Raw genomic sequence first — 119,855 nt, forward strand, 5'->3', positions numbered from 1 at the left:
CACAAATGATAACGGATAATTTCCTTACGTCTTAACTACAATCCCCTTCCCTTTCATGAATGTGAACGAATTAGACTATGTACCGGACTTGTTATCAGATAAGCAACACGACAGATGCCAAGAATTTGCTTATACTTCAGGAGCACCTGAGATCACCCCTAGTTTCTTGATGGGGTTCGTGTTGTTTATAATTTAGTTTTATATGTTGTGTCATGTGTACTATTGTTTGTTTGTCTTTTTCATTTTTAGCCATGATGTTGTCCGTTTATTTCGATTTATGAGTTTGACTGTCCCTTTGATATCTCTCGTCCCTCTTTTAGATTGTTCTCAAAGAAAACTGAAAGGTGTAAACAGGGGCCCGAATGAACCTTAAAAATATCAATTCGTTTTAGTATTTGTATCTTTTAACTTTATTTTAATACAAAAAGCATGCTTACTAATTGACAGTTGTATAAGTTGTCCTTTTTGTTGAGCGTTTGTAAATCATTGAACACATGATGTACATGTAACATATTTTGAAATGCACCTCGTTTGTTTTTGATTAGATATCATCACTAATTGTCATGGCATCAATTCAAACTGAACAAGTACGCGCAAGCGCAGAAGACGTATCACAGATTCTAAATGTACGTTTTAACGATGTTTTCTATCAATTGCATTGGAATAGAGATAAACATATTGTATTTTCATCTCAGACAACATCAAATGGTAATGGTAATTTGATGGTTACATATATACCCGTTCACTGTCCTTTCTAACGAGTCGCCAAGAAACTGATTTGCGACAACCAATTATTGCCATGGAGCTTAAAATACAATACAGTTAACTTGTGATTATATTTGTGTTGAATATAACATCTAGGACATAGTATGCATGACGAAGAGTAGATTGACATTAGTGAATTGTGCATTTTTGAGATATTCATGTTTACAGTTGCTTTTAGAATTTCAAATAAATATAGCCATAAATACATTTATCGATTACACCGTCTTAGGCTTTTCCGTATTTTTAAAAGATATTTTTGCAATTAAAGAACTAATCAAGATCATAAAACTCCTAACAGTGGGCTATCCCTTCACTGGTGAAATAGATGAAGCACAGGTCTTGTGTACGGAATTTAAAGCTTCGTTACTCTGCTAAGTCTTTACAGCGATATACACATGTCCTTTATTCATCGATAGCGTCATGACCATGATGACCGAATATAAACATGATTTACATGCCAGTTATAAGTGACTATATTCGTCACTCTCAAAAGCTATAAGTACATGTATTCGTAACTTGAGATATTTTAAATATATATAAATAATATGTTTTAAAAAAGAGTATCATGCCAATGATGAGACAGGAACAAATAACAGATGCCTGACATAAATATTCGTCATTTGTGATTTTTTAAAACACATTTCATATAAAACCTTCTTTTATCAAAAAAGAATATTGTAGGGTCTTTAGCTCAGATTTGACACATATCAATTCTTTAGGTTGATTTAATTTGAATATTGTCTATTGACCCTTTTTCATCATTTAATCACAAGATTAATTGTATGTCAGGAAGTTTGCTATTTGATATAAGATAAAATTGAGAATGGAAATGGGGAATGTGTCAAAGATACAACAACCCGACCATAGAAAAAACAACAGCAGAAGGTCACCAACAGGTCTTTAATGTAGCGAGAAATGCCCGCACCGGAGGCGTCCTTCAGCTGGCCCCTAAACAAATATATACTAGTTCAGTGATGACGAACGCCATACTGATTTCCAAATTGTACCAAGAAACTAATATTAAAATAATACAAGACTAACAAAGGCCAGAGGCTCCTGACTAGGGACAGGCGCAAAAATGCTGCGAGGTTAAACATGTTTGTGAGATTTCCACCCACCTCTACACCTCTAGCCAATGTAGAAAAGTAAACGCATAATAATATACACATTTAAAATTCAGTTCAGGAGAAGTCCGAGTCTGACGCAGAAGATGTAACCAAAGAAAATTAACAAAATGACTATAATACATAAATAACAACGGACATTCCAACTCCAGACCTTAATTTTATTGATTGAAAGATAATGATTTCATCATATGAACATCAGGCACAATCCTTCCCGGGTTAGGTGTCATACCATCATAAAAAATATATGAGAAGAACATAACCCGTGTCATGCCAAAAACTGTTTTATGAATAAATGTGTTTTGTTCCGATGCAAAGACCTATAAGTGAATCAATATAAAACGCCAAAGTATGCATTCTTTAACGACCTGACAATATTATCATAACTATATCCCCTCTTAATAAGTCTTTTTAAAGGTTTTGTTAGTGTCTGAAATGAATACTGTCTTTTTTGTGCTTTATAAAGAATATTTCCATAAAAAATTGGATGTGAAATACCTGAACGTATAAGACGTCTGAATGTTGAGATATATTTCCGAATGATGTCTGTATACCGATGATAAAATTAAGTAAATGTTTTGACTAATTTGTGATATCGAAAACCATGGTGTAATAATTTTTGAGTAATACATACATTTGTCTCATTAAAATTTAAAACACTATTACATACTTAACACTGTTGTGATGTCATTCTATTGTTGTAACCGTCTTTATTTCAGTGGTGAACTATCATTTTATTGTAAGAAACCATTATGTTACCTTTAGCTGTCCAATATTTTTAAGAATAGCTCTCGTCTTTCTTAAAAAAATATTTGACAGTTAAAGGTGGCATAACTGATTTTTACAGGTAAATGATAGTTCAATCACTGAAATAAAATAAAAATGGTCATTACCACAAATTGTTTTCCTCAAAACAGAAAAAAAAACATTTTATTAAAGTCACCTTCCAATACAACAATTTTGCCACCCATTAAAACGGTTTCTTGAGGGACAAAAAATCACTTTCAAGTTGATTATGCTCGCTGTAAGTCCGTCTTAAAGCTATCAACATTGACATCTGGTGTTGCTCTTATTCTTACTAAGATCATTTTCAACTACAATTTAGATGACAAAAAGTAATAAAGTAATGTTTTAAAAGTGTTAAAAATCATGCCGCATTACAAGGGCCATAAACAACCCAAACCTGATCCTGTGTACAAAGTGCGAATTTAGAACTTCCTTCCTAGACTAAGGGACTACAATTGTTTTTATAATTTTCATGTTTCGGCGTTGATTCTTTTCTGAGTCTGATATTATTGCATAAATATGAATATTATGCACCACTTCGCTTATGAACGACAACGAATATGGGAAGCAGAATAGAGAAGACATTACCGCATGTTATATGGCCAAGACAACAACACGTGTGTTCCATTAGCACTTTGTTCGCTGTCATCGTTTTATTAAAGTTTTTTTTTAAAAGGAAAAACGAGAAGGAATAACGTTTTGGTTACATTTACAAAACACAAGGGACCTAAAACACAAATAAAACCAAAAAAAAAAGAGCGACACGAAAGTATATATAAAACGTGGATTAGTAGCTGCATTGACGAAATCCACTTTATTATCCACACTCTAATAATGACTTTTAATGTATATATATCTGAATAGATTCTGAATACACATTTGATTTTAATCCAAAGTTTGAAACAACACAATCACTGATAACGACATATCTTTCTTCGTTTTTGCATTAAGACTATACTTAAATCACTTTATCCATTCTGTAACTAAACCCGTATGTAAAGATAATTACAAAAACTATGAGCGGAAAATATGAGTTGTCCTTGCGCACGAAAAAATCATGGAACGCATACCCTGTGTCTTTTTCTTCATGTAGTAATTGTTTACCTTCAGCTGTACTTTCTTTTTTTCTCTTTTTTTTCAAGTTGAACTACTGTTTAAAGGGGCCAACATGTCGGATATATTTCAATGTAAAGACAAAACAATTTACATTCTTGATAAACATATTTTTATTTGCTTGCTTTTTCTTTTGTTTTACCTTTTTCGACGTGTTAAACAATGTTTTAAGTAAGATAAAAGCCTTTAACAGTCCATTCTGTAGAATATCGAATATACTTTCATTGTTGTACAGAATGAACTGTTATCGGCTTATATCCCTTACTTATTTGATAAATTTGCGAACGAGTCCACTGTTTGCTTTATCATTGATCATTTATACAGACTTTGAGACAATGCCGCTAAATTAATAAAAAGTAGTTTTAAAATAGATTTTTCTATATATTCCTATATTACGTCTCTTTTAAAAAGTTAATTATATTTATGAGGTCGATAATTTGTTAACGTTGAATACCTTATTTTCGTTCTTCAAATATGCGAATGACAAATTAAAAGAAGTAATCCAATACTGTCATAATTGTTTTTGAAGACTTTTGCCAACTGAAGTTCTTAATTTAGAAATTCTTAAACTATTGTTCCCAATAGTGTTTTCATACATAGATAGAGGAAGATGTGGTGTGGGTGTCAATGCATGTTTTGGGGCCCTTTATAGCTGTTTTTTCGGTGTTAGTCAAGGCTCCGTGTTGAAGGCAGTACATTGGCCTATAATTGTTTACTTTTACAAATTGTTTTTTTGATGGAGAGTTGTCTCATTGGTACTCACATAACATCTTTCTATATCTAAGTTCTATTCTCAATGGTTTAAGTGGAACAAATTTACTCCATCTGTCTTACAGTAATTTTCTTTTAAGCTAGGTCAGTCATGTGACCACAGTCAAGGTCAGCAGATATTGTTTATATATGTTATAATTTAATTGTCGATGTAACGCGTCTTCTGATAGTCTGACGTTGTTTTGTTTATCAGCTTATAGAAATTATTTTGTCATTTGACCGTGACGTCATCAAAGTGGTTTTATGGTTAGCCTCGTTTTAAAATGGAATTTAAATAAAGAATAAAGGACTTTTTGTTTTTGATACTGACTTTATCACTGTAATAGCAGGTGAGCTCGAAGGGATTTTATTCTGTAAATCGGTAACTTAAAAATAAATAGAAATCACTACAATAAGAAAGAAAATAACAAACGAACTTCTTTTTCCCTTCGAATCACGGCGAATCACACTTGACGTCACAGGCTGCATTACGTCATTTGAAATTTTGTCACAGTAAACATGGCGTTCTCTTGCACAAAGTATTTGGAAAAGGAATTATTGCAGGTGTTTCATAAATATTCTGCTTTAGACATGACTCTAACAATAGTATATATAATGGTAGCAAACCGGTAAGTCAAATTTCTTTATTTTTCACAAAGCATGCATCAACATAGAGGGGGGATAGGAGGGGTCCTGATCCCGAAATCCCGGGTAAAATAACTCGAAATAACGAGGTTCCGAATTTAAAAAAAAGTAAATCCCGACATCCCGAAATCACGAGCTTTAAAACACCCGATCCCGGAGTTCCTAAAAATTCCGATTCCCCTCGAGCATAGTAAGTCAGAACATTAGAGTGAAACGATATGAATCAGCAAATTTTTTATCATTCATAATTTTTAAAAAGGGGGTTGGGTGAATGTGACCCGCGTCGCCGATCCCTTAATTCGTTTCTGAAATTAAAGGAAGCCTTTAAACTCCAAGTTTCATATCGTTTCTGGTCCGTGTTCAAAAATAGATGAACAAGAGTTTAGACTCTGACAAAAGCAAGAATTATAAGCTAAAAGTTTAGTGTCGTCTATCAAAATGTTTGAAATTAGACCGTTGGTTTTCCCGTTTAAATGGTTTTACACTAGTAATTTTGGGGCCCTTTATAGCTTGTTGTTCGGTGTGAGCCAAGGCTCCGTGTTGAAGGCCGTACGTTAACCTATAATGGTTTACTTTTTAAATTGTTATTTGGATGGTGAGTTGTCTCATTGGCACTCACACCACATCTTCCTATATCTCTGAAGTAGACAAGAAATGAGCTTTTACATATCTAAAATTACAGTCACATTAGCTTACAATGCCTTCTGACATGTCTGGTCATAGTCACCCCTTATAAAGGGTACAATTCTGGTCAAAGCAGACCTTTATACATGCAGTTTGGTGCCCCCGGTTACTCCCCATTTTAAAATGTATCTTAGATCCGCATATCAGCAAACTTCGTATGCAATCAGTGATGATGGACCAACTCCATTGTTTGTATCGTCATCTTTAGGATACATAGATTATTGTAGAATACTTTATAGTAAATTATCATCATCACGCACATGTTACAGACAAGGAAGGTAGATCTCCTTTCTATATCGCGTGTAAAAATGGTCACATTGCAGTCGTTAAACATTTAATAAAATATTATGAAGACGTCAATGCAGAAATGGTATACAAAACAACTACATTGTCCGCTGCGTGCTTGAATGAACACACTGAAGTGGCTAAATTGTTATCAGACAACAATGCAGATATCAACCGAACCAACAAATTTAACCAGAACGCACTCTTTTATGCATGCCTTAATGGTAATGCTCAATTATTGAGTTTATTATTTAGCGCAAACAATTTGGATATAACAACTAGAGATACACATGACCAAACTATTATACTTACAGCATGCTGAAAAAACCACACACAGATATTTAAATACACGAGGGAATTTTGTAGAGATGTCAATCAACAATCTGACTTTTGCTTGACACCACTGTGTATTGCTTGTTTTGAAGGACATTATAAAACGGTGAAATTATTACTTGATTTAAATGGACAGACAGTGAACAGGTATGTTGATACAACGATAAAAAGTAACGAAGAATGTTCAATTTTACATGCCGCATGTACGGCCTTCAATGTTGATCAAAGAACATACTGCATAGTCAGCTACAATAGTCCCCGAAATAACAATGTACAGCAATTCAAACGAGAAAAACTAAGGGCCTAACTAATGTGCAAAAAAATGAACGAAAAACAAATATGTAACACAAAAATGAACGAAAAACAAATATGTAACACAAAAATGAACGAAAAACAAATATGTAACACAAAAACAAACGAAAACCACTGAATAAAGGGCACTTGTATATCTCAACAACAAAAAGACACTAAATAGTAATCTGATATTACTTGCACTTATTGACAGCTACACAGTCTTGGCTTCACTTATTTCTGTCATCTTTTCTAGTTTAATACAGCGCATTGTTCCAAAAAACATTTACAGAACACTAAAATACATTTTTATGGATAAGATTTTGATATAAGAAGATTTTTTTTAATGCATACCTTTTAGGTGGGATAATGTCCAGTTTCAGGACACATAAACAACACTAAATGCTAGGTTGAAGTATAAACATTTGAAATTATGACATTCAACTGATACATTCAAGAAGATAAACTTTTATCACCTGGTGCAAAAAGTCATAAATCGATTGAAAGAAAACAAATCCGGTTAACAAACTAAATCTGAGTGAACAAATCACCTTTTAAAGGAAAACAAGATTAAAGGAGCAAAAGAAACTCTGTGCAACAAAAACCAACCGCCAACATACACAGAAACAAACCAATTGATAACAACTGTCAAAATTCCTGGCTTGGTAAGGACAAATAAAAAAATGGTAGATCGAATCTGGTTTAATGACCAGCCAAACCTCCCACTTTATTACAATGTTAAAAACATATATTGCTGAAATGACAACACTACGTGACATACGCATGCAAGAAATCGAATGTCGATCCATATTATGGTTTCCTAACTGATGATGCTCTGACTAGTGTAAATAATAAATAGAAATTAGTTATAAACTATATTCAGATTGATTTTATGTGTGCATGTGGATTGTCATACATCAGAGAACTAGTGGAGAGTTAGCTAACTGTATGGAATTGGGTTTAAAAGTAAAATCCCAAAAATACTGAACTCTGAGGAAAATTTAAAACGGCAAGTGCATAAGCATTGTTTTCTATAGAAAATGATATTTCCAAGGTATATGACAGTTGTGTTCTATTGGCAGTCGCATACAATTCCAATATACTGACAACGATGTGTCAACAAAACAAATAGACATAATAGGTAAAAATGTTCCCAGGATTATGAATTAATTCTCCAGATGCGGGTTTTGGTTACCTAAAACTTATCAGTGACGCTTAGTTAAAAATAGTTATAAACATTGTGTTATAATCTGAATCCTAATAAATTGAAGTAAATATGTAAAGATGAAAGGCAAGAAAACGAGATAAAATTGAGAATGAAATAGGGAATTTGTTAAAAGAGACATCAACACGACCATGGAGCAGACAACAGCCGAATGCCAGCAATAGGTCTACAATGCAGCAAGAAACTCCCGCACCTGGAGGCGTCCTTCATCTTGCACCTAAGCAAATATGTATACTAGTTAAGTGAAAATGGACGTCATACTAAACTCCGAATTATACACAAGAAGCTAAAATATAATATCAAAAGACTAACAAAGGCTAGAGACTTCCGACTTGGGACAGATGCAAAAATGCGGCGGGGTTAGACATGTTTTTTGAGATCTCAACCATCCCCTATACATAAAGCCAATGTAGAAAGCAAACACACAACAATACGCACAGTAAAACGACCGCAGTTTAAGAGTTTAATAGTGTGTCATAAATATTAGACTTGTGCATGAACCGATTTGAATCCCAGTTTTTGGCCTTACTCAGTAAAGAACTTTAAAAAGTCAATATAATTGATAAATTAAACATCACTTACCATTATCTTGATGACATTGTCCTTAATACATTCAAGAATTCTTTAAAATTACTGCCAAGTTTTACCAACCGGAACCTACATTTTAAAAAAAGGATATTAACAGAAACAAGTGTATTTTCCTAAATATACCCATTCAAGTTTTACTCCCGAAACTATAAAAAAAAATACTACAAAAGGAATGCACTGCATTATTCTGCTGAGAAAATTCGTGATGCTAAAATAAAACACAGAAGTTGTATCGTTTGTTTTTGGAACCTGGCAGGTTAGACGATTTTTTTAAGAAAGCGAATCAGTTGTACAATTTTCTAATGTATAATCCTGTAAAAAGACAAGAACTGATAAACCAGATGGTAATGAGTGCCTAGACACTTTCACTATTTAAGGTTTGTGTCATGCCACACACCAAGGGGACATATTATGATTCTATGGTAGGATTTCTCCGAGACAAATCACAAAAGATGAAAACTCATAGATCGTAAATAATCTGACACACTCTTGCTGATAAATAAAAAGACAAACAGACAAATAATAGTACAAAAGAAACAATATTGGAAACCAAAGACTCAGCAAAACGAACCCCGCCAAAAAAAAGGGGGGATCTAAGGTGATCCGATAGGGTAAGCTGGTCCTGCTCTGCATGGGGCATCCGTCCTGTTGCTCAAAAACCCGGTTAATAGCCTAATCCGGTAGGTCAAATACTTTAAAAAGAGAACGGGGTTGTAACAACGGCATAAGGAGCATATCCGATATCATTCCCATAACGCAACCAATACAGTTCGTGATGACATCCGTAAAATATACGAACGAATGATTTAAACTTAACAATTTGGAAATCTTGGTTAATTATCCTCCTTGTGAGCAGCAACACTCTATCGGGTAAATGATGATAGAAAATACAAGGCAGGGACTATCGAATTGTTTGGATATATATATTTCCTATGCAGGCGCTGCTTGAATGTTGCTCTATATATATATGGAAAAATCAGATTTTGGATGCTGCAATCATATCGTTTGTCGTATTTTTTTGTTTTCAACCAATCCTCCTTGTCATTTCTAGATGTAAGTCATTATATTACAGTCCCTGACAAGCAGTGCAATGTTATTTAAAAAACTTTTTTTACAAGAGTTAAATAGAGTTTGTTCCCAGAAAAGGTAACAACAGAACTTTATATATTAGAAGATGTTTTAATACTTTGTTAAACAATGTTCTATGGAGCTAGTATGAAGGTATAAAACTTATTTTCAATCTTAAAGTATTAATTTTTGGGGCCTTTTAACTTGACGTACTTTGTGAGCCAAGGCTCCGTGTGTAAGACCGAACTTTGACTTTTTGACTTTTTCCTATTGTGACTTGGATGGAGAGTTGTCGCAGTGGCACTCATACCACATCTTCTTATATATTTTAACTCATCGGATAGACACAAATCGAAATACAAAAAAAAAAAAACAGAGTGGACGTGGCAGGGTACAGCCCAGCTACATAAGGAATAGTACAAATCTGGGAGTACTCATAGTACAAAGACAATAACAACAATTTTCAATCAGTACATATCCAACAGCAACTAGATTTAGTATAAAGACGTCATAACCATTCAGAGAAAAACACATGACCATATGTAATGCCAATAAATAGGTAACGACAGATATCTGGGCTAGGAATGTGCATATGCATATAACAGTAATATTAGTTTGCTTTTAATCTAAATATTACAACATCAACAGTAGTTCCTATAAAGCAATATTCAAACATCTCATAACAGTGTATAATTGGTATTCTTTCACAGTGTAAAGGATTGATAGGTTTACCTGGATCATTTTTCTTTTGTCTTTAGTTGTTGTCTGTTTGTTTGTTTCATAAATATATTTGATAGCTACAGTCGTAGTGTTTTCGTTTCAAGTAGGGTGTCTCATTTCTTCTAATTGCTTTTTCGCCAATTTCTGTTTACCCTGTTTATTTTCGGTAGACATATCCTTTATTTGATAAAGAAACGTACAATAAAACTCACTGTTACCTTGTATTAAGATTGCACTATATTATTGAAAAACTATCTTCCACTTTCACAGTTCTCTTGCAATAGTCTGAGGTGAAAAATTAGAGAAAAAAAATGGGAACCATTTTAATAACTTCTTGTAATATACAAGAAAGATAACTTATATTAAACTGAAAAAAACAAATGAGTAACACAACTGGATGCACATTACAATCAAAAAGTGGTAAGTGTGCATCCTGCAAATATTACAAAATATATCTACGCTGTCACCGATCTAATCATTTGCAAAAGTGCCCTAATCTGATGCTTGATGGGGATTTTATGCATTTTTGCCACATTTAAGATGTCCATTTTTTCAAAATTAGTGCCCAGCCAGTGTGTTACATTTGTATGTCTGGCTTGTCTTGTCAGCTGTAGGAAAAGTCATTTCAGAAGGTTGTATGGCAACATTAAATATCCACTCAGGTTGTCAGATTTGCTAGGATAGTAATGTGAAAATGTCTCTAATCAACAGTACCATAACTAGTGAATTTCTGGTTTGCTACGTCATTCAGGTGACTGAAGTGTATGTGGTTGCTATGACAACAGTGTCCTAATTTGTTTTTAATTACTATGTAGACCAGAAGGTTTTGTCACATTGCTATTTTTTGTCATAGCTTTACAAATCTGTTAAATAAGGAATCAATTTCCACCAATGTGACACAAAGTCAGGTAATCTAAAGGTTAATCAAATGTGAGGTATACAAAATGAATATTATCTTTAAATGTTGATACATGTTACCATCTTCAGTATGAATTTAGATCACAAAGATAATTTTAAAAATACATTGTGTTTTCCTTGTCAGTTAATTGTAACAAACGGTTTCTCTTTAGTGTACATAAAGGGTTAAGGTCCTCTGCTTTACAGTAATTTTCTGATTTGCTAGGCCAGTCATGTGACCAATTGGATTAAGGAAAGCAGATATTGTTTAAATGTATATATATTTTGAAAAAGTCCCGTTAGACCACACGACCACCTGGGCTCTACAATAAAAGAGCTTTCGCTAGCCGTGTGTTCGCTTTCGCGGGACAGCTGCAGTGCAGGTGGTTTGGTGTCACGATATCACAGTAGCATGGGTTCGAATCCCAGCGAGGGAAGAACCAAAAATTTGCGAAAGCAAATTTACAAATCTAACATTGTTGGGTTGATGTTTAGATGTATATATATATATAGATATAGATTACTAATAAATGCAACATTTCCGGTATGAATAGTTTTAATTCACTAGTACTTTCATGTTTAAATAACAATCTTCAGGTGAAACTATACATGATTAACGTAACTATGTAACGGTAGGTATGTAACGTCATAGTTGTCGTTGAGTATATAAAGGGAGATAAATCGTATTACACTTAGTCTATATATAGAAGTATGGAACGTCATTATTACACAATAGAAAATGCATAGTTTGCATTCAATCGTGATTTAAATTTTAAAATAAAATGTTTTTCCTTGACTTTTCGTGTAATGTCACAACCAGGGTTTCCGCTGGCGGTCGCCATTTTCGCAATTTGCGAAAAAATAATAATTGTGGCGATTAAAATTCGTCATTGGCGAAAGAATTTGGCGAAAGAAATATATCTATAACGATTTATTTTCAGCCATCTTGTTTATTTACTTTTTTCGGGTTTCTCAGACTTTACCGATCAGACAATACTCGGAATTCACCTTGAACTCGAAAAGATTTTGACAAAATCAATAATCAGCTGATTGCATTCATAGCTGTCGACATCAAAGTACTAATTAATTAAGGTGTTGATTGTATGATATGACAAAATGATATGATTAAATGAGTGATTAAATGGCTTCTGTCACATGTCACAAAAGGGATTTATTAACCACTTTGCGACGCACGTGTTTGAAGCAAAATTTTTACGCTTCCACTCCTTCTTTTTATGATAGTCCAGAAAAGAAGATTGTTGTTATGACGAAAAATGTTCAAAAGCACGAAAGGTCACTGATTTGAAACTTTATCATTTAATTTTCATATAGATCATTGATTTGATTTTGTACTTCAAAGCCGTTTCAGTGACACACGTGTTTCAAGATAACTTTTTCGAGCATATATTTTTACTTATTTACGATGGTCTAGAAAAGAAAACTGTCGTTATCAGTGGCGGATCCAGGAATTTTCATAAGTGGGGGCCCTACTGACTGACCTAAGAGGGGGCCCGCTCCAGTGATTCCCTATATAAGCAACCAAATGTTTTTCCAAAAAGGGGGGGGCAGGCCCCCTGGGCCCCCCCCCTAAATCCGCCTCTGGTTATGAAGTGGTCTATTTAAAAGGGTGATATGAGAGTCACCCTTCAATGTTATGACTACAACTTACACGAGGGATCAATTTCAAGTGATATGATGCTTCGTTTTGTTGTAAAAACCACTTCTTATTTAGGGGGGGGGGGGCTGGAAAAAAAGGAAAATTTTAAAAGAAATATAAATTTGTGTTACTTGGCGAAAAAAATAATAAAGTGGCGAAAAATATATTGTTTTGGCGAAAGAGGTGGCGAAAAAAATAATTGACCCAGGGGAAACCCTGGTCACAACCCATATTCATTTTATAAAATGGGAATATTCGTCTAAATGTTTGCTTAGGGGAATTTTTCTGTATTGTGGCTGCCGTATATGTTGTCTATGAATGCGCACTCTTTCTGTTACACTGTTCCCTGTTTGGCCGATATAAATTTCCTGGCAACCATTACATTTAATGCAATAAATTAAATTCTCGGATTTACAGGTAATGTCTTCGTTGGTAAAGAGTGATAGACAATTAGGTATGTCCATTCCCTTGCCGACATGGATATACAGACATGCTCCACAACGACTATCTCGACATTTTGACGCACTGAATGTTCGTTTTTGGTCGAATCGTGCTCGGGTCAATAGTCGTTTAAGGTTTTGTGGTTGCCGTTTACTTTGTAGAAGTGTTTCTGTATTTATTAAACGGCGCATCTTTTCATCCTGACCAAGTATAGGTAAATTTGCCTTTGCAACGGGAATAATTCTAAAGTTCCGGGGATTATGTGTAATAACGAACGGTATTTTATCGTTGTTATTACTCTGCTCCTCGCAGGTGGAGCGTAGTTGGTTGATTGGGATCTGTTTTGCCATTTGAATTCCCTTTCTATTAAAGTCTCTGGATAGTTTTGCTTGATCAAAAATGATTGTAGTTCCTCTAGACGGTCTTCTCTCAAATGTTCATCCTCGACTACTGTACATATTTTTCTTTCTAAACAATAGGGGATATTCCTTTTGGTATGAGATGGGTTGCACGAATTAAAATCTAAATACTGATGAGTATCAGTACCTTTGTAAAAAATATCTGTTTTAATTTCGGTGCCATCTTTAATAACAAGAATGTCTAGAAACGGTAATGTTAATATAAGCACCGACACTGACAGGTCAAATAAATAAACATGTATTGCATTCGTATTTAATAGAAGAAAAAAAATGCATATAAATATGGTATGGGATGCAAAAGTACAAAATAAAGAATTTAAAAAAAAAATCCCTTTTCTAAATTGTTCGATATATTCTGAGGAATCTTCTGCTAGTTGGAATCTGGTGACGTGGTACAGCTCGTCACCATATATAAAGGGTTACTCATAAAACGTTTGTAATACCGTTTTCATGTCTTTTAATTCAAGATTCTTAGAGCATAACTTGGAAAATATGGCCCACGTCATAATTAATAAAAATATTAGCCAAGGTTATGCTCTCATTTTGCCTTTTAATTCTATGTGCACCTCATGTGAAAGTATCCCACACATTTCATAAACAAATCATATGGAACAAAAGGGGAAATAGTTTGACAACTCTTTTCATAATGTATCACATTAGATAAACGAGAGGTGACCATCTGATGTTTCTATTTATTAGGAACTGCAAATTATATGTATTTAAACGGGTTGTTTATCTTATTAACGACAATACAGATATTCTTAAAACTGCAAGACCTGTATAATAATCAAGTTGAAATACTATTGTATTATTGCATGATGAGTGTGTATTTATAAATCACCTCTGAGGTAAAAATTAAAAGACTTAGTACAAACACAATAAGCCCACATTTTTTTTTCTTTTTGAATGAGTCTTTTAAATATCATTATCATTCAAATGTGACTAGTTTTTTAAATATTTAAAAATCCATTCTCAATTACTGAACTGCATCGCTGTTTGTCTTTCAATGGTTTTCTTAAACTACCCCTGATATTGTATTGTAAGAACGTCTCGTATACTAAAGTGAAATATATCTTGTAAAAGACGAAGTTTGCCGTTTTATATATTTTTCTGATGTAAAAAAAATCCAATAATTATGTTTTTTTTAAATTTTTGACAGCATCCTAAAATTGATTCATTCAATTGACAAAGTGTTTATAGCTGACGAATAGTTTGGATATGCATAACAAGAAATGATCTTCATCTTGGTGCCTTTAATCATGTTACCTTATATGTATGATTAGTGAATGTGTCTAAAGGTTTGAATTTTTAGTTTATACCGAGCTTATTCACGTATTCTTTTGTTGTAATATTGCTCCATTGATTTATTTATTTGTCCGTGTAACGCTCTCGTTTCACTTGATCATCATTTTATCATACATGTAGATTCGTCGCTTTTTAAGTTTGTTTGTTTAGCTTCCTTTTCTTTCTTTCTTTTTTTTCTCGTCAAAGTGGCTCTTTCTCTGCATTTATTTACACACTTTCAGAGGAAGAACTTAGATTTATTTCAAGCGATATGTATAACTAGGCGTGTCTCTTTTGTTAGTATCTTTTTTTAGTTTATGTCTCGCTTGAAGCAGTAAAAAACGAAACAAAGGGACGTTGGTTATGTCGTTGGTGGCGGCGGCGTCGTCAACAATGTATTATTCTAAATAATAAGGATGTTCTGGTAACTAACAAAAAACCCTGGCCGTTTTTGCACAATTTTTTGATCTTTTGGTCCTCGATGCTGTTCAACTTTGTACTTGTTTCGCCTTTCAAACTTTTGTATCTGGGCGTCACTAATAGGTCTTGTGTGGACAACATGCACTTCTGGCGTATTCAAATTTTGAACTTGTTGCCTTTTGTTTGCTGTTGTTCGTGTGTTTCTTTGTCAATTGTGTTCTCCATTTTTTTTTATATTGTAGTCCTGTGGTTTTTTTTTGTCATTTTGATGTTATATTTCACATGGCCATACAAGAGGGAGGTTTGGCATGCCACAAAACCAAGTTCAATCCACCATTTTTTCCTTTAAAAATGTTCTGTACCTAGTCAGAAATATGGGCATTGTTATATTATAGTTCGTTTCTGAGTTTGTTACATTTTAACGTTGCGTCGTTTGTTTTGTCTAATTTTTTAGTGTAAATTCACATTGCGATAAGACGTGTTACGGTACTTGTCTGTCGAAAATTCATATATTTGGTTTTGATGTTATATTTGTTATTCTGGTGGGATTTTGTCTAATGCTTGGTCCGTTTCTGTGTGTGTTACATTTCAGTGTTGTGTCGTTGTTCTCCTATTATATCTAATGCGTTTCCCTCGGTTTTAGTTTGTTACCCCGATTTTTTTTTGTCCATGGATTTATGAGTTTTGAACAGCGGTATACTACTGTTGCCGTAAAAAGTTTGTAATGTAACGTATATACAGTGTATATAAGCGTATCTGTTATATTTATGAATGAGTTCGTTACCAGTTCGATACTGGATCCGAAATGTTTTTACAAAATATATAACAAATAATATTTATTGATAAGTTAACGTCAATGAACTAAAATGTATACAACTGCTCTTTTCGTTCTCTGATAAACTGTGTACAAATATTCTACTTTAAATACATTACATACAACAGGTATACATTTGTACTATAACAAATTTGTCCTGGGTCAGAAAGTAAATTGTTCTCCTGGCATAATTATGTCCACTACAAGTTGGTCACGCTTGTCCTATACATGTTGATATCTTTTAAGCTACAACTTGTTTTAATGGTACCTTGTGGTACCCTACAAATGAACACACTTGTCTTGTACGGTAAACTTCATACTTGAAAAACTACAAGTTGTACAAGTCCAAAGAACCGGATTTAACCTTGCAGTACAATCATGAATGCAATTCAATATTAGAGAATACTAACAGGCACCAACCTGTACTTTATTACATTAAGTAAAAGAAACTAGTCACATTACTCATGGTATAGACTTTGAAAATTTTGCTAAGTTAACATTGGTTGGTTTGTGATTGATAGGTCAATTCAAGATGAACATGCATTAGTGTGTGATTGATAGGTCAGTTTAAGAGGTAGGTTTATGTTAATTGATATGGAGTTGTATAAGCATAAGCACATCTCATGTCCATAGCGAATAGTTGGCCCTTCCCCTCAGTCATTCTATTGACACTTTTGCTTAGTTTGCATGTATTAGTTTGTGATTAGATCAGATAAACTTCTGGTGTTGCGTAAATACTATTTTATATGAAATTTCATCGACATTTGTAAGTATCGTTTCCATGACGATTATATAACTCCACACCCTCATTATGTTTCATTGACTCTGGAACATTAACATAATTTTACAAGTAAATGTTTGTATTCAGGTAGCTATAGATAGGGTGTCTTCCTCCATTTTGGACTTTGAAATACCAATAAGCACAGTCTAGATGTTTGATAAAATGTTCACATTTTGATATTAGTAGGTAATTCATCAGTAAGATTTTTCATTATGATATAGAATATGCCATGTTTTATCATATTTATGGTTGAATTTCACCAAAAAACAAAGACTTGTTCTTTCATTTTTTCCCCAACTTTGCCAAATGAGGAGAGACAACTCAAATGCAAGGCCAGATAATTCAGATAGTGTTTCTTTTATAATAGAATGTGTTAGGAATTACCCTTTTTATTATGTAGCAAGAAACGAGTCCTGTGACCCTATTTTTTCATATTATTATCTGAAAGAATAATATTGGAGCTATCTTCTTATATTTTATCTCCAAATTCTATGGTGTAGTTTTCGTTTTATGATCGAAAATTGGGTTTTTCATGCATAATCTATACAAAATTTGACAATTTTTGAGCAACTTGTAGTGCGAAAAAAAGTCCGGTATCCCATTCTTTTTTTATTAATGTTCTTAATCAAGTAGGATATGAACTACATTTTGGCAAACTATTAAGAAATTCTATGGATTATAATTTAGACACCCCATCTACCTTAATGTTTTATTAAATCAATGATATTTGGTATTGAAGTATTAGCATTGTACATCTATATACATTGAGATTGATAAGCGAAGTATATCAGTCGTCATGGTTCATTGACTTTGAATACTTGCCTCACTTTTGTATCATGTTTATGTATTGCTATTTTAATTTCAACATTTGCATAATCAAAATTACAAAACAAAGAGAATTATCTCTGTGATAAAAGCTTCTTTTATTTTTTGTGGTATCATTTTGCACTGTCTTATTTATATGAATGAATGAATGATTTATTATAGTGCAACCTGTATATATACAATAGATACATATCAATACAATATTACATAACAGCCAGCCAGATAGGCTTACGGTGCACTGACAAATTAAAGTCCAAATTTTGAAAATTAGATAACACATAGTTTTAGACGAATGTCTAAATTATTAAAAAATTCAACAGTTCAAGTAAAATAGTTAAATAATTTCCCTTCTGATACGACCACAGTCCAAGATAAAGTTCGCTTTACTTGTGTTGTTGTTAGATAACAGTTCACATCAGGCAGCATTTGGAGGAAGTTCATTTAGAGGATAAGCAGGATCTGGTGATATTGAAGTAAATAGTTTATTTCTCAAAACAGAGTAACGATCACAGTACAAGATGAAGTGTTGCTCATCTTCAATAGATCCAGAATTGCACATTTTACAAACTCGGTGTTAGATTGGAATGTTTCTATAGCGTCCTCGCTCGACTTCTAGTGGGAAAGTACCACAGCGAATTCTAGCGATTGCAGATCATTGTGTCCATGTTAAATGCTTTTGTACGTATGGTTCGGCATACAAATCAGTTTTTAAATGTTTATATGTCCTCAACTTTGTCATATTGTTTATTACGTCAAACCACTTGCCTTTGAAGTCTGCTACAAAATTACTTTTTACAGAGTTTAGTATGATTCTTGTTGAGATAGCGGAGTTGTTTTCAGTTAGGTGTGAAAGATTGCATCTGTCCAGAAGCGTTTTTACGCTGTTAAACCACGTGTTTCGGTAACGTCTCGACATTTCACGATCCCAAACAAAAACTTTTCGGCAAATTCGATGACCAGGCATGTTCATAAGACGACACCATAGACGGACAACGTTACATTGGTTGTGAATGAAAACTGGATGCCATCCCATGTCTGCTAATATTGCTGGAATTGGTGTTGTTTTGCCGACGCCAAGAAAAGTTCTGATAGCTCTATAATGTAAGCGTTCGATATTGTCATAATGCTTTGCTCCCCATACACCGGATGCATAGTCAAGTACAGGCATAACAGTGTTTTCATAAATTTTCGTGAATATGTCGTAGTCCATATTACCCATATTAAAGAATTTAGATATCAATGATCCCAATGATCTACTACCTGCACTTACGAGTTCACTGACAGAGACATTATAATCAATCTGCTCGGATAATGTGAGTCCCAAGTAACGATATTTATTTACAAATGCAACTATGTTGTCCCCTAATCGAAACGTAAATTGAGTTCTGTCCTTTGTAGTCTTTCGAATATGCATAGTTTTTGTCTTTTCTGTATTAACGTTCATTAGTTGTGTCTTTTTCCAATCGTTTAGAGCATTACGCTGATTTTGAAGTCCGTCAACAGTTCCCGAAATAAGAACTAGATCGTCAGCGTATAGCAAGCAGCTGATCATATCGTTTCCGATTAATGCGCCACAAGAGAGTCCGTTAATGAGTGGTACCAATTCATAAATAACCAATGCAAAAAGTGTGGGTGCGAGATTATCCCCTTGAAGGACACCGGCATCAACAGAAAACCATTCAGTAAACATCGTAGGCGATAATCGTACTGCACTTTGTAGCTTTGAGGAGAGACACCTTATTACTTTGTACATATTTCCATACACACCCACGGCTAAAAGTTTATTCCAGAGTATAGTATGATTCACGGAATCAAATGCCTTGCTGAAGTCAACAAAGCACAAACAAGTGTCTATGTTCTGCAGTTTCCTGTTTCTCAATATAGTACACAGTGAAAAGATATGGTCCATACATGATCTAAGCCGCCCAAATCTGTTTTGTTCCTCACTGAGAAAGTTATTGTTTTCGAGATGACTGATGAGCCTTTCATTCAAAATCTGACTAAATGTTTTTGCGACAGTTGACATCAGACTAATGCTTCGGTTATCCATCGGATTGCGGAAATCCTTGCCTTTTTTTTAAGCAGAGGACATATAATGCTTCGACACCAAGGATCTGGGACAATTCCATAGCTAAAACACACATTGAACAGTTCGTGAAGAGTTTTTGACAGTACATCACTTTTTAGTATTTCATTAGGTAAATTGTCTATTCCTACTGCTTTACCATTTTTTAAACTCATAAGCGCACGTTTCGTTTCATCAAGAGAAATAGGTTCGTTTAATTCAGATGTGCTCGTTTTGTCAACATATGTTTGATTTACAGGGAGGTTTTCATATTCACGCTCTAGTTGTGAATAAAGGTTTTGCAGTTGCTCAATAAATTCAGAATCAACTTTTGTATTGTCACTTGAGAACAGTTTGGAATACTCCTCTTTCCATCGTTGTAAAATTTCGGAGGGATCATGAGACACTGACCCATCGTCCATGTTGACACTATCAATGTTTGTCGATTTTTTTTCCTGGACCTAGTTTATTGATTTCGCGCCAAAATTCTTTTGGATTGCCTTGATTGATTGTATTCGATTTAGTCTTTGAGCTGTATATTGCCGTTCTTGTCGTAAACGTTTATCAAATTGTCTACGCTTTATTTCGAATATCTCCCTGCGTTTTATTTTTTTGTTCGAACGGTCACCCTGATAACTCAAATAATCCTTTTCGGCAATATTTACCTCACGAAGTAGATTGCGTAATTCGTTGTTCCAGTACGGTTTTGTGTTACGGCGTGTACGTTTGTGTGTGCTTTGTCCAAGATCTTTGTAGTCAAGAACATGTTCCATTTCGTCATGAATTGCATTCAGTAGCGTTTCATAGATTGAATTAATCCTTTGTTCAATGCTAGGACGATCGAGTAGCGAATCGACAACTTTGTCTAAACAGCGCACACATCGTTTGCTCTTGAATATATCATTTGGTATCTTTGTGACGTCATATTTCGCCTCACAGATTGTACACAGTTGTTTTCATAAATTGGCGTTTTCGCTTCCTGTGGACTTGTATAATTTCGATACTCCGAATAATCGAATGAACACTGTAATACTGAGTGATCTGGGACTCTTGAGTTGGGATGTACTTCAATATTGTGATCGATCACAAAGTCTGTCACAAGTTTTACCTCGAAATCGTAAAATTTTGTTAACGAAGCATGCGGAGTTATCATGTAGTCAACGACAAATTTACCAATAGGCGAAACGTACTTAAAATTGTCTTTTGAACTGTTTCTTCCTCCATTTAACAGAGAGCAATTTGAGTCGTTTAAGAACTCCAACAGAAATGCACCAAACATATTTTTTACAGAATTAATATAGCATCGATCTGGTAGAGTGCCGATAGAGTCAGTCCGATCTTGCGAAATTCCTATGCGCCCATTAAAATCACCACAAATTAGGACTGGATTACAGCTACTATAAAGATACACTTGCGATAGAAGATGGTCGTAAAATTCCTACTTGACCGTTCCGGTTGCAGGTAACACACACACAGATAAAGCATAAAGTTTTGGTCATGTTTGCATTTCAAATTATTCCAAAGAATATCATCTCTACTATTGTCAAGAATATCGACGTCAAAGTTGTCAACTATACAGTTCTTAATCAAAACTCCTATTCCACCACTACCCCTCCACGCTTTGTTCGAAAGAATTTGCCTATTACAACCTATCCACCTATAACCATCTAGTTCGATAGCTTCATTTTCTTTCAGATGGGTCTAAGAAATGCCATACACATCACAATTCAAAGAGGTCAAAATGTTATCCCTTAAAAGGCTGCCATTGTCATTTTGTCGTTTAACGTACCAGCTACCAATTGTCAGTTTTGCATCGGTCTTTTTTGACTGACATGCATATTAGTCTGATTTTTCAACAACACGACCACCTCGGAATTCCAAATTTGGAATCGATTTGATGATTCGCCGAAGGTTCGCCTCTTGTATTCGTTCATGACGTGAACGGTCCGTTTCAACGTATAAAGTTTTGTAATCTTCCGTATCTTTTAGCTTCCGTTTGTTCCGAAAAACATCGATGCGTTCTTTTCCATCAGAGAAAGTTACGAGAACGGATTTTGATTGATTAGAATTGTTAGTTGTATCGTTATGTTTACCTCCGATCTTCTGAACATCAACCTCGTTAAAGTCTAGTCCTATGGCATTTAAAACACCGTTAACATACGCCTGAAGGCTTTCCATTTCCGAAGTATCATGGGTGATATTTTTAAATACCAATTTGTGTTGTGAGCTGTTTTCGTTAATTGCCGATTGTGTGGTGTTTTTAACATGTAAATCTGATTCATTTTTTAACATTTTATTTTCCAATGTTTTGATCTTATTATCAACATTAGCAAATTCCATTGACATTTCATCTTTCAAAGATTGTATACCTTTGCTTATCTCATGTGTGAATTTTGTTTCCATGTTCGTCATTCTTTGCTCCAAGGATGTTCTTAAAGAATCTTGGTTATGTTTAATACTCATCATTAATTTATATAAATCATTTGTTGATACATTTAGGTCTGGGTTTGGTTCGGACATTATTGACTGAGAAGGTTGGATAGGAACAGAGTACGATTTTGTGTTCAATCTTTTGGGCAAAGGACGGACAAAATCACAGTCAGAGTAGGAGGATCTTTGCCTTGGTCTTCGTGGAGGATATCTTGACATAGAGTGTTATGGGTGTTTGGTGTATGTATACTTTCCCTAATAACAGTTTATCACAATATTCTGGTTTTAAACTGATTAGCACATCCAGACCAGAAGATTTTCCCAATAATCTATCACAGTTCTTACAGTGAAAAATTCAAACGTCCATCTTGTTTAAACGCGATATATAACACGAATGGTGTCACACGTGTAGAGCAGGATCTGCCTACCCTTCCGGAGCACTTGATATCACCCCTTTTTTGTGGGATTCGTGTTGTGTATGTTTTTAGTTTTCTATGTTGTGTCATGTGTACTATTGTTTGTCTGTTTGTTCTTTTCATTTTTAGCCATTGCGTTGTCAGTTTATTTTCGATTTATGAGTTTCACTGCCCCCCTGGATCTTTCTTCCCTCTTTTATAGGTGTAGAGATTTTTTTTATGTCTGTTGGTTGTGTCATATGTCTCTACAGTTTTCTCACCGACCTTCACATAACTTGTTCGTCCGTATCATTGCATCTCGTTACGTATTTTTTCGTTGGTATTTTATATTATAGCTCTTCATCTCTTAAATAAGTTTTGGATTTCAAATATTTTGGCCAGGAGCATCACTGAAGAGACATGTATTGTCGAAATGCGCATCTGGTGCAAGAAAATTGGTACCGTTAATTTTATTGTTATATATAGCTTTCTCGTATAATTTGCTGTGTCTCTTTTATCTGTGTATGTTTTTGTAACTTTTGTTTTTTTTATATCAGGGTTCCAATCTGTCCTTATTGATTCCTCGTCAATTTTGACATGTCTTGTCTGTCTGTTTCATCGAAACTTATTATTTTTTGTATTGCTTGTTTTTCCATATAGCTGTCTCGTTAAATCTACTTTGTCAGTTTTATCTGTGCTTGTCTTGCTTTAAGCTGGTTTGTCATGTCTGTCCTCGTATAATGTGCGAAACTCATCAATGGTACAAAATGTAGTACACAAGATGCATGAAAATACCTTTTGGTTTTATTCTGATAATGATATCTTTTAATCATTCCGTGAAATGATCTTCTGAATTTGCTTTGATTATTATTTCGTTTTCCCATTAAATTTGATTCTTGCGTGTGATTTATGTTTCACAAAATTTTGCTTAGATAATTGGTTTATTTTATCGTACAGTTTATACGCTTTTGATGTTAGCCCTGTTTAATTAGACAACTTTTTTCCTAAGAGTTATCTTCTATTAATAATTTTTTTTCTTCTGTAGAGAACTCATCGATTACAATAAACATATCAATAATTTTTTTTGTAAATTGGTCCCCATATCCTGAGGAAGCTTTGGTGAATTTGAACCGAATGGATCTGCATGATGACGTTTTACAGTTTGTCACTATTTTATCAATCAATATGTAGGATAATTAATCAAATGGCTGCCATAAAAACATCGGTTAGTTTTATTGAAGATCCAAAGGATAGTTCTCGGATAGTAAATTCAAGGTAAAAGTCAAAAGCCAAGGTAAAGTTTTAAATCATTCCCGATTTTTTTCTGTGAACCTTCATTCAAACTGGGAAACCTAGTTACAAAAACTCTTAAACAGCTTAACACGGATTAATAAAAAGCAAACAACAGATAACAAATAACATTGTGTCAATTGTGCACCTAACTGTATTTTCACCGCTATATAAACAAACTCATTACTCAATATTACAATTTTATTCTATTTTGAGATTATATGTACTGTATTACATTGGTTGCAATGAATTACATTGATTTACCAGTTGAATAAAAACCGTTTTTATTCAACTGGGAAATTAATGTAATTCATTGCAACCAATAACTTTATCATTATCAGACGGAAAACACACCCCACCAGTCATTATCATGTAAAAGTTCGTTGAAGACCGGTTTTTGGTTAGTTTTGTTCTGTTAATGACCGATGGAATTTATTACTGAAGAATAATGAATGTCATGTAACCCTTTTTTGTCAAATAACATAATCTTATTCCAAACCGATATGAAATAAAACATAATTCATCTACACCTATGAGGATAACTATACTTATCGATTTAATAATCCATCAATATTTTCCTACAAGAATTTGAAAAGATATTTATTTAAAATTCTTTAATGAATTGCATTTTGAAGAAAACGTTAATATCATTGGTCGAATAGACCTCCAGTATTTGTTTTTGACAATCCGGTTCGACGACAAAAAAAATTTTCCGCGTTAATCGTTAAGTTAAATAATACACACAAAACGTTTCTTTGCATGATGATAAGAGTTTTTGTTTATTATTTTTTTTTAAAAATAACAAATTTCATAGAGTTAATATTTTTTCATTACGTTAACAAACAAATATATTCATGCGCCAAGCCAAATTGAATGACACAAAGATACAATTTACATGTGATAGAGGTTACCAGTGGTGAAAATTAATTCCTATCTCCAATTATAAGAAATTATAAGATTAAACGACTTTTTTAAGGACTTTATGTATAAACTGAAAAAAGTCGCTTCGGACTTTTAATTGTTTGTGAGTGATTCTGTCGTGTTCATACACCAAGGAATTTATTTTAAAATGCATTCAATCATTTAAAAGAGGGACGAAAGATAACAAAGGACAGTCAAACTCATAAATCTAAAACAAACTGACAATGCCATGGCTAAAAATGAAAAAAAGACAAACAGACAAACAATAGTACACATGACACAACATAGAAAAACCAAAGAATAAACAACACGAACACCACCAAAAACAAGGGGTGATATCAGGTGCTTAGGAAAGGTAAGGAGATCCTGCTCCACATGCAGCACCCGTCGTGTTGGTTGTGTGATATCAAATCAAATATAACTGACGGGTATGTTAAACAAAAATATCAAAATTCATATCTTCAACAATAAAAGTCCAAACAAATTATTTAAGTCCAATTTAAATGGAATAATACAAATGTTATATTCACTGTAATGTATTGACCACTTAACCTATATTAAATGGTGTTAAAACTCATTGGTGAAACTCTTATAATATCATAGACTCTTCTGTATCTAAATTTGACATAGAGGCATTGACCTGTTTGATTTCAATAAATTTTATTATTTTTTTTTTTAATTTACCAGTTATGCAATTCAACAGCTATTATGAAAATTACACATACTCATATTTTTACCGACACTAATAAAGGAATAACTAATATTTATCCTGCAATTTATGAATGTTTAATTGAACAGTTTTCTTCGTAACAATTGTATTATCTTACAATGTTGATATTCTGTAGGCATCTCATCTTAAACAAAATACATATCATTCAAAGATATATTATTATTTTAAAATTTTGTACAGTTTAAAATAACTTTTAAGCAATATTTGGTACATGTTATAATTGTGTTTTGGCATTGTACAAATTATAACATGTACACTATTTTTATACAGGTTAAAACCTGTACGTTATAGTTCTAAACATAGATTGGGAATCCTTTTAAATTTAAATTAGACACACGCGCGAGGAAGAAGGTGGTGTCACGTGATACTGAAGTATATTATCGTGGACTTTTACACGACATATATTATAGTGTTATTAACTGACTGTTTCTGTATTGGCACTGGTATAGATTCAAGGTTTGCTGTATTGGCCTCGAGACCCGTAGCTGACCGAGAATCTATACCAGTGCCAATACAGAAACAGCCAGTTCATAACACTTTTATTAAATGATTATAAGAGAATTAAAAATCGGAAGTGAACATCCCGTATAAGCCCATGGGCCAATACAGCTTTTCCCCGCTTTTTTCTGTATTGGCCCTGTTTTTTCCGTTTCAAAACTTTAAGACGTTACAAAACATTGCACATCATTTACCTGTTTATTTTATGACTTTAATTTAAAAAATATTATACAAATGTTTTTATGCATAACGATACTTCAAAAGTTAAGTAATGGCGTAAGGAAATTGAAACCGGAAGTGAACGTCCTGTATTAGCCCTAGGCTAATACGGCTTTTTTCCCGCTTTTTTCTGTATTGGCCCTGTTTTTTTCCGTATTTGCCCTGTTCGAAGAGCAATATTAAATCTTGATTTATATCGACAGTGGAACGTTTTTAGTATTGCACATGCTGATTTATCCGTATTAGGGCTTATTTGCTCATATCATTTAATAAATATATATATTCATTGTTACACAATGACCACTACATAAGAATGCTAATTTGTTTCGTAAGATATGTATTTTTTTTTATATTTAATGGTCTTCCAGATCAATTCTGTCTTTCCTTATATTACCCTATCGACGCACAATCTGCTTACCCTTCCCTTCCGGAGCACCTGAGACATGTGTCATGTGTACTATTGTTTTTTTCTGTTTGTCTTTTTTATTTGTAGCAATGGTGTTGTCAGTTTGTTTTAGATTTATGAGTTTGACTGTCCCTTAGGTATCTTTCGTCCCTCTTTTGCTCTTTCCTTTTGATGGTCTCCGATTCAGTGTTAACTTTGTTATTTTATTTTTTCTCTTTAGAACTGATTTTCGTGATTTCAACATCGTTAACCTACTGTCGCATTAGTTTTCACGATAAATACAGATACAAATCTATTTCATTTTCATCTTAAGAATATAATGAAATACATTTTAAATGTTTAACCATCTGAATACGTAAAGACGAGGTAATAAATCGCTGTTGCGTGGGTTGTAAATTTGTTGAGAGTGTAATGATATGATAACAAGATTGATTTTATTGTTTGTGTGTGTTTTCATCCACAAGTATCGGATAGCACAATAGTTATATCGACAAGAATTTAACTATGTTTAAATCTTGAGATCGGGTTCTGTATTTTATCATTTATAAGGAGACTCTAAAGTAAAGACGAAAACGGGATATATGTGGCGTGTATTTAATACCATTTTATGTTGCCTGCTATCTTCATGACATATTGTGCTTTTGTGGTTATAAGACCCAGTTTATTGACATTGTATTGTGTATATTTTTATGTGATAAAAGGTGCATATTTGAAGTATATGTGAACGGTTAAACAAACGAAATATCACACAAAACCAAAAGAAAAATATTTTGGATTATTCTTCGATCTCTTTTGCATTAATTCTTTTTGTTAAGAATCCTAATGCAACTAAAACTTCTGTGTATATATATAGTCCTTATTCAGCTGCCATTTATAAAACAATAAAATCGCCACACCATTCGCAAATATTTTCGATACACGAGGATGTTCGTAGGAGGTATATTGCAAGATCTAAAATTATGTATATCTCTTAGTGGGCCCTAAGTATAGACATATCGATAATTTTATCATGATGTTGTTTTAAAAGCAGCACGACATATTTAGGATAGTCTCCTTCTGTTTGACAAAAAAAAATCACAAAATATTGAGCTCCGAGAAGAATTCAAACGAAAAGTCCTTAATCAGATGGCAAAATACAAAAATCATACACACCAATCGAATGGATAACAACTGTCATATTTCTGACTTAGTACAGGAGTTTTGTAGATTGAACATGGTTTTATAGCTAGGTAAACCTCTCACTTTTTTGACTGTCGCATCCTGTTCAATTATACTGACAACAATGCGTGGACAAAACAAACATACATAATAATGATTATTTGTGTTGCTTCAGTTTTTTGTAAACCTGTTCTAGTTTTTATCAATAAATCAAAAACCACAAAATCGGTAAAATATTCATGGAGAACAGCATACCTCTATTGGGGGTTTATTTAGAATTTCAGTCATTAATTATCCTAATCCTTAATGCAGGCTTAAGTATGTCAGAAACAGTATGAAGAGTTGTACTTTAAGTACAACAGATTCCAAGGTTTATAAGTTGTTTTGATGAAAGCAGTGGTTTTTGAGTTAAAATTGTATCTTATAACAACTCTTATGGCAACACTATTTTGTTTGTGTGGTTCTTTTGTTAATATTATCTTTTCATAATGAAGGCACAGTTTTTCTCCGACTCCTTAACTAAACATAAAATTTCAACGATAACTTTTCCTTTACAAACCAATTTCGTATAACTATTCTTTTATAGGATGGAAAAAACATCCTTGGCACAGGAGGATATACATTTCCTAAGATTAGCTGGTTTGTTGTTAAAGATCGCACCACGTGCTGTAAGACGAAGGTTTGACTATGAATTTAATCCAAAACAGCTACAACAATTTCTGTGTAAAAATCGACGTAAGATAGATGACCTTACATATAAGAAAAGAGTCATCACACTGGCACAGCATGATTTATTATATCCAAGAGGTAAGATTATAAATTGTTTTTTTTAAAGTGATTTAAGCTTTAGTATATTCAATAATGCCTTATAATAGCATAGAATATAGTTTTGAGGATTTAAGTAACTGTCAAGCTAAGAGAATTGTAAATTCAGATAGTATACATTTCAATATAAAAACATCTCTCTGATATATCTGATGAGTCCACTTGTTATCTATCTATATACTAGTAAGTATATGCTCATTTTACACACAGTTGCACTACTTTGTGCATAGAATAAAGAGTGTCTCTGAGAAAGTCGAAACTCAGTGCCGAATAACTATTTTTAAAAGAGTTATTTCCTCGGGAAATATTGATTATATGGAAAACTGCATTTTTTTCACTCTCATGTATACAATTCGTGTCAGATTTGTATTATAGCTTTATATCAGCACTATATTAGACAAATGTAAAAAAATAATGGCGATCAATTTATTTTAAAAATTCATTTGAAATGTTGATCAAAATGAGAAATGTAGTTTTAGCGCTCACCTATGTTCAATTCTTGACAGAATTTTATCAAATTTATTTAAAAAATTCGTTTAGCAATCGTTATGTCTTTTGTGAATTCGAAATCTTAATCTAAAACAGTTAGGGTCCTTGGAAATAATAATTATATTGACATTCGCCTGATTAATGCATTGGATTGTACAATTTTCTCCATAATTTTATGAAATTTACATCCGAGGTTTATATCGTCAATATTTTTGACAATTTGGAAATCACTACCTATCAATTATCACCATGGATATATCAGTGATATGGACAATCGCATTTTTATTACTCCCATGTGAAAAATTCTTACATAATGTTTTGAAACTTTTATCACGGGTTGAATAGTTATCAAAGGTACCAGGATTATAATTTAGTACGCCAGACGCGCGTTTCGTCTACATAAGACTCATCAGTGACGCTCAAATCGAAAATATTATAAACCCAAACAAGTACAAAGTTGAAGAGCATTGAGGATCCAAAATTCCAAAAAGTTGAAATCAGTCTCTGAAGTCTTCTTTTCTCTTAGATATTTATAACTTGTTTTGAAGAACTAAGAAGACTGTTCCATTCATTTTTCCCCATTGTACCTTGATTAGATATAACGCGGGGGACATTGAAACTTTTATTTATTATCAAATACTAATATAACGTCTCTTAGTGTATGCATGTATGTCACTGTGATGAGTTATATGCTTTTTATTTATTTCATGAGTTGTTTAGGTTATTTGGAAGTATCATCATACATGTTTGATATATCATTGATGGTTTGCCTACTTAGAAATTTCACAGATCTTGACATCCAAGATAGTCTTCCACCTGCAACGATTCATACTACTGCTGCAGATATTTCAAGGATAAAATTTTACAGAAACTTCACGTGAGAATCTCAATTCACATGAAATTCACATGAAAAGTTTCACGTGAGTTTCATGTATAAGCTCGTTTGAGGTGAATCTCACATGAAATTTTTCACGTGAATTTCATGTGAGATTCATGTGAAATTCACGTGATCAAATTTTGCCTATGTAGATATAATTTGATTGTGTATTTTTTTTTACTACATATTGTATTGATTACTACATATTTCTTTGATAGAAATTCCTTAATTGTCAATATTAATTTCTCAATGCTAAATGTTAACCAAGTAAAAAAAGATAATGTTCTTCTCCTTCTTTGAGCTCACCTAAACAGAAATGGACAAGTGGGCTTTCTCATCACTTAGCGTCCGTCGCCCATCGTCCGTCGTCCGTCGTCCGTCGTCGTTGTCAGTCGTCAGTGTCCTTCATCCATCTTCATGTTCGTTCGTCTTCATGGTCGTCCGTCGTCGTTATTTTTTACAAAAAAATTCTCCCCTGTATATACTAGGCAAAATTTATACAAAGTACAATCTTCAATTCGGTGTTTTTTTTAAAAATGTATCCGGAGACCCAACCAACCAACCAAGATGTCCAACATGGCATTAAATAGAACATAGGGGTAAACTATGCTAGTTTGGGCGAATACAATATTTTATTGGTTTGGAATCTACTATACAGGTTAACTAATCACAGATACTAGGATTGGAATTTTAAATTTACGCCAGACGCGCGTTTTATCTACAAAAGACTCGACAGTAACGCTCGAATCAAAAATGTTAAAAAACCTGATAAATTACAAAGTTGAAAAGCATTTAGGACTTAAAGTTCGCAAAGGTTTTGCATAGGTGTTATAGAAACACAAACGACATAAATTAACTTTTTACCATTAAAGATATTGCCATGTAAATATGCTATGGATCGTAGTTTAAATGTTCAACGTTAATAGAAACCTGCACATATTTTCGATATTATTATAGTCATCACTCATTGAACTTAGAAATCAGAAGATGTGGTATGAGTACCAATGAGATAGCTTTTAATCCAATTTTAAATTATTCAAACTAGATAAACAACGGTCTAATTTATATAAAAAAGCGATAATCGAGATACACTTATGAACCACATCAACAAACGACAACTATACTACACCTCTGATTTCCGACGGATATAAACAAATGTACTTGTCCTTTATTATGTTTAGATCCCATTGTAGGCTGTTGTTGTCCATTTTCACCTTGTGTTTTTCTTTTTATTTTATTAATTTGAGAACAAATCGGATATTATATGTTTGCTGTCTTCATCGTTTTTGAATATTTTTTTTAAGATATTCTACCACATTGTTATATAACATGTATAATCTGTTTTCCTATACTGCTGTTTTGTCTGATAGGCCATACGTAGAATAGTTCCAGATTTAAAGTCAGAGATTGAAACATTGATTAGTTCAACAATTACAAATGATAGTGATATACTAGATGTTTTACGACTTGAAAAAGAGATTGAAAAAACCAATCAGCATCTAAGTACTGTCAGTCAGAAACTCAGTACTGTCAGTAAGAAATTAGAGACATTAGAAATAGAAAATACAAATAACAGAGGTATGTATTATAATTTGTGGAATAGATTGCTTTGTAATCTGGAATTGTGCTTTCAAGGAAAACAAAAAATAACAGTGGGAAAGCCAGTGACATTGAAGAGCTACTTCCGGTAGTCCCGCGGGAAAGGGGACATAATATAAAATTTTTGAGGTGGCGCTGTACCCATTGTGTAAACAAAAACGTAGCCTGTGCTTCAGACAATAAATCTATTAAAACAACTTATCATCCATCAGTATTTGAGTTTAATTTGACATTAGATCTTGTCACACGACTGCCAAATTCTGTATTCAAATAAGTGCTCCGTTACTGAAATATGATAAACCAAAAGACTACCTCCGTTGATTTCCAAAAAAAACGCGGGTAATCCCCACGACTACAAACAACTGACACAAATGCATCCTAAAGCTTTTCATTGGTCGAGATATAAATAAATGTGACCTAGAAACATATGGGCACATGACTATGTACAGGATTCCCCGTCACTCTGAGACTTGTTTACATAATAAATACTCAACCGGAGGTCAAAATTCAACATTTTTCAGACGTTTGTGGAGTTATTTCGGTGCAAACTCAAACAAATTATGTCATATTTTACAAATTTTAAGCACAAAATTGATTTAGACAACGAAGGGTGATGATGTTTTCAGGACTTTAAATATATTTTACTTTAAATGTTGAGTGGTTGAAGGCTTTACAACGTCATTTGTTGATGTTTACAAGTTGCTCAAACTCCTCGTATCACATTTTCTGTAGTTATTTTATTATGCTGCTAATGTATAACAGATTTATGGGCGAGATTTATGTAGTACATTGTAACTGGTTTAATCTATGAACGAATTTGTCCATATAAATAACTTCCATTGTCTGGAAGTAGACCTACCCCCCTTTTTCAACAAAAAAAAATCAGTTAGTCAAAAGATGTTGTCTGAATAAGCTTGCAAAAGTGCAAAGTGTAATCACCCAGCTAGTCTTTGTTTTAAGCCAATTTTTAGGGTAATGGTTACAGTCATTCTTTGATTTTGTAAATTATTATAAATCTGAAATGTTTCAACTTGTCAATTTTAAAAAGTACATGTACCAATCAACCAATATTGCCTGCCTAAACACTCACACATGTTTATAAATGTCTGTCCTTATCATGCTTATCAAGCAACCTGATGTACACTGTGACTAACTATTCATGTTTGAGTGTTTCTGGGCCCAGGGGCATATTTAACTCTTGAGAACTTGAGATTAAAATTCAATAGGAATGCCCAATGCCTAGTAAATCAAATTCTTAATACATGTTAGAGCTATATGACCATTAAAGCATTAACAAAATGCTATATCACCTTCAAGGTCTACTTTAAAAATGGTATATGAATGTCTCACTCTGATTTTGGTTATCCTGTTTTGTTGCATTGATATAATCTTGGACACAGGATCTATAGTTTATTAAGAATCATACTATTCCTATATCTGTGTGCTGATTTTTCTGCAATAGAATACCTTTTCACACATTTTACTCCATTCTAAAAGCACACAATTGCAATAATTTGCAAAATCATTTGTTTACATATCTAGAAAAAGGGTACATAGACATATCATTGAGAATACTACACAAGGAGCAGGATCTGCCTACTGTTCCAGAGCACCTGAGCTCAAATATATGTTGTGGGTTCAAGTTGATCAGTTTTCTTTTTTCTAATTTGTATATTAGTTTAAACTTTTCATCAAAAAGTCTGAAAAAAGAGATATGTATCTACTGAAAATGATTTATTTAGGTGCAGGGGTTACCACACTTTGAAATCTACATGCCATTGGAAGCAAAACAGTGAAAAGTCATGTCATAATAGGCTACTTGAGAGACCTCACTATGTCTAGGAGATGTGAACAATTCTAGAAACTTTCCATTTAAGTCATTCAAACCTTATAAAGAATAAAAGACCATCATTTTGACTTTTATATCTTTTATTTTTCTTATGTCTCAAATACTACAGTACATACATGTATATGTCTGATACCAGTGATCGATCCATAACTTTTCTATTGGGGTGGGGGGGGGGGGTTGCTGCTGCTGACTAACTTAGGAGGGGCCCGCTCCAGTGATTCCCTATTTAATCAACCAATTTGTTTCCTATGAAAGGGGGCCCTATGAATATGCTAGCTTTGCATCAATGAATCTCAGGTTTTTCAATGACATTAAGTAATATTGTATTGCAACAGTATAGTGTCTCATGTACATTTACCCCACATTATCAATATAAAATGGTGGAGTGTTTCACATTGTTTGTATATTTAAAAATATAAAAATGTTTAGAAATAAAAGTTTATTAAATGATGAATAAATACAAAGTCATAAAAATAATGTTAAAATGAAAAATATGTAAAAAGTATTATAAACAATTAAGGAGAACTATTGTTAAAATTAAATTTTTTTTTTTAAAGTAAAATCAAGTCAAATAGTCCTCTGTGCCATACATGTAAATCCTCAATATAGAAATCCTGCTCTTTTTATTCCTATTGTAATCTGAAAATATATAATTTATGCAGATGATATTATCAAATGAATATAATTTCAAACTTCTCTAGAGTTGCTATATGATCGGTAAATTATAATATATTTTAATACAAATACAATACAAATATTTTATTGGCACAAACACAATTACAATAATTGGCAAAGGCCCATATTACAGTGCATTACAACAATGAAAATCATTTTTATTGTCTACTGACAAAAACATGATCTTTTGAGGACCCAATTCAAAAAAAAATGTTGAAAGGAAATACTGGAATCGAAGGATCAAACCCGAAATCCTGAGCTAAAAATACCCAATCTAGACGTCCCGAAAAAGGTCCTCTAGAAAAGGTAATACTTATACACACCAACAGATGTTTGGAAAAAATTTCTACTTATAAATTCATTTACTTAGTATTTAAAATTCATCACCATAATAACATATCAACCTTTTTAATAGATATAAATAATGTTTAAATAAAGTATAACGTAATATGCAACATTAAATTATCTTACAGGTATCTGTTATTTAAAAGATAACTTTTCATTCAATCATTCATATCTTTAATTCTTTATACCAGTAATTGATAATAAATGTATCCAACGCCAATAAAACCTGGCCACAACACCTATCCAATACTGAAGGTGGCAATAAAATTCAACAATAAATCACATAATTTTTTTTTTTAGTGTGGAAGGAGGGACAGAATTTATACTTTCCTACTGGTGAATATTTCATATACCTGAAATCTTTAAAAAATAGTTTACATGCCCATATGCACTATTCAGCAAAAATAATAGTACTGTTGTTCACAAAGACAAGGGTCTGGATGGGGCGTTCTGCATTTCTTTATCTTTTAATCTTTTAGTTCATTGGTCTCTATTTTTTTTTATACTTTTTGTCCATAATTTCTCTTTCCTCAATATATAAATTAGCACATCAATAGTTCAAAATGATTATGACCAGACCTCTGGCTTGCTGCTAGGAATATTTTGATTTTTTTCTGGGATGCATAGGAAGTCGTCCCAGAAAAAAAGTAGTCTTGTCAGACTTCTTAATTATTTGGACTAACATGTCATTTTCTCTATTTTTTACTTATTTTATGGTAATTTTTCTCTTTTCTTGCTCCTTTAGTTATAATTCTCTAATTCTTTATACGTTTTAATAGTCATAGTCCCCAGTGGCAGATCCAGGGATAGGGTTCCAGGAATTGAAATCTCCCTTTTTTGGGGACGATCAATGCATTTGAATGGGGACATATAGTTGGAACCCCCTTTATCCTGGGGATAGTTATTTTTTTCCTATATTTTTATTTTGTTTGTTTTTTGTGTTTTTTGTCACACTTTTTGGGTTCAAAAATAAAAATATTAACCTTTTTACTATTTGAGACAACCAAACAAATCAGCACATATGCATTACACAACTGTAAAACTTTTATTAAAATTTTAATGCTAACACTGACCTGCCAAAATTGAAGTTTTATTCAAATTGAAGTCTCACGCTGGAAAAGGGGCGTTTATTTACATGTGGTCTACAGAAAATTACTGGATTTAAGAATCGAAAAGAGGCAAAAATGTAACCATAACCCGATCAGATCAATAAATCATGTTATGGATAGTATTAATATCTTTCTACTAACCATTAAAAGAAATAATACTAGGATTTCGTGAGCTCATAAACCTTAATCTGTTGAAAAATGGCGTCGATTTGTGTGCTTCCTTTTCGCAGCCTCAGTTACAATTTGACACGGAGTGATGTGTATTTATGCAAATGCAAATATTTAGGGACTCCTATCATCATAGATACTATTTTTGGTCATTTTATATTTAAATAGCCAATAGGATGCAAATGTGTCAGTTATTTTCAGAAGGGGAAAACACCCGCCATATTTTTATCTCCCAAATTAACAACGTCACTTGCCATTTTCAGATGTTCATTTCTTGTAAAATAAAATCTTCTAAGAAGAAAAAATAGCATGGTCACCTGTAAAACTTACCTATATAACTAATTGATGATGAAATGACACAAGTTTAATTGTCTTTAATGATAAATTTCTCGAAAAATCACACGTACACGATGTAAACAAATTGCCGGGATGGCGCGATAGTGTAGCCCTCTATGAAAAATCGCGATTGTCGCCCTTGATTTTCTGGCCGTTACGTCATATGGAAGGAGGCGCAGAATCGATCCGTGGCTTTCCCTTAACAGTTGCATTTGCCAATTGTGTGGTTACAATAGTGCTCAAACATTTTTATACATTATAATATACTTGAGTGAAAACAAATAACGAGCAGTGACAGATAACCTGTCGGGTGAGTGAGGAATAGAAATATGGTATGTTTTTGTCTTTTCGGACCTGTGGTAAAACTTCAACTAGCAATAACACAAGGTTAATCCAGCATTTTCAACATAAGGAAATGCCTGTAACAAGTATGGAATAAGAAATTTGGTTTCCATTCGTGTTACGTGTTTGAGCTTTGCTTTTGGACATTTTCATTGGCGTTCAAAATGTTTGTCATTTTTCCTTTTGATGTGATTGAGTTTTTGATTCAGCTACTTGACATGTTTGATAAGAGACTATTTTATTGGAATTTTCTGTAAATTCTGCATTATGATTATGCTTTACCTATTGCCTGATTTAGAACTTTATATTTGATATCTTGACACAGAGTTTTTTTAGGTTACCTGTTGCAAAACAAAATTCCGATCTACAATTTATGATACTTAAACGGTCGGTTAACTACGAATAAGACAAAATTTTGAAACCAATAATCATTCTTTTGGTTTAAGTATTAATAAAAGCTTAATCAAGTTATTATCCCTGGTGTTGACATAAATTTGTCACAAGCAGCCTAAAAACAGCCCTTGTGTTTTATTTTCTTAAATATCTATAATTTAATCCATTTAAACTGTATTCAAGTTAACTTACATTTAATTCCTCAACTGAAATTCAATTAGGCATGTTCTCAGCGTGGTCAACAATTAATTATTTGAACTAGTATTATGAAAACAATTGTATAATTTTAAGACTTTATATTTGTTTCAAAGATGCGTCACTGTTAATGAGTGTCTTGTGCTGTCGTTGGTGGAATATGTTGGTTGTTTTTCTTGCAAATCGGAACGACCATAACGTTGTTAAAATGTGCGTTTCTCTGTGTGGAATGTTGTTGTTTGTTTGTTCTGTCATGTAGTTGTTATTAAAGAGATATTCTAAAACATTTAAATATAAGCGGTAGATTCGGCTAGCAGTAAAAGCAAGTACAACCCACCATGTATTTCTTAAAATGTCATATATCAAGTCGGGAATATGGTAATTGTTCTAAGATAGTTGTAACATGTATGTTAGTGATTATTTTGATGCACTTTAGTGCTTCTGTTGTTTAGTAATTTGGTTTTTATGGTTGATGTGTTTGTAACCAGGATTTGTTTTCTCTCAATCGATTTATGACCTTTGAACAGCTATATACTGTTGTTTTATCAAATAGAAAAATTGTTCAAGTAACAAACATGGATGAACAATTTCGCTACGTAATCCTATCAACATGATCAAAAACGAATTGATGAACAGACATAAAAAAATTCAAATTGCACAAGTTACACGTGCTCACTATCTATTCATTTTTCATTTTTTATTTCGGGCTTTACGACCGTATGCAGTCTTCACAAGGTCGTGTTTTTCTCTGGCTGTTTATGACGTCTTTACACTAAATCCATTGTATGTTGGATGTGTACGGATTGAAGTTTTAGTCTAAGAAGCTTGATTTTTATTTATTAGTTGTAAGTGGCTTTGAAATAGCTTTCAGATAACTGCGAGTACTCTCAGATCTGTTCAGTGTGTCTTTTTGTGTCGGGATGTTAAGTACCCGGCCACGTCCACTTGTATTTTTTGTCTTTCTGATGAGTTAAGCCTTTTTCAACTGATTTTTATAGTTCGTTCTTATGTTGTACTGTTATACCACTGTACCAGGTTAGGGGGAGGGTTGGGATCCCGCTAACATGTTTAACCCCGCCACATTATGTATGTATGTGCCTGTCCCAAGTCAGGAGCCTGTAATTCAGTGGTTTTCGTTTGTTTATGTGTTACATATTTGATTTTCGTTCATTTTTTTGTTACATAAATAAGGCCGTTAGTTTTCTCGTTTGAATTGTTTTTCATTGTCTTATCGGGGCCTTTTATAGCTGACTAGGCGGTATGGGCTTTGCTCATTATCGAAGGCCGTACGGTGACCTATAGTTGTTAATATATGTGTCATTTTGGTCTTTTGTGGATAGTTGTCTCATTGGCAACCATACCACATCTTTTTAATATTCGAAGGTTATATAATTTTTTTATTAGATGGCGTCTATATGGTCTAGACTTATTCACTAAATGCTGATTCATATTTTTTAGTCTAACATTAGTAATTAACTATAAGTATCAATGAGAAGAATATTTGTAATTTAGATTTGGTCACACGTGTAAGTATAATATCAATTAACAATCAAATATGTAGAAGAACTTAACGATGATAAAAAGGATGATTTTTTTTCTCAGAAATACACAACAGAATTTTGACAAGCTGGAGAGATATAGACAAGAAATATGTTTCCACCTCAGCAATTACATTTATACTTAAATCACTTAACCAGAACAGGGGTGTTGTTATAACTGGATCCCCAGGGTGTGGAAAATCCGTTGCCGCTCATCATGTAGCTTTGACATTAGAAAAGGAGGGATATGAAATAATTCCTTGTGAAGATCCCTCAGAGATCCTAATGCATTTTATAACAGAGAAGAATCAGGTTTTTGTATTTGATGATATATGCGGTAAATTTGCTCTTAATCAGCATAAAGCAGACTCATGGGAACAAATTGATGGTAAATTAAATATGTTAATTGAATCAAGTCATCAGAAAGATGACAAGAGTGACGGCTCCAACAAATCAAAGACTAAGTTTATAATCACGTGCAGGGAGAATATATATAGTCACAAAGCATTCCCAAAACTGATTTGTTTCTCACTTGTACAATGCAGCTTCAGTACAAAATATAAAAACTCTCCAGATGAAATGAGAGATATTGCGTTATCGTATGTACCTGAGAACACGCTGAATGATATTGAAAATATTTGTCTCTATGATTTTTTCCCTCTTTTGTGTGCTTTGTTCTGCAAAAAAACAAAACCAAATCCGAATTTCTTTACTCATCCTATTGAAGTTATTGAACAGGAAATCTTAGAAATGAAAATCAAATCTGAAATATCTTTTCTCTGTCTTTCTCCTTTTGTTCTAAAGAATAATACATGTTGTAAAAATGAATTTAGATCTAAGAATATGGAGCAGCTACTTACAACTATATGCAAAAACTGCCACATTGAATCAGTCGTTTCAATGGTGTCTATTAGAAACTGTTTTGAGCGTCTCAATGGTATTTATATAACTGAGACAGAGAATATCTATACAGCAATCCACGATAAAATGTTTGACATCATATCAGCAGCCATTGCACCATCTATAATGAAATGTTTAATAAAGCATGGTGACATTAAATTCATCGCAAATCGCATTCAGCTTATGTCATTGGGTAGAAGTAGTCTTCCTTTTGTAGTATATATCCCACCGGAGCTAGAAATTAATCATTTTAATAGACAATATCATGAAGCAATGAAAGGATATTACTGGGAAGTGTTTGGAAGCATACAGACAGAAAATGAGGCATATAGAAAACTACTTTTATCGTTTTTAAAGGAACAGGACAGATGTAAAAAAATGTCTTATGTTCCCGGTAAAGATGGAGCTACACCGTTGTTTGTATCGTCCTCCTTAGGATACATTGATTTTGTACAATACTTTATAGTTAAATGCCGGCACCACATTGAAACCATAGACAAGGAAGGCAGATCTCCGTTCTTTGTCGCGTGTGAAAACGGTCACATTGCAGTAGTAAAAAACTTAAAGAAGAACCATAAAGACGTCAATTCAAAAACCGCATCGAAAACGACAATATTATCTGCAACCTGCCTTAATGGTCACATAGAAGTGGCTCAACTACTAATAGACAACAAAGCAGATATCGGTATAACTAACGACCTAAATGAGAACACATTTCACTTTGCCTGTTCAAATGGTAATGTACAATTAGTCAGTTTACTGTTGTCTGCATATAATGTAGAGATAAGACTAAGACATACAGATGAACAAACGGATTTACATAAAGCTTACCAAAAGGACTTTCTAAGACTAATAGAAAATTCATGAAACTTTGTAGGGAAGTTAATCAGAAGAACAACATTGGAAGTACACCGCTGCATCTTGCTTGTCAGAAAGGTCATTATGAAACAGTGAAATTATTACTTGATTTAAACGGCCAAACAAACAATAGTTGTGTTAACACCAATACAATAAATAAACATGGATTCTCTATCTTACATGCAGCATGTAATAATGGACATACAAAAATAGTAAAGTTGTTGATCGATGTCGGTATGAATGTAAATCACACAACAATTGTTGGAGCTACACCACTATCTCTAGCTTGCCGGAATGGTCAATATGACACAGTGAAATACTTACTTGATTTAAGAGAACACACATTACAAGGGTCTATTGATCGAACGACTAACCCAAAAGACGGATGGCCAGCTTTACACTTAGCTTGTTTAAATGGACATATAGAAATAGTAACGTTATTAATTGATTCTGGTTTTAAAATAAATGACACAACAGCTGACGGTTATACACCACTTTATCTAGCATGCCTGAACGGTCACTATGATACAGTCAAATTCTTACTCGATTGGAATAGCTTTATATTAACTTATTATGTAGATTCAACGATCAAAGATAATAATGGATGGTCAGTTTTACATGCAGCTTGTTTGAAAGGTCATACGCAGGTAGTGAAGTTATTGCTTAATATCGGTTTAAATGTAAATGACGCATCGAATGATGGGCATACACCATTATATTTAGCCTGTGAGAGAGGTCACTATGACACCGTGAAATTATTACTTGATTTAAACGGCCAATCATTGAATAGCTGTGTAGATACAACAATTAAAGATGAAGATGGATGGTCAGTTTTACATCTAGCTTGTTCAAATGGTCATACAGAAGTAGTAAAGTTATTAGTTGATGTTGGTTTAAATTTAAATGAAACAACAAATGTTGGTGATACACCACTTTATCTAGCTTGTAAGGAAGGCCACCATGACACAGTGAAATGCGTACTTAATATTAACGGTAAACAAATAAATAGTCATGTAGAAACAGCGAATGACAATACAAATAGACAATCGGCTGTGCATGCAGCATATTCAAATGGACATACAAAAGTTGTGGAGTTATTGAACGATGCTGGTATAACTCATAGAGAAATAAGAAGTATGAAACATTCTTGTATGATATTGTGAAGGTATTCAACAACAATTGTGTACCATTGGACATGTTGGATGTTTGTTATTGTGAACAAATTATTGTTTAAAACATCATGAATCATAGAATTTCTCTCTCAAATTCCTCAACTTAAACTATAATGTATAACGTTTAATACTAAAGCCATTGCAATACACATATTACATCAAAATTTATCGGTACCATCGAAATAATAAGATTTCAATTATTCCTCATTAATTCGTCCAAATTTAAGACATTTCTATTATAATTACATGGTTAAATAAGATACAAATCAAAATGTAGGCGTTGTTTGGCTTGCAGTATCTTTGATTGTCAAGGAGACAACTTTCCACTTTTTCATGTTTTTGTCTTTATGTTAGTAAGAGTTGTGCTTTTGTTATTATACGCCCGTTGGTCGTCCATTTGTTCTGATATCCGGACGTGTCGGACATTACATAAACAACGCTTTAACAAAGTTGCATGTAATTCGGTGAAATATTTATTTATGTTGACGTGAGCTCCCTGTCGTATTTTTTAAAATATTTTAGATTTAACGTTTCCGAGTTTTGGAGTTTTATTCATAAAAAGTGGGATGTTCCAGTTTTCAGACAATAACTCAAATATGCTTTGAGAAGATTTCATGTAACTTTGGTGATTTTTTTCAGTATCTTTATATGTGAACTCCCTTTCGTTTTTTTTAATTGTTTTTTTTTTATAAATTATAGATTTTACTTTGCGAAGTTTTGGGTTTTATTCATTAAAAAAGAGGTGATTGTCCAGTTGTCGAACAATAATTAAAAAATGCTTTGAGCACGTTAGTGGATTGTTCATATCTATTAACGTGAGCTCCCTATCGAATTTTATAAATTTTAGATTTTAAGTTTTTCATTTTAATATGAGATTGTAATTATTAAAAAGAGATGATTTTCCAGTTTTTTATACAATATCCTTACAGTACTTCGAACAGTTTTTATTTAACTTATGGGTCTGACTTATATCGATTAAGTTGCAATACCTTAATTTTTTTACTTTTTTTTAAAATTTGTTCTTTAATTTTAACATATTTTATTAATAATCACCTGTTACCTTTATCCTAAGCACAAGGAATAAAAAAAAAGGGGTCCCAAATTTTTACTGTCAGGCTCACTTGTCGGGGGGAAAAACAAGTAAGAAAGAAACCTCCAATTTTAAATAATCATGCAACATCTATCTTTATAAAAATCATCTATCTTTGTATATATGTACATGCAATTTAATCTATGATCTTTATATCTACACCTCACACCAACTATAATCATTTGAATATAGTAAACATTCTATCGGGTTTTATTATCTCTCAAAGAGCTACCTCTAATAACAGTTTAAATTCTATAGCCCTTCAAACAATTCTTTTGTAATGTTAATTTATATTTACATTGAGGTTCTAGTCGAGTGATCTATTCCCACGTGCCTTTCGTTAAAGTAAAGCTAAAAGGAAATATGGAGTTATTTCATAAGAACTAGATTTAAGATTTTGTTTGCCCAAAAGGATTTGTATTTCAAATATATGGTCAGTAAATATTTGCTTATAATATGTACCTGTTAATACTACATGTCTGAACAAATGTCCGTGTTACAAGTATTTAAGTATACAATACACAATAGAAAATACATAATACATATATACATAAAGGGAGATGACAGCAATGTATAGGAGAGTTTATTTAGTATTACAGTGGTCATTACAATGGCTTGACCACTAAAAAGGTATTTATACTACAAAAATGTCGCACATAGTAGAAAAGGCTTCATTGTTCGTGTGTAGTATAGAGGATTTGAAGAAGAATTGCGTTTCATGTTTAACATATTGAAAATCTACGATTTACTTATCTCTTAATTTTAATATTTTAAATGTTTCTAGTTTTCCAGATAACCCATTTGGTGATCAGAAGCACCGTATCTAAAACTTTTTGATAAATTTCTGATATGACATTAAGAAGTAATATATTTTTTTCTTTGAAAACGTGCGTATCATGCACTCATGGTGCAGCTGTTTAATATCAGTTATTTCTATTTCAAAATTCCATTCACTTATTAACTTTTATGTCAGAAGATCTTGTCTTGTTGCATATCAGCATCTTTTTAGCAAAATTTTTAATGTTTATATTTCAATATATATCTCATCATTATTTCTCTGTTTTGAGTGTTCTTGCATTTATTTGTCACGTAATGGTATTATTACCATTGACTTATGTTTTGCTAGACATAAACAACTATAAGGGTTATGTAAACATAATATACATGTTATACGACAAAAAAAAATAGGCCAAGATAAACAAATAATATAATTACTATATCATTACACTATTGACTCCTCTTTCTCGAATTTTCTGTAATATATATATTTTTTCTATGTGTAGAAATAAGATTCTGTTACAAATGTTTCAACTAGTAATTATGTACAGTTTGAAAAGTGTTACTCATATGTATACATTTTTATCTATTCATCTGCTTCCCCTTAAGGAATAACACTTTTCAAAGCTCAATTGCTTTCTATGCTAAATTTTGATAATTCAAGCATTCACACTATTTATCTCAAAACTATATCTTATTCGTTCTGGTTTTGAAATTTTATGTAGCACGCACCGGTTAAAATCAAGTACTCCCGATCTTCATTACATACAAATATGCCCTCCTATTTGAATTTCTGTTTGTTTTTAAATTTTTTAAATAAACCTGAATAATTGTTGTGAACAGTGACCCTTAAGTCATGATGCTTTCATTAAATACCAAAATTACTCAAATAGTTAACAGATTTACAAGTAATAGTTATGTGTAACAACTATGATACAGATCGTTGTCTGCTCGTATGCTCGTCCTATTGTTAAGCCGTGTACTATAAATGATGTTGTTATCTCGACACAATATGTTGTTATAACGACGACAGTGTTTCGTTATTTAATGTGACTCTTAACACCGTCTGCATAGCTGAATGACTGAAAGAGAAAACATGAAGAGCAAAACCCACCATATCAACTAGTTTTGAAAAGATAAAAAGACAATAACAAACTATTTTCAGATGTATTTTTCTGTGACCTTAAGAAAGGTTATTTTCAAGTTTTATTTTGAAAAACCTCACATGAAGAAACAGCTATTATGTGTAGTCTGATTTAATTGTTGATAGTTGAAGTTGGGAAACTCATCAATTGTTTTGTTGCCCAAATTACAATGCGGTTATAAAACTTTTAAATGATTAAAATGTTCAGTCCCAATGCCATTGTATTATGTTTAACAGATTTGCGTTTCATTTTGCATTCGCATTCCTCAGACCAATTTTTAGTTTATTTCATTTACAAAAAATATACTTTTTGTTATGCTTTTTTTTTTGTTTAAAAAAAAACAATCAAGATCACAAAAATATAAGGTTCCTCTCATAGTTGTATATACCATTTGAAAATATAAGCGAAGTGGTGTTGTTGTTTTTTTCTCAATCGATGTTATGAATTCCGAACAGCTGTATACTAATAATGCCTTCATTTAGAAGAAGGCAGTCAGTTTTGGGCTGGATAACGATGCTCTATAAAAATAAAATGTATTTAAGATTCAACTGACATCATAAGTGGGTAACTTGTAAGGAAGGACATGGAAATGTTAATATCTCAAATTCCAAATCCTGTTTGTTTATTTTTTCCAATGATCAACATTGTTTAATCACTTCCTCTCGTATTCTGCTTTATACCCCTTAATCCCACATCTAATAATTTAATCAAACGCCCATTGGTTAGATACACGAAACGCACTTCTCGTGTTAAAAGTTATAAACCAGGCTGCTGATATAAGCCTTAAAATAGTCTGCTGGTATATGACAAAATCGTGTACGTTATTTGAAAATCGTCTGTTTCCTCAGTGTTGATTGTTATAAGATATATAGAACTGTATAAATATAGGTCAAAATGTACTGTTCATCATTAGATATTTTGAAGATAATTACAAATAAGTTTTATAAGACATTGTATAAATTATTAATTAAATGTTGCTTTTTTCCTTTTCACTGCCAAATTGTTTGAAGAATTTTGTCGTAGCTGTGTTTGTTTTTCTGTAAAAATAGTTGTAAAAAGGCTTCAAAGCTTGTCATTTTTATAAACCCCCAAACGTATTAATTTATTTAAAAAAACACCCAAACGTGTTCACTTCCCAAACATGTCCCTATCAAGCTTATTTTTTTCTTTAATTGGAACTATAAATCGTGTCCATATTATAAAAACGTATGTTATTTGGTTAATGCTTTTTCATTAACGTATACTCATTTTGCTTTTTCATTAATTTTTAAAAAAAAATGAGTTACTTTTTATAACAAACAGTATAACCTGGATTAAAGTGGGGGTGTCCGTTCAGCTATTTTGGATGTAAATGTAAGCAGTCATACTCAGTTAGATTATAGATATTAAATAAGATACCTCGTGTAGAAAGTATGTCACTCTCTCTGCGCATTAACATTTTATAGCATTTCACTCTTGCATGGGGTCATCAGTTGTATTTTTGAAGACAACATTTTTTTTTAAATTTCTGCACGTTTGATTAAAAACCGCATCATATTACATATGGGAGATTGAAGTAGTTTCTTACTGAAGTCATACAAAAATGAGTCTTTATTCTCTCTTTAATTTTTTACATTAAAATCCCAACTATTTTAAAATCCTGAATAACCGTAAAATTTTAAGCCAAACCCTAAATTCCCGGTATAATAATACTTTTGTAGAACCTATTTACAGTATAGGTATTGTTAACATGGTGTCGTTTAAATAATGCATGCAATATTTGGCACATGACGTTGGGTCTTTTGATTGTGTGCCTTTAGTGATGCTGGAAACCTAAAATTTATTAAAAAACCTGATAACCCGTCTATGATGAAAAGAGCTGTTTAAGTAGTAGAACTGTCGACAGAAAGAAAGTCAATTCTGCTGAATGCCCGCAATGCAATATTCGGATTAATATAAAAGGCATCATCAGAGTTTATTAGTACAAAATAATTTACATAGTACACAATTAATTCGAATTTATAATTATTTGTATGTTCGCTCTATATGAGTATGAGATACTAACAACTGAACAATAAGCAATTTCAGTCAAAAGTTCATTCATAAGTTACAGATTAAATTAGCAATTATAATAATCATTAAAAACCGGCACTGAACCAGTTAGATCTAACTAATGTTAATAAATGACAACATAATCTTCTGCATCCCCCCTCATTGAATTGTCGTGAACGTTATTGATGTCATTCAGGACATACACAAATGATACATGTATAAGCGTTAAAAGACGTGAGACGTTCCTGCGTTAAATAGTGGACACGTATTTGCGAAGAGCAATTTTCGGACACATTGGAGGTTATGAAATCGGACACGTTAGGGGAATGTTGAATACTATGGACACGTTTGTTTGGGGAAATTGAACACGTTTTGGGTGAAGGACACGTTAGGGAGTATTACATATCTGAAAGAGAAATTAAATGACCTAGCTTCTTTGATCTTCTTGTTTCTGACAAATGTCTGAAGGAACTATTTGAAAATAAGATTAGGTCGGCATAGGATTGCCGACAATTTGTTGAAAACGTTTGCCTCCAAATATTTATGTATATAATTTGTATAAAAAAGTGTAAATTGAAAACAACGTTCATACCTTTGTTTTATATATACATTTATATACAATAGATTTTAAATTTCAACTTATTATAATAATGAGTTGTTAGTCTTTTTACGTCATATCAGAAAAAGAGGATTGATGCTCACAAGGAGGCTATTGAACCAATAGTTTCAAATGGTGAAGTTTCAAACATGCCTGCGTAAATTTTACGGACGCCATCACGAGTCGGTTAATCGTTATGATAACCGTTTCACAAATGATATCAGATATGTTCCTAATGTCGTAACTACAGTCCACTTTTCACGATAAGTATTTACATGACTTACCGAAAAAGAATTTTTACCGGATTTGTAATATCATTATCAACACGAGGTGTGCCACATGTGGAGCAAGATCTGCTTACCCTTCCGGAGCACTTGATATCACCCCAGGTTTTGTAGGGGTTCGTGTTGCTAAGTCTTTAGTTTTCTATGTTTTGTCTTCTCTACGTTATTTGTCTGTCTTTTTATTTTTAGCCATGGCGTTACCAGTTTATTTCCAATCTCTAAGAAAGACAACTCTTTTTTTTATCAATATTTCAATTAGATTATGAAATCTTATTGCCTGATAATATAATCTGAATACTTTGGTGCAGTAAATACAGTTTTTCGTATGACATTGAAATTGACATATTTCACCGAAAAAAGTAAAAACACAAAAATACCGAACTCCGAGGAAAATTCAAAAAGGAAAATCAAAAATCAAAAGGCAAAATCAAAAGTCCAAACACATCAAACGAATGGGTAACAACTGTCATATTCCTGACTTGGTACAGGCATTTTCTAATGTAGAAAATGGTGGATTGAACCTGGTTTTATAGCTAGCTAAACCTCTCACTTATATGACAGTCGCATCAAATTCCATTAAATTGTCAACGATGCATGAACAAAACAAACATACTCAAAGAGTAAAAATGTCAAAAATAGGGGTACAACAGTCAATATTGTGTTATCATCTTAATATCTCTACATAAACAACAAATGTAACAAAGAAGCACAAAAAGGCATACATTAATTTAACATTCTCATTTTGCTTTTCTTATACGGCTGAATTTATCTATGTAAAGTCTAGCCATAATGATAGAAGGTTTCATTACTGGTTTAAAAATGCGCGTTTGAAATTCGCACAGGTAGACATAAAAATAATTTTGTCGTATGACGGCATACATAAATGAAGACTTACGTAAAGTTGATATAACAAAAACAGACTTAACAGTAAAAGTAATAATAATAAATAAAATAATGGTGTGGTTCAAAGTATGACGGGATACATAAGAACAGTTTCACGTCAAATACGGCTGAATTTATCTATGTAAAGTCTACCCATAAATGATAGAAGGTTTTCATTACTGGTGTAAAATAGCGCGTTTGAAATTCGCACAGGTAGAAATAAAAAATAATTTTGTCGTATGTCGGCATACATAAATACAGACTCACGTAAAGTAGATATACCAAAAACCAGACTTAACAGTAAAAGTAATAATAATAAATAAAATAATGGTGTGGTTCAAAGTATGACGGGATACATAAGTACAGTTTCACGTCAAATGTATATCATGAAAAACAGACTAAACAGAAAAAGTAGTATTATTGAATAAAATAGTTTTGTCATTCATAGTATTCAAGATCCTTAAGTAAAAGTAATATCAATCAATGAAATAATTTTGCCGTTCAAAGTATGTGGTTTTACATAACCAATGAGTCACTTCAAATGATTATCTAAAAAAGACTTATAAAAGAATTATATAATACGTAATTAAGATGATAACAAACGTCAGTACGCAAAATCTATCCTTCAAGACCATCTTGTATTATTTGTGAAGTTGATACGGAATATTTATCAACAAGTTCTGGGTATCTTCCGATGAACTTTTTTAGAAAAAGGACGAGACGTTCTTTGACATACCCCTGGTTCATCAACTTTCTGCTCAGACACTGGTGACGTTTTACAAAGTCTGAATAGGAGCTGCAAGCTCTTGAATACCTAATAAGTTGGGAAATGTATATTCCATATGCAGGTGAAGTTGGTATATTACTACTAAGGTGGGGGAAATTGATAATTTCAAAATTAAAATCGTCTCGTTTGTCATAGATTCTGGTACTGAGATGACTGTGTATGTCAAATTCGAGGTATAAGTCTAAAAATGAGGCGGAGGAAGCCGTGTCTGTGGTCTCTTTAATTTCTAGTTCTGGTGGGTATATTAATGGAATCCAATCAGAAAAGTTCGGATTGTTAATGGAAAGAACATCATCAATATATCTGAAAGTGAAATTAAATAACCTGGCTTCTTTGATCTTCTTGTTTTTGACAAGTGTCTGAAGGAACTCCGATTCATATGAAAATAAGAAGAGGTCAGCAAGGAGAGGCGCACAGTTCGTTCCCATAGGAATATAACCGAACATATCGTTTACATGTTGTTTTTGGTAAATTTAATTCTAACCAAAACCTTACAAAGTTAACCCACGTGAAAATTTTCAAATGAGTTTTCTTTTAGCAAAAGTCGTTTGAGGTAAATGTTTGGCTCATATCCAATATAATTGAAAGATCTTAAATTGAAAATTTTTACAGATTTGAAGATTTTCATAAAATGAAATTATGTGAAGTCCTTAAAGAAATATTCTAGGCTAATGTCATGAAAATAGCTATAAAAAGAGAGACATAGAATATATCAAAGAGATTTTTAAGGTAGAAGGCAACAGACAACAACAGAAAAAAATAAAAAATAAATAAACGAAAACGTTGTGTTTGAAAAAAATGTCTCGAAAATTATATCGTGATGGAAAGCAAGTAATAAACTATAAATATTTGAACTAGATCTTACAAAGATTTATATATATTTATTAAAATTATTGTTTCTCCAGGAGCCCTTTGCATCCATGACAGCTGTTTTTTCGGGACAATTATTTATTATATAATTTTTAATGTAATTTTTGTTGTACGAACGTACATGACTTTAAGAACGCACCTACGCATGTGAGATTTCCACGGGGTTTTTGGTGAATGTAAACAGAAAGAAACTACTTATACTTCCAATAGTTTCTAGCTTCGTTAACCATGAATTAAGTTTAATGTAAACAGTAGTAAATGTATATTTGTTTCTTTTTATTTGCACTAGATTTTTTGACAAATAAAATGTTACGGTGTCATTACAATATTCTTATATATTGTTGCCTTAAGATAACTAGTAGACTTAGTAAAGTATTTCTTGTAGTGACATTCAGATGGAGATTTTATAAAAGAGGTCCTGCATCATTAAGTCATTGTGCTTCTGACGATTATCGAAATAATAGTTTTAAAATATCACGGCTGGTAATCTACACCCGCAGAACATTTGGTTCTGCAATGAAAACCGTGAGAGGATTTTCCGGTTGTGCTTGAGTGGAGCAAATGTCACCGCTTCAAAAGGTATATACATTTCTAAATCGCAATTTTCTTATACGACTGATCAAAACATTGAAAATCAGAGAATGCTATGCTGTGGCGAATACTTTAAGGAAAAGATACATGTATCATTTACTGTTATACGTGAATGTGAACTCCAACAAAATAAGTTGCCGCACGAGCATTTGCCTGAAAAAGTGACATTAAGATTTTGAAACGGTTCTATTAACAGACCTACTACATCAAGTTTTCTTTTTATTCGGGAAATGGGTATGAATGTCGTTTTGGGCGGCGTGGACGCTGTCCGGTGTTGATCGACATCGTAATAAATCTAAAAACCTTATATTTTCATTTTGTCATGCGTGAGGGAATCGGTTCTGATTGAGGACATCGTGAATGCGTGAGGGGACTTGAAATCATATCTTTATATACAAGCTATCAGTCGTTGAAAGTTGCCTTAATATGGTTAGATTGTTTATGAAATAACAAATTTGTGTGCATAAATGAAAATTATGAGATAGATTTTTGAAATAACAATAAATGACCATAGATATAGGAAGATGTGGTGTGAGTGCCAATGAGACAACTCTCCATCCAAATAACAATTTAAAAATTAAACCATTATAGGTTAAAGTACGGCCTTCAACACGGAGCATGTTTTCTTTTTATGAATAAAAGTATAACCAATAAATTTAAAATTTGTGTCCAAATTCGTGGATTTGGGCAAATAATTGGTATAGTTCACTGACACCATTTGATATTAATTGATATTGCAATTTTCATTGTTATTGATAAATATTATATCAGTATTGCAAATCTAATCCTGAATTCTGTCTATCCTATTTTTGAGATATTGTTTAAGAAACTCATATATTACGTCACTTTGTACGTTGATGGTTTTGGCTAACTCGGCTGTAAATTTGTATGTGCTGGTTTAAGCCCCAGTCCCACTAGACCACGATCGCACCACGCTCACCGCGATCTAAATTAAATTCAGATTGAGGTGAGGTCGGGGTATGAGCGGCATGAACATGTAAATTTTCGTTGCCCTCACGATGCTACTACTTCCTCATTACGCTTCTACAACGATCCCGCTACGATTATACCACGTTCTCACCGCGCCTATTCTGCGACCTTACTACGCTTATCAAGATCTTTCTACGCTCATTACGTTCTCACTACGACCATACCACGAGTTATCCGATTGACTCACGATCTTACCACGCTTCTACTGCGATTATAGCACGTTCTTACTACAATTACACTACGTTCAAACCGCGATCCTACTACGCTCTCAGCAATAACGTCAACATCGTGTTCCATATCAATACACTATCATTCCTTCAGTTCTATTTCTGATTAATACGTAGATTCCTCGAAAAAAAAATACAGTCATGCACCAAAATCTACTAGAACACGTTGGCGTGGTGTTAGGGTTGATGTAGAGGCAAATGGAGCTCTGATAGTAACGAATCCCAATAGTGCCAATGAGACAACTCTCAATTCAAGTTTCAAATTTTAAAAGTAACAATTATAGACCAAGATACGGCCTTCAACACGGAGCCTTGGCTTACACCGAACAGCAAGATATAAAAGGTCCTAAAAATTACTGGTGTTAAACCATTCAAACGGGAAAACCAACGGTCTAATCTATATGAAAACAAGAAGCAGGGTTGAGCCGTTAGAGACAGACAAACAAAACCTGGAGAGAATTAATATGTTTTATGGGAAAATGACAATGAGAATAATGGTCGTAGTATGTCGTACGAAGAGCGTGATGAGGACGGCAATGACGTGCTAGAATCGTACTATGGTCTTGAACAGCGTGGTATTGTCGCAGTGGAAGCGTAGTTTGGTCGCGGTGAGAACGTGAAGGTCGTAATGAGGTCGTAATAACGTTGCAAGAAGTCGTAGCGCAGTTTCTCCGAAGAGAATCACACTTTCGCTACGCTCTCATTACGATGGTACAGCGACCTTTTCGACCTAATACGATCTTAGTGCGCTCTCACTACGCTTCTACTACGACCTTATTTCGCCACGACCGCACCACGATTGTTTTGAACATGTTCAAAGTTTTGCCACGCTCATCACGATTTTGAAGACCTCGTCACGACCGTGATACGACCTAACTGCGATCTACACGATCAAACTACGATCATTAAAATTTACATCTTTTTCACAGATCGTAGTGCGATCGTGGCCTAGTGGGACTGGTAGTTTTATGAATCCGTTTTTATTGTGTAGTTAATCTCTACTTCGTTGTTATCATGTATATCTATTATATAGTCATTTTATAAAACATCACTAGTTGCAAAATTATGAATAATTCGAAATAACAAGGATGTTCTTATTGCAGGCAGAAACCCTAGCCGTATTAGGCAAAACTTTTTGGACTTTTTGGTCCATAATGTACTTGTCTTGGCTTTCGAACTTTTTTCATCTGAGCGTCACTGGTAAGCCTTGTGTGGACGAAAGAAGGTTTGACGTATAAGTGTTTTTTTAAACCTGGTACCTTTTGTTAGCTATAATTGGAGTGTTTCTCTGTCCGATATGTTCTATCATTTATTTGTATTGTAGTCCTTTCATGTAATGTTGTCTTTAAATGGGAAAATTGAGAATGGGAATTGGGAATGTGTCAAAGAGACAACAATCCGACCATAGAAAAAAACAACAGCAGAAGGTCACCAACAGGTTTTAAATGTAGCGAGAAATTCCCGCACCCTCAGGCGTCCTTCAGCGGCCCCTAAATAACTATATACTAGTTCTGTGATAATGAACGCCATACTAATATCCAATTAAATGATATAATTAACCATTGCCGTAGAAGCGAGAGGTTTGGCATGCCACAAAACCGAGATCATCCCACCACTTTTTTTTTCTAAAAATGTCCTGTGTCAAGTCAGGTAAATGGCCATTGTAAAATTGTAATTCGTTACTGTGTGTGTTAAAGTTTAATTTTGTGTTGCTGTTGTGTCGTAGTTTTCCTCTTATATTTAATGTATTTCCCTCAGTTGTAGTTTGTAGTCCGAATTTGTTTTTTGTCAATACATTTATAAAATTTCGACAACGGTTTACTACTGTTGCCTTTATTGGAGACATATTTGCAATTTATTGGTTAGACTGTTTATTCATACACAGAAAACTTTGTGATGTATTGTATAAAGCAAAATATTCAAACAGATATCAAAATTTGTGTTTTCGCGATTCTTTTTTTTTAAAATACGCAATACAAGGGAAGTTAACTCTTTGCGTAAAAAATATATACAGGGCTGACATGAAATTTTTCAACTTTTATTTGTAGAAAAAAACAAATCGTTGACAAAATTTTTCCTTTTATTGTTCGTTAAACCTATCTTCCCATAATGTGTCTCAAAATTCATCTCATTAATTTTGTTACGCACACACATGTGTTTTTTCATGAACAATCTGACCACATTTAGGCAACTTTAAAAGACTCATAGTTTGGATATAAAATTATGATTTCACATCCCCTCACGCATTCACGATGTCCTCAATCAGAACTGATCCACTCACGCATGTCATAATGGAAATATGAGGTTTTTAGATTTATTAAGATGTCGACCAACACCGGACAGCATACACGCCGCCCAAAACGACATTCATACCCATTTCCCGAATAAAAAGTAAATTGGAACTTGAGGGTCTGTTAATAGAACCATTTTAAAATTTAAATGTCACTTTTTTAGGCAAATTCTCGTACGGCAACTGATTTTGTAGAAGTTCAACTCCACGTATAACAGTAAATGATGTATCTCTTCCTTAAAGTATTCACCACAGCATAGCATTCTCCGATTTTCAATATTTTGATCAGTCGTATAAGAAAATTGCGATTTAGAAATGTATATACCTTTCGAAGCGGTGACATTTGCTCCACTCAAGGACAACCGGAAAATCCTCTCATGGTTTTCATTGCAGAACCAAATGTTCTGCGTGTGTAGATTACCAGCCGTGATATACTCAAATTTAAATACGTCGGATATCTTGATAAGATAGTTCCTGTTTATTCTATACCTAGCTTTAACATACATTTTTGTGTATATGTTAACGTTTGGCCTATGTTTGATTAACCTGTGTTTAAACGCACACTGATTGGACTTGGCCTATTTACACACCGATTGACTATTTTAAAATACTGGTCAGATGAGTTCTTGGACACGTTGTCATTTTATTTCTGCTTGGGATTTTCGTGTGGAAGAATGCCATACTCGTTAGAGCATTTCATATTTGATATCTAACTTTAACCTACAATGGTTCTACTGTATATAGTGCATCAATTCCGAGGTAAGTGTTTTATTCTTACATATATTTATACTTTTTCTGTATCTTACTTTTGTTTATCAAATTTCCGAAACTTTCAGACTTCTGCAGACAATTTTCCATTGTGTAAATTGTTCAATATATAATGCTTTGTGAACAGAATTAAACATGTTAAAGATATGAAAACAATGTCTTATATTCAGATATTTGCGTTTTTTACTAGTGAACAAGAACAACATTGTTAATTACGGGTACAAATTGAATGTACGTGATTTTTATGTGAACAAGATTCCAAATTGTCTTATGCACGTGAAATTATCAAGCAGTTTTTGATATTTTTTACAGTATGACATATTTTGCTACTGTAACACATAAAATGTATGTGCTTATTTATCTTCGTAAATTAATAGAATACATATAAAATTGAGAATGGAAATGGGGTATGTGTCAAAGAGACAACAACCCGCCCGTAGAAAAAAAAGAAACAACGGCAGAAGGTCACCAACAGGTCTTCAATGAAGCGAGAAATTCACGTTGCCGGAGGCGTCCTTCAGCTGGCCACTGAACACATATATACTAATTCAGGGATAATGAACGCCATACTAATATCCAAATTGAACACAAGAAACTAAAATTTAAATAATACAAAACTAACATAACAAAGGCCAGAGGCTCCTGACTTGGGACAGGCGCAAAAATGTGACGGGGTTAAACATGTTTGTCAGATCTCAATCCTCCCCCTATACCTTTAGCCAATGTAGAAAAGTAAACGCATAACAATACGCACATTAAAATTCAGTTCAAGAGAAGTCCGGTTCAGATGTCAGAAGAAGTAACCAAAGAAAATAAACAAAATGACAATAATACATAAATAACAACAGACTACAAGCAGTTAACTGACATGCCAGCTCCAGACTTCAATTAAACTGACTGAAGATGTTCATTTTATGAACGTGAGATTATAGAGTTCATGTTTATGTTGCATGTACGTGAAAGTAAAATGCATATCTAAATTGATAATCGTACTTAAGAGTTTGTGCAATTATATTATTATTAGGTTCCAGCCTGCACCAGAGTAATACAATGCTGCGGTGTTAAGGAGTGGGCATACAGATTGAACGCAATCATATATAATTCATCAGACAACATATCTACGTATTATAGTGGAACTGTCGTGCACAATACCATAACCGTTATAACGATATAACATACAGGGGAGTACAAACTACTGAAGCTGTTGGACTATTTATTTGGACTTTAATGTTTATAATAATTTGATATATTTTTCTTCTTATTTGTTTTTTGTTTGTTTGCTAATTAAATAATGTATTCATGTAGTCAATATTGTAAAAAATAGCACTGAAAGACTTATTCATCCGTCCGTTTTTGACAGGCATCATACAAAAAATATAACACAAACAATCAATGTATCCATCAAACATTTTATATATATAATGTCTAATTTTTTAGCTTGATTATTTATCTAAAATACAGGTGATACTGTATAAATACTACATGGATAGATACTATCGAATACTAAGAGTAAAATGTACTACATATTTGCAATCGATTCTAGCTGTGCATCTAGATCTGTTATACTTGGGTTACTCGGAATATCCCTGGAGTTAATTACCTCTTCAGATACTTTTTCCAGGTTATTGTCACAAATAAAATGCTGCAGGTATTTAAGAGTAGACCTTTTTCCTTGCTGAAAGTAGAAGAATAAGTGTATTATACTTAGGACAGAACATTTGTGTGTTGCCTTCAAAGATAGAAAACATGAAAAATGAGGTTCTCGGAGAAATAAATCTCCACCAGCAGTGGCATCGACCCAATCATCATTGATACCAGGTCTCAATTTTGTATATACGCTGGACGCTCGTTTTGTCTACAAAAGACTCATCAGTGACGCTCGAATCCATAAACGTTAAAAGGGCCAAGTAAATTACGAAGTTGAAGAGCATAGAGGACCAACATTCCTAAAAGTTTTGCCAAATCCAGCTAAGGTATTCTATGCCTGAGGTAGAAAAGCCTTAGTATTTAAAAAAATCCTATTTTTTTAAGCAGTTAATTTATAAATATAACCACATCAATGATAACTCATGTCAGCACATAAAGTGCTAACTACTGGGCTTGTGATACCCTCGGGGAAATAAATCTCTTCCAGCAGTGGCATCGATCCAGTGGTTGTAAATAAACTCATCATAGATATCAGGACTAAATTGTGTATATACGCCAGACGAGCGTTTTATCTACAAAAGACTCATCAGTGACACTCGAATCCAAAAAAGTTAAAAGAGCAAAATAAAGTACGAAGTTGAAGAGCATAGAGGACAAAAATGCTAATTTGTAGTTTCAGAGAACGCGCGCGTAACTAAATTTTTTTTTTAAATTAAATGTTTTGCCGATAATAATGAAGAATTTAATAGGAAAAAAATGTTAAAGCTAAACTGTATCAATTGTATTAGCTTTTTCATATTTGTGACTGAATGATATGCCAGATCTTAACGCTTTCAAATCTGCTAATAGTGCGGTGACAAAAGTGTAAAAAGTCGTTTAGATTGTGAGTTTAATCTTCCCCAATAGCACACGACTAACAATGATCTTAACTTAAAGACAAATATATCTTCTTTATTTTTGCCCTGTCGTCAGATTTTTTTATCGCTTTTCTATACACATATTTTCTATGAAAGTGCACTAAAATATGACACATACTTGTATATGTTTATATTCTATGTTTTTTTTTATAAAGCATCAAATATACTTTTTAAGAAAAGTCTTATTGTAGAAATCAAAATCATTGGCGGATAGTTTCAGTAAAATTCAGTCCGTAGAAACTTGCTCCTACAAGTCCACAAAAACAACAAAATCCGTTAAATTTGATGCAGTTCCTAATGTGCCAAAAACATCGACTGAAAATTTGAGTCCATTTACCAGTAAAGGGAAGTCGACTTTTGTATCTGCAATGAATGAAAGATTGGATGAGGTGAACATCAAGGTTTCTTATGTATCATGTGTATATAGCTGTACAATTAAATAAATCAGTGCAGGCAGTTTATCATCGTTCAAGCTACAAGAGTTACACAAGTGAACTGATGTTTCTGCCCTTTAAGAGCGAGGAAGCCTCTAACCTGACATTCAATAACGACATACAAATATTAGACTGTTATCCCTCAGTTTCGGGTGTTTGTACGCATTTTCAAATGCAGTCGTTCAACTGAGGCGCTTTTATATTCTGTTGTAACAATATTATTTTAGAAAGATCGAAAACTACGAAAGTTTGAATCAGAAGAGCGTATTAAGAATGTTTTATCCATGGCAGATAAAGTTAAAGTTGAAATAGTTTCTTGTCCATCTTTTTAACTTCAAGCACTCTATCATAATGATTCTGGTTGCATTACAAAACATTTGTTGAAGAAGAAAGAAGAAAAAAACCGTCGAAGCAGAACTCTCAGATCACGATACTGCTTTTACTAAATTTGTTTTGACTATTGACTACAATGTAATGGTGAACAAAACCAGCATTCCTCATGACAAGGTTACTTGATAAATACAGATCTTTCCTACCTACTAATTCAAATTTAAAATATTCTACTTGTAAAATGCAGTCTTAACTCATTGATTTCTATAGAAATTCAGTTATCATACAACTTCAACAAGTTCAAAGCAAATCTAACAACATACTATTCAGTAGGAACATTACTATTGGAGATGCCATATCAGCTGCAAGTCAATCAAAAACTGACCTCAAAATCTCAATGTCAACAGTAAAAGACACAAATAACGGACAGATATTGCATTCCGCTGCAAATTTATTTAGAAAAGACATCGAAACTCTAAATATTTCCACAGAAGGATACCAAACTTCGAATGATTTGTCTCTTCCTTCTTCAATTTAGCCAGAGCCTTCGTAAGTATTGCAATTAATTTTATGGTAACTCGATGATACTGCATAAAGCCAAGTCTATTCTCAGGAAATGGCACCAGAGAAATGTGTGTCAATGCTTGGCAATTGTTGAGGCAATCGTTTAGGTGGCATATTTTTGTTTTACTCCTTTTCATTCAGGATCGGTTTTACACATGTACATGAGTTCGGTTCAAAACAACTTGTTGAAACATTGAATGGCAATGGATTTTATGCGTAGTAAAGTGAAGTGCGACGCTATCTAATAAGTTTGGCCAACCATAAAATTGACCGAATTCAAGATAGTGTGTACGTCCCGAATAATATGTCCACAGCATCTTTACAGACAAGCATATGGATGTCATCACACCTTTCTAAACCCCTTATTAGATATCTTATTAGATCACCTTTAAATTTTGAATGGATTAATAAGGATGGTTTTAAGCCGATATTTTTCGAGGGGCAAATGTCTTCGGACTTCCTACAATACATTGTCTGTATTTCTAAAGGAATTTTTTTTTGCTAAAAAAACGTGTTTGCTTTCAGCAGAACCTTTCACGTACATCCCTGTGTCCATGAGTGAAATGTGTAGAAATATTAAAACATGTCTTTTGACGGTTGATGCAGATGAAGATGATGGAGATAGTGTTTGGTTTTATATATTGCTTAGTGCACTGGTACACACTGTCTCAGGTAAGTGGAGGATTGGCGCGCATTTAAAATTGTTAAACACTGCCACATTCTGTATGAGTCTGTCTCAAGTCATGAGACTGTAATGCTGTGGTTGCAATTTTTTCTATATACTACATTTGCCTTTTTTTATTTATTTATTTTGTACATTTATTAGACCGTTAGATTTTTCATTTGTTTTACATTTTTCATTTCGGAAATTGAAAACTATGCAGTATGGATTTTACTCATTGTTGAAGCCCGTTCAAGACCTATACTTGTTTATATATGTGTCAGTTGGTCTCTTTTGGGGAGTAGTGTCATTTGCAATCACATCACATCTTCTTTTTTATATGGAATACTTTTAAAGTTTGTGGTACGTTTCAAGACAAAAAAGGGGGATATCGGTACAAAACCTATCATGTCATAGACATTAACCAGAGTAAAATACACAACAACAGATAATACTATGGAATCAGCAATTATTGGGGGGAAATTAAAAGCAACGAGTAGTCTATCAAATATCCAGAAGTATCCACAAATATTCAGTTTGAGGTCATATTTGACTGTAGTGTTCTTTTGCTTTGGTTTGATACCTCACCCAATATGTTAGTTTAGAAAATGATTTTAAAGTATTGTCCTTCATGACACTTGATTTTTTATCTGAAATTGAAAGAATTTATAATGTCCTCTAGACATTTTATGGATTGAAAACTTGATTTTTGAAGTTTTGTTTATAGAACGTCGTTTTAGGAATTTAAATAAAAAATCTTAATGATTTAGGTTTATGTATAATACTTAACATTACTAAAGCCAAAACAGTATCGTATGTATTTAGATAGAGTTTACAAATAAAAAAAATGTCGAAATTGAAACCCTTCAAAATTTCCACAGATATATACAAAATACTGTTTAACTCAATTTAAACAAAATGTGACCATATCCTGATGACAGGCATATTGTTATAGTACAAGGTTTACTCTTTCCAATGATATGTTATATAAGTGTGTGTTCGGTGGAGATATTTAATTCAAAAATATCTGCCTTCTGTCATCGCACTATAATATAAAAGTGATGCATCAAAGAAGGTAAAGACTGTTTTAGATGGACAATATCAACCATAGCGGGTTCCAAAGGTTCCAAGATAAATATAAAAACCTTAGACACAACCACTGTTTAGATCAGCTATGGCAGTACATTTTGTTAAAAAATGTATTAAATAATGGAAAAATTATCCAAAATTATCATTGCAACACAAACAATGCTTCGTTATTTATCACGTGATTGATCAAAGAGACGTTAACTTGTATTTAAAGTAAAATCACAGCTATTCATGTGTTAAATTTGAAGTTTTTGATCAAAATAAAAGAAAATATAATGTCCCTTCCTGAACATATTCCTTTCGAAATGAATGCTGCTACTAGAACGTAGTATTGAAAGTGCAGATGATAAAACCAAAGAGAAGAAAGACTAAAACAATCTATTGATTTCAATACATCACCCTAACTTACATCTATTAAGAAGTCTTTGTCTTCATCTTCCAAAGCAAAGTCGTTTGTTTTGATGTACCATGAACTAATTCCTATCGTTCTTTTTATGTCAGAACTCTGAAAACATTTCTAACACTACATAACAAATATCAAGCATCACAATGTTTAAATTCAATGAGATATATTTGCTTTAGCTGATAACAATTCCAAACATTAAGCCTCAGTATGATATACCATCAATGATTCTTAAGATGATACCTTTAATCTATTCTAAGTTATGCCACCCATATTGTATTATGTAGCAATAGAAGTAGAAAACATTGTTAAAGTTGTATGAAAAACGAAACAGGGTATAATGATATCACATCTTATCTGTAAACCTTTTATAGACTAATGAACTAAATGTAAAATAGGGAAAAAATATCAACTATCAAGATGGAGTCATAGATTTTGTTGACATATTTAGCTCCATTTTTTTCTGAATTAAATGTTTCATTTTTATGAATTTTATACACATCTGTTGCTGTTTTAAAATATGATTTTTCACACATTTACCTGCGAAAATATCCTACTACCATTGGTTAAGACGGCATTACAAATGTTTGTCAAAAAACTGAAAAATCCATTGATTTCTTTGCGTTTTAGCCCGAGGTATTTTTCTTGAATGCAAACTCCTGTTACTTCAATAAAATTGATCAGTTCATTGAAATCGATCTGAAATGCATAACGAAATTTATGAATTCTGTACTGTATATATTGATAAATGAATTTTCTTCGAATAAATATATGACTTTATCAACCAACAATCGATCAATAAATCGACTTAATGTTCATAATGGACGGCTTGTTAAAATAGTTTCTTTTTCTTTAACTTACTCACCTAAATCTGCATTGCCAATGATTTTTTTATTGGGTGTATCACCAGCCTGGGTAGTTCACCATAGTTCTGCATTGACATGGATTATCAATGATCATGATGCTATGGTAATAATAATAAATTATCTATTTATCTTTTAAAATATTTTCAAAACTTGAAATTTTGATAGAGACAACAACCCGACGAAAGCACAGAAAACAGCCGTAGGCCCTCAATGGGTCTTCAACACAGCGAGAAAATCTTAAATTGTAATCGGAAAAACCTTACGAAATTTTGAGTCCCCAATTCCCTTCAACTTCATTCTTTATTTGGCTTTTTTACTTTTTTTTTATTCAAGTGTGACTGATGAGACTTTTTTACATAAAAAAAGTAAAATCACAAAAATACTGCACTCCGAGGAAAATTTAAAACGGAAAGTACATGCTTAAATGATAAAAGACTTCAAACGAATGGACAACAACTGTCATATTCCTGACTTGATACAGACAAAAACGCGTATCTAGCTTACACAGTTATTATCATTATATCTATGATGCGTTTGATAAGGTGAGAAAGATATAACTCATCAACAATTTTACCATGAGGCTTGTTATGGTGCAAATATGTATAAACTTACACTACCACTTCCGTCTCTGTCTATAGCATCGAATGCAAGATTAGGACCAACTCCTTCCCCGAATAACAATTTGCAGTATTTCTCTTTAAAATCGGCCTAAAATGAATCAAATACATACACCGTAAGTTGGATGGCTTTGACTATAGTAGTAAACTTGTTTAAAAGACGCCGGACAGGAAAATGCTTAATAAAAAAAATAATTAGCGAACATAAGAAATACGTCTTACATAAGAACCGCAAGGGGAACTGAGGTATAGACTAATGTTCATATGTTGGGCTTTTGATGACCGACATTTAACACCTTTGTCAAGGTGGAGCGTACATTGGTCCTCAATTCACTTCAACTTCATACTTTATTTGGCCTTTTCAACTTTTTTTATATTCGAGCGTCACTGATTAAATTTTTGTAGACGAATCGCTCGTCTGGCGCAAATACAAAATTTATATATGATGAGTTTATTTAGCCGTGCGAAATTTATAGTTTCTAATGTGAACAATCAAACCAAAGCCTTGGGTAAATTGTGTAACGCTCTTGGCACGTAACGAACCATTGTAACCACTCTTTTAAAGTATATAGGTTTATGTTTAAATGTTTCATGTTTTATCTTTCTTCAAAATTTTCATCGGAAGATACCAAGACCTAGATGACAAATCATCTGTATCAACTTCACACAATGCATAATAGCCTTGAAATATAGATTCTAGGTACTGACGTTATTTATCACCTTTGTTACGTGTTCTAGCTTACTTATATTGTCTATGTGAATTATTAACCTTTACTCTTTAGTCCGTTTTTGTGTCATTTTACTTTTTGCGAGCCTTAATCACTATTTCAGTGGGTTTAACCTTTTTACGGTTTCATCACTGTTCACCCCTACTGCATGACAAAACTTTTGTATTTATTTTTTAAATAGTTCTTTTCCTGAACATGCATACAATATTTTCATCCAAAAGTTTAGCAAACAAAAGTCAACCAATACAGTATGCTCAATAGTAAATAATGATATGAACGTTTGTCATACAAACATTGTAATTTGATTAAAGAACAAAGACAAGTAGAGTATCTTAATAAATTGAAATGGAGCATACTACACAGCTACTTTTGCATAGGTACTATTTCTGTACTAAAAATATGTAGTATTGGAAATTTACTTTTAATATTTAGTACTATTTCTTTACTTTGAAATTATTGTAATAGTTAGGTACTTTTAGTTTACAGTACTTGATTTGAACTTAATAATTTGGTACAGAAATAATACAATATTTCATATTTGTAAATCATAATTTTAAGAGATTTGAAAAAGAAAAACTTTCAAAATACGGAAAATGTAACGGTAGTAACCAAAAATATGTAGTACCTAAATTTCAAGTACAAATTAAGTACTGTATAAAACAGGTACCTAAATATTACAATGATTTTAAATTAACAAAATAGTACTGAATATTAAAAGTAGATTTTCAGTACTACAGATTTTTAGTACAATAATAGTACATGTACCTATGCAAAAGTAGCTGTTTATGATCATATGATGTTATCAAACGCCCCACTAGCTTACAAAATCAGATTTACACGTCCATGGCGAACACGTTGTGATAGTTGTGATATATAGACGCCATGATATATTGCCACAGGAACATCACCGTCCAAAACGAAAATTCAAAAAAGGAAATGTAGAATCATCCCTTTTGTCGTACATATTTGTTTATACTTTCTTGTATAAAACTGAATTTATAAATGAAGGAAATATCAGTTATTGCTGAGTTTATTTCATATATTCAATTCAAGTTCCTTTGTGAATATTACAGCAGTGTTTTAAGGAATTATTGATTATTCATTGAAATATTTATATCCAAGTTAATGGTAAATTTTGTTGAGTTTATCAAATAGAATTATTACGGGTCTTTACGGATTTTCATGGTTATAAAGTAAAATATTTTACTATCTTGGGTTATAACAGTTTCATCCACATTTCTATTAAATAAGTCAAATAACTAATAAGTGATATCCAACATAAGCAAGTCGACAATGATGGGTATTTACAACAAAAGCTTCATCAACGGCGACTTTACTTGCTACACCGTTTGGTCTCGCTTGCTACATGTACTTGTCTCACAGGCAATCATGCTACATCATTTTAGTTTTGTGTTTGTATCTTACTTCAGAAAAAGCTTTTTCAAATTCTTCTTTTGAAATGACGCCATCTGAAATGCTTTCTTGTAAAACCTACAAAAGATCATGAAAACTCTGTCTTTAGCAATGAATTGCTAAATGTCATAGGTAAAGGTCACATGTGATGTAATTATAATTGCAACTTTTTTTATAATTCAAGGTGATAATATACTAATTAACAAAACGGAAAGTATGAAGGAAGAATGAAAGAAGTCTTAAATTAATGTTATTTAAGTATTATATCCTAATAATTAATTTTACTTTTTTCTTTGCTTTCCTTTCCATTTTTAAATGACACCTGCTTATACTTATAATACTTAAGTTTCCGTATAAACAATCAGATTTTAATGAAAACTTACATTGATGAACTCCTTCGCAGCTTCACATACGTCTTTATATACCTTGTTTATCTTACTCTGTCCTTGTTCAGTTTTTGCCCAATGTCTACAAGGAACAAGGATCCTACCAATATCTCAATGTCATTTCAAGGTCTTCAAATTTTACACTTTTAGGTGTAGGCAGAAGCTTCTCAATTTACCGTCATCAGAAACGTCCTTAGCCGAATTTTTAAACGACATTGATGTTTACGATTTGAATTAATTGAAGATTTAAATGACAAAAAGGACATAAAAAAATGTTCATTTCGTTATACATATATAAAAGTTTGGCATACATGGTCAGTAATTGTCATTTGTTGATGTGGTTCACAATTGTTTTTCGTTTCTCGTTTCTCGTTTCTCACATTTTTGGGACCCTCTATAGTTTGCTGTTCGGTGTCAGCCAAAGCTCCGTGTTGAATACCGTACTTTGACCTATTATCGTTTCCTATAATAAATTGTGACTTGGATGGAGAGTTGGCTCATTGACACACGTACCACATCTTCTTATATCTTGTTAAAAATAAATTAGAGTCAAGTCATTAATTTTATGTATCGTTAGAAAAGAATATTATATGTTTAATGGTGCTTCTTATTTTATACTGGTAAACTTCTGCAGTGTTCTTAACATTATGTACAAATGATTTACTTTACCTTGCTAATTTCGTGTTTGGTAACTTTTCCATTGGAACGCCAGATTTATTCATTATCAAATCCTTATGATATTCTGGCTCGTCAAAAGAAAACTGAAAAAAAACCTTTATCTAGAGGCTCATAGTAATGTACGTTTTCTCACTTAGCAAATATACATCAGTGTGTTACTTATCATATAAAAAAAATCTCAAGATCTGATACCTTTTCATCAGTTAATTTTCAAATAAGCACTGCGATGAAATTTAATCAAATTGAAGAAATAGTTTGTTTGACTTTTTATTAGGGTTACATTGAAAACTTCATATATTTCACTGCGTCTTCAATCCCTACATCTTACGGTCATTCAGTAAGCAGCAGACCTGGGGTCATGGTAATTTGTAATTGTAATGCATTGTAAAATTACATTGTTGATGTCATGCAAAGTAATTTGTAATACACATTTTCTGCATTACAATTACATAATTTTATAATGTTATGATTACTTTAGTTAAAAATCAATGTAAAGCCTCCATTACTGTACATTACTTTTCATTACAAAAAGGTTAGATACATAAAAATTGAAGAATATAGCAAAATAAAAATGAAATATTTACAAAAACAAAAGAAAGTATTGAATAAAATTATTGTCACAGTTTTTTACTGTATTAAATCATTATAGATAGTTTGCCCCTAAAACTTTTCTTCAAGGATCCTTAAGTAAATCCCTTAGGCCAATTAAACTTTATCCAATAAAAAAGTGAACTGTTGTTAGTAAGAATTGTATTCTTAATTTGCATTTTATTGTCATTGTTGAATGAGATTTTGCAAAGACACATGAAAAATAAAATACTAGACCAATTTCATTTACCAGCAGTCACTGATGGAACATTTAAGGCAAAATGCAGACACTGTCCAGCGTTGATATCTGGAAGTTTGAAAATTGCATCAAACTTTAAAACACAAATTAATGTATGAAATATGATTTTGATTTAAATGGCAAAAAAAGGGGGGATGATGAAAATTATCTAGTCCTGATCTTGGTTTCTGATATTTGTATAAAATGATACTTGGAATAATTTGGTACTTGGTGGTCCATGAAACATCTTCTAAAAAAATATTAAACAAAACTGTGTAGAAAAAAGTAGAATAACAAAAATACTGAACTCAGAGGAAAATCAATTTGGAAAGTCCATAATCACATGGCAAAATCAAAAAACAAAACGCATAAAAAACGAATGGACAAGAACTGTCATATTCCTGACTTGGTACAGGCATTTTCAAATGTAGAAAATGGTGGATTAAACCTGGTTCTACATGTATAGCGCTAACCCTCTCAATTAAATAACAGTCTCATCAAATTCCGCTACATTTACATGATGCGTTAAATAAACAGTAACAATTAATAAAATAGTCAAAATATGGGTACATCAGTCATCATCGTATAACAATTTAACAGGACACAAAAACATCTACTATCTACGAACACATGTAGATGAATGGCCATTTTTTTTTTGTAAATCGATACACACTTTACATGTATTTCAATGAAAGATCTAGATTGAATAGGTCAATCAACATTTTTACAACAAACTGTAGTTTGGGTCCTGTCTGTGTTGTTATTTCACCTAATTAACATCAAAAAGTTTTTATTGCAATCAAATCTTCTCAACTTATATTTGTCTTCACAGAGCCCTAAGCCATTTAACAAGATAATTCTTTAATGACACATTTATTATATCCCTTGAAAATCCCTTTACGATCTCTAAATATTAATCAATGTTAGAAACAAAATTATATGATACTTTATTTATTTTTTAGAGAAAACACAGAGAAGTGCTAGAAATTAAAAAAAAATGTTTTTAGTTTTTAGATTGAAAATGGAAGTGTAATGTAATGCACTTCACTGGCAAAGTAATTGTAATGTAATGCATTACATTTGAGATAAAAATGTAATTGTATTGTAATGGAAGAATAACAAAGTAATTGTAAAGTTATGCATTACATTGCAATTTAACGACCCCAGGCCTGGTGAGCAGTGACCACGGTTATCATACACAAAAAGGGTGGAGTTAAAACAGGGAACATCACGTCATATCGGCGACAAATTCATGAAAAAAATCATAACAAAATTAGCCAACGATATAATGCATGAAAACTAAACAACTGAGCAACAAAAATTCTACCAACAGCTGACATTGATCTGAAAAAGTCTACCTGAACACTTGTTCCTCTGTGAAACATGCTTAACCTTTTTGTTCACTTTTAACAAAATATGCCGTATGATATCCAAAAATTATAAATTTAAAGTGTATGCTATTATTTTTGTGTTAAAATAGCATTGTGCATCATTTCTTTTAGACGTTTTTTTCGAAAAACTAAGGATTTTCTTACCCCAGGAGTAGATTACCTTAGCCGTATTTGGCAAAACTTTTTTGGAATTTTGGGTCCTCAATGCTCTTCAACTTTGTATTTGTTTGGCTTTTTAACTATTTTGATCTGAGCGTCACTGATGAGTCTTATGTAGACGAAACGCGCGTCTGGCGTATAAAATTATAATCCTGGTACTTTTATCTATTTTATCAAATTAACATGGGGCATGATGGTATACAGGGATAAAATCAAAGTTTTGATAGAAATAATCCCAGAACAAGATCGAGATTTAGAAGTATCCAGAAGTTTTCTGGAGTTCTTTAGAATCCACATATGGTTAATACCAATACGCGAGTAAACAATTTCACAGTATTTCTGAAGACCCTCTCTCACTGCGGGCATAGTTTTTGTCAATCTAATGGACAATTCTTTAGTCGAACATGTAGATGAGCCTGCAATGTACCGTTGTTTGTATGGAATTTTGTGACGCTTTGTTAATAAGTGTTTCTCGTTTTTTGTTATCTTATATATATGAGACCGTTGGTTTTCCTTTTTGAAATGTTTTAAATAGTCATTTGCGGCCCTTTTTAGCTTGCTGTTTGGTATAATAGTTTATGGTTTACAAATTGTGACTTGGATAGATAGTCGTCTCATTGGTACATTTTCCTATTTATATTTAGTCATCATTGACCCAAACATTCCGTGACAGTTACGCTAATCATGATAGTATCCATAGAAGTTGTAAAATGACCAATTCAATTTTACCATTGTTTCAGTACTGTCTTTGTAAGCCTCATAACCGAAAAAAAGATGTGAGGTAAAAAAAATGGGTGACCTTTCGTCAGCACATATGAACCCACGCTTCTGTGGAACATGTATCATGACACATATATCTACGCATTTTTACCCAGACCACGCAGACAACTAGACTGTTAACGTTTATATTTAGTTCATGTCATTTTTTTTTAATTCGCGGAGTTCATCATATTGTTCTTGGCAATGCCCGTCTCGAAATATCTAAGTCACAAACGGCTAAAGATAGTTAATAGTTATCGTACTTTTTTCGTACGATTATAACATGACTGACTGCGTCCTACCATCGGATTATTACAACAGAGGGGCGAAAGATACCAAAGGGACAGTCAAAAATGAAAATAAACTGACAACGTCATGGCTTAAAAAGAAAAAGACAAACAGACAAATAATAGCACACGACACAACATAGAAAACAAAAGACTAAGCAACGAGAACGTGAACACCAAAAAGTGTTATGAACAACTTATGTCAATAATATAGCAGAAACATGCGCACTCTTCCTGTGTTCAAAAGTAAACTAATGTTTGTTTTCAAGGGATTGTTGTTCAATTTTCTTTACCTTTTTTCTCCAGGGTTATTTCTATATTCCATGGTGTTGATTTATCCAAGACAATAATATTTTACATTATTTTATTTTTAACTGACACATTCTGTAAGGAGTTAGATTAGTAACATGTACCTACTGTTGTTTTAACTATTAATGCAAATTGAAACGTATCTATACATATTCTTATAGTTTTCCTAACTACACTAAGGTACAAGATGTTCAGGAAATGAAAACAAATTTCACAGTTAAGCAGCTACCATGCCATCAAGCCATAAAACATTTTGTATATTTTGATCTCCTTGTTTCACTTCAACTTTTAGGTATACATGTAAATCAGAGTGAAAGAGCATGTGAACACTCCCCAAAAAACTTTATATTTGATGAGATTTTCAATAGGTTAACGTAAGATTCTCTTAAATTATTTTTTTTTTTTCTTGCCTAAGTACGTTGTTTTCTTTAAGACATTACACTTTACAGTTTCCTGTTTTCATAAAATTGATAAGTATTATGACGTTATTGAGATGTTATAGATTAAACAATGATATGAAATTCGTTGACTTTTATTGATTTAACGAATTTCAAATAATAATGTGCAAATTTAGAAAAAAATCTAAATCCTTAATGTTCGTAGGCCAAACCTTAGAAGTAATATCCTGTTACTTATTCTGTAAGATTAAACCATCGACATTATATATGTTATGATGGTATAGTACTGGCATGTCAGTTAACTGCTAGTAGTCTGTTGTCATTTATGTATTATAGTTATTTTATTTATTTTCGTTGGTTTACCCCACCGCAATTTTTCGCCTGTCCCAAATCAGGAGCCTCTGGCCTTTGTTAGTCTTGTATGATTTTTAATTTTAGTTTCTTGTGTATAATTCGGAGTTTAGAATGACGTCTATTATCACTGTACTCGTATACATATTTTAAGGGCTAGCTGATGAAGGACTCCTGGGGGGGGGGGGTGATTCTCGCTACATTGAAGACCCATTTGTGGGCTTGAGCTGTTGTTTGCTCCATGATCGAGTTGTTGTCGCTTTGACACGTTCCCTATTTCCTCATCACACATGTTAACAGTTAACGCAAGGTTGTGAATCAAAACTTATTTAGAGCCTATTTTGTTGTTGTCGTTTTGAAATGTTCCCTATTTCCTTTCTCAATTTTAACAGTATTATGTGTGCCTGTTACTCATCACACATCTTAACAGTTAACGTTGTGGATCAAAACCTATTTAGAGCCTATTGTTGATTTGTTATTCTTCTTTTTTTTAAATTTTCTCTGGCTTGCTGTTTTGTCTTAGATGGCCAGATTTTTGTCTTTTTATAATACCAGTTTGCAGTCGAAATCACTTACAATAATACTTCCAAGAGTTTTTTTGGATTCTGTTCCATTTTGAAACCTGTTTTTTCTATCCATCAGAGATGCTATATCACGGATTGGCTGAATTTTTTTTAAGAAACTATCTTTTGGATCCATCGAAAGCCACCATCCTAGAAAAAAAAGACATAACAATGATCCCAATTGATATTCAGTAAATTTGTTTCTTTTTTTTGATAGCCACGATGAATGATTAGTCCGGAAATTGAGAATATTTTACTGTACAATGTACACCTTTACTTTGATATATTCCTTTGTATTATATTCAGGAAGTATCATGATTAAATAAAAAATCCTTTCGTAATGTTTTATCCTCATTGAATATAACTTTCTACTGTATCAAACAGCATTGCCGTCATTTGAAAACAAATGGCGAACAAAATATTGAGACTATGATAAGTGTTAAAACTTCAGTTCAAAAATTATTTAAAAGGTATTGAAAATAAAACTTACTTTAAAAATATTGTTTTCAGCATAGAAGATTAGTTTCAAAATGATCAATAAAAGACACATTTGCTCTCACATTGTTGCGACTATCTTACAACTGAGAGGTTAAGGTAGCTATAAAACAAGGTTAAAATAACATTTTCTACATTTTAAGAAAATGCCTGAACCAAGTAAGAAATATTACAGTTGTTTGTGTTCGTTAGATGTGTTTCGGCTTTTTTTTTTCATTTATAAATGACTTTTTTTCATTAATTTACTTTGGAGTTATGTATTTTTGTTATTTAAATTTTTCATTTACCATCAAAACAATGGATAGGATAGTTACAAATAAGTCCACCATCTACGTATGTATTTGTGTTGCTATACATTTTACTTTGTACACTTTGAAACAAACCTGAAACAAATCAAAGTTGACAGTTGACAGAATAAATTAATCAAAAATATCTGTTTTTGACAATATCAGATAAAATTTACCGAAAAAGTACCTAATTTTAAATAACACAAGAACACACCCGTGATATCGCGGGTCCGTGACTGAATTAAATATGTTAAGGTATATAACTATGCGTAAGCCTTATTTTAGTATGGGTATAGCATCTGATAAAGTCATGCCGATAGGTCGTCTCTGCTTTCAAACTCTTTCTGTGTGAACCTGTCGACCTGGAACTTGTCAATTATTGCATGGTAATATTAAATATTTTTAAATCAAAAGGTCCTGAAATGGAGTATATATTTTTATCAACAGCATTGACATATATAAGTTATACATAAAGTTGAATTATTTGATTCGCTGTTTGAAGTCATGCCCGCTAATAAATTTTAAACTGTACCTATATTTTACGTCCAGTTTTTAAGTATTCGTATTATTATCTTAGAAAGTCTTACTGATTAAAATACTAAAATAGGGGAAAATTTGACAATGATTTAATTTAGTAGTGTCAACCCTGGAATTATGATCCGTGTATATAGCAAAATCTTAAAAACACCGTTTGGTGGTGCGCCTGTGAGATAAATATCGTTACGAAATGATTTCCCACTCAGAAAAAAAAAACTATATATATACATTTCAGAAATATTATCTTAATACAATTAATATGATAAACACATGTGTTTTCTTTATTTTTTTTTCTTTAAAATCTTACCTGGAATAGACATTGACATGCGCACTGCCAATCGAACAGGCATATCTGGTGTTGTTTTTACATGACAATATTCTTCTGACATAGTATTGACGTTTGTAATAATGATACACAATTCATTACCAAATCTCTTATATACCTACAACAAAAAAACACATAACCAATTTTTAGTACACCCTTAAGTATTTGGAGTCTGGAGTTAAATTTATATTTATATAAAAAAGATAAAAAAAAAAAGTCAATTTCGAAATAGTTGGATACATTAAAAGTTTTTTACTCATTATTTGATTTACCATATAGTATATACCAGCGAGCGAGGGAAACGTAATTAAAAGACTTATGAATGTTTAAACGAAATTCTGTAAGCATTCAAAAAAGTAAAATCTCAAAAACACTGAGCTCCGAAGAAATATTATATCTTTAGAGATGTTTATATATAGATATATATATATATGTATTATTCATTTCAATGTTTTGTCTGAACACATCCTTGTAAAAAACACAATGAACTTAGGAATTCACATATCTTAATGTCTTAGGAGCGATGTGATCTACTGCTATTATTTTCGCATAACAATTTTATATATCTAACATTGTTGTGAAAATCCATGGATGGTACCGGCGGGATTCGATCCCTCAAATCTCGATATTAAGGCAGCGATTTAACCAATTGATCCAACAAAGATCTTCCTAACTAGTTAGACTAACTTTTTATATCTCCAGGTCTACAACACTCTTCCCCCTTTCCTTTTTTTCGGGCTGCGTAACATCCATCCGAGCAACTCACATGTCCACTACTGTACAAACCCGAGACTTCTACTCGGAAACCCTCTGACTAGTTCCCTGCATGTCACCTAGACGTGTAACGGTAATTCTATGACTTGGTCAAACATCATGAACATATTTAACATCGAACTGCCAGGATATATTCTATATACACTGATTGTACCAGTAGCAAATGCGCGCAGCGTCATTGTTGGGAAAGTATGGAAGTAGTTTTGTTCACCATTAAAAGAGGGTTGAAAGATACCAAAGGGACAGACAAACTTATAGATCGAAAATAAACGGACACCGCCATGGCTAACAAAGAAACAGACAAGACATAATGCATAAAAATCAGCATTTAGAACTATACAGACTAAGCAACACGAACGCCACCAAAAAGTGGGATTGATCTCAGGTGCCCCTGGAGAGTAACTAATTAGTTTGGGGGTATAAGATACCATCAGACTAGTATAAATTGTATCTAGTCCTCGATTGATTAAAATCTTTATAATTGATTTTGTTTTGATATTAGAAAACACAAGTTTTGCATTTTTCTATTATCTCTTATTTATAAAAAAAATACTAACACATAGTATTTACTATACCTCAGCGAATGTTATATCTGGGTCACCTGTCCGCATTGAGAAAATTTTCCCCAAAAAATCTATAAGTTTGGCTCCTGGATGCCAGCCATATTTTGACATAATGTTTGGGATCATACTAAAGAAACCATAGGGCGCATCTATAAAAAAAACCAAAATGATATGTCTCTATAAATGCTATATTAAATACACACAATTTCATCACGTTAAAATACAGTTCAATGAAAAATTCTTCTGCATGATTCAAAGTCTTTTATGATCTATTATGTAACGTCATCTTATATTTTAGTTTTTTTTCTAAAATTCTTAATATGATTCGTATTTTTACTAATAGATTTGATTTTTTTAAAACCAAATCTTTAATGTTAGCTTTACACTTACCACAAATGATTGGTTCTAGGTTAATCCTCATGATTTTCTCAACATCATATGAATTGAATCCGACAGCGTACAATGCAACACAGATCGACCCTGCGCTGGCGCCAGCAAATCTGCGAATCTGTTTTAAAATTCCATGTTCTTCAAGCACCTAAAAATATCAAACATTGACAATAGTACAAATTGACTCCCTAATTAAATTGTCTTTAACTTTCAAGTTTATACATCTGCAAATATCGTCTCATAAAACCATTGTACAACAAAACAGACCACCTCTATCATCAACTCCTGTCTTCTCAAAATACCACCCAGTACAGAAAATATTGGCTGCGAGGAAATTCAGCACCCGGCGGCGGGCGTCAGCTGACACCTAAACAAAAATGTGTTCTATTTCAGTCAATCCTTCCTTATACATCTAGTCAATGTAGAATAAACAAACAAACATTGATATGCACAGTTACAGTTTTAAAGAAGTCCGAGTCGGATGACAGATTAGGTAACAAAACAATAAGCAAAATGACAATGATACATACATAAACAAAGGACTCAGCATTAACTGGCATGTCAGCTCCAGACCTCAATTAAACTGGTTAAAAATCAAGTTCAATCCCGCCAATTTATAATGGAGCAAATATTCAAAACTTAAAATAAAATAACAGGTATCCAAGTAAAATTCAAAATGGAATGTGACTTATCAAATCACAAAATCAAAAGCTCAGACGAATGGAAAACTACTTCCATTTTTTTGACGTAAACAGCCAGTTTCTAATGTAGAAAATGTTGGATGCAACCCTGTTGTATAGCTTAAACTCTCAGTTTGACAATGTGTAGGCACAACAAACAAATCTATTAAGTCAAAATGTATAAATGTGGCACTAAAATATTTATTGTGACCAAGAGTAAATGCATTATTTATCGTATTTTAAATCTACGAATAACCGTACCCTTCCAAGTCCACCGTAAACAATACCCTTGACTCCTCCTCCTTCTAGTACCAGATTTTCAAAAGGAAAATTATATTGTGATGGATCAATCTCGCTACAATCTGCGTCATCATGATGCGGGAATGACTTGTAATCCTCATCTAAAATACAAAACTTTTGAAATTATTCATTGTATAATCGGAAAAAAAATTACGTTAGACATCTTCATTCATTAAATACAAATTCCGAAACTAAAACAAAAAAGTTGTAGTATTAACGACAAATAAAGTTTAATAAAGTGGCTAAAATATTGTATTAAAACCCGTGTTAAAATTAAACTGGTTTAATATAAAATGAAATAATACAAACAAATAAAGAAACATGGTTAGTAAGCAATGTGAAAAGCGTTTCCTTTTGTCGAAACATCTCATGGTAGCGTGCTTGTCCCAGAATGTCCCCCTTTGAGCAATCATATAATTTAAACAAAGATTTTAAAATTTGTATTAATTGATGTGTCGCTAAGTAGTTCTTCTCTTTCCGATAACGGAAACTATTCCGGTGCCGGATTGTGGTATATATCCCGGAACCTTGACGCTATGTTCATGAAAAAGGAGGTCAAACATTATAATATAAAATTAAATATTTGCCATTGTCCGACAATAACTAAGATAACATTAGTTGAAGCTTAATGTTAAACATATTCATATGTATTGGGGCTTAAATACATAAGGGGTAGACAGACAGGATCACCAAAATGTTAAGGTGAAGATACCGCATTTGAAAGATTCTAGGAATGGTGACATGCAAATTGTCTCCGGCAGATCATAGCAAGCTGCAATAGTGCTTGGGAAAAAGACTTATCATACTTACGATGGCAGTTGTTATCTAATATTTCGTTTCTATGTATTGGTGTTGCGCTAAAGTGTTTCTGTTGTTCCGTTGTTTTCCTCTAAAAGTGGATGTGTTCCACTCGATTTTAATATGTAACCCAGATTTGTTTCCTCGCAATCGATTTATGAATTTTGAACAGCGGTATACTACTGCTAATTTTATTATAGTCTTTAATTGTACATATATGCCTAAACGTAATGCTGTCCTCTAGTACGCCTGTTGGATTGTGTCAGGACGTCATTAGAGACTTCAACAAATACCCCTTTAGTCTTATAGATCAAAACATGCTTTGGCTTTGCTCTGTGGGAATGTAAGTTATCTCATTTAAGATTGCGTATCATACAAGTGATAGCTCCTTGTGATTTATCATTGTAATCATTAACACATATCGTGTTGCCTTACGTTAAATCAGCTCAATTAAGTGAGTGATCGCAAATCTTTTGTTTGTCATAGATTTAACCTACCTACCTACCTACATACATACATACATACATACATACATACATACATACATACATACATACATACATACATACATACATACATACATACATACATACATACATACATACATACATACATACATACATACATACATACATACATACATACATACATACATACATACATACATACATACATACATACATACATACATACATACATACATACATACATACATACATACATACATATGAACTTTAATTTTTCAGTGCATTGTAAGCCTATCTTGCTAGCTGTAATGTTTTACTGTATCGAGGGGATAACTATCGTATCACACTCGATGCAGTGGCAGAATCTATATGTAACACGAGTATAGTAGTATATTTTATTTTGACTTTTAAACATCTTGTATCACACATAAAACTCACCTATATCATCAGCGCTTTCATCACATTCTTCGTTCAAAGCCAACAAGAATTTCTCACGTGAGACCTTTATTTTTTCTCTTGCACTCCGACATTTTTCTGACATCAAAGGATCTTTCATACTCTTGGAATAATAGTTACCCATCTATCAAATGCACAAAATATAACGTTACAATATAATATCAATTGAAAAAGGACTTGAAATAAATTAAGCCAAACAGTATTTCAGAAGCGGATCTAAAAATATCTTAAGCAGTGTGACAAAAAATGGGAATAGTGATATAAAGAAACAAGAGTGCACAAACGGGAATATCTCACCTGCTGTTTTAACCATTGATTTTATATTAGAAGTCTTAAAAAAAAAGGTTTTACTACAAGTATCCCATAAACGTAACATTGGGCAATGAACGAAGATAAAAAAGAAAACGAAGCTCCCGCTTTCATGGCAATGTTAAATATAACGCTAAAATGACTACATCAAATGACATGACTACAATACAAATAAATGGCAAAATAGAGAAATAGAGAAATGCACAAATTAACAATACAATAGAACATTACGCCATGCTAATAGTTATTAAAGGTACTAGGCTTATACATTAATACGCCAGACGCGGGTTTCGTCCACATAAGACTCACCAGTGCACTCCTGTCAAAATAGTAAAGAAATCCATTCCTGTCAGACAGACATATACACTTGACAGACTTTATATATAGTATACGTCATATTTACTTGTACCACTGTTTATTGTATCTGAGAAACGGACCTAATCATGTTACTTCACCATAGAACACTGATCTATAAAATGAGTACGAGGTCATGTGAACCCTGTCTGATGAACGTTAAGTGGAACCTATGTACCTTATATAGGTATCATATTGCTCATACTATGATTTCTCTTATCTCCTATATCATGTATATATTTATGGGGATGTGACTGGTTAAAAGACTACACGTGGTGACTATTTATATTTGATATAGTGTGTCATAAAACATATGGAATTAGTTACCATATTGGGTAAGTTTCCATTTCGGTTTAGTAAGGAGTTAAAAAATAAAAAAAGGAAATCTTAAACGTTTCGAACGAACGGAGAAATTAATGATGAACGATTGAAATAAAATCATAAAAGCTAACAAGTTGTTATTAGATATAAGAAGATGTGGTGTGAGTGCCAATGAGACAGCTCTCCATCCAACAAACAATTTAAATAAAAAAACACATTATAGGTCAATGTATGGCCTTCAACACGGAGCCTTGTCTCACACTGAACAACAAGCTATAAAGGGCCCCAAAACTGGAAAACCAACGGTCTAATATATATAAAAAACGAGTAACGAGAAACACGTATATATTACATAAACAAACGACAACTACTGTATTGTTGGCATTTGTTCAGACAAATGGAAGTAGGTTTTAAATACTAAATATTGAAGTCTTAATCACTTTGGTCGGCTTCTTGTCTAAATACCACATCTGAAGTGAGTCGGTAATACAAGTTCGTTACACGGTTTGCTAGTAACCAAATACGATACATATGGGGTCAGTAAATTTCATGGGGGGAAGGGGGGGGGTCGAGCTTCTCTTTAAACTACTATTGACTTCACTGACCCAATATATATTTTATTTGGTCACTAATAGTTAAAGGTACCAGGATTATAAGTTAGTACGCCAGCCGCGCGTTTCGTCTACACAAGGATTATCAGTGACGAGCATATCAAAATATTTATAAAACCAAACAAGTACAAAGTTGAAGAGCATTTTGAATCCAAAATTTCAAAAAGTTGTGCCAAATACGGCTGATGTATACTATGCCTGGGATAAGAAAATCGTTAGTTTTACAAAAAAATCAAAGTTTTGTAAACAGGAAATTTATAAATGACCACATTATTGATATTCATGTCAACACCGAATATTGACTACTGAACTGGTGATACCTTCGGGGAGGAAACTTCCAGCAGCAGTGGCATCGACCCCAGTGGTGTAAATAGTTATCAAAGGTACCAGGATTATAATTTAGTACGCTAGACGCGCGTTTCGGCTACACAACGATTATCAGTGACGCTCATATCAAAATATTTATAAAACCAAACAAGTACAAAGTTGAAGAGCATTGAGGATCCAAATCACAAAAAGTTGTGCCAAATAAGGCTAAGGTAATCTAAGCATGGGATAAGAAAATCCTTAGTTTTACCAAACATTCACTTAGACACCATATAATATTGGAAATTTTATATCCTCATATCTCCCCTGTTATTTTTGTTCATAGTGGTTTATCTCATATTCAAGTGCTATAAATTGAAAATAAATTGTTCTTCTGCAGTGTGCTTTATTTTCTTCTGAATATATACAATTATACAGTCACATTTTCACTTGTTCATCGGGGAAAATAGGGAAAATAGTTTAAGAGCAGGCCTTTAAAACGATGGTAGAAAGTTAAAATTGCAACAATATTGAACCCCAAGGAAAATTAATAACGGAAAGTCCATTTTCAAATGGCATCATTAAAAACGCAAACACGTCAAACGAATGAATAACAATTATCATATTCCTTAATAAGTAAAGGCATTTCTGAATGTAACAATTGGATTAAACCTGGTTTAATACCTAGTTAAACCCCTCATTTGTATGCCAATTGCCTGAAGTTGGATTATATTAAATCAATCAAAACAAAATAAGTTAAAATAAATATTTCCTGGAAAGACTGACTATAGATTTTCAAATGTTGAAGTTATTGTGCTACGATCGTGTTGTATTCTTGTCGTCTACCATTACTTATGTGCTTTGTATTTTTGTGAAGTCTAGAGTTATTTGTTAAACACAATAAAAGTATAAGCATGACCACAAACTTAATTAATTTTCATATCGAATGTATTGCCCGTCAATCATGTCAATAAACGAGAGCTCAGTTTATACTCGTGGTTTTTTATTTTGTTTTCCCCCTGACAATCAAGAGGCACATTTCACTAGGTACTTTGTTTCAAACTTGACCATATTTAGGGGAAAACGGTTAATATTTCCTTTTAAGCATTTAAAAAGGAATATTAATTCAGTCTTTTTATAGTGGTACCAGTATTTGAAGTAGTATTAATGTATTATAGTAGACAGAATAATCATTTTGGAGTTAAAGTTTTTTTATTTATTGGAAATACATTATGGTATGGTTCTTACATAATATCGTGCAATGTTTTCTAGCCCGGGGTTCAATAGTTTGTCTGTATCGATCAGTTATGATGTAACAACTTTTTTGTCCAAAAGCAAGTAGTCTCTGATTGTTTGTTACAATTTAGAATATGATTTTTTTTATATTAAATTGAAACAGTCTTAGAGAATCTCATTTATACTATCACCCGTGATAACATCCTAATCCTTTATCTATCTTTTTAAGTTGATATTCCTAGTGATATCATGAAATCATTGTCTATAAACGGACAAATTTCACTCACATCAATTTCTCGTGAAGTTCAATTAATTTACATTGAAAATAAAATTAGTTCATGTAAGTTACATGTGAATCTGAGGTATACTCATGTGAATTTCACGTGAAAATGACATAATTTATTTTTTACATGCAGTTCACGTATTTTTAAAATAAAGTTACTCAAATAACATCTTAATTTTCAAATTTTATTAAAATCATGAAATGTTTCATTCTTATGTAAAAAGTAAAATCACAAAAATAAAGAACTCAGAGGAAAATCAACTTGGAAAGTCCATAATCACATGGCAAAATCAAAAAACAAAATGCATCAAAAACGAATTGACAAGAACTGTCATATTCCTGACTTGGTACAGGCATTTTCAAATGTAGAAAATGGTGGATTAAACCTGGTTCTTTAGCGCTAACCCTCTCACTTTAATAACAGTCTCATCAAATTCCGCTAATTATAAATTCACATGAGTTTCAGGTGTAAGCTCGTTTGATGTGAATTTCACGTGCCCTGTTTATATTGATGAACACGTGAAATTGCCTGTGTATCTTTCATTTTTTGCGTACAAACTATTTGATTTCATATTCAAAATATGTAAGAGACATCTTTTGAAACATTAATATTACTCAAGAAAAAAATTAGGCGGAAGAAAAAAAAAATACAATAAGAACAAAACCAATAGGTCTTTCAACCGAAAAGGTTGAAAGACCTTATTACAGGGTAACCTACCTAATCCGACACCCTGAGAACTCCAACATTCTGCTTTAACCGGCACATTTTCATGGTTCCAAAATATTGCTTATCTATGCAGAGAAAACCTGACTATTCCGACACCCTGCTTAATCCGACATTTTTCTGGTCCCCTAGTGTGTCGGCCAACACTGATTTCAAATTGAAAGTCCAGCAGCAGCAGTGTCTTTTCAGGTGAAGTTATTTGTTCATTTATTTCGTATAATGAATATTCATGTGAATTAAATTATGCAGTGAATGGTACAACTTAATCCCATATAGTTTAAAATGTTTTTTTTCTTTGAGACCGATAATATCTATTTTGTAATTAAAACACAATGCGAATGACCTTATCAGTGTCTAGAATACTGCTAATGTGATATATATATATTTAAACAATGGATATTTTCTTTTGTAGTTCAATGAACTAATCAATTATATTAATGTATTAATAAAATGTCATGCCTAATAACTTTAACTTTGTAGGCAAATGTATTTTGTTCGGTGCACGTATATTTTTAACAATAAAACGTCTTTGTTCGAAATTGACATGTTATGTCATAGGGATAAAGTTTATTTGACACCCGAATAGTAGAGACACGTAAAATTCCTCTAGTACCAGCAATATCAAAACTTAAAGTCAAATACAATAAAACAATGGTTATCATTAAACCTCTGTTGCTCTTTTGTTATTGGATCTTTATTAGCCTGAAAAGTCATCGTCTTTATATAAAATCTTTTGTTATAATTTTTCTATTGTTATAAAGTTGTATAATACATAAAACAATTGTATTAAGTTAGTTCTTATGATAAAAAAAACAATTATAGTTTTCATGTTACCCTAAACGTAGTTTAAACACTCAACTGTTGAGAATTGTTATATACAAATATATAGGCATGTTTTCATATTAAAAGCGTTAACTGTAAAGAATTGTCAATATTTTGTTCTTGCTTCCAATTTCGTTTTTACAAAGGCAGCAACAACAAAAAAAAAACAAAAGAAAAGATGTAACATTTTTAATGATTTGTTTTATGAGTACCCTAGTTCAGGGGAAAATGAATATAATGCAATGTGTAATATACATTCTAACAGAGTTGTCTCATTGGATAGCAGACCACATTTTTTGTTTATATATACATAAAACATTTACGGTTGTTAAAGTTCAAGCTTTGGGATTTTTATGGAAAAAAAACCAAAGTTTTGCCTTCCTAATTTTCTATTTTTCTTTATAAATTCAGTTCGATAACTACAGAAGTGTGCTGTATTATGAAACACTTTAAAAGTTTCCATCACTATAAACTAATAAGCGCCGAATATATATCGGATAGAACTAAAGTTGTTAGTTTGATATTTTGTTTTCAAATCGCCGAGTAAGAAATTATCAATATCGTGTTTTTGAAATGGAGGCCTCTTTGATGTGAACCCTGAATTCAATGACCTTGATAACTAAGAAGACCCGGATGACGACATATCATGGGTATCGTGTACTGTGATACAATGTTCGATCATAATGACATTTCGTTTGATAATTTTATTTATTGCGATACCAACGTGGGAAATGAATGATGGAAGTATAACGAAAATGTCATGTAACAATTCAAACAAGACGAGGATTTTAATGCAAATGAAAACTGTCATATCTATCATCATGTCTATAAACATGATTAATATAATCCAACAGTTCTCACGGTACTCTGACCACACACAGACTCTTAACTGCTTTACACGTGTTATCTGTATAGTAATGTTTACTGTTGTAATATAATATCATGATGTGTAGCTTGTAATAAAGTGTAGTTTAATATAAGTCTTGAATGAATACAGCCGTACATACATGCCCCATGCAGAGTATAACAAAAAACAATGAACTCACGTGAAAGTCAAAGTGACAAGTCGGAGACTGGTGCTTTCGATGTAGATTTTACATACGAGGATATTTAAATAAAAGGTTAAAAATATTTATTTTGGAATTCGAGGAACCGCCACTTTCTAAAGTTTCGAAAACCAAAGAATACGAACATTCAAAACATCGATCATGCGTAGTTATTACGGAATTTGATATATAATCTTACAATATACAATCCGGCAGAACTTTTATATACACAATATCTGACGTCACAAGTCTTTAACTTCCGGTCAAAACCTTAATTAACCGGCCCACTGTACAAACCGGTCCTCTTTTTTTATTTACATAACCGTCCGGTTTATAAGTTTTACTGGAGCAATATACCAACTTCACCTGTATATGGGATATTCATTTCTCAAGTTATTCGGTTTTAAAAAGCTTGTAGCTGCTACTCAGACTTTGTCACCAGTGTCTGAGCAGAAAGTTGATGAACCAGGGGTATGTCGAAGACCAAGACCTTGTTAATAAATATTCCGTATCAACTTCACAAATGATACGATGATCTTTAAGTATTGATTCTAGGTAACGACGTTGTTTGCCATCTTAATAACGTGTTTAAGTTTTCTTTAATTTTTCTTTGTCTGTAAATTATTTTTTGTACTGGTCAGTCTATGTTTGGTTATATCAATTCCACGTGGCCGGTACTTATACATCCTGCCATTGTGTATTATACTATGGTAAGTCTCTGTATAATTGTATTTTGTTTTGCTTTATGTGCTTTGTCAATACAAAATATGTCCAGAAAGATTTACATCATTAATATATTCAATTAAATATTCCATATGTTTCGCGAAAACTTTTCAAATTAAGGAATAACAGTACTGTAGTTGAAGAGTTGCCACCGTCAATTGTAGATTTGACGGTCGCAAATGCAGTTTTACTGGCGACGCGTAGAGTAAAACGGAGATTTGCGACCGTCAAATCAAAATTGACGGTGGCAACTCTTCAACAACAGTACTGTTATTCCGATTCTAATGCATTACAAAAAGAAAAAATACGATAAAACTTGAAAAAATGTCTGAATTTGTCATTTAAAAAAAAATCCGCGAATCTTCCTGAATGATATTGGCACAAAGACGTCATGGCTAAACGTGACGTCATACAAATGAAAACTTACAAACTGGAGGTTTTGACGTTACTTGTACGCTTCAGATTCGGATAAAAATACAGTAGGTGTTGTTTTATTTTCGATTATATAGTAGTAATCGAACATTTGTTGATTCATCAATTCAAAATGGCAGGTCCCTCCTTAGTTACGCCTGGTCAACTGTGGATTTGACGGCAACTTTTAGCCAATGAAAAAAATTGTTACATCCAAATCGCATTAGAATATATGACTTATTGTCAATATTGTGGTCCTTAAGGTTACAATAAAACCATTATATATTATGGGCGCAGTCATTTTATGAGCATTAACACGGTATTCAGAAAAAAAGAGTATAGCTAATTCTTATTGGTTGATATATGCGCCCCTTATTTTTTGTTATTAGAGACATTGTGCATTCTGCATTATTCCTAAGGCCAATTGAATTATTTTCCTTATCCATATCGGAACTGAGGTGTCTTTTAAATGCAAGGATAAAACACGTATTTTTAAGTGCAAAATTGATAGGCATGGGAGATAAGTATAAATTACGCTAAGAAAGGCAATTGGAACCTATATTTTGTACCCAAAAATACTGACTTAATAACTTATTTTTTATTCTAGCAAGTTTTCGTTAAAAAAATCAACTTTCTAAATTCTGTTTCTCGAACAAGGCAATCATTGTCGCATTTGGGAAAATTCATTGTTTATTTCAATCTTAGATTGCAATAAGTATGTTAAGAAAATTGTATAAACGCTCAATATTTACTTGAACTACTTTCTAGCATATGCTATTGATACACTTTCGAAGCTATATGCAATATTACGATTATACGGTGTTAGTACCACAGTATGTGTTCATGCTACATTGACTTAGATTAACAGTAAGTTTCAACATATTATATAAACGTACACTTTCTACATGTACTTTTCGAAACAATATTTCTTCATGTTAAGTAAAATATCAAAAGTTGTATTACGGTTTGTTAAACAAATATCAACTATAATTTTATTAAAATGCAAAATGTTTTGAGTGAAATGTTTTTGCAAAACCCAATTAAGCAATGTAGTGAACACATTAATAGTATCATCTCATTGAGTTTCACCTTACCTTGTTTTGCAGTTTTCTATTTATCCTGTTCTAAAGTTCTAAATCTATCAAATTATCTGATGATTAAGTCTGTCGAATCATTTATTAAAGTAAACAATGCACCCGGACCGTTTAGTTGTATTCGGTTGAATGTTAACAAGTATTTAATTAAATGTTAACATTCAATTTATGTGATTATCGAAGGACAAATGTAGGAATTATCGCTCTATGTATTTTTAAATGATAAGTATTTAAAGGAAGATTACACGACTTCTATGGGTTGTGGTTTTTGTAAATGAGTCACAAATGCATTTCATGTATCAGATATACATTAATCTATGTTAAGTTTGAATGCAACAAACACATTTAAGGTCTTAAGAATTAAAAACCAATTGTTTAGAGAACAATTGAAGGTCTTCCCACATCAAAGAAATTTTGAAAAGAAGCTAGTTTCTCGAGCTGATGCTATAACTAATAGTTTTGATATGCTTTAAAGTGAACCATAGGAGAAAATGTGCTACTTCCTGTTAATGAAATGTTACTTCTGGTCTCAAATGATAGCTTTTTTTACTCTGATTCCAAAAATATATAGTTTCTCTATACTTGTATGTGTACAACGTAAGATAATTGGCCACTTCTGGTTTATCGAAAGTTATTTTTAGTCTTGAGGGATAAGTTTATTTATCGAAATTACAAAATATATTGATTACGAGTACTTTTACATGAAGACAAATGCAAAAATGGCTACTTCTGGTTTTCTCAATGTCATTTCCGGTTGTAATTTATCAAGGTCATATGTCACCTAGACTTATTTTGAAGGTCAAATGGCTTTACATTGAACCAAGTTGAAGTTGTATTCAAATAACCTGATAATCAGATATATCAAGGGCATTTACTCCTGTAAGATGTCATAAGATGGTATCAGACCAAATGTAACATATCTTTATTACCATCTAGCAATCCTTTTGCATTTGTTCTTTTATACATATCTTTAAAATGTTGGAGAAAATGCAAAAACATGAAAAAGTAAAAATTAAGAACTTGACCTTGACCTTTGACCTTGACCTTGTTTTCTAAGTTAGGACCTAGGGATCTCAAATAAAAAGGGTTATACAGTCAAAGGTTTATGAGTTAAAAAAATAAACTGATAAATTTATTTCGTAAAGGTAGATAACTCTTATAAAATTTCATCGAATCACTTCGACCCAAATTAGCCAAAAAATCCTGAGAATGTAACGAACAATATAGATATCGATATCTTTTTTGTTACGAAGGAGTGCACTCACCTGATAAACAGTGAATAGGGAGATAACTCTTTTAAAGAAAATTATGTGTCGTCTTAGCAGGTAATTCAAAACCGCAAAAAATGTACGATACTATATAAAAAATATCGAAGCGACATATTGCGAAAAAAAAATTTCAAGCTGCGGCGGAAAAAAAATAAATAATTAAAAACCAATTGTTCGGTCTTTCCACTAAAAACAAGGTATTTTAATATGAAAGTTGTAAAATTAAGTTTAAAATGTCATTTCAATTGTAAAATGATAGCTTATTGTACGCTGATTCCAAAAAAATATGGTTTCTTTACAATATTTTTTAAATAAGGGCGATAATTTGTTACCTCCGGTTTGAAATGTTACTTCCGATAATATTTGAAAATTTGCTTGACACTGATTCCAAAAATATCTGGTTATATATACTTTTATATTAATAAAGTACAAAACATAGCTACTTCCGGTTTACACACGGTCACTCCCGGTTGTTTTTTTCAAGTTTAAATGGTTTGGTACCTACAAAAGTCTCATGGCTTTATCATGTATATATATGAGGTAAAAGCAAAGGTCAAAATCTAGAATATCAAATTAAGCTATGACCTTGAGATCAATTTCAAGGTCATACCAAGGACCTCAAATCAAAAGACCATAGGTCTTAATTACATCTTGTTAATGAGTTATATCACCATATGCGTATTATTAAATACAAAAGGGGAGAAAACTTCCTTTTATGTTCAACATACTCTTGCGATCAAAATTTACGTGTAACGAAATGTCGCAACTAACAATTAAGTAAAAATAATTTGTTGATATCTTATACGGTTTAAGGAATAAGTGAGAATAAGCCAAATTCAAAAATTAGAATATGACCTTTAACTTTGACCTTGACCTAATTTTCATTTTTTTGGACCAAGAGCCTCAAATCAACAGATCATAGGTCTCCATCACTTATGGTTTACAAGATAGAAATGCATATCACTTATATCAAATGCATAAGGGGAAATAACTCTCATATGAAGCGTTCATATTGCTTCGGTCAAAATAGGCCAAATAGTGCGAAGAATATAACCAGCAATTTCATAAATAAATTTGTCGTAATCTTTAACGGTTGCGAAGGAGTAGTGGTCACAAGGAAAACAGTGTTTGGGGAGATAACTAATACAAAGAAAAGTATTTCGTTATGCAGGTTAAATTTCAAAAGTGCATAAACTGTCCGATATCATATACAAAATATCTAAGCGACATATTGCGAAACAAATATTTATCGTAAGAACTAAATTAGGCGGAAGAAAAAAAGAAAAAAAAATGATCAGAAGATAAACAATAGGTCTTTCCACAGAAAAGTGGAAAGACCTAATAATCAGAACAAATACAATAGGTCTTTCCACAGAAAAATGGAACGACCTAATTACTGTTGTGGCATTACACATTTTTCTCCAAGCAACTTGCACGACATGTAATAATATGAAATAAACATCAAGCGTCTGACATAATCAAAATGACATTATAACTTATAACATTGGGGAAAACATGGAAAAAACTATAAAAAAACTATTAAAAAAAAAGGAAAACATCTAAAATCAAACAAAACACTGCATAAAACATTTCGGACAATTGTTATAGCATTTACCTCAACAAAATCTCAGATTGCTTTACATGTATGTGTCTCTTGCTTAACTATTTCTAAATAGTTAACACATACCAACGAAAACATGAAAAAGAATGGGGTAATCGTAGAAAGTTTGTTTCGCGCTCAATATAGGCATAAAATCTATCTTAATTTACATGTTAGATACGGGTATCTTAATTAGTGTATTTAAAAACTCCATCTGTTTACTTGTGATGGAAATAAATGTGTTCGTGTCAAACAACACAGCTACAGCAACGTTGAAATCACTTACCAGGACAAAAAGTCTTCAAACTTTTTTAGCAGAGTAAATTCGATGTTGCATGAGCCCAATGGAAAATATGTGTGCAATGCTTTGTCCAGGGCACAAAGTGTTATTATTTCAGAATATTTGATACATTTTTTTAATTAAAGAAGGGATGATAACATGGAACAATCAAAAACTACAAGTGCTTTAAAAACACATTAAGAAATTTCAAATCCACAAAATTGTTTTCCAGTTCTAGCAATATGTCGATATTACTGATTCTGGACTGTTATTACTGATTGTATCAATTTTGTAGTCGTTGTTTAGGTATTGACATGATATACAACCTACTGTTCTTGAATCAATCTTTGGTACATTGAGAAATATAGTTACAACTCCCATTTGTGGGCGTTCATAATGAAGGTGAATCTTAAATAAACACTTAAGATGCACGAAAATTATGAAAAACTAATCTGATTGTTAAATAACTCTAATTTAAACATAATGTTAATTACCAGCTATGTGTTCAATATTTTTACAAGTACAAAATCCTGCACATCCGCTTCTTTTGAGAGGTCAAGGTTTTGATGATTTAGAAATTATCAATGTATCCCTAAAAATAAAGTTTTACAATTCTAATAGTTGGTAAATTGTATTGTAGTTTACATTGCAAATAATACATCTTCCATTGGTCTTGTTTGAACTATTCTCTTCACGTAAAGAACGAGATATGCTAACTGGAAGAAAAAACTCCAATCAAAAAGTGACTTGTAAGCATTTTACCACAATTTGAGATCAATAGGTTAACCTATTCCATACTGCATACATTGTATTTCCATTGGGGTAATTAGTATTTAGGAACACTGATATTCATGCATTTACGAACTTTTTTGAATATTTTTGTTTTATTCACTGCTTCCTTATGTTCTTTTTTATGTTTTGTTGTATTGTAGGTTTCTTTTTTTCTCAAATATTATGGAACTAAGGCCGGTAATAAATGAATCTACAAATATGAAAATAAAGAGATGTTGCATGATTTTCGATGAGACAAGTTTAAAAAAAAAGTTGTAAAAAATAAGTGGAACCTATATCGTATAGTCGGATATTCGTCCCGACATGACAAATATGAATCAATTCAACGACAGAGTTTATAACAAAACAATTTACGTAAATCAAACATGAGATAAAAACACAGGAACTTATCATTTGTTACCTTGAAGGGGATGGTAATTTTTAAATCAAACCTATTTAATAGTGTGTCTGTTTATGTTGTGATGATACACTATTGTGTTAGATGTGGATGAAGGGTTTGGTTAAATTGTTTAAACCCGCGGCAATATGTTGCACCATTTCCTAAGTCATGAATCTGATGTTCGGTAGTTTTCTTTTGTTGATGTGTTCATAAGTGCTTCTCGTTTCTCGTTTTTAATTTAGATTGAACCGTTGGTTTTTTAGTTTGAACGGTTTTACACTAGTTATTTTTGGGCCTTTATAGCTTGCTGTTCGGTGTAAGCCAAGGCTCCTTGTTGAAGACCTGACTTTGACATATAATGGTTTACTTTTATAAATGGGGACTTAAATGGAGAATTGTCTCATTGGCACTCATACCACACCTTCTTTTATTTATATAAAATATTCTTGACCCCCCCTCTCTCTATTAAACTAGCAAAAACTTCCATCTAGTTGGCACATTTAGCGGCTATGTCTTTTCTAGCGAACCCAACTAATAAATTCAAACTGTTCCAAAAGGCAAGGAGTAATTTTAATGTATTGTACCACAAACACTCTATAGCTTGTGGAGTCTGGCTACATAGAAATGTAAACAAAGTATGTGATAAAGTTTACCGTGACTATTTTGACTGGTTATTATAAGAGATTACCAATCTGTGCATGTTTTCAAAGGTAGCGGTAAACTCTTGTATGTCTAGGTAGGTGTGTGGTCGTTTGAACATCCTATAGACTTCTTCCTCTGGACAAGGATATGAGATATGGATTGCCTCTTTTATGTTCATTACAATATATATCATAAACCTTCATCAATCTGGCAGGATAGTGTGCGTGAAATTTTATTTCACATAACCAAAGTCATCTTAAGCAGTATGGCAATTTCAAGAGATTGTATACTTTGGCAGAAGTACCAGATGCATTGCCTCTAACTTGCACACAATTTGGCTATATTTTAGGTAGTATTTGGTATCAATCGCTATTCAAAAATATTTTAGCGATGATGATTTCTAAAAACACATTGATTGAAAATTAGTTCCAAAAAAAGTACCGTTTATGTATTTAGTGGTGCAGATAAAATATCATTTCACATAGTCCAATTTGATTGGTGTCTGCTTGCCATACGTCGTCATGGGGAACAGTGCGGAGGTTTAGGTAAACATTATTTTCACAATGGACCTCTGTTTCAGATAAAAAAAAATAAAAAACGTTTCAAGGCTTGTTTCATTGTAAGTGTATATTGTTCTGAATTGAAGTATTTAATGTTAGTAATTTTGAATACGCGATTAAAGGAAATGTGCTTTAAGGAGAGGTAGGGTTTAATATTTATTATCAAACATGATCATAACGAAGTCCACAGCACGTTTTCAAAAGAGCAATCAATGAGAAGCAACTGTAAATGCTATACAAACTTGGCATATAACGAATACGCATAAAAAATAACTATTTGTTCAGGCTTACAGTTTTACCATGTTTACCACCTGTAAGTATCGAGATATTTAAATAGTTCAAAAACTCATTTTGAAGATGGCTATACATCAAGATTTTTAGTTTTATATTTTTAAGTTTGAACTGTGAGTTTACTTGTGGATGTAAAATGTTGGTCACTAGTATTAGTGCAACAAATAGAGCACACTCTGCTCACCCTTCTTAGATCACCAGAAGTTGTTGTAGAATTTTGTGTTGATGAGCCTTAAGTTGTAGTGTTCTGATGACTATTTTATCGTTTCGTTGTTTAACATGTAAGTTATGAATGATAGTATCATCGTTCCCTTTTTAACGTTGTAATTTTTGAAATTTTGTGTTTTTCGTTACGATTGCTTCTTAATTTCACATTTGAAATCTGTTATGTATATCAATTCTATACAACTGTTTATTGGAATATATTATATATGTGTATATAAGATATGACTTCAAAATAGTTTGATATTAATAGTTATCAAAATATCATATCACATTATGATTTTATCTATTTTATACGAATTGATAAATTCATATGAAGTTTACCTTTTATCTTAATTGTACTGGTTTTATCTTTTACACGACATACCTAGATGTGACAATACTTTGGACATTGGATATGTTATCTAAACTCGTGATTTAACATATGACATTACAGCTTGTATTAGGAAGGCGGATTGGTTTTATAAAGAGATCAGGTATGTTTTATGGTATAAACTTATAGATTATCGTTGATCATCTCAACGAGATTGATTTTCTCGCTTGAGCTGGAACAGCGAAAGTGAGAAAAGCAATCGAGTTGAGATGACCAATGATAATCTATTTATCGCTATTTTTCCCTATGACTACGTTGTCAATTTCATGTCAATTTCGTTAGCAACGCCACGTGGCTTCCTTAGTTTCTAGTGATAATTATTCCATATCAAGCGAGAAGCATGATATGAAAATTATCACAAAAAAAGATCAAAAGAAAAATGCACAAAATAGCGATAAAATATTTTAAATGGCCATGGTGTTACTATTTGAAACATATCTGTGACCTATAGTTGCTTGCATCTATGTCATTTGGTCTCTTGTAGATAGTTGTATCATTATCATTCATATCACATCTCCTTATTTTATATCAAACATGATATCATTTAAAAATGCTTTAAATATAATATAAAAATTAATATGAAAAATAAAGGAGTACTGTTATGATAGCAAATGAGGATGAGGAAATATCCACCAAAGTTTATTAAAGTGGATATAAACATTGACTATTTGGTATGTCAGTACCTATATATATCTATAACTATTTACGATTTGGTATTTCAGTACCTAAATATAACGATTGACGATTGGGAATATCAATACCTAAATATAACTTTTGACGATTTGGTATGTCAGTAACTAAATATAACTATTGACGATTTTGTTTGTCAGTACCTTAATGTATCTTTTGACTATTTGGTACATGTATACGTCACTATTACCTGTTTGGTATGTCAGTACCTACACATTTACTATAAGTAATATTAGTACCAATGTATTGACTATTTTTCTACCTTTATTGCTTTAAAAAACTGATAATTTTTTTTTGTTATGAAACATACATAAATGGCTGAATTGATGATTTTTTGGGTATGAAAAGTTATTTGGATGTTTAAGATAAATAACGTGCTTTTGGTGGTTCTTTAAATTCGGTTGATCGTTTGACTTTTCCATTTTTTCCACTAAACATACACACACTCTTATCACACTAACGTTTTCTAATTCAATTTAATAGTAATTTGATAAGTCTGATAACAAATCAACACGTTGCAACTCATATTCGGTCTTTTTGTAAACGAAAAACGTAAATATAAAATAAACGTAAATAGATACAAAGATTTGATTAGTAAATTTGGCTATACCTGTAGAAAGCTTATTAAAAATGGTATTTCTCATCCTAAATTTTATGGTAATATTGTACTTAAAGCGAGGAAATCACTATGTGATCCTTGTAAACTCATCGAACCTTTAAACAAACTTATAAGTAAGGGTTATCGTACCAATATTGTAATTAGATCTCTGAATATAGTTCACATTGGCACTAATATTGATTTTGTCATTAGCAAATTAAAACATAACTAAATTTCATTATCTTTTGAGGCGAAATGTATAGGGGACACAGCCACGTTAACTTTTATTTCTATAGAAGTCGCTCTTCACTATACTACTACCTGTCGATACATTTATTTGTGGCATTGCACAAGTCATGTCTTCTTTGACTATTAATGACGTTAAAATACTAAATCTCTGTGATGTGTTTTAGTCGATTTTAGTCTCTGATGCATGATTTTTTACTATTAATTGGTTTTGGCTTTTAACTAGCTGTCAGTAACTGCGAGTACTCTCAAATCGTATTTTCTTGTTAATTCGAACTGTTGATACTGTTTATAATGCTTTTTTGTCATTTTTTTATTTATATGGATCTTGGCTGTATACCAGCTTTGATTATTTGTAACATCTTCAATTTTTCACTTATTCTTACAACATTTGTATAAACTTCAAGATTATAAAAAACCGTTTTTTTTCTAAAGTGAACATTGATTGGTTAAATATTTCTCAGTGTGTTTGAATTTTTTTGTTAGCCTTTTGTTCATGAATGTTTGTTTCTAATATTTAATTAACTGTGCATTTGTATTCAGATATCGCAGATCAAATTTATTCGTTCATTGTGTAATCATACGTTTTTTGATTGAGTTAAGTCTGCCAATTGATATTTTATCGTATGTTTTTATATGTTGTGATGTTATGCTATTGTTTCAGAAAAAGGGAGAAGGTTTGGGCCCATTAAAACGTTTAATCCCGCTGCAAATGTTTGCACCTGTCCTAAGTCAGGAATCTGATGTACAGTAGTTGTCGTTTGTTTATGTAATATATTCGTGTTTCTCGTTTCTCGTTTTGTTTATATAGATTAGACCGTTGGTTTTCCCGTTTGAATGGTTTTACACTAGTAATTTTGGGGCCCTTTATAGCTTGTTGTTCGGTGTGATCCAAGGCTCCGTGTTGAAGGCCGTACTTTAACCTATAATGGTTTAATTTTTAAATTGTTATTTGGATGGAGAGTTGTCTCATTGGCACTCACACCACATCTTCCTATATCTATTGTTATACGAAATAGACATAATGGAGGTCTGATGAGATGATAAAAGCCCTAAATGACAAAAAATATGTACGCTTTGGTAATTTAGATTATCGCCAGATTGTATATATTTTAATTGTGTCCGATTAACAGTAGACTCGTTCTTTGAATGTTATGCATCACAGCTAATACGCAAACTCTATAGAGATCCGTTTAAATAATAACATTAACGGTACCAATTTTCTTGCACCAGATGCGCATTTCGACAATACATGTCTCTTCAGTGATGCTCGTGGCCAAAATATTTGAAATCCAAAGCTTTATAAAAGATGAAGAGCTATAATCAAAAGGTCCAAGAAGTATAGCCAAATCCGTGAAAGAAATCAGAGCTTTCTCTCTTGAGTTGACAAATTCAAGGACACTTACGTTATCTTAGTGATATTTTTCGTTGAATAATCAAGAATTCTATAAATTTATTGCCAACATATACCATGAATTATCCTTGACTACATCAACAATTCAAAGCAATGCATGTTCTTTAATAGATTTACCCATTTCATTTTCCTACCTTAAACTCAAAACAAATATTTACGACAAAAAGTTATTATTTTCTTTTGCTTGATTATTTTTTTTCGACGTCGATGTTTCTGTGACATCATCTTTCGATGCTAGTGTATCACGACTTGTTCGTTATGTGCTTGCCCTAATTGTTGATTTTGATTCTAAATGTATATGTTTTACTGATAAAGTATAAAGTCAGGGATTTCGTAACAATAAACTGATTAAAAACTTATCCAATTTGTATACCAACGCTCATGTGGGGTATCAAATTATATTCTTTTTATATTTGCTTAGTTTTAGAATAACGTGTTTTATGTGGAATAAAACCAGCTAATGACCCCACCCAGCAACATCAAAATTCAATTGCGCATCTTGTACGAGTGGTCGTTCATGTCATTTGCGCGATTATATACGCGTTTCTGATTTTATTCGGGTATATCTACGCGTATATTTCCTACATATAAGCGTTATTTGAGTAAATATACACGTATGGAATCATTATATACGCGTTAATATATATTAGTTGCTTATTGTTTTAACTAATAAAAACTGCGTTTTTAAACTGGTTTGTATATGAAAACTGATCCAATAGACCGTACAAGGGCTTTATAGCCAGTCAAGGTCTTAAAAAACGTTCATATATATACGAATATTGCTGCCATTAAACTCATTAAGATCCTTTTATAACGTGAGGAATAACCATATTGTTTTTCTACTATTTGCCTTCTCTCTTTTTAATGTCTTTTCACTACTGAAGATTCAATATATGGATTATTGTTGTTTTAGCTATTGTGAAGGCTTACATCATGCATGTTTTATAACTTCTCATTTCTTGAAGTATACTTTTTACAAGAGATTGGAAAATAATTTTCTGTGTTTTTTGTTTTTTACTCTTTACTATTCATTCATATATAAGTTAAGTATCTTTTAAAAGAACATCAAACTTGCTGCGTTCAAAGAAGTGCATGATAATTACAAATATAATATCACATTGTTTCGTCTGTCTAAGGAAACTTTAGAGATTGTCGGATTTTATGCAAAATTAATCGGTGAATCTAAATCTTACTTATTTCAGGGATTTTGTAAAATCACTGGTAAAACTCAGAGATTTTATAAAATCACTAATCAGGTCAGTGATTTTATAACTTCCCTGAAATTTTAAATGTTTTAACAAAATCTTTCACTTTACAACTTCCCTATTGACAAGTAACCCATTCACTTTTAGCAAAATATAAAGTTCTAGCTTTTGACGAAGCAATTCTGTATATATGATTTAATCTGCACGGCTCGGGTTACAGTAATTAACTCGAAGGACGTAGAAGTACAGGATAAAGGGTCATCCTTGACCGTGCAGATTAAATGAAATATACCGCTTTGATTGTCAAATAGCTGCTTCTAGACATGACGCCATCAATTTACGTGAACATTTTGGAAATATGTGGACGACATTCCGCAATCCACGGCTCCTTAGAAAGTTTGTTTAATGGTTATCAGAAAAAAGAAAAAAGGTTTTATTTAGTTAAATAAAAAGTATTAATTGGCTGTATATTTTTTTGTGATTTTTGTTCAAAGTTGAAATTTTAACTTCATGATTTATTCACAAGATAGGCTTCCTGTCAAGTTTTTGCCCTTTTTACCTCATGTATTTATAATAATTTTTATATCATATTATTTGTAATTGAATTGACTTTAGAATCATTCACAGGTTCTGACCGGGTTATATGCTTTTTCGTGAGTCACGATTAGCAAAGCTTCCGGTCGACTTTTCGGTCATATCACATATTCAAAAAACAATCATTTTTGTTTTTTAATGTACACCTTTATATAAGCATTCAAAATCCGTTTTAACTATTAATTTATCTATATCATTTCCTGAGATATCAATTATAATACACCAATTCCTCAATACCGCGTTTTAGATCCACCCATCTTATTTAACCTAGGGCGTATGATTAATTCTGTTAACTTATATTTAATGAGCAAGAGTTCTTCGATTCATTATTATAGAAAAATTATACTGGTTTCTTATCCTTCTATAATATGCATAATTCATTAAATAATCCTGTTTCAAATAAACTTCATGATGTTAATGTTCTGTTGTAGGATGGCAACATCACAGCCACAAGAAGATGTTATGTTTTTACGATTGGCTGGTTTATTACTCAGGATCGCACCACGTGCTGTAAGACGATGGTTTGACAATGAATTTCATCCTGATAGATTGAACCAATTTCTGAGAAAAAATCGGCATAAGATAGATGGCATGAAATGTAAGGAGAGAGTGATATCACAGGCAATGTATAACTTACTTTATCCAAGAGGTGAGTACTAAGATGTTCATTTAAAACAAACTATGAAAACTATAACTAGATGTATTATGTAGATAACAAATCATACAAAAAGAGTTACTACAAAGGAACAAAATTATTTGCTATATCCTTTGCGTTAAGGTTCTGGAATGTTATTGTTAGATTTGTATTTCAAAGCATCTTACTGTTTACTTTTTTAATTGAAAAATAATTAATGTGATAAAACTCATCATACCCACAAAGATTGAAATTTTGTATTTGGGTCAGACGCGCGTTTCGTCTACATATTATTCATAAGGGACGCCCGAATAATAAAAGTTTTAAAGGAAAAAAAGGTACGAAGTTGAAGAATAAACAAAAAGGCTTAAAGTTTGGACCGTCAAAACAAAACGTACAGATATTAAGCTTTTGATTGATATACAACTTACTTTATTAAATAAACTCAGGCGCAGTAACTGAGCTACACGAGCATCAGTTATACACAGAACATTATAGTTACAGATGACATAATAAGTATTGAATTTATTTTATATATTGAACGCTAAGATTTCAAGTTATTAGAACATATAAAGAGAAAGTGGGGTTTTTTTTAATAGAAGGGTTACTGTATATATATGTTCCAGACCGTATGAGTATTTGGACCGTACGCGTACGGTTTGGACCGTATGTGTACTTTTTCAAAATACTCACACGGTCAAATGCATATATAACAGATCATAATTTAACTCTAAAATTTATTTAAAAAAGTTGAATTCTAATTGAAATAAAAACTTTATATCCAAACTTTAAAAAAAATTCACGTCAATTGTAATTTACAATCTGTTAATCTCTACTTGTTTTAGCATGTCGATCTGTAATACATTAATTGAATTTTGATCACTGAAATCGACGATATCGGAAGCAAACAAAATGTGGGAGGACAATTGTTTGGAATATAAGAAACTTTACAAAAAAATGCAAATGAAAAGGAACATGCATGAACTGCAACATATTAATCAGTCAGGGGCATTACTCAAACAAGTAACAATTAAAATTACCTATACAAGTAATATTGAAAACGAGGCTAATTTAAATATAACTTATACAAGTTATTTTTCCGAATATTATATTTATATGTGTCCAATAATACAGATTTTACTAGCTTTAGCTAATTTTCACAGTCATCTGGTTATTTTTTCCTTGATATATAAAACTAATTCTTCCGAAACACTAATTAACTTTCTGACGCACTTATCTTTCATACCGACGCTTCTGGGTCAAAGATTGGTCTCTTGAGACTATAAAATTATTATTTTCCTCTAAAATCTTGAAGGTAGACTGATATAAATAGATAGATACTTGTGAATTTATTAAGACCTGAAGTTATATATAATTTGTAACCCAAATCAATTACATATGTGCCTTAGATAAGTGTAATTTCTAAAAAAAAATTAAATGTATAAAATAACTTATTCAAGTAAAATTTTTGTCATTATTTTTAAAGTAACCCTTTGTATCTATACTCCTCTCAAATCTAATAAATTCTTTATTTTATGATATAAAATGTTGTTTAAAATCATGAAAACTACATTTAGTCTTTGTTTCTAATAAAAATTAAAATAACTCTATTAAGTAATTTTATTATTTTTAAAAACAAAAATTACTCATACATGTATAAGTAATTAAAAAAAATAACTTGTTTAAGAAACGCCCCTCACTGTTAATGTAAAAATATTAAGTAATTTGTGTCACCTTGGGCGAGAGTACCAAAATAAGATTCAGATATACAATCAAACAAATATTTAATTTCAATTGTTCGTTTGTTCATGTTATCCATCTTATTGTAAAATAACAATTTGTAAAATTTTAAGTAAAGATTTTGATAAATGTTTGTTTAAATTTAACCAATATGATCCAAAAATAAAAATAATCACCTCGTACTGGACCATACGCGTATACTCATACGGTCCGACCGTACGCGTATGGTCGGACCATACGAGTATACGTATACGGTCCAGACCGTAAGCGTACGGTCCAAATACTCATATGGTCTGGAACATATATATTATAAGTATTAACACATATTTCAAAGGTAATACACAAGTTCATCCTTCAACTATTCATATTTTGAGTGTACTCGTTTCGGTTCTTGTACGCCTGTCGCCACCACGTGTAAATAGAGTGTTGTTTTATGGAATGTAAATACATATGTTATCCGAATGCCAGATCATAAGAGTACTAGATCATGAAGTAAGATGACTTTTCAGTTACATACAGCTATATGCTATAGTCATGTATGAAGTGGATGAGGTAAATGTGACTGTTCTTTTTATAATTATCATGGGCCTAACTGTCAGTTTCAAGTTATTAAACTGTATTTGTTAGGTTTATCTGGAGTATCATCAGACAAGTTTGATATATCATTGATGATATGTTTAATGAGACATTTTGCTGACCTTGACATTCAAGATAATCTTCCATCGAAAACAATGCATACTACAGCTGCAGATATTTCAAGGATAAAATTTTACAGAAACTACATTGTTCATTCAGACAATGGGAAAGTTACTGAAGACAGGTTTTCAGAAATATGGAACTGCGTAGAAGAGGTATCACAATTACAACAATCTATAGTTTTGTATATTTTATTCACAAATGGAAATGAGCAGAGAAACATAATTGACTATTACATGTATTAAAAGATTTGTTTTTTTTACGTGTTCATCATTACGATAATTATTCCATTACAGGTGTGCTAATCTAACTCCATCAGAAAATTGGTTAGAATTTTCCAGTTTACCAGGCAGAATTCGTGTACGCTGAATACTGATGAAAACCATATAGTCCAATAATTTATGGTTATGTTTTCCTGCTGGAAGCCAATCTAAATATTTCGATTGATTTAAGCATTTGATATTCTTTTTTGGGAACAAAGCATTCTGAATCGATAGCATCAACCAAGTAACTGCCAATCTGTATCAAATTAACTAAGATATTTGGTTCATACATTTAAAAGTTGAAACCAAAAAAATGCATTAACGTTAACGCAATATTTTTAGGGGAAAATAACTTTGTGTTTCAAATAATTGAGATATTTTATGAGCAGTTAATTATTTTCAGATAGTGATAAAAGCATTGAAGACATACGAACGCGGACTACTTGTAATAGTTTTCGCTTTTGTTGTTCTTATATTTGTTTGTACTGTTAGCCGAATAAAAAACGCATGGAGAAATTTATAATATCTTTTTTAAGTGAGGATATTGATAACCGTCACATAAAGTTTATGGTGTGTAAAAACAATGTTCTTTTCTTTCAGGCTATTGTTAGACTTTTACCAGATATTAAGCCTGAGATTGATGATCTGAAGATTTCATCGTTAACGAATGTTGGTGATATAAAACACATTTTACGGCTTGAGAAAGAATTAGAAAAAAATAATCAGCATCTTAGTGCCATAAACCAGAAGCTGCAAACGCTTGACATACAACATAATAATAACAGAGGTATTTCTGATTAATTGTTAACATTTATATTAACAGTATCTTAATAAAAGAGAGGAAAAGGATACTTATTAGACTTTACACTATAAAAATGATAAACCAAACCAGATAAAGTCTAAAATGACCTATATCTTTACCGGACTGTTCTAATGTTTGCTCGATCAGTATGAATTGGTCTGAATTTTACTCGATATAAGTCGACCCAAGTCTTAACCAAACCCGACTGTACTGATTTGTACTAGACCCTTTTCTTTGCCATTGAATATATTCTGAACTATTACTCGACTTAGTCTGAAAACACTTCACACTATTCTCGACCTAGTCTGAAAACACTTCACACATTCTCGACCTAGTCTGAAAACACTTCACACATTCTCGACCTAGTCTGAAAACACTTCACACATTCTCGACCTAGTCTGAAAACACTTCACCCATTCTCGACCTGTACTCGATTTTTTTAGTTTAAGTCATACTCTACCAAAGGTCTGAACAGTACTCGACTAGTCTGAACCTAACTTTACCAAACAAGCTCTCTTTTATTTTTTTTATTGAATTGAAGTGTTAAAACAATTTTTTTTATAACTGCTATGACTAAAGCAATAATAAAAAAAGTTATATATATTATACATGTGATATATTATATATTATATATATAGAAAATATAGGTTTACATCATTACAGGACTCTCAGATTTATCAAATAGGGATAGTTAAATTAAATAGAAGTTTGTACTTGGTATAAGTTGAATAGTAAGTATATTGTCACCGAGGTGCAACTATTTCCCTTATGCGAAGCTGCGGGCAATAGTTGTATCCGAGGAGACAGTAAACTAATTAATCAACTTATACCAAATCAACAAGTACAAAAAACACACATGCTCTGAGGTAATTAAACCTTATTAAATGGCCATGCCATTAGATTTTACTAAAAGTATTTAAATCTAATTGAAATAAGTTGTAACTGTAACTTTGGCAAACATTTTCTTTTTCTATAGATTATCAAGGATTGCTTCGGAAGTTATATTATCATGATTACATTTAATTATTGGTTAAGCAAAACAAAGGTGTAATTTTTTCAAATTTAATAAATTGCTTTATTTAATATTTTATATAATATGTTAAAATCATATGAAATCAGTGACTGGTGAAAACTATTGTTTAACCAATGCATGTGTAAATCATTAACTGAGTCTTCTGTGCACGATTTTATATTTTTTTACGCAAGTTTATCGTATAGTCGTCATTTTTCATTCTCTGTTTGTTATGATTTAACAAATATGGGATCTCATTAAATGCCGTGTTTTGACTCTAAAGTTTGCCGATTGTAACCTTATAGTAAACAATTAACAACAACATGGATAACTGAGCACGTGTTTACATGAACTATCATATAATAGTTTATATCAGTGACAGATCCATGCGTATTGCGAACACATGATTTTTTTAAGGAGGTTCACGCTAAGGTCACTTTGCATACGGTAAATATGTCGGCGAATTGCCTCCTGGAAGCAAGCAATTGAAAAATGTAAACTTCTTCTTAATTTGGACAAATTAAAGAATTTTCTTCATAATATATGTACATAAGCGTTATAATGAAAACTATCTATTTTGTTATAAAAAAAACCCAGATGCACAATTCTTTTTTATTTGAGGTTTCTTAGGACTTTTTATCAAATAATATTCATTGCATTATAAAGTAAAATCCAATGACACCATAAATCAATACGAATTGTCCAGTAACCATAACATATACCTGTTCATTCATTTTTTTTTTAATAAAATGGAAAAAATCAAACTCTGTAGAACATCAGCATTGTCTGAGCAAAATGTTGATAAACAACGGGTATGTCAAAGAACGTTTCTTCCTATTTGAAACAAAACATTCCTCGGAAGTTACGAAGACCTTTTTGAAAAAATATTCCGAATTAACTTTACTTTCGAGTCAACCACGGTGGTCTAAAAGTAAAGACTTTTGATAATGACGTTGTTTATCGTCTTACTAACGTTTCATATTTTTCTTTTGTATGTTTAAATAGATATAATTGTTACTGTTAAGTCTGTATTTGGCGACATCCATCAGACGTGACTCTTGACTTTTTGTAACCCGAACAATTTGCTGTCCTTTCGTTTTATGTGTATGTGATATTACTTTTTATTCTAATTATACCTCAATGTACATACGCTTTTGATAACTGAGGATAAATTATTTAAACTTCTCTGACACTGATGTCTCCTCGGTTGTTCATATTAAATTATTTAAAAATAAAGGTGTGATGAGACTTTATCAGAGAGGGATGAAAGATACCAGAGAGACAGTCAAACTCACAAATCGAAAATAAACTGAAAACGCCATTGCTAAAACTGAAGACGACAAACAGACAAACAATAGTACGCATGACACAATATAGAAAACTAAAGAATAAACAACACGAACCCCACCAAAACCTTTGGGTTATCTCAGGTGCTTCGAAAGGGTAATGAGATCCTGCTTCGAATGTGGAACCCGTCGTGTTGCTTATGTGATTACAAATCTGGTACTAGTATATAGTTTAATTCGATATGTCCCATTTACCAAAGGGAAGGGGATTGTAGTTACGACGTAAGGAACATATCCGATATCAGTTATGAAACGGTTATTCCAAAACGGTCAACCGACTCGTGATGGCGTCCGTAAAATTAACGAAGTGATGATTTCAACTTCACCATTTGGAACTCTTGGTTTTATCAGCTGTCTTTTCATCTTTCTGATTCAAGACCCAAACCTTAATACATATCTTATAAATTGTTCTTTTTTTTTCGCAAGCAGCGAAAACATCAATTATTTTTGATACTCATCGTCTCCGGTTGGTTGAAATTTCTACGAACAATTTTGTTTTCCTTTCCGTGTTTGTCTGTATTTGAGAAAATATGGTATCCTTACTTCTGTCATGTCACTGTATTCTGAAAACAGTTAGCAGAATATTATGAGAATATTATAAAAACAAGATATAACTATGTTGTAGAAATACACCAAAGAATTTTGAAAGAATGGAGAGTTACTGACGTGAAATACGTTTCTACTTCGGCAACGACATTTATTTACAAATCTTTACAAAAAAACAGAAGTGTTATTATTACTGGTTCCCCAGGGTGTGGGAAATCTGCAGCTGCTCATCATGTAGCTTTGGAATTGGAAAAAGAGGGATATGAAATAGTACCTTGTGACGATCCTTCAGAAATCACTCAGCATTTAACAACAGAGAAGTTCCAAGTTTTTATGATTGATGACGTTTGCGGTAAATTCGCTCTTAATCAACAAAAAGTAAACTCTTGGGATCAATACGAGGATAAATTAAATCTGTTACTGGAATCAAATCAGAATAACGACAAGGAAGACAGTGCCAACAAATCTGAGGAAGGCGGTTCAAGCAAATCAAAGGGCGACTGCTTCAGCAAATATAATGAAGAAAACTCCACCCAATTTAAGGAAGACAGCTTCAAAAGGAATAAAGTTAAGTTTATAATAACATGCAGAGAGAATATATATGTTCATAAGGCGTTCCCAAAACTGAATTGTCTTTCACATATTCAATGCAGCTTTAGTACTAATTACAAAATTTCGCAAGATGAAATGAATGAAATTGCGTTGTCTTATTTATCTGAGGATACTACGATGACCATTCCAAACATTTTTCTGTATGATTTCTTTCCTCTAATATGTGTTTTGTACTCAAAAAAGGTTAATCGAGATCAGACATTCTTTACTCATCCTGTTGAAATAATTGGAAACGAAATTTCAGAAATGAAAATTAAATCTGAATCACATTTTCTCTGTCTTTCTCTTCTGGTTCTGAAGAATAATTTTATCAGTGAAGATGACTTCAGATCTGGAGATATGGAACAGCTAATAACAGACATATGCAGGAACTGTCAATTTGAATCATTCGTTTCTATGGTGTCTATTCAGAACTGTTTTGAAAGTCTAAATGGTATATATGTTATTGAGGTAGGAGGTATTTATACAGCAATCCATGATAAAATGTTTGACATCATTTCAACAGCTATTGCACCATCTTTAATTAATTGCTTGATAAAGTTTGCTGACATTAAATTCATCGCAAATCGCATTCAGCTTTTGTCATTGGGTAAAAGTAGTCTCCCTTGTGTAGTATATATCGAACCTGAGTATAAGAATATGTATTTAAACAGACAATATAAGGAAGCAATGAAAGGAAATTATTGGGAAGTATTTGGAGGCATACAGACAGAGAACGAGGCATATAGAAGTTTACTTTTATCTTTTCTGAAAGAGCAAGACAAACTTCTACAGACTTGTTATGTTCCTGGTGATGATGGATTGACTCCATTGTTTGTATCGTCATCTTTAGGATATATTGATTTTGTAAAATACTTTGTAGTAAAATGTCTTCATTGCATCAACGAAAAAGACAAGGAAGGTATATCTCCTTTCTATATCGCGTGTAAAAACGGTCACATTGCAGTTGTTAAACATTTGATAAAATATTATAAAGACGTCAATGCAGAAATGGTATATAAAACAACAGCATTATCCGCAGTCTGTTATAATGGCCACACTGATGTGGCTCAACTGTTATTAGACAATAATGCAGATATCAACCGAGCGAACAAAAAAAATGAAAACGCACTTCATTACGCCTGTGGCGGTGGTAATGTACAAATGGTGATTTTATTATTGAGAGCATATAATATGGATACACTTAACAATACCAATGAGCAAACTACTTTACATATAGCATGCAAAAAAGAACTAAAACAAATAGTTACACCAGCGAGGGCATTTTGTAGAGATGTCAATCAGCAATGTGACCCTGGCTTTACACCACTGTATATTGCTTGTCGTCAAGGTCATTATGAAACGGTGAAATTGTTACTTGATTTGAACAGACAAACAAATAACTGTGTTGATACAACGATAAAAGATAACAAAGGATGTTCAATTTTACATGCAGCATCTTTTTCTGGGTGTACAGCAATTGTTAAGTTATTGATTGATGTCGGTATGAATGTAAATGATACATCAACTGAAGGTTTGACGCCGTTATATGTAGCTTGTCAACTCGGTCACTTTGACACAGTGAAATTTCTACTAGATTTAAAAGGAAAAACATCCAAAAGTTGTGTTGATACAGGAATCTTAGTTATGAATGGGTGGTCAGCTTTACATATAGCTTGTAATAATGGAAATACAGAAGTAGTGAAATTATTGGTTGATGCCGGAATGAATATAAAGGGTTCATCAAATGCTAGGAGAACACCTTTATTTCTAGCTTGTGAAAACGGTCACTATGACACAGTGAAATATTTACTTTGTTTAAACGGAAAAACATCAAATGATCGTGTTGATGCAACAATAAAAGATGAGGGGGGGTCAGAAGTTCTGCATGCTGCTTGTTCTAAGGGACATACAGAAATTGTCAAATTATTGTTTGATGTAGGTATGCATATAAATGACACATCAATTGAAGGTTATACACCACTATATTTAGCTTGTATGTACGGTCACTATGACACAGTGAAATTCTTACTTGATTTAAACGGAGAAAAATTTGATAGTTGTGTAGATACCACCATTAAACATATAGAAGGATGGTCAGTTTTACATGTAGCTTGTTTCAAAGGACATACAGGAGTTATTAAGTTATTGATAAAGATCGGTATAAATATAAATGAAACATCAACAAACGGTTCCACACCACTATATCTAGCTTGTAAGAACGGTCACTACGAAACAGTTAAATACTTACTTGATTTAAACGGCAAAACATTAAATAGCGTTGTAGATACAACAATTAAAGACGAATATGGATGGTCAATGTTGCATGCTGCTTGTTCGAATGGACATAAAGAAGTAGTAAAGTTATTAGTTGACGCTGGTTTAAATGTAAATGATATAACAAATGAAGGTGTTACATCATTTTTAATAGCTTGTTGGGACGGTCACTATGACACAATAAAATACTTACTTGATTTAAATGACCAAACATTAAGTAGTCGTGTAAATACAACAATTAAAGACAAATATGGATGGTCAGTTTTACATACAGCTAGTGTAAATGGGCATACAGAAGTAGTCAAGTTATTGATTGATGATGGTTTGGATGTAAATGACACAACACAAATTGGTTGTACACCACTACTTCTAGCTTGTCAGAACGGTCATTATGACATTGTGAAACACTTACTTGATTTAAACGGCGACACATTAAATAGTTGTGTAGATACAACAATTAAAGACGAATATGGATGGTCGGTTTTACATGAAGCTTGTTTTCAGGGACATACAAATATGGTGAGGTTATTGATTACGGCCAATGTGAAAATAAATGACAAAACAAAGTACGGTTCCACACCTCTATATCTAGCTTGTCAGAACGGTCATTATGAAACAGTGAATTTTTTACTTGATTTAAACGACAAAAAATCAAATAATCTTGTGGATACAACAGTTAACTATGACGATGGACGGTCAGTTTTACATACAGCTTGTTTTAATGGGCATACAGAAGTAGTTAAGTTATTGATTGAGATCGGTTTGAATGTCAATGACAGACAGAAAAACGGTTTTACACCACTATATCTAGCTTGTCTGAAAGGTCATTATGAAACTGTGAAATATTTACTTGATTTAAACGGCGACAAACTAAATAGTCGTGTTGATACAACACTAAAAGATACACAAGGTAACTCGGCTTTGCATGCAGCATTTTCAAATCAACACACAGATGTGGTGCAGTTATTGACCGAGTATGGTAATTGTGAAGCAGAACAAAGACATAGTATAACAGAATATTGTGTGATATCGTGAGAATAATTACAGACATTAATGAACTACGTGAAAGACTGTGAGCGAATAAACAAACTTTATTGATCAAGAATTATGAAACTGTTAATTGATGTATAGTTTGGATTTGTCATCTTTAACTAATACATTCAAATATCATTTAGTAGTTGAATATTAAAGGAAATTAAAACATATACTTTACCCAATTTTATCAGTACGATATACATATAGAATTTGGTATCATTGCCAATGAGACAACTTTCAAATTAACTTACAAGTTAGCCCCTATATGTTACTCAACGGTCTTCTACAGCAAATTCAAATGAGCAGATTTAGTGCAGATATTTACCGATGTTTGTGTAAATGGTTTAGAACAACAGAGTACAATAAAATATGCCTGTGCTTATAATAGTCAAAGACAATGATGCACCATTATGTTTGTGATTGAGAAACCTGTTTATAAAAAGGAATTGAGGTTTGAACATCATAAAACTATCAATTAATGAACTGTTTATACTCCCCTATTTTTCGGGTTGTACTCCTAGAATTAAACTTTTTCTAAACCAGATTTTGGGTTTATAAGACTGTAAAAAAATAAATCTTTTTTTGCTACGGTCCTTTGAAAATACCAAATTTTGTTGATTTTTCCATTTTTCGTCAATTTTTTTCTATGTTTGGACTATTATCTTGAAAAAAATCATAGTTCCATAATTAAACTTTTTTCATACTTTTAATAAAGATAAAATGGACCAGTCTGAAAATAATAACTTTAAAAAACTATAGGTAAGTGTTAATATAAGAAATTTTTATCACGTTTTGACGCTTATTTGAGTCAAATTTACCATGCTGTCATTTTTGTAGATTTGTGATTTTTCTCAGTTTTATCTCAGGCATATATTATTTTACATTTGCCGTTTTTGGCACAACTTTTGGGAATTTCGGGTCCTAAATGCTCCTCAACTTTGTACTTTTTTGGCTTTATAAATATTTTGATATGAGCGTCACTTATGAGTCTTATGTAGACGAACCGCGCGTCTGGCGTACCAAATTATAATCCTGGTACCTTTGATAACTATTTATCGGTCCTGAATAGGACTGATATAGTTGGGTATTCTGTCTTGATGGAAGATGTTTATTGTTGTTTTGCGCATGTTGTGTCGACTATTATATTATTTGTTTTTTCGTTTCTCGATTTTTATGAGTATTCTTGTGAGTGTTTCTGCCACGTAGTGTTGTCATTTTAGCGATATTTGTTAACATTGTCATTTAAGCGGGAGGTATGGCTAGCCATAAAGCCAGGTTGAACCCATCATGTTGTTCTTTAAATGTCCTGTACCATGTCAGGAATATATCAGTTGTTGTCAATTAGTTCCGTTTCCATGTATTTTGGCGTTTGTTTGTAATGCAATTCAATGTTCCTGTTGTTCCTTTATTTTCCTCTTATAGTTGTTGTGTTGTCGTCGATTTTTGTTTGTAACCCGGATTTGTTCTATCTCAATTGATTTATGACTTTGTAATATCTGTATATTGGTGTGGCCATAAATGTATGTCAAAGCTTTACATATCTGTTTACTAAGGAGCAAGAAGGCACATAATATAATTAAGGCATTCTAAAGGTTACTCAAATGTGGTGTAAAGTAAGTTAGATGTCAATATTTTCAGTATGAATTTAAATTACAAAGACAATATAAAGAATTGACTGATTTTCCTTGTCAAGTTTTTGCAGTAACTGGTTTCCCTTTAGGTAATCTACATCTTTTGATTAACAAAAAATTCCTGATTTGCTATGATAGTCATGTGACCACCGTCCTTGTGTAAAGAATTCTGTATCTATACTACAACCTGCAATAATAAGCAATGCTAATTCTGCATATAAAGTTATATCTGTCCCATAGAACTAGAGATAAAGGAAACTACAGATACAGTTTAGTCGGCCTCATATCGTGACTTACATCAAGAAAGTGACAATGAGGGTCATTTTGAAATCAAATAACAACAAAAGAGATGATTTCAGCTTTCCAATTGTGAACATTCCGTATCTAAGTTACAGGATTCCATCAGCACCTGCATACAGGGTATATATCTCCTAATTGGTACGATATTCCCGTGCTTGCATTTTCTATCATAATTTTCTTGATAGAGGGTTGCTGCTCACAAGGAAACTATTAAACCAAGTGTTCCAAATGGTGAAGTTAAAATCATCCCTTCGTTATTTTACGGACGCCATCACGAGTTGGTTGACCGTAATGGATGAATCGTTTCATCAATTATATCGGATATGTTCCTTACGTCGTAACTACAATAACCTTCTCTATCATGAATATGACCTATCGAATCAGACTATTTACTGGATTTGTTATCACATAAGCAACACGACGGATGCCACATGTGTAGCAGGTTCTGCTTATTCTTCCGGAGCACCTGAGGTCACCCCTAGTTTTTTGGTGGGGTTCGTGTTGCTAATTGGTTAGTTTTCTATGTTGTGTCATGTGTACTATTGCTTGTCTGTTTGACTTTTTCATTTTTAGCCATGACATTGTCAAATTATCTTTGATTTATGAGTTTGACTGTCCCTCTGGTATCTTTTGTCCCTCTTTTATAAGGTTTAAATATACCAAGCGAGACACATAAAGGATTGATTCAAGTACAAAACAATAAACACAACCAAAGATGATATACAGCACAAATCGACAATCACTGTTAGGTTTTGGCTCAAATGCCATACTGAAAACGTAGTGAAATGGTATTGGTTGCTTAATACCGGCCAATGGCAAATATTCATGTAAATTCAAAACGTGACAAAAGTAACAAATAACTCAAACGGCTCTACAAAATTGGTTAAAGGGTCAGAAGCCCGACTAACACAACTGCCACTGGACAATAGAAATGAATAAGAGGGCGATAGAAATTTCGCCTTGAAACATAACAGCTACTTGTTATTCATTGTCGTTCGAATATAGAAGGTCTTGTTAGGAGAGAACATGTACTACACAATGCTTAGAGTCTGAAAAGACTATAGTTTGTGCTCAGTAGCTCAGTAACACTCGACATAATCTACAAGTTCTCAACTATACTAAGAGTTCTTTACTTTGGTCTCGGTTTTACTGAATAAGTCTGGTTGAGTACTTGATAATCTTGGTATTTTCTTAAATGGTCTCCACAACAGATCGACCTATATTGACCTTACAGAAAGATAGCTTGTTAGGTATTTTGGTGTGTTGCTACCAAATAATCTGAAGTTTTGTCAGCACGCTATACAATTGAGTTAAATGGGCTGATTCAGACCAGTAGAAACTAAATCTAAAGGTCAAAACTGAGTCAAGACAGGTCGAAACAGGTCAATCTGCTCGAGGACAGGTTAAACTAGTCGAGACTGAGCCAAGAACGGTAGAGACATGTCGAGATTGGTCATCACAGAAGTAGCTTATCATCAATTATTCGTAAAAATGAAGTGGCTTAAAAACTGTTCTTTGTTTTCATTTTGAGTGTTCTTATGACAACGCCAATCAGGTGTTCAGATTTCCAAGGACAATCATATGAGGGTGTCTGTTGTCGCTATGACAACAGTGCCCTAACCAGTGACTTTTGCTAGTTTGCAAGATCAGTTAAGTGACTGAAGAGTATTTGGTTCCTATGACAACAGTGTCCTATTTAGTTCTTAAAAAGTATTTAAACCAATTGGTTTTGTCACATTGGAATTCAACGAAGTCCAAATAATTATGAAACTGTCATGATAATTGTTTGAACTGGTATTGTGAAATTAATAGTTTGAATTTCAAGATTATATGTTCGTTACCTAAGTGACGTCACTGTTTGTGGTGTTATGTGCTGTCTGTCTTGATAGAAGATGTTGTTTTGCGCTTTGCATGTTATGTCGACTATTATATTATTTATTTTTGCGTTTCTCGATTTGTATGAGTGTTCTTGTGTGTGTTTCGTTAGCATTTCTGTCACGTAGTGTTGTCATTTAAGCGGGAGGTATGGCTAGCCATAAAGCCAGGTTGAACCCATCATGTTGTTCTTTAAATGTCCTGTACCATGTCAGGAATATATCAGTTGTTGTCAATTAGTTCCGTTTCCATGTATTTTGGCGTTTGTTTGTAATGCAATTCAATGTTCCTGTTACAAAAACACTATAAAAAAAATTGACTGATTTTCCTTGTCAAGTTTTTGCAGTAACTGGTTTTTCTTTAGTGAATTTATATCTTCTGTTTTACAAAAATTTCCTGATTTGCTATAATAGTCATGTGACCACCGTCCTTGCGTAAAGAACAGTATTGTATATTTATCCTTCTTAAACAGCGAGGTCTAATTTGTTAGCCGGCATGACGTAAAATCATGAATCAAAGAATTCAACTTTACACATAATCAATATAGGATTCGTTTATACCATTACTGGACACTTTTTTCACATAATTAATATTACAAATAAAGTTCCGGGTTGATTCAGATACCGATATCAAAAGTACCCGATCTATGCATTCCGTCTCCATCAGGAGCACCACCAAATGGTGTATTTAGGATTTACTATATACATTGGTCATAATCACACCTGAATATCTTCATTATACAGGAATTAACACTACTAAATTCAATCATTGACAAAAAAATATATATGCATGTTTTTGCCGATTGTAGTAAGAAAGCAAGGACCGATTCAAACTTGATATAGAAAGCAGAACAAGTTGTGCCTTTTATACAATTAGCATGACTTTATCAAATCAGCATCAAAACCAATCCAGGCGAAAATAAAGCGTAGATACTTTTATTCATTCGCGGACTGTTGCGGGTGTATTCATTTTTGTATTTTGAAGAAGATTTTTCATAAAAAAAAGTATTTTTGAATAAGAAATGGAGACACATTCCAAACTCCTAGCTTACAATGATTGTAATTAGCGCCAGTATTTCTGCATGTTCTGTTTATGTTTTAACTTCATATGCTACAGACAACACTGTAGTACAATATCTGATACACGAAGTGTGTTATTTTAAACCTTAATTCTACATTAATGTTGTACATGGACTAGTTCAGAAATCGACGGAACTGGTTTTTTTATAGAAGTTTTAGTTGGCGAAAAACAACAAAACTAACAAATTATTCAGAGCACAATATACTTTGCTTGTTCAACTGGTAATTTAAATAGGTGTAGCGTTTAATATATGGAAAGTTGCATGTGGATGTTTCAGTACAAGAAAGGCGATACATACCAGACATTCAAATTCATAAGAAGAAATTAAACTGACAATGCCACGATAAAAAAAAGAACAAAACAAATAGATAATCAAAAGTACACCAAAACACAACATAGAAAACTAAAGACTGCGCAACAAGAACCCCACGAAAAACTGGCGTTGATCTCGGGTGTTCATGAAGGGTAAGCAGATCCTGCTCCACATGTTGCACCTATATTGTTGTTTGTGTTAGTACAAGCTATGTAATTACTCTTGAGGTCGCATTCTGGAAAAGGGGACGGGATTGAAGATACGACATTAGGAACATATACGCTATCATCTGTGAAACGGGTATTCCGTAAAGATCAACCAACTCGTGATGGCAACCGTAACATTGACGAAGGAATGATTTCAACTTCACCACATGGAACTCATGGTTTTATAGCTACCGTGTGTGCATCCCTCTATCAAGGAAATCATGATAGGAAATACAAGCCCTGGAGTATCGTATCAATTTGAGGATATATACTCCGTAATCAGACGCTCCTGGAATGTTACTACATGAAAATAGAAAGTTCACCTTCGGGATGCTGAAATCATCTCTTTTGTCATAAAGTTTTGTTTTCAACCGACCTTATTGTAGTTTTCGAGATGTAAGTCAAGATCTGAGTCAGACTTAACTGTATCGATTGTATCTTTTATCTCAAGATAGATGCGTTCAACATAGTTATCATAAGTATGTTGAATTATTTAGTGATCTTTAGTGAGTGAACATCATCTATGCAGCGAAAAGTAAAGTTAATGTATACAGCTTACTTCTTTTCATCTTCCTAAGAAGTCCCTGTATGAAGTCAGCCACGTATGAATAAAAGAACAAGTCAACAAGAAGAGGTCCTTGAGTCCTAACATTCAGTATTCTGTTTCCGAGTAATTCATCATCTGAGTGATTTTTTCAATAGTGACTCGTAAGGGATCGTAACAATTTGAAAAAATAGCTAAATATATGAAGTATTAAAGCCAGTATATCGATCGTTCAATAAACTTATGTGTGTTCGAGTGGTGGAATTATAAAAATTGGCACCATTGCTACGTACATCAGCTTCAATGTTTGTCTAAATCAAATGAATTGTACGGAGGCTCTCAAGAGCCTGCGTCCCACGCCTGTATTCACTGATGCTTTAGAAATCATGTAACATATGATTAAAACATAATTAATAGGATTAGGAATAAATTAAAACATAATTAATAGGATTAGAAATAAATTAAAACATAATTAATAGGATTAGAAATAAATTAAAACATAATTAATAGGATTAGAAATAAATTAAAACATAATTAATATAGGATTAGAAATAAGACATATAAGTATAATTAGATTCTATAATGATTTCTAAGATAATATAAAAAAAAACTGTCAAATTTCTGTAAAAAATACTGACTCAGGGGCAGCAACCCAACAACAGTTTGTCCGATACTTCTGAAAATATCCGGGCAGATAAATCTAAATCTGATGAACATTTTTCCCAACCGTCAAATTTGCTTTAAATGCTTTTAAGTTTAAGAGGTATAAACCCAAAACTGCATATTACCCCTATATTCCATTTTTTGCAAAAGGTCATTTTGATTGGTTGACCGGGTCACTGGACACATTTCTAAAAGTAGATATCCTAATGATGTGTATGGCCAAGTTTGGTTAAATAGTAGTAACTTAAATTTGTCTCAGTAGTTTCAGAGTAGAAGATTTTTGTAAAAGATTGCACAAAATTTACCAAAACTGCTAAAACAAATCACTATAAAAGGCAATAACTCCTTAAGGGGTCGACTGACAATTTTTGTCATGTTGACTTATTTGTAGAACTTACTTTGCTGAACAGTATTGTTGTGTACAGTTTATGTCTATATGTGAAACATATATTCAAGATATCAACCAAAAAGGACAAAATTCACTTAAAACTACCAATTCAGGGGCAGCAACCCAACAACAGGTTGTCCGTTTCATTTGGAAATTTCCCTGTGGGCCAGATGAGCTAATAACGAAATAGACGGGACATTAAACATGTTCAAAAGTCTAACAATAGTAACATTTTTAGAATATATATCTAAACGTTTAAGCAACATGCATTTGTAACCAACAAAGAGGAGGAGGTTAAATAAATCATCCAAAATTCCTGTTTAGAAATTCAAAAATGCTTAGCATTGAGGTAACAACCCGGTACATGTAGTGATGATGTTGCTGTTCGTATAAAGTTTTATATGTCAGAATATAGACCTGAATGTTTGTAAATATTTGTTTATCTAGCCTTCAACAATATTCAATCAGACATGATCTCTGACCTTGATCTCATTTCATTGATCAGTGATCGAGGCCCAAGTCCGTGTATCAGATATAAGTATCAACCAATCCTTTTTGAAAAAAAAGTAGTTTAATATACAATATATATGAAAAAATCTCAAGTGACGAATACTTTTGGCCACACTCTGTATATGGCAACTATATTTGGTGTATGGAAAAAAGTGTTAACAGAAATAAAGAAATCCAAGGTATATTCATAACGGAGAGGTTCATAAAACCTTCCAAAATAAAACGTTATATTATACAAAATACTATAACGAATAAAAAAACATGTTCCTCATGTGATGAAGGATGTATGTGAAGTTAGCAGCCGGTTCGTTATTCGTTATTCGTTATTCGTTATTCGTTATTCGATATTCAATATCCAATCGGCTGCTAGCAGCCGGTTTGATATTCAAAATTTAGTGAAAAAAATTATAAGAAAATTAAATACTTGATAATATAAAAAGCATGATTTTCATATTTAAAAAGACTGATAAAATACGTAGGAAATCGTTAAATGACCTTTTCAAGCTGTCGTAATTTCTCGAATATAAACCCTTTTTCATGTGACATATTTGTCTATATGTAATATAGAGTTTTGTCAATAAAACGACTTCAAAGATGTACTTTTGTGTATAATATTTCTTAAGACAAAAAGAAAAACCCATAACTCTAGAAATATTTATAACTATAAATAGAAATATATATGGAAAGCAAAAAAAACAAAAACAAATCAGTCGAAAAATGTCAAAATTTTAGGACAAAGGGCACAGGGTAATGGTGAGAGCCCCCTGATCTCTCAATCTTTCTAATATTTGACAGACATTTAGTCAATAGGTAGATACAAACGTGACTAAAAGGAATTTGGGTACACTTCCTGTCTTCTATGTTTACGGAGCGCCCAAAGTGCCAGTTGGATATTCAAAATATATAGCGAAAACCTACCCGAGACCGCTTAAATGAGGTTGAGACCCCCCGGGTCTTTCAATGTCCATAAAGTTTAACCAAATCATTGACTCTGTATATATAAAGGTTGTATTAGATGGATTCACCAGAATAACGCCATCTTCCATATCTACGGAGGGCTAAGATTGGCACTTTGGGCGCTCCGTAAACATAGAAGACAGGAAGTGTACCCAAATTCCTTTAAGTCACGTTTGTATCTACCTATTGACTAGATGTCTGCTTAATATTAGGCAGATTGAAATATCAGGGGGCTATCACCCTTGCCCTGTGCCCTTTGTCCTAAAATTTTGATAATTTTTAACTGAAAAGTGACAATATAAGCCCTCCATAGATATCGAACATAACAATATTCTGGGAAATCCTTCTAATACAACCTTTATATATACAGAGTCTATAATTTAATTAAATTTTATGAACATTGAATGACCAGGGGGGTCTCACACTCATTTAAGCGGTCTCAGATAGGTTTTTACTTGTCTATATATTTCTTATTTTGGGCATTCCATAAATATTTCTATTTATAATTCATAATGTTTTCTAGAGTTAGTGGTTTTTCTTTTTGTTTAAAGAAATATCATGTATAAAAGTAAATCTTTGAAGTTGTTTTATTGACAACAATCTATATTATATAAAGGTAGATATGCAACATAGAAAAGGGTTTATATTCCAGGACAACGAGAACGTACAACAGCTTGGAGAGGTCATTTTACGATTTCCTGCGTATCTTATCAGTCATTATAATGTTATAACTATGAAAATCATGTTTTAATGTTATCAAGTATTTCTTTTTTTCAAGATTTTCAACAAATTTTTGAATATCCAACCGACTGCTAGCAGCCGGTTGGATATTGAATATCGAATATCGAATAACGAACCGGCTGCTAACATCACATACATTGATGAAGGCACTTGGTAATTGGTGTGAAAGAATATAATGAGGATAGTCTGATATCGTTGCTTTGTGTCTAAAGGTTTTATCTTGATTATATTTTGCTTCTTACATATCTTTTCGGGTCAAAGTTTACAGTTTGTATTGTCATTGCTACTGTTCTAGACCCGGTTCTAGATTAGTGTGATTATTGAGCGTAAATGCACATGTTCATAAATTTATGTCACGTTCTGCTGCGTGTTCTTGTGTTTATTTTCACCGTATTGTTGTCATTTTAGCGGTGTGTTTTGCATTGAACTAGACAAAAAAAAAACGTTTCAACCCAAAGTTTTTAATTAACATGCCCTGTACCAAGTTGTTGTCAAATAGTTCGTTTCTATGTATGTTGGCGTTTGTTTGTTTGTAGAAGTTCAGTGTTTCTATTGTTCCGATGTATTCTCTTATATTTGTTTTGATTTGTGAACCGGATTTGTTGCAGTTAAATCGATTATTGACCATTGAACAGCTGTCTTTATGTAACACCGCCATATTCTTTATGTTCGAAATCAAAAACCTATAATTCACTGCTTGTCGGTTGTCGATGGTTCCTGTCTGTCGTAGTTTTTGTACATTTGGATTGTTATTAACATTTTCTCGTTTATACTGTTTCAAATGTGTCATATTATAGGGCCTTTGATACCTGACTTTATGGTTTTTGTTGAAGGCCATTGGGGTCCTATAATTGCTTGTTAATGACAAGAACAAGATTCTAGTATAGTTGATAAAACACGATAGATTCCTGCTAGTTACTGTGTATTATAGACAGACAAGCTAAACCTGTTGGTTTTTTTTGGGGGGTCTTGTTTTTTTTCGGGAAAGGGAGGGGGTATACGCTATTGAACACTAAATATTTTTGCATCCGTTATACTTAATCTGAATCATAGTCTCACTATATAGTGCTGTGTGCTAGACGTATAATCAGCAAAATTGAAAACTTAAGTCTTCGGTTTAATTTGGCCAGACCAGAAATGAAATACGAGGCCAGCAACCATCACTTTAACCACTAAACGGCCACGGCAAATTGGGTTCTAACTAACTTCAGATTATCACATGGAGCTGGTATATACAACGTCACAGCTAGACCATCACACTACAGCATGTCCACCAACGCACTTTAGTGTAGCGAATAACAAGTTACTGTCGTCACAATGTCACAATCACACTTCAGCGTATAAACAAACGAACTTTAGCGTTGACCATCGCACTTCAGCGTGACCATCGCAGTTCGGAGTATCAGCGCGGTTCAGAGTCCTACGTATTTACCAAAATCTATCAAAATAGTACGTGTTTTTGAGCTTGCTTCGTGTGTTCATCGTTTCTCGTTCAGAGAAATAATCCACTGGAAGTTGTTACAACCTCGGAATTTATCTCATGGAGCTGTATACAATATTGCTTCAGAGGAAATTGTCCCCACATATCAATGTCGATAACTGCGATTGTTCTATTGCGAATTTCACATCTGTCATTAATTTCTCAAATGTTGAAAGAAAGAAAAAAAACTACCACTATGTTGGACAGACACTTTCATCATGAACATTTGTTTGTGTAAGAGAAAACAGTAACAAAGAGGTAAGAGGGATGCATGTCTTCCTGCACTTCTGGAAAGATGTAAACGCTGAATTGTAGGGGGGAAACACTCTTTCTCGGAACCCGAAAATAAAATAATCATTAATTCTCTATACGTAACTGATATGAGTAAATCCCAATTTTCGCAAATAGGTAAAAAGTCCAACTGACGACGGATAACACACGTCTGGGACGCTTAATTTTATGAATTTTCCGCCATCGGTAATGTTCTCAATTGTTTATACTTTATATATTTATTAATTGACGTGAATAATTATGTCTGGAAATGTCCTGTTTGTTTCAGACGGATTCAATAGTTCAATTCCTTTGCATGCTTTGGGATGCAAGGTTTTCAAATACCTTTCTAAGATAGGATACGAGTTTTTCCCTTATCTTCTTACTCTGGAATATTACAACCTTTGTGCATGCGCAGTTTATGTAAACCCGTTCTAACGTGTTTTGTGTCGACCTTCTACTTTTTTTACTCAAATCGACCATATTACTACAAATCCCATCAGTCACCGATAACATTTAGTATTTTTCTTAAATTACGAAATGTAATGTTAATGGATTTATTTCTCATACGAATAGGGTTTGATATCAAATAAGCGTATTTTACATAGTAAATAATTACTACGAGGGTCTGGATGGAGTCATTCATTTCTGTATAATTATTTGTTAGCCTTTAGACCTTTTTTTCCCCCTCTATAGTATTCTATATGATTTACCACCCAATTATTCTCTTTCCTTCTCCCATTCATTTTACTGCTTTCTTTGCATTTATGTACCTTATTCTGCAGTAAAATATATCCTTTAGTATCCTAAAAAAGGGAATTAGGTGTGTTAGAAACTGTTCGAGGCGGTCGTCAAAGGGTGAGACAATTTGAGAATGTTGACATGCGAGAGGGATCATGGATAGTTGTATAAAATATACGTGTTTCTATACATAACCCTGTATTAATAGCATAGTGTTTATGAACTTACAGTTGTGAATGGAAATGGAGAATATGTCGAAGGGACAACAACCCGACCAAAGAGCAGATAACAGCCGGAGGCCACCAATGAGTATTTTTCAAAATGCAGCAAGAAAATCCCACACCTGAAGATGGGCCTTAGCTGGCTCCTAAATAAAATTTGTGTACTAGCTCAGTGAAAATGGGCGTCATAGTCAACTCCAAAACATAAATAAACTAAAATTTAAAAAAAAACACTCACACCACATCTTCCTATATCTAAGAAAGGCCAGAAGTTCCTGACTTGGGACAATGGCGAAAATACAGCGGGGTTAAACGTGTTTTGTGAGATCTCAATCATCCCTTAAAACCCCTCACCAATTGTAGAATAAAGAAACACACAGTAATACAAATTGTAAAACTCAGTTTAAAAGAAGTCCGAGTCCGATGTCAGAAAAGGTAACAAAAGAAAATCAGGAAAAGGACAATGATGTACATATAAATAAACAATGGACTACTATAGCAGTATACTGACATACAACTCCAGACCTAAATTAAACTGTGTATATAAAGTAATAAATATGTAAACGTATTCGAAGTATTGTTTTATAAAAACCAGTACCTATGAAGATCTCCGTGTCATTCCATCTGCTTATTTAAACCGTATATACGTAGAGCTACAAAACTGAAATAATCGCTTAAACAAAACAAACTGACCAAATTAAAAGAAAGTTTCTTCGTTTACAGT

The 119,855-nt window shown here is 32.5% G+C and overlaps 3 protein-coding genes and 1 long non-coding RNA gene across 4 annotated transcripts; 2 read left to right on the forward strand and 2 right to left on the reverse strand.

Moving 5' to 3' along the window:
- The first annotated feature begins 38,841 nt into the window (after window positions 1–38,841).
- LOC134690713 (receptor-interacting serine/threonine-protein kinase 4-like) lies at window positions 38,842–42,302 on the forward strand. Its single transcript, XM_063550739.1, has one exon. It carries the CDS (start codon window positions 40,531–40,533, stop codon window positions 41,686–41,688), a length of 1,158 nt encoding a protein of 385 aa, XP_063406809.1. The 5' UTR covers window positions 38,842–40,530; the 3' UTR covers window positions 41,689–42,302.
- A 14,120-nt stretch (window positions 42,303–56,422) lies between these two features.
- Window positions 56,423–64,789, reverse strand: LOC134690714 (uncharacterized). Its single transcript, XR_010102002.1, has 5 exons — window positions 64,709–64,789; window positions 62,551–62,646; window positions 61,613–61,771; window positions 61,079–61,174; window positions 56,423–56,702 (listed from the first exon to the last, which is right to left on the reverse strand). It is a non-coding gene; the product is annotated as an uncharacterized LOC134690714 (long non-coding RNA).
- A 275-nt stretch (window positions 64,790–65,064) lies between these two features.
- Window positions 65,065–85,232, reverse strand: LOC134689706 (uncharacterized). The gene is made up of 10 exons (XM_063549672.1): window positions 85,116–85,232; window positions 76,858–76,999; window positions 75,116–75,255; window positions 74,175–74,322; window positions 73,797–73,933; window positions 72,430–72,565; window positions 71,586–71,681; window positions 70,817–70,953; window positions 65,752–65,843; window positions 65,065–65,164 (listed from the first exon to the last, which is right to left on the reverse strand). The coding sequence occupies exons 2-10, from the start codon at window positions 76,997–76,999 to the stop codon at window positions 65,065–65,067; spliced, it is 1,128 nt and encodes a 375-aa protein (XP_063405742.1). The 5' UTR covers window positions 85,116–85,232.
- Window positions 85,233–96,701: 11,469 nt separating this feature from the next.
- Window positions 96,702–107,211, forward strand: LOC134689708 (serine/threonine-protein phosphatase 6 regulatory ankyrin repeat subunit C-like). The gene is made up of 4 exons (XM_063549673.1): window positions 96,702–96,918; window positions 99,271–99,494; window positions 100,203–100,389; window positions 103,388–107,211. Exons 1-4 carry the CDS (start codon window positions 96,702–96,704, stop codon window positions 107,209–107,211), a joined length of 4,452 nt encoding a protein of 1,483 aa, XP_063405743.1.
- The last annotated feature ends 12,644 nt before the right edge of the window (window positions 107,212–119,855 follow it).

This window comes from Mytilus trossulus, chromosome 11 (genome assembly GCF_036588685.1).
Source record: "Mytilus trossulus isolate FHL-02 chromosome 11, PNRI_Mtr1.1.1.hap1, whole genome shotgun sequence".
Classification (NCBI taxonomy): domain Eukaryota; kingdom Metazoa; phylum Mollusca; class Bivalvia; order Mytilida; family Mytilidae; genus Mytilus; species Mytilus trossulus.

Excerpts from the sequence above, each read along its gene's own strand:
- LOC134689708 (XM_063549673.1), top strand. The coding sequence starts at position 96,702 with ATGGCAACATCACAGCCACAAGAAGATGTTATGTTTTTACGATTGGCT. Across the intron at positions 99,495-100,202 it reads TATGGAACTGCGTAGAAGAG|GCTATTGTTAGACTTTTACC; the intron begins GTATCACAATTA and ends CTTTTCTTTCAG. Across the intron at positions 100,390-103,387 it reads ACAACATAATAATAACAGAG|AAATACACCAAAGAATTTTG; the intron begins GTATTTCTGATT and ends ACTATGTTGTAG.
- LOC134690713 (XM_063550739.1), top strand. The coding sequence starts at position 40,531 with ATGAAACTTTGTAGGGAAGTTAATCAGAAGAACAACATTGGAAGTACA.
- LOC134689706 (XM_063549672.1), bottom strand. The coding sequence starts at position 76,999 with ATGGGTAACTATTATTCCAAGAGTATGAAAGATCCTTTGATGTCAGAA. Across the intron at positions 74,323-75,115 it reads TTTACGGTGGACTTGGAAGG|GTGCTTGAAGAACATGGAAT; the intron begins GTACGGTTATTC and ends TGATATTTTTAG. Across the intron at positions 70,954-71,585 it reads TCCTATCCATTGTTTTGATG|GATGGTGGCTTTCGATGGAT; the intron begins GTAAATGAAAAA and ends TTTTTTTTCTAG.